Source organism: Amphiura filiformis, chromosome 4 (genome assembly GCF_039555335.1).
Source record: "Amphiura filiformis chromosome 4, Afil_fr2py, whole genome shotgun sequence".
Lineage (NCBI taxonomy): Eukaryota > Metazoa > Echinodermata > Ophiuroidea > Amphilepidida > Amphiuridae > Amphiura > Amphiura filiformis.
Window position 1 is genome coordinate 52,008,852 of NC_092631.1, and position 111,612 is coordinate 52,120,463.

A 111,612-nucleotide genomic window follows, 5' to 3' on the forward strand; every position below is an offset into this window, starting at 1 on the left:
CTCTCTGTCTTGCCCTGCTTTGAACCCCAACAGCCTCTGGTCTCTGACCTTGTTAGCTTACGGTATTGAATGCTGCCACCTAAAACCTTCCCCCTCCCCCTCCATGAATTATGGTGCTCAAGGATGGGCATCATGGTTCTTGGACTTGGAAGTGAGCCACCAATGTCAGGTACATCAGTAGTGGATACATTTTTTTTGTGAGGGACAAATAAAAAGCGTCTAGGAAGTAAGACTATCCAAGTAGTTTTGCTTCACACCGGAAGTAGGAAGCATCACATCCTGGTAACAATAGTATCACCAATATTGTAATACTTGGAAGCAATTAACTGATGTCATTGACTGATTGTGAAGTGTTGTAGACAAGCTGTGTTCAAATTAATGTTGACTTGAATCTGGAACTGGACTAGTAGAAGGGATATTATCTTATAAACATGCCAAAAGTAAAGAGACATCCAAGTAAACAGGCTCCTACTGGATGGGAGGATATTGAACCGACATTGGACGAATATGAAGACAAAATCAATGAAGGTAGTGTCGGAGGTAATGGATCAAATTTAAGTGAGTTGTTATAGTAACTACCATGATGTAAGTTAGTCACAAAATTTCTGGTTAGGCTTTGGAGTTAGAGGTTTGGGTTAGGGTTTATGGAAATTTTGTGATGCTTACTTGAAGGTAAGAGTAAGTTTGTTGTTTTACATTTCCTGATATTCCACTATATTTTGTTTCTGTTGCACTGCCATGGTTTTATTCTTTTAGTATTGTACTATGGGTGTGAGTTTCTGTTACTTTTAGTTTCAGTTTACTTTACTTATTTGTTTCAAACAGTACTTGGTTAAGATGCATATAACAGAATTTATATTCGTCTCAGGTACTTGGTGTCTGTTGTTTTTTGCTCGTTTGCCCGTTTCAAATTTACCACATGGGGTGTTCCATTCTAGTTCTTCTTCTTCCTTATTAGTGCCTCCCTCATATGTATGAGTATTATCGCACTGCGTACAGACAAGCTGTACTTATTTTTTACTCTGGAACCTAGAGTAGATGAGTGTATTTTTGAAGTACAGTCAACAGTACCGGATGATCCCCTGCTCTTTTCGAATAGCCGATGATCGTTCATCAACGTACACTGCATTAATGTCAGAAATACACACGTACACGGGACCGACGGCTTAAAGTGCCCTCCGAAGCACTAAGCAAGTAGAGTGAAGTGCCTTGCTCAAGGACACAAAGAGCCAGCCAAGCTCAGACGGACCTCGGATTCGAACCCTCGACCCTTGGATTCACAGTCCAACGCCTTAACCGCTTGGCCACGCTCCCCTCATCCATTGCTATAATTTTGGTAGAGGCAATATGGTGATCTGATCTCGTAATGGTCTGTCCTGTGGTATCTTAGATTTAATTTAGCATTGCAAAAAACACAAAGAAATGAATTTATTCTGTAGATCTGAGGTTGGTGATTACAAATCTATGTAGTGCGTACAATCAGGAAATATTGTTATAGCTGAAAACAATGTTAAAATTGAAAATACAAACCCGGTAAATGGACACTTGGGAGACTTGTGTACGTTTCAAAGTACTTGGGTAAATTAATGTACTCCAATTCTTGTCATACCTCAGGGCTTCCCAAACCTTTTTTCCTGTGACCCAAATTTCATTAAAAATATGACGCAACCCACAGCATAGCACAAATGCTGTTACTTTCCGGAACTTATCAGCGGCATACCAGGCAAACTTTGCAAAGGGGGCACAAAGTTGTCCCGCTGACCGGCTGCCAGAATGACTTTACCGGGACAACTTTCAGTTCTTTCGAAAGGAGACCCTGGAAAAGTTTACAATATAACCTGTTTTCATTTACATGTATGTGGTCACTCATACCCCTGTTGTATGTATTGTTTTCTCATTTCAGCTGAGACAGAGCCCCATGAAGGCAAGAGAAAGGTAGAAGCATTATGGCCTGTGTTCAAAATCCATCACCAGAAATCACGCTACATATTTGATCTCTTCTATAAAAGAAAGGCAATCACAAGAGGTATGGCTAAACATGAATTGATAGTGTAAAAATAAATACATTTTGCAAGTTCTGGATGTGCTCTGTTCATCAAGGTACTTTTTGTCACTATCGATCCATGTTGCACTACATGTAGATAGCAAATCAGTAAAAATCAGTACTGAAATGGAAGAAATGCATTGTGGGAAGTGTGAGCACATCCCTACTCAATCCAAATCAAGAACCTCTGCTACATGTAATTTCAGTATGATGTGACATTACCGTAAAAACTCAATAGTTAGCATATGTGCTTACTATTGAGCGCTTTTAAAACATGCAAACATGAAGAGCCCCATCCACAAAAGTGTAAAAGGTTTTGAGCAAATCATCGATACACATAGTTATATACGAACAAGTAAACCTGCAAATGTGTGTCTCAACCCTATTAGCTCAGTTGGTAAACTGCCAGACTTTGGTACAATGTCATGTTTTCAAAAGTGCTCGATAGTAAGCATATATGCTAACTATCGAGTTTTTACGGTATAGTAAAATTGCAAGTAAATTGGGCCAGATTTCCTCTCCTGCCATTGTCGGTGTCAGCTCGTAATGGTGTGTGATTTCAGTAGGTGGCGCTCTCTGGTTGAGTTCAATCAGTCTGGGTTAGGAGATGGAGCTGGTAATAAAAACTAACAAACAAAAATGTCCTTTAAAAAGGAAGTTGTGTGTGACAAGTAGTCACTGTATAATTATGATGAGTTAAACACTCAAAAGTTGATATTATGTTGAAGTTAATGTAAAAGAAGAAAACATTTAAAATGATAACTTTCTTAAACGTTTTCTTCTTTTACGTTAACTTCAACATAATACATTGTATCAACTTTGAGTTTTGAAAGGGTGTTTTTCAAAGAGGAAAATATAATACAAGTCACAAATAGGATGTTAAAAGGCAATAGAAGGCATAGGCAGGATTGATGATTGACAAAATAAAATATGAATGTGTGAATTTCAATATTTGAAATTATCATTTTTGGTCAAGCTTATGATTATAATAACTCAAATTTCTATTTTTTTGTCATTGGACTGGATTTATCAGCTCAACTTATATTTTGAAATATGTGATGCAATCAAGCAAAATCAGACAGAACTCGGAAATATTGATTTTGAGATATAGCCATTGTTAGCCAAACAAAGAAAGTATTTCCAACCCAACTATCAATTTCTTGTGTGAACTGTGGAATGTCTATTTATTGAAATGTTATAAATATTTATATTGGTTCTTTTTTTGCATGTTCTTCTTCTCCTCTTTCTTTTATTTGTTAAGTTTGTGAAGTATGTTGTAACTTAGGGCAGTGTAAGGGGGTGCTCGCTTCAGGCCTTTGGGTCTTTTGAGCATCTCCTCTTTCAAATTTTGTGTCTTTTATATATTTTGTATGTTGATTTGAATGAAATAAAATGATGATGTATGTATTTCCTTTTGTTTCCTTTTGTTTTGGAAAATCTTTAGTTGCTCATATCTTTGGAACTGGTTGTTCAATTTCAATTAGGTTTTCTGAAAATGTAGCTTTTTAAATGTTTTTTACTATCCTATAAGAAACTGAAAATTTAATATTGCCGAGTTCCGACTGATTTTGCTTGATCGCAATCTCATATATGGATTTTAATATGATGTGTTAACCCTAACACCCAACCCTGGTTTTTGCTATCGGACGTTAAAGAAGAACCAAAAGATGTTCTTTGTTTGACGCACACATGTACTAGCTAGTAATATGTCCTTTGTGAATGCCCTTTTGTGCATGTTGTTCCCCATTCACAAAGGACATAATACTGGCATACAGAATTCCCCATTCACAATACATACTTCTGACATGTACAGGTGCTGAGGTGCACGTCAAAGAACATCAACTCAGCAACCAGGATGTATCGAAACTATGAACTTGCGACTTTACGCTCATTTTGTGGTAGCATGTCACATATAACATTTGATCATAACTTTATTTCTGCCATCTTTTTTCTAGAATTATATGACTTCTGTATCAAAGAAGGCTACGCAGACAAGAACTTAATAGCGAAATGGAAGAAGCAGGGTTACGAGAATCTGTGCTGTCTGCGGTGTATACAACCCAGGGATACCAACTTTGGCACCAACTGCATATGTAGAGTACCTAAAAGTAAATTAGAAGAGGTAAGACTGGCAACACTGTGATTGGGCTATTCCATTTGAAATCCACACTACCTCCTGTTGAAGATTTAGCTGAAGTCTTCCACAGAGGGAGTATACATTTCAACTAGAATAGACAGTTGGGTAACTTCCATTTGAAATTCTCACTCCAGTTGTAGACGATAAAGGTAAAGCCATAATACGGGGGGAGTATAGATTTCAAGATGGTTAACTCTGTGACCAATTATTTACATTTGAATACCTGAGTGGAAGAAGGGCCCGACTCCATTTTTTTTACAAAAATGAGTTAGACCCAGCATTTTATTACCAGTAGACTGTTCTTGCTTGTGTGTGAAAGATGAGCCAAAATCTACTCTCTAAATAGTCTTCCATGTTCACTTTATCATGGTTTTCATGGAAGAAAGGCCCAACTCCATGGAGTTGGGCCCTTCTTCCACAAATATTGGGTTAAAGAGGAAGGGCCCAACTCCAGATTGTATTAAGACCTGTACCGTTGCCATGGAAACATCTATAATTTCGAATGTATGTAATACTGTATGGTCATGTATTAAAGGTCCCCTGAAGATCCAAATGTTAAGTTTTTCCTTAATATCTCAAAAACTGTTTTGATGGAGTTGGGCCCTTCTTCCACTCAGGTATTCATTTGAAAAACATACTCCCCCTGTGGAAGATATTTCCAAAATCTTCCACAGGGGTACTGTGGATTTTAACTGGAGTAGCCCGTTGTGGCATCTATATATATAGGTTGATCCATTATGTAAGAATACACACAATTAGCCTATTCAAGACTTTAGTGAGGACACTGAGGAGTGATTAGTACCAGGGCTGCCATGCAACTATCACACATTTAGTGGAAGTCCCATGCGTTGGGGCACTGCTCTCACGCCAAGATTGTCAGAGGAGGTTTATAGGTATAGATTAAGGGTGTGAGTGAGTCCCGGGAATTCGAGTCCCGCCCGATAATCCTATTACCCGGGCAGGAAATTCCATTGAATTTGAATGCATTTTGATTTCATTAATAGAGTATGACATGAAAACTATATATCAATTTTCAGATTAAAAACACAAAACAATGTGCAAAATTCAATTTTTTTTTTTTTTAGGTCAACCATGATCCTAGCATTTAGGTCTAGGTCCAGAGACACTACAAAACCGAAAAAAAACTTTGAAAAAAAAAAAATTAAAATTATTATTATTTTTTTTTTTTTTTGCACTTTCGGTTACCCGCCCGAAAAATGCGCCGGGTACCCGGGCACAAAATTACCCGAAAATCACACCCCTAGTATAGATGCAATGGACCAAATAAACATGTAATAAATACAGCATTGATTTGCTAAGAATTGAACAGGACACCTGATGACTCATCAGTTCACTCTAGTGTCATCAAAGTTGGAACAGAAAATAGATTATACAAGGTTTTCTGAAATAAGCATGAGCTAGTACTATGATCCTATTGACCTGTTTATACCAGCTGAAAAGTAGTGGGCTGCCATGTGGTCGCACACCTACATACCACAAACAAAGTCCGCTCTCGTTTAGTCATAGTTTTAAACATTCAAAACAACAAACTGATAAAAATTTGTGTCATATTTTGTTATTTGGCATCTCACTTGTGAACAGATGATTTGGATTTTTAAAACGAAAAAATTGGTGCAAGTGTAAAAGTTGAAATTGGGTCTATTCAGTTTATACTTGCCAAGTGTGAGATATTTCAGTTTCACTCACCTGCAGGGAGTGGTTGCAGTTTGTAAGATCCATAAGAGCTAGCGCAGAACTGGGTCCTTTTGGGGAATTTTTTTTTGTAGAGGTTTTTGTGTATGGTATGTTATTCACAGTGTATGTATATATTCATTACATTCACAACTGTTTGATCTGTAGTCCTAGTAGTCTGGCTGACAATACTGAATCTGTGGTATGCTTGAAATTGTCAGTTTTATCCCAAAATATTATTTAAGTGCACATTTGCAAAAACAGTTTTTGACAAAAAAAATACAGCCTTATCAATACTTGAAATGCCTAGGCATTGATTTGCAGGTCAATTGTGTCATTAGCCTACCCTTTTTAGCAAAGTCGTCTGAAATTGGGACAACGCCGTTCATGATGTTGGGTGAAATCCCTACCTTTTCCTGCACATTTCTGGATGATAACACATTGGCATTGAGTGGCCCTAGGGAAAAAACTCTACACCAGCCAATCACGGTATCACAACTAACAGGTTATACCAAGCTGATCACACAGGATGATGTTCCCTTGACTTGGCGGCCTATTATTTCCTGTATGCCACCAATAACAGGATACATGCATGAGTACTTATCTTGTTTACATATCTCATTCATGGGTTATTTTGTTGAGCTTGATCATAAAGGGCAAGAAGAACTGCATTTACACTGGACAAACGTTAACATAATCCTGCAGAGCGTATATTCACATACACAGGAGGTTTGTCTGTACGGCTTGTGGTGCATCCATGTTAAAGCGCTGCCTGAACTTGAGGTAAAGGGATTCAAGCGAAGTGCAGTAGCACCTCTGTATTCACATAGCCCAAACCCTATCACAGATTGATATGCCACCACAAGGATATTACAGGGATTCTGACTGTTTTCCCCGTAAAATTTATTTTTGTTAACTTTCATTCATAATGCTACTTCTAGAAACTAGCTCTATACTGGCCACTCTCTATTGTTAGGCATTTTGCACTTCTGACTGCCAGAATGTCAAACTTCGAATGCAACCAGCAGAAATAATTGATATTTCCATTGTGGCATCCAGAATTGTCGATTCATAGGCATATTTTATATGTGTTAATTGTGAAAAATTGGCAGTTGGAAGTGAAAAATGGTGAAATCAAAACGGAAATTCTGACAAAACTATGATATACGTGTATAGCCCTGTATGGTGTGCCTTAGAGAGTTGGCAAAAAGTCTCTCATTAGTGAACTGTACTTTGAAAAGCTAAAAAGTTGGCCCAAAAAATGGTCACAGGCAAAGTTAAGGCCTGTCAAAATTGAAAATATTGCATTAAAAGACACAGGTTTACATCTAATTTCATCACTGGATTGGATATGTAGTGTGCAAGCATTATGGTTTTCTCTGACATAACTGAAAAAATACAAATGACTGCTTTTCATTTGGCCAAGAAAAAAGGTGTAGCTCACAATTGGGCTCAATTCAAATTTGATCTGTTCCAGTGCCTAATCAAATGACTGAGTGAGCCCTGTATATTGTGTATAACAATAGTCAGCAAACCTACAGTAAATGATTTAATTGTTGTTGATACTTATGTTTTGTGTTAATTGTGTATGCGCCACGTTTTCAATTCAAGATTAAGGTAATTCTCAAAATTCAGTTGACCATGCATGATGCAGCCCATTTAAATGTGTAAAGCAGTATGCAGACTCCGAGTATTAGACGTACAATATTGTATGTAACATTATCTACGTTATTTAATCTATTGCCATTCTATTTCCAGTAATGTTTAAGCTCTAACAAATATTTGATGATGTAAAATCGATAATATGTTACGAATAATATCTGGTAGAAATATATTAGCGATTTTACGTCATCAAACATTCGTTAGAACTTAAACATTACTGGAAATAGAATGGCAATAGATTAAATAACGTAGATAATGTTACATACAATATTGTTTGTCTAATAAAAAATCTGCATACTGCTTAAGTGTCGCTTTAGATCACTGGAATACTCTGTGGGCTTTGAGTTACAAAGGTTGTGACAATACTTGCATCCTGATTGTAACATTATTAAACATGGAATATGTCACGTTTTACTTTTATAACATTAGTAACTGTTGATAAATGACCTACTTACATAGGTGCTACATGTATTATGGAGGCCCTGCATGTGTAATAGTTAGCCGCAACCATGGCCAAATGTTCAACTCTGGTTGAAAGAAGCATATTATCTCTAACGTACACACATGGGGCACGATGGCACAGTGGTCAATACTCATAATCACAAGGTGGAGGTGATTGGTTTGAATCCCCACGGTGTCGATGTGATGTGCACTTAGGCAAGTCCCAAAGACTGCATTACGGCCGGGAATGCTATTTTGAAAAGTCAGTTGATAAAAGCATGCAGGGCCTATGTATGATATGAATGATTATTTTCAATTTATTAAACATTGTATTTAAGTACGGTACCGCAATGCTAATCAAATTGGTAGTACTTATGAATGACTAACCGTATCGGACATACTGCCATTCCAATTTCCACAAAATGGGATAATGTTGTGAACGTTTTGTAATAGAAAATTTACAGTTTAGAGCACACTTGCACTCAGCTTCAAATAAATGGGCAGAATATTTGTCTCAGTCATGTTTAAATTATTAGACCCTAACAATGTCTTTCAGTTTGAGAGGAAGGATATGCAGTTTCATTGTGATCGTATCTATACTGCTTGATAAGCATCAGTGTGTGTATTTCTTCAGTAAGCAGAAGTCTGTATATTTCTGCAGGAACATTACATGGTAAAATATTTTCATTGTGTTGTATCGCTCAAAGATGGGGAAATTGATTCAAAGTTGAATAGTTCACTGCACTTATAATATGAAAATGGCAAAAGAGGAATGGGTTATTCCAGGTGAAATCCATACATTCACTACAGTCAGTCTACTCTGAAGTACAAAGTACAGACGCGGACGCACACATTGTGCCAACTTTGAAGGCACTCATACCTGCAGCACTCGACGCAGCACTACGCACTGTTAACGCGTTGTATACGCGCGCGTTGTCACTTTGTACTTCAGAGTGGACAGACTGTATGAAAGACATGACCTTTAAAATCCCACACAAGGGTGTAGATTTCTAATGGGGCTTCTATAGGGCAGGGCCTTCGCTAGAAATTGCGGTTTGAATGTCATTGAAATCAAATTGCTTGTCCTAATTTGACCTTTAAAACATTTACCAGACTTCTATAATAGTCCATTGAGGGGTTCAAAGAGTTCAAATATGTGATGCTATGGCCTTGTATTGCTAATCTGGTGTACTGAAAAGGTCAATAGCCTTTCTCAACACATACAATTATAATGTAGCATCTGTCAACTCAAAGGCGTTAATTTGTTTTTCCCACTGCCCGTCTAAAATGACGGGCAGACGGGTGGCTAGATAAGACACCTGGAATAATCCTATGTCCCATATGTGGAACCCATTGATTTTGTAAAGAAATCACATCTCTATTTAAATGTAACAAACCATTTTGTTGCGCACAGTTTCAAGTTTCTTCTGAATGCAGATGGAATAAATTATTGAAAGATTCCTCACCATTAACCCCAAGAGTGCCCATGGTGAAAGAATGAAAGAAGGAACAAAAAGGAGAGAAGATGAGCAAAGAAGTCACTTGGTACCCCAAAGCATCACCGACCAGTAGCCACAGGGGTTTCGCTGGCCCAGCCAATGAATCGTGTGCATATGTATGACTTTGGGTGATAGCATCATGGCATCACGTGGAATGCATAAATATGCGCAGTGGTTTTTGTAAGATTTTGTGAGATTTTTCATGGTTAGGATTAATGCTAATTTCTTTTGTTATCTTTTGTTTCATTTTACAGGGGAGAATAGTTGAGTGTGTGCATTGTGGCTGTAGAGGATGCTCAGGCTAGTCATCATCAAGTCACTACTGAACTCACTGGAATCAATTTGTACAATATGAACTCACAGGACTTATTGTGTACAGAATGGACTGTAATCTGTCTGGTTTTAAATATGAAGTAAATCTATCAAGGAGATTAGATTGGGAGAGCTCACATTCTGCCATGTTTTTGGCTGTCATTCATGGAGTGGCAAATAGTGCGCCTTTCGCAATTTGCAATGCCCCTGGAAAACTTATTTTAAGTGTGTACATGCTTGCAATCTGTGTGTGTATCACTGCAGATTACTTGCATTGAGTACTGCATACAAACACCCTTGTAAATGTCATACTGTAAGATCCCAAGTGGCTAACCCATTTGAAATCCATATACCCACATGGACGCCTTGACGACCGTTATCTGTCACATAGGAGTTACATGAATGGGTAACTCATTTGAAGTCTACACCTGCTGTGTGAGAGATTAAGGTCATGCCTTCCATAGAGGGTATGTGAATTTCAAGTGGAATAACCAGTTATCATTTTGCACCACATCTGTGCTGAAGAATGTCATTTGTCCAAATAACTTAGGCTCCACAAGTTATAAGATCCTCCAAAGACTTTAAGTTTGTATGAAATAAAATATTATTGGTAGGTTATTTTGGTTTACACACTTGGTCCAATTTACAATGTAATGTAACACTGACTGTTGGGGAAGAAAAGATACAATTTTGAAAGTTGCATGTTGGTTCATTCAACTCTTATAAAGCATACAGAAAGTAATCTACAGTAGCTCAGGCCTGCTGCATTGTTTGAGAGTTAAATGGACCAAAGTGCAAATTTTAAAACTGCATCTTTTCTTACACAATGAGCTTTAATTTTTTTTGACCAAAAGTGATGTGTGGCATTGTAAATTGAACCAGTTTTGTCAAACAAAGTGTGCTATAATTTTTGAATTTGGTAAAAAACTTTTGAGGTATTCTAAAAAGTTTTAGGGGGGAACTTGGAACTTGTGGACCCTATTCCTGACAAACCAATATGTGACATGATCAAGGGGAATGAGTCGCATGTTGGCCCTGGTCGAAAATCAGTTTCACACATGATTCTAAAGAGGACATTTAGAGCTTTCAGAAACTGAAAACCCCATGTTGATACAACTTTTCTTTGTGAAGTTACATCAATTTATCAATTGTTAAAAACAATATAAAACAAAAGAATTTTAACACTTTCTTTGCCAATATCTCAAAATCAATATTAGCGACATCCGACTTATTTCCCTTGATCGTGTCACATATGGTGGCTTTCCCATGATGCGTTTGAGACATGGGACTATTATGAAATCCAAACACTCCCATTATAATCTCTTTGTCGATTCTGTAAAGGAGGTCACATGGAACTGGTTCCTAGGACTGAGTGTCAGTGGTTTAAAGCCCCCTGGATCCACCACTGACTTAGATACACAGCAAAACTTCAGTACATCATTTTTGCCACACACAGTTGGCAATGGTTTACTATATTGCAGATACTGTAATGTTCCTTTGATAAACAGATTTCTACTTGTGAGTTTGAGAATAGAGGTTATCCATGTTACTCATGTGTGACTTATAACAAAAGGCGCTGGTTCCCGTAGTATTCCTCATTCAAACAAATTCAATGCACAACCTCTGAGTTACTTGCATGACTTTGCGGACTATTTTGAAATAGTCATGGTTGCACCTGCAGGTACTTCTTTTGAAAATCCTAAACAAGGTATAGCAGTCGCTGATAGGATATGCAGCTTATAGAACACGGATAACCTCTATACTTCATATGTCAGGCTAGACAGATATGGAAGGAGAATCGTATTAAAGTCACTATTTACAATTGCTTTATGCATGTAGATGTAGATGTGCTACTGGCATTGAATACTGGCACCAATGTTTGATCTCCTATATTCAAAGGAAAGTTATACACTTGTTATCAAGTAAATTAAGTAGCTGCCATCATGTTTTCTATTTTAAATTTATAAAGAGTAATATTGATCAATTGATGGTCTATTTAGTTTGTAAATTTAATTGACAGGATTCGTATAGTTGCATTGCTGTATGAAAAAGGATATACATCAAGGCCCAATTACTAGTAATTACCACCCCAATGATAAACCACAGTAGACAACCCAAAAGATAGAAAATTGTTATGTAATAATGTTATTATGAAATCTGTTGGCATACTTTTCACAGCATGTTGATAGCTCTATAATAGGATATCAGCAGGGGATAATTGGAGGGATTAGTGGTTTGGATTTTTATACCCTTTTTTTTTTTTTTTTTTAACTATAAATGTCCTGGTTTCCTTTTACTTTACTTGGGACTATGAGTTGACCTCAATGTTTATCAACAAAGGCAAGGGTCTGGTATACTGATATGCTTGAGTGAACCCCATGCAACCACTACACTATTCAATAGCTTATTGTGATGTGGGTGAAGTTTTAAATACACGAGCCCTGAACAAAATATGATGCACGCGCATACTGCCAGGCAAAAAAAACAATGGTAATTGTGATGATATGTGCGCATATTGCTAGGCATTGACGTCAGAAGTCAACTCATCTATACTTTATTGTTTGAAAATTCCCTCAGTGGTCTTTTGTCATTGGCATGTCTATTTTAGCATGGAAATAGTAGTATTTCCATGATTTTAGTAAGTGTTATCCTTAAATAGCCCCAAGATTAAATAAACTATGTGGCCTCGTGTTTAAAGTAGACCCATCATTCTATGTTACTCTGCATTTGTTACAAAGCATTGCTGCCCAACCAACAATCTGATTCATTACAACAACCCAAGTTTTTCGGAACTAGAGATAGATGCCGTTGGTGGCGTCTGGCCAGATGAAGGGGGCTATACCCGGTTACCTGTACATGTATAGACCTGTGATGTCACAGGTCTATTAGATCTGTCGATTAAATGCACTTTTTTGGCCCAGATCTATGCTGTTTCGTATATTTATCAGCGTTTCCAACCCTTTTGAAACCATTCTAAGGCATTCCATGCGCTACAATGTCAAAATTGTGGCTACATCATAGATATCTCGGGCATCTCAGAGCATTACCTGGTTTTTCCATATGAAAGTAATTAAGGTGTTCCATCAAAGCTTTAAATGGTGGTGCTGCCACCTAGCGGTGGTTCCGGGAATGTTGCATCCAGCACATTCCTACTGAATTTGGTGTGTACTGGAAATACTGACATAACACACTTATGTGTAAAACCCTTTCTGGAACCAGTCAGGAGCCTTCACAGTTTGCTGAATTTTTAGTACAGCCGCCTACCATCATTCCTGTGTGTTTCTACTGGGGAAAATACCAGGTGTCCTGTCCGCATCACACTGAAAGTATGTTGATAACACTCCAAACACAGAATGTCAAACAAGTAACCCTGTATAAATTGGAAACATTTTTACCCCTATTAAAGAAGTCATAATCTTAGGGTATAATAAACCCTAAAACCCACCAGACTTACATGTATACCTGACTGCTGCTGATAATAAACATTTTAAACATAATTAAGGTGTTCCATCAAAGCTTTCGTCGTGTGCTGCCACCTAGTGGTGGTTCCGGGAATGTTGCATCCAGCACATTCCTACTGAATCTGGTGTGTACTGGAAATACTGACATAACACACTTATGTGTAAAACCCTTTCTGGAACCAGTCAGGTGCCTTCCCAGTTTGCTGAATTCTTAGTACAGCCGCCTACCATCATTCCTGTGTGTTTCTACTGGGGAAAATACCAGGTGTCCTGTCCGCATCACACTGAAAGTATGTTGATAACACTCCAAACACAGAATGTCAAGCAAGTAACCCTGTATAAATTGGAAACATTTTTTCCCCCTATTAAAGAAGTCATAATCTTAGGGTATAATAAACCCTAAAACCCACCAGACTTACATGTATACCTGACTGCTGCTGATAATAAACATTTTTTTTTTTTTTTTTGCATTCTACTAATATGTGTAAAGATATGAAGTAGTTAGTGCAGGGATTCACATCTCTTTCTAAAATTGGGATGGTAATGTAGTATTTTCAGTACCTTTATTTGTAATTTGTAAGTAAGTAAATTTCAAGTTCTCAAGTCAAATTGCTGCTTTCCTAATGTAGATGGACAAAATATCATTTGTCATAATATCATTTGTCACAAAAAATCCTTCCTATCTGGAAGGCTCTCTTAATCTGAAAATTAGAATTTAAAATGTGTATTTAATGATTACAAGCCTTGGTTAAAAAGATACTATGGGCCTTATCAAGTATTTGTTTTGCAAAACAATGCCTAAGGGTTCTCTTTTTTGTTCTCTGAAGTGCCATATTTAATTAACAAAATTTGATTAATGGCCTGAGCTTTCAACCGTAGCAGGATCCTAATAGGATCTTTATCAAAGGCGAATAAATAATGCTGTGTTATGGTTTAGTTGTAGAGGCGATCGAGTGCAGATCCGTCGAACACACTTTTCAATACGGAATAAATGCTAACCTCATTGTGACATCCAAGCAGCAAAGTTCATTTCCCATTGAAAAAGCGTTATCCGAAGGATCTGCAGTCGACCATTCTGTTTATGTGTGGCCATGGGTCTACTTTTGGCGTATATGTTCCACCAATTACAAGGTGATCAAACTATAGTGGTATTTTTTTTTTTTTTATGTAATACTATTGATTTACTATACTAAAGAGGTTGCTAAGAAGCTGTACAGATATGTGGTTGTTACAAAATAAAGATGTGTAATCAGTAAGTTTGCTTGTCTGTACTATTTTTGAGTTGGCCCACTTTCGCCATATTCATAGATATTCAAGCTTATTGTACCATGCGAAACTGATACCATCATACCGATTGGTTTCGCTATTGTGCATTGTGCTTCAAGGAGAACAAACAAAAACAAGGGAGCTTTTACATGTAGTTCCCTTTAAATATCGAAAATAAACAACTTATGTTGTGATTTAGTTGTCTGTGTGACCATTCCACCCAAGTATAGAACCCAAGTAGAATGTAATGACTTGACAAAGATATATTTCATATTTGATTTTTACTGCAAATGGAACACCACAGTGGAACACATAACAGGGCTTCAAGCAGCCCTATCTTGCCACTATTTTTGAGCCCTTCATATATTTTCCTATATTTAGTTCCTAGTATATTTTTTCCAAATTAAGGAAATTAACATGTTTCCTTTTCACTTGCACTAGTGAATTTTGTGTAAAAATTAAAAATTTCCACACAATCAGTGCGCATATATGTCATTTATTTTTAGCAGATTTAGGTGGATTTCACTGGCCTCTATTTTTTGCCCAGTATTATTTATAGACATACCAATCCAAAACGATGTGCACATCATGCATATATGTGACGTGTCATGTCAAAAAGAGACACTTATGGGCAGGTTATCAATTTTGAGGTTTTTCGGACATTCCTAAGCGAAGATATCGAGTTTGTATAAATTATGGTATTATAAAATTGGAAATTGAGATATTGTGATATCGACCTTTAAAAATATTATTGACAATGTTGAGAGTAGGAATTACCCTGAAAAATGTCTCAAAATATACAAGATGCCAGTTATATTCCGGTCTGAAACGATCAGACAATATTTTTAACATTAATAACATCACAAATTCGCAACAAACCCGAGTTGTGAGAAAATCACACCCTGGCAGATTTTTGGCTATTTCTCCATTTCTGATCCTGCCCAAAAGTGTCTCCTTTTGACATGACACATCACATATCTTTGGCCATTTTCCCACATCTTTTTGCAAGGGCTGGCTTGAAGCCCAGACTTGAACGATCGGGGGGGGTGTAAAACAAACTGTGATCATATATCAGGCTGTAACTTTGGTGACCAGGATGTAATGCTTTTAAAGCCATAATGTACAATCTTATATGTGACACGATCTGGTCCAATGAGGCCATTTAGTGTTTTTGAAAATTGAGTTACTATAATTATTACGCCTTATACAAACATTAGGCTATCATATTCGCTGTCATAGTTCATGTTAGAATATGACTGTTGCCAGGTCAACTGGATCACGCTTTCTGTATTACGAACCACTGATCGAAATGATCACAACACAAAGCCTTAATTTCGCTAGTACTTAATTTCGCTAATTCCCAATGACCACCATTTTCATGGGTATTTAATTTTGCTAATCCAGGAATTCATGTTCACAATTCAATGTAAATTTGCCAAATTTGCGGGTATTTCATTTCACGAATTAAGGCCTCTAGCGAAATTAGCGAAATTAAATCCCTAGCGAAATTAAGTGGTTTTACAGTATCAAAATTCAGAACAGGTGTATGAGCCCAGGCTTGGAGCAGTAACCAATGGTTACTAACATGCACTGTGAAAGCGAATACTGAAAACGCCAAAAGTTAGTCTAAAGTTCTGACGTTTTGTGATGTCTATTTTTTATGTATTTTATTGTTCTTTTCCTCCATATTTTTTCCGTTATCTCAATTTCAAATTTGCCACCTTTGGCCTCCATGGATCAGATCTTGTCCCAACTTACACCTACATGGAATTGGCAAAATTCTTTGTTTAGTCTACAGAGCAATTTTGACATCTAGGAGATATTCAGACATGAAGTCCCACATAGAACTCCGTGTTAAATGCCCAAAATAGGAAGTGGGGGTTCTTTCACTTCTTTTACCTTGATATTTCAGCCTAAAATAAACAGACACCTTCCTGACTTCCTGACAATTTTTTCTAATATCATTTCAGTATGTTGGGTCAAGAATAACTAAATCAAAATTGGATGGAAATCGTACATTATATCAAGTTGGAGAAATGTGGTAAGGGGTAAAAAAATCAACCCAATATTGCAACAATTGTATGGGATTACAAAGTATGCTATGTCTTTGCAATCGATACTTTCAAATCCTGAACATTGCAACATTTGATTTGATTGTTTGTGTATCCAGGGATTGTGAATTTGTGCATTGCATAACCTTCGCATTCAAACAAGTCAACATCTCTCCAACTGGCTTATTTCAAATTCAAGCAAACCAACATTGCAACATTTCTTATTGAAACAATGGTTTGATGTTTTTGCAATCAAGCCAATATATTGCATTAGTCTCAAAATGTTTGTGATCCCAGGGTTGGTGATATTTTTGCAATACATAACTTTGCAACCAAACAAGCCAGCATTGCAACATGTTTTACAATTATTTGTGATGCTTTTGTTCTGCTTCTGGCAATAATGGCATATAATGTAAACATTGCAACACTGGTATGCAGTTGTAACTCCATCAATGTCTAGATTAGGGGATGAATGAGAAGATACACTTTGGATGATTTGATGCAGGTCCGCATTGCATTCTCTAAATTCAGTAAATTTTCATCGTCAACCGTGTAATTGAATGGGATTATTTTGAAATTTTAAAACGCTTGAAATATCACAAACAAATAGGCCTATGTTGATAAATAATATAAATACAAGCTAAAACCGTTGGGGTTCGATAATGAACCCCACAAAACTAACCGACTATATTGGAAAATGCCATACGGCCGGGCGGTTTCACAAGTTGCCGGCTCGATCATGTCATCCGCTGCCTGATTTGATGCAAAACACCCACTTTCAAAAATTGCTTAATGTATTGCAGTTCTTATGAAGACATTTCTGCATTCTATTGTACACATCTAAATTGAATTGAATTGACATTTTGTTTCGACACTCTACATAACTCAAGAACCATAAGACCTAAAAATTGTAACTGTGATATTGGAATTTTCTGTCAAGCCCGCTTCAAAATAACCACAACAATTTTCGTCAAAGGTCATTACTATTCACAGGATACCACATTTCACAACAGCTATACATGTAACTTAAGGGGAAAGAAATATTAATTTCAGAGGGTGGGATGGTCTATTCAAAATCATGTCACAGGAGAGTGATTTTGAATAGTTGGATGGGCGGAAGTATCAAGGGATAAGAAATCGCAACTGCACAGTTAGTTGCCTTCTGACTTCCTCCATTTCCTGCGTTGGTTCTTGTAATGTGCGTATATTGTAGTTAGGATATTTGAAGTGGAAAATGAAGTGCTTTTCATTTTCTGTTTGGAACAGTTTGTGGTTTGTTTCTTTTAATATTCAGTTTCAAAGATCGAGCTACACATCGAGGGTTTAGGACCAGAAGGTCCTATCTGCAATAGCTGCCTCATAGACATTTGAATAATTTCTGCATTCTAAGAATATGACACCTGGCAGCTATTGCAGTTATGGCCTTCTGATCCTATACCGTAGACATGTATTCGCTGTCAAAGTGATGTAATAATCGGATTAATTACCATAGCAATAGGCTAAAACAATTTTTGAATGTATCGCGCTGCACTACAAGCAGTGTTTACTCTCTCTGGAAATTGAGTGCGCCAAATGAAGCATTTCTCCCCAAAATTGACTCAATTTTGTCTCAGTAATTCCTCAAATTGACTAATTGTAATACAGCATTGCAAATTGTTGTGGGCCAAATATAATTTTCACTGGGCCAAATTTGAGACATACAGCCTCTGAGTAAACACTGACTACAAGCAGGCTATACTCCTCACCTTTGTCTGCAATCATATATTGAATACAATACCGCTCCTTTCAAATATACTAATCTTGCAGGTGCGAGTGATCAGCATATGGTTCAATGCAGAGGTACCGCGTGAACTTACTAGTGAAGAGGATATATTCAAAAATTGTATTACCCTATTGCTAAAGCCATGATTTTTCTGTGTTACAAAATTGGACGATTCCGTGATTTTCCGTTTTACATTATAAAGCACTGAAAAGTGCATACATTCCAATACAAGCATGTTTTTAAAAGTGTAATCTTATATGATTATATGTACCTTTTTACTGTAGTCTCCCCTCAACATCCCCATTAAAATTAAGCATCATCAATTGTCTTGTGTGTTCTTCCGATAGCTGTATCGGACAGAATCTTGCATCGTAGGCCTAGAATAAATGCTAGAATGGATTGTTTAATTGTTGATTACTGCTAAATTATTACTTTTCTTTGGTTTTTTTGCAAATCAACACAAAAGTTAGACGTTTTACACAGATGTTCACTACTTTGTGGCATTTTCAAATTTCCGTGAGCAAACCTTGAATTCCGTGAATTTTTCTGGTTTTCCGTATCACAGAGAAATCATGGCTTCACCTATTGCTATGTTGCTAGTTAATCTGATTATTATATCATTTTGACAGCGAATAGTGCCTATCGGTGAAATTATTTTGCAGGTTTTTTTTTTAAATTAAATTAAGTTCTAAAATTAGAATTAAATCTTGCAAAAACTTCTCACTTTACTGTGATTTAGAAATAAAAACCAATTTGTGTTGATCATGTTATAGTTCTGTCCCATATTTTGGGAAAAAGCCCTCCCAACTAATTTTTCTCAAACCTTGTTTTCAAAAATTAACACTACAATCGTGTAAACACAATACACACATCACTCTTAAAAGCTAAAATTGCCTAACAATCTAAACACAACTCACACTGTATATAAACTAATTGATAACAACTTGTTAATTTCTGTACAATTTTTATTTCGTTCATAATATTTTGTCATATCTACTACTTTCACAATGGTTACAGTCACTACAGTAATTCTCTCTATTCTCATAAAGTTTGCTGAGCAACGGCCAGAAATCACATGGTTGTTACTGAATAATGCATACTATATTGCATATGTGGACAAGATTCCCCAAGTAATTCATCCACTGGATCAAAATTGAAAAAACAACAACTAAAAACCAAAATTGTTTATTGTAACCAATAAAATTTGTTCACTTTCACCAAATTGAAACCATCCCCAACTGCCATGAAGTCGTAAATCATGATAGCTTTGATTACCACCGAGTCATGAATTCCAATTTGTTGTTTTTGTTCCAAGATTGAATTCAAGGGGAAACTCATCTTGTATGCATCAACTGACAGAGAATTGTCTCTGCCTACCCACACTGGTCTTTGTTGACAGACAAACAAATAATCCTCAAATATAGCTTCACACATTTAAACTTGTATATCAATATTCCCAGGAAAAAAATGCCCCAATCATCATATACAAACAGCAACAATTTATAAAGGGGGAAAAAATCAGATAGTCACAGATATTTATTCCATTTTTGTATACAAAATAATAATCATTGAGCACAAACACATACACACAGATTTACTTTTTAAAAAAGTTATGGAGATTTATAAACACTCAATTATCCACACCACTTTCAAGACATTGGGTTATTCCAGTTGAAATCCATACACCCCCTATGGAAGATGCAACCTCATTTTTCCATACACTGAATTTCAAATGGGGCTACCTGAATGGGTGACAACATTTGAAATCTACACCCCCATATAGGATATAGGAAATTAAGGTCAAGCTTCCATAACAGGTGTATGGATTTCAAACAGAATAGCCTATTGATTCTGTGAAGAGCTGCAACACAAACATAATTAACACAAACCTTATGCAATTGCATCCAAATTTGCATCTTGTTAGCCATTTTAAATAAAATACGTATACAGTATTTCTACTCTTGGCCAGTCGGTGACATCAGTTTGCATTTCATTGAGCACAGCTTGAAATCGTGAACACCCATGCCACACTTCAAAGACGCTGTATAGATGCACACACGAAACAGCTGCCTCAACACTTTGACGTAACCGACTATAATGAATTGACCCAATATCTATTAAATAAACCCCTTTTACTTCAGACAGTTGCATATTTTCTTTGGACACTGACGGAGTCAAACAATTCTAAATTGTTTCCCTTTCCTCAGCTGTTCATAGACAAGCCACTTATAATGCCCAGGAGTTCAACCTCTTACATCGTTTTTGATTGGTTACTCAATTCTCTTCAGCCCCATCATTCTTACCATATTGCTGATTGGCTCAATAAATCATAACAGTCTTCTTGTAACCAATCAGCAGGAAGTACTTATGGGGTTTAGCCTCATCAGCCCTAACATCATTCTTACCATGTTGCTGATTGGCTCAATAAATCACAATAGTATTCTTGTAACCAATCAGCAGGCAGTACTCATGGGGTTAGCATACATGTCTTGTCAAATGTTCATGTTATATTGACACCTTATTTCCATTGTGTAAACAATCCTGTAACAATGAATTATAACCTCACCATTGCACCAAAGGCAAAAGGTTTATGGCCCATCATGTAAAACCTCACAAACCCTTACTGATTTAAAGCAATAGCATGCTATATGCTAAACCCGCTGGGCCTCCACACTTCACAGTGTTAGAGCTGAAGATATGAATACACCAAAGAAATTAGTCAAAAAATACAACTCGTAAAAGCATCAATGCTATAAGATATTGTGCCGTATTGGATTGTCACTTGCAGGACCAATAAAGTGTACTTATGGCAATAACTATAGCAATTACTGAAAATGGTCGCAAGCAATGCATGAACCCAATTAAGTTTGTGCAAGCAGCCTTTATATGTGTAATTGGCACAACACATACAGCGAACAAGCAGGCACATACAAATAAAAGTTTATCTGGTGTATGGCAATACCATTTCCTCCTCTTATGAGTGAGACACACAAACATATAGAAGAGTCTGCGTCTAATTCAATGCAACATACACATACTGACAAGGTCACTTTCTTTATGTCCTGTCTCAGCTCTCCACAAATATGCCTATGCTATCATCCACAATTCTCTGGACTCATCACACATAATGTGTACACTGAATTTCCATACTCAAATATCACATGCCCATTGAATTATGGACCACAGTTCAGTAAGTGGTATACAATCAGGTGGCCAAAAACCACCACAATTATTTCTCATTTGTGATGCAATCAAGCAAAATGAGTCTCTTGTCAAATCCAATTGCATTTGTTCATTTCATTGCATTGGCCATCTGCAGACCTGTTCATTTCATTGCAATGACCATCAGCAGACTTTTATTTTGCTGAAAACTATTACAATTGGACTTACGGATCTATAGATATGGTTATTTTAATGTTGCTTTAGAACAACTATTATTGATCACCTCCAAATCAATATTAGCGACAAGTGATTCATGTAGCTTGATCACATCACCGTTTACTAAAATCATCCCCTTTTCGTGTCTTGGACACTTTATAGAGAGACATTTGGCACATAGTTTTACTTTGAAAACTATTATTCCCTAAGGGGGTTAAAACATGGCAACATGCTATATATATTACGCAAACAAACAATAAATAATCCTACAGGCATAACTTAATCTTTAAAAAAAATATCCAAAACAAAATATATGAAAAAGATCGAAACAAACACTTTTTGCAGCAAACTATAGAGACACAACACACATTTCACAGCTATTTAGTAACTTGTTTAAAAAGAGGTTCACGATCACATCCTCCATATTTCACTCCACAACATTGTTTGTTCAGAAAACTTGGAATCAGATTTAATACACCTGGGAGCCAACTCTTCCCACACTTGTGTTGCATACATCAGTATGTATCAACCTTGAATATGTCTTTCTGTTAAATGGGAGTCTTTATTTTTTGTAAACAAAGTGACCAGTCCGACCCAGCTCTTGTTGTGCCATGAGTAGGCCCATGACTAGGGCAATTATTTTTGCAATATATGCACAGCTGGATTGGAATAATAACCAGATTGAACTTGCTTTGTAGAGGTATCTGTGGCTGGGTAGACAGACACTGGGTTGTTTCAAAATAAGCGACTCATTAAAATGCATATCTTACTCAAGGTTAATACATAATTTAACATGTCATTTATGCATGAGCTATACGTGTTAGTTTGACACATGCTAACACAATGATAACACAATATGTAACATTTATAATATCTGATCCACCAGAGCCTAAGTCACAATTTTGACAATAGAGCAATAACTGCAATATCTCTGCCCATTTAATAAGCATTGTATTGCTGAAAACTTTGTATTCCTAACAATAATTGGACCAGTTGGCTCCCAGTTGTCCTTTTAATCACTGCTTGAATATAAAGGGAGTTTAACATACAATGACTATTCAAACAATGATCAAATGCATTACTCCATGCTAAGTGAGCACACAATGTAATTGGTTTAAATTCTTGAAAGGGATATATCTTACTGCATGACTCTTACTCCTCCCTTTTCTGCATTTCTCATAGCACATTGAAAGTTCGAGCACCCACCCACCCGCCCACACACACATGGGATGAACAAAACGTGTCCCAGACAGTGCTGTAGTATTTATGACCAGTTTGTGATATATAGTATAACAATTGTCAGACAAACCTTCAGTACTAAAATGTCGTATGTATAATAATAGTTTGTTAAAAAATTGAGTAGTATATAAATTCATTGAAGATTGAAAGTCACTTGCTACATGTTCAAAGCAGTTGAGCCTGGTTCTTAACATTGCTAGCCAGCCAAAACTGCTTATCTTCAAGAAACCCCAAGCTAGAAATATGGTTTATTTTCAAAATGCCCACATAACAGGTTTATGTTACACCACTCTCTCCCACTTTCATTACCACATGTAAATGACAATTGAAATATTAAAGCAGTGCATTCAGAACAGTACCCCAGAAGATGTAGGCTACACAGAGTATGTAAATTAAAAGGCAACATAAACCATTGTGTATAATTTGGTATAATTTACTGTTGTATTTTTTCAGCAATTTGTATTCAGAAGGAAAATACCAACAAGCAACATCAAGTTATCCAACCTGGCCCAACGTGACATGTAGGATTTCTGCACACTTGTCAAAATTTGGCAAAGAGCTTATACCAGACTCCGACTCAAAATTGCTCTGTCCGTTAAAGTTTAGGTTGCAAAAGTTGCAAAATAACTTCAAACTATCCTCCACAGCTAAGCCTAATCTTAAAGCATCCATGTAAAGGGTATTTTGAAGTTACACATATTTGTAGTTGGTGTACAAATGTATGAGCCTATCAGCTGATAGCATATTGTATCACAAACAGGTTAATTATATAATACCAATAAAAGTTTCAGCTATAAAGGTGTTATGAGTTGAGGAGTAGTTGTACAACTGCTCTATGTGCATGACAAATACACAGCGTATTTACTCCACACACCGTTATAGCTGACAGTTTTTTATGACTGCGCCACACAGATTAGCATAGCTATTATTATGACAATAATTTCTGAAGTGAATGTCCCCCAATGAAGCCGATGTACAAGCGCCTAGTGAGCTTTATCAGTTTGGACTTGAGCAGCTTGTCTTCAAAGCAATGTATTTATAAGCAAGCAGTGTCAGCTTAAAATCCAGATTTTACGGTAATCCACCTTTGAGTACTTGCACCAGGGACTGTTCCAGTAAACTCTATTGCATGTCTGTGCCCTAGTCACTGTGAGGAGCTGCGCATTCCATCCACCCTAGCAGCTATCTTGACTGCTTGGTGCAAAATGGTTATCTGTTAAGGCTGCTTTGAGTACAAAAAGATTTAACTGATAAGGTTTAAAAAAAGGCAGTTAAACCTTTCCATGCAGCCTTATACTATGATCAGCTCATAATAGGCGAGCATTATTCGGTTTTTGTTACTGTGCAAATCAATAAAGTCTCAACTTATGCCCGCGTAAATTCACAAAAGCGCACGTCCGTCACGCAATACGCAGTTGTGTGTACGCCATTCTATATCAATCCACGAGTCCCGCCTGTTAAGAGCTGATCAGAGTATAGCAGGTAACCATTTTGTGTGCTCCAAGTAGCCATGATGTGATCCGATCCCAAACAGGCCAAATTACAGAGAAAGAACTTTCATAATTGCCTACTATGGCCTGATAGGATCATATCATGTCACACCTATTCATTCTTATCAATATATACTACAATAAGTTACATACCACACAATGCTCACAATATCCAGATCACAGGCACCTTTCAAATCATGTACATCATACAGTTTCCCATCATGGTTACACATACTATACTTTGATTGTTTCGTTGCAAAAAAGTTAATTTACTGAGTTCAATTTTCAAATCAATGTTTGACAGTACATCACTAATAAGTTATCAGGTGGACTACTATTAATGCACCAACAATAGAAATAAATATATAAGAAAAAAATTGCATTTAATGTAAGCGTATCAAAATTATAACAACCCCCATATAGAAGTGGATTACTGCCATTGCTGCTTACACCCGGACCCGACTTCATGAATACCTGCAACAAATTTTATTACAAGTCTAAAAAAATCCAGTCTAAAGCTACCAGTTTTGTGATTGTGCAATAACAAATTGCATATTTGGGCACTTTTGTTGCAAGTTTTCTGAAATCTGGCTCCAGAGTGTTAACAATGACATACCAAGTGAGCAATGCAGAGACCAAATTTCAAGTATTTCAATATTTCTGCTCAACATAAAACTACATGCAATAACCCTTATAGTTCCCTATAAGACATGAATGAAGGTTGACACTTATGAATAGACTGTTGGATCAACAAAGAAGCAAGTTAGACCACAAAAATAGTAAAAAGGGACTCCCCGCCAGCTTGGTTTAGGCATGGATGACACTTTTGGGGTACTTGTGTTTTGCCAGGAATGCATTCTGAAATAACTGCTGCTTGCACACAGCACAGACTACCGACACAATTTGAAACGCCACTACATGACACTGGCGTGTATGTATAAGATGTGCATGATACAGAAATGTTTTCGTTTGTCTACCCCAAAATGTTCCTCATGGTCAAAGCTCCAAAATACAAAGGCGGTATTAATAGTCCCGATTCTCATTTGTTTCTGTGACTTGAAAAGCTCTGGACAGTGGACATGGCTATACCAAATTAGCATGTTATACTTGTGTTACACAGTCTACCAATATGTGTTATCCAAATTGACATCAGCTTTACTGAACGACTGAAGTTTCTAGAAAGGGTGCAAATGGTCGATAATTAAACTTGTTAAGCATGTGACGGAAGTCCAATTTTGTGAGTGAGAAACTTTGGTAATTAAGCCTTACTGTGAAAAGTTTTTAGAGTTACTAGTGGATTTTTATCCCACAGCATAACATGTCAACCCCAAATGATTCAATATCATCATTCAGGATAACTAAGGCAATGAATGTCATTGTCAGATTGAAACAACATCATAAGTACTTTTGCATTTCACTGTATTTTTGAAGTTATTCCATTCCCCAAGGGATGAAATCAAAACTCGACCGGCGGTTCCATCCGGTTGCTATTGTTGCAATGGCAATCGGACGGAACCGCCGGTCGAGTTTTGATTCCATCCCTAAAACTGTAGGTAAACAGTTGGACTTGTACTAGTTCATAAATATAAAGATGCACATGTAATTTGCGCACACTATTACCTAGATAATTTGGTCAGAGACTACTAGCACATACAGACTTTTCCCAGGGTTCCTTAAATTTAACTCTGTGGGCATTACTGCATTTCTTAGAGAGCCTTTGATTGGCTAATTACATGGTTTAATCATCTGAGTAACCAATCAAAGTAGAGCTTTTAGATTTCTATGCATTTTAAGCTTAACTCCCTTCAGCCATACTGGCCTGGCTATTACCATATCTCTGATTGGCTCAATACATGGCATAGCCCTCTTTGTAACCAATCAAAATAGTTCTTAGAGTCTTATAATTGGCTGGTTATGGCCACTGGGTTAAAAAAAAAAAGAAGCTTGTTTGTGCCACATCTTGACTTACAGCATTATCAACACTTTGTGCACTGACTGTTATTTTGTTAAAATCAAAATAGTTTTTACCAGAGCATACTTCCATGGTTTCAACATTTGCCAACTGGGTGACTTAATGCTGTTTCCGACTATTGACAGACCATGTGACCATACTTTCAGCTTTTGTACACAATTTATAGCACTCTTATCTGGTAAAAGCAATTCTGATAACTTAATGCCCCGGTAAGTAGCCAAGTAATGCTGTAATATTGGTGACTGTAAACACTACTAGCATTGCATTTTTAACCCATTGCAGTTACAATTTGTGCTAATAATTACTCATAACACTTTTTAAGAACATTATAACTGCATAATAATTCATGCTCTGTCATTCCCTTCAAGTTTCATGAATTGTTACACCATGGAATGCGTAGAAGTTTAGCAGCACTGAAAAGCAAATTAGAAAACGGGAGGGTCGGCTTTTCAGCCTCACTTGTTCCATCAGAGAGGAGGCTGCCATCTCAAAAATGCCACTCGAGTCAGTCTACAGTTTACCTTAGTAAACAAAACTAACAGCTTGACTTCGCAATGTCAACCCTTAGGTGAGGAAAATTAGTGGTATTAAAGATTGCCAAGAAACATCCATGTATGCGGGTTAGAAATTTGGCATATATTGTGTGAATCGAAGTTGATTCCAACAAGGAATGGCTTCAAATCCCAACCATCTGTCTCTTCTTGGGAATACAACATGGCGGTTCTTCCAGAGCACCAGTGGTTACAGATAATTTAATTGGATTTAAACTTCTCATCACACTAAATGAATGAAAGCCAGTGAAACAAACTCCACTGACCTTCCAGGATTCGAACCCGGGACCTTTGATTCTCTGAATGTCTCTTGGCAAGAATCAAGTAACCACAAGTTTCTCTCACTGTGTGACCAAATTCTTATCCTGCTTCACGCTTTTTTTATTGAACTAATATTAGATAGTAATAACTACTGCTTATTTCCATACAGTCAGCAATCTAAAATGTTCTTCAATTCAAGAAAATAAAGGTTCTCTCTCTCTCCCTTATCATTCAGCAAACATATGAAGCTACAACCATGCATCCAAGTTAACATTTTTCTCAGGTACTTTCAAAGAGATTAAACTCAAAGAGAACCAGCTAAAAAAAAAAACCCATGCGTAATGCTATAGTTAATCCGCCAACTTGGATTGTCATGCATCAAGACCAAAAGAGTGTACAAAACCTGGACATCGAACAATAATTTGCATCTTTACGCTTGATCATTACAAGTGTGCGACTGTAGCACTTAGCGCATGTTATTGGCACAACATACTTAAATCTAAGTGTGCCTGGTGCATGGCAAAAATTCCAATATTTATGTACACTATTGTGCCCTCCATGAGTGATGTGCAAACACGGCGGAGTTGGTACTCTTTGTGTCTAATCTCCTTGATTATTTTTCAGAGTTGACCAGATTTGTAAAACATCAAAATCTCACATATGAGTGTTACATGCAAGCACAGAATTGGTATTTGGCATTTTTATTAAATCAGCATATTTCTAAAATGGAATAAACTCCTGAATAGGATCTTTGTAAGCGCTCACAGTGTGCGTTACACTGGTCCTGTTAAATATGCATTGGTTGGACTCATCTCACTGATTTTTATACCACATGAACTCACATTATGTTTTATGTACTTAAAAAAAAATAAAAAAATAATAATGTATGTCCACTATAAATTGTCACATTTAAACATTAATGGATTGAATTTTTAAAATATTTTACTCAAGTTTTGTATAAAAATTTGGATACAAATAGGATTACTGATAACTTTTTTTGACTATTCGCACATATAACAAACCTAAGTGCACCCACACAGTTATAAAGTGTTCATCAAATACAACATACAGAAAAATAGTGTCTTGCTTTGTATACATGTGTTTTGTGTGTCAATATTTTTGCGCAAGAGCATGCATGCTATATTATGTTATAACCATAGTACCATGTGCATAACCGACTTAACACTTCTTGTCATCAAATGCAATGTAAATGGATTTGGGAAAATTTTGGTCACAACATTGTGAATAATACAAGGACAAATGCCCAAACCAAGCTTGCCTACCAAATTAACATACTAAAAGCGGGATACTTCAAAATGTTTTTGGTTATGACAAACTTGACGTCGGTTTTCATCGACTGCAAAACTGCTTCAAAGCAAATGTCTGTACTTTTACTAAAGCTACAAATCCTTCCATTGCTTTTGGAAACAAGACTGTAAAAGTGGACATTTTTGCGCGATTAATTTACTTGCACTTTGCCAATTTTGCATTGTTTCAGTTATTTTAAAATTTGCGAATATAAGCTTCCTTACGATGACCTATACACAAAATGAATCAATTCGTGCATTGGTTTTTTTAGCAGTTGCTGGAAACGCAAAATTGCAGCACAAAAATGTCTACTTTTACAGTAGTGTGTTAACAGCAAATCACACGGTACCCAGTTGTGGGCCATCAATAATAAGTTTACTATTATCATTATAAAAAGGGAGTGTTTTCATTGCCACAAATTATACCTTCATTAACACCGATACAATGCATAGAACTGTAAAACTGTACTTGACTTTCATACGAGACACTGAAATTTACAATCAAGCGTGAACGTCAAATCACAATTTTACACTTAGGCAAAAAAAAAATGGTTTGTCTCAAAGCTCACGAGTGTTTTTTTGTTGTTTTTTTTCATTCCCGACTTTTTTCATGGTATTTGGAGAAAAATATCTGAATTTCGCCGAATTTTTCTGGAACTAAAAAACTAAAAAAAAAAAAATTTTTTGTAATAAAAAAGAATTCCGCATTTCTTTTTTTCCAAATCTCACGATTTTACAAATGCGCGCGCACGCAAGCTTTGAGACAAACCTTTTTTTTTGCCTTATCACACTGTAACAAGTGGGAAATTGGAACTTGTGTTTTTGAGCAGAAAGCTCATAAATCCACAAGCCGCATATTACCACCGATAACAATAGGCTTAAACAGCATTTTCAAAATCTTAAATAAGTTACTGTTTGCCTATCATCATCGCTTCACATTTTGTTGTGGTGTTGTTAATTTCTTTTAGTTTAAAATCAAGACGAGCATGTTTGGGAGTCATCATCTTATAACTACCAATGTTTGAGACATACCACATCTTGATTGCCAGTGAAACTTGTGGAAGATAAACATAATCAATAATACAGGCCTTGCCTTTGGTAATTAAGCAAAATTGATCATTCAGAGTGCATTGTGGGTAATATTGGGAAAGTCAAGTGGGAGAAATAACACAATCTCCTCCACTGAGGGGTTGTGTGATGGATTGAGACTCGGGTGATTTTACTGGCCAATTACATCATTGGCAGTGTAACCAGACTCACCCAATACTTTGCTTGTTACATATGAGTACAAATCATTTTTTTACAAAGTGGCAAGTTCACTGCCCTTGAAACACTGTGTGCTACAATCTTTTGTCCCATCTCGGTATTACCCACAATGCACTGTTCTGAATTGTCAATATCGCTTATTGCTTGCATGCTACAAATCCCACTCCTCAAGACATTTCTAAGAATACTGTAGTTGTGTGGTTTGAATCACACTCCTGGGGTGATTTGAATCGCACACCTGGGGTGAATTTGAATCATACTGTAGTGTGATTTGAATCACACTCCTGGGGTGATTTGAATCACACTCCTGAAGTGATTTGAATCACACTCCTGGGGTGATTTCAATCACACTCCTGGGGTGATATGAAATGCACACCTGGGGTGAATTTGAATCATACTCAGGGAGGAGTGTGATTTGAATCACACTCCTGAGGTGATTTGAATCGCACTCCTGGGGTGATTTGAATCACACTCCTGGGGTGATTTCAATCACACTCCTGGGGTGATTTCAATCACACTCCTGGGGTGATTTCAATCAAACTCTTGGGATGTTTCATTGAGGTGTGCTGTAATCACACTACTCGTTATCATTTTAGGTGTGTAATGTGTACAATTAGATGTGCATGTCTTAAACAATAAGACCTGCTATCATCCATTTTATTCCTCTTAAAATCTCATCAGTGATATTCTACAAATCACTGTATTTGCCTGTTGGTAGCTTTATCCCCTGGTCGCTGTTTCGTTGCTTTGTTCTTCATGCCATTCACAAGTCGGTAGACACAACCCTGGCGCTTTCCAGGAAATTCCTGCTTGGTTGGTCAGTATACTGGCCCTACATGATTGGTCACTTAGCATGTGAAGCTATTCCTGTGATTAGTTGGTTGGTCAGTAGGTTGCACCACCGCATGTATTTTGAACGATTCCACTTTTGGTCAGCATGGCGTATACTCGGATGGCATTGGACCCAACACTTGTGGCCCCAACATAAACATATTTACTGTGTGGTTCACAGTTTTTGTTTTGGGAGCTGTTACACAATCAACAATATGTATATATATCGTCGTCTGAAAAAAAAACTGAGGTCTTGAGATATATATATAAGTTTCTGTCATTTTTTTTTTTACAAGTCTCAAGTTTTCAGACAAGCAGCACATTGAGGACAACATATCCTCAATAATAAACAGCAAGGTATTACATTTATGACACGATAAAAATTGATCTGCTACAGCACCCTGACACTGATGGCGCTCTGCTTCCTCCAGTACGTTGGTAGTGAGTCTAGCGCACTCCTCCTCGTGGAGTGGCTAGCATTAGGAATGATAAAGCGTTGCACAATTTACAGTCCGTGCACATAATCCAGCCGGTGCTTTGCAGTATCCCCTTTTGTGTGCATATAGAAAATATCAGGCAGTTGCACACTAATCCACGCTTAAAGCTGAATTTGCTTCTGCATCTCATAACACTAGCACATGACAAATATCTCCTGGCTGATAACAAATATCTCCTGGCTGTATCTCATTCGCTCTCTCACTCCCTCCTGCCTTCTGTTTTTTTTATATTCCACACTATTGCAACAACATTTCAGAGGTGGCCTCTGTTTATAATATTTTTAAACACAATTCATTTTAAACCATGGTAACAACCAACTTTGATATAGTTTCATTTGTTTGTTTTTGCTCAAATTGGTTGCTATCACTTCCTGAGATATCTTGATGAAGCAGTCCGCGTAGGGCCATCGTCCCTACCCATGTCACCTTTCATGCCTCCGCTCATACCACCATTCATGGCAGTGTACGGAGTTGTTAAGCGACCCATGTCTCGCCGTGAGGGATCGGCACTGGCTACAGCTGGTGCTACGCCTCGGTGTAGACGTCGACTTACGGACCTCTGTGCTTCAGCACGGGATATTGGACGGGGAGAGGTGGCTGTGGGTGAAACAAACATACAATTAGTCACTAACTTAAAATTGAGCTATAGTTGTTGAAAGATTGCACTGGGCTTATATTTCAAATGCACAATACAGGTTAATTAAGTAATTCTTGGCCAAGATCGAACACTATTCGCTCCTTGCATGGTCATCAAGTTTTGGGTAGAGCCTCGAACTGGCAACATACATGAATGGGAATTGAATCTGTTAATACAACAGTTAATGTAACTTACAGTAAAGTTGCATAATTCTTTCTCTCATGTCCGCTCTGTTGCCAGTTTGAGGCTCTACCCAACATGACGGAACCATGCAAGGGGTGAATGAACGCTAGTGGCTCCGCGATAAACACACGCACATAGCGTGGTACAGAAGAAAGCATACACGCGCCTTACATTGCGTACACGCTTAGTACGCTACATGGATGCAACACGCATGTAAAAGTTTGGCCAAGAAATATTTAATCTACCTGTAATAGAATGTTTAATCATAAAGGAATATGATTCAAACAGGTGTGTTACATAAATGAAAACAATCAGTGTTTATTAGTAAACAAATAATGGGCTTTTCCATTTGAAACCCATACATCCCATATGACTGGACCTTAATCTCCCACACAGGGGGTGTGTATTTCAAATGGAGTTACCCATCCAGGTAACCCCATTTTAAAGCCACACTCCCTATGCAAATGCTTAAGGTCATGTCTTCCATTGGGTGTATGGAGATCAACTGGAATAGCCCAATGATACAGCTAATATTATTGTCAATGTTAGAACATGTATCAATCTCCATTATACATTGTATATTGTTTTGTGAGAGCAGGGAAGGAAAAAAAAAGCAAGCTGAAGAAAACAGAGCTTATGAAAATGTGCAGGTTGTTAATAACTGCTTGAAAGCCTCATATTTATACCCAAAAAAGACATTGACAAGAGAAAGCAAGCAAACAGTAAGCCAAACAAAAGATAGAAACACCGCAACAAGTATACAACAAAGTCGACAAATCAAGTACAAGTAGCATGCAAAGAATGCCATTCCAATACCGGTTCCCTACTAAGTACTGTATATCCAGATATTTTAAAGGGCACAAATTTTTGTGATTTTTTTTATTCCGAGTAGGTTTGCAGGCACACGGAAAGGCCACTGAATGCCTTTTATCAACTTAACAATTAACCAAGCCTACAGCCTGGAGGTTAAACCACAGGGCAGCAATGATAACTTGCCTTGGTTATAGCTGGCATCGCATAGCAAAATGTAATGCCAGCACTTACATTACACATTGTCAACAAAATACTATAAAATTTAACCATAACGCTTATAGACCATACAAAACAAGACGACACAACCACCCATATGATCAAATTGCGTAAACCTGCCAAACTACATACACATGAAAATGTTGGCGGGGCGACGGTCACACGTGTAGCTTGCTATGTCCAGTCTGCTGGTTGGCACCGGAGGGGTTGGTGGTTCAAAAAGCGGGTGGAGAGACAAATTTTCTCTTCGCCTTCTTTATTTCTTCCTTCCACATAGGCAGATAGCAGAAAAGGAGTTGGGCTTATAAGGCAAAAAAAAAAAAAGGTTCATCTCAAAGCTTGCGCGCACGTTTGTAAAATCCCACGATTTGACAAAAAACAGAAAAAAATCGGCGAAAATCAGACTTTTTACTCAAAATACAATGAAAAAAAGTTGGGAATAAAAAAATTAAAAAAAAAAAAAAAAATCGCATTTCGCATTTGTTTTTAAATTTCTCGTGAGCTTTGAGACAAACCTTTTTTTTTGGCCTAAGAGGTCATGTTAAATATACCCTCCATCACAAACCCTGACAAATGGTACGCAATATTTTCAACTAAAAAAGGTTGCAGGGCACCAGTGGAAATTTGTCTTGGTCTGTTTCCCTACTTGAATGGCTGACATAAATGTATCACCTATCAGAGTAAACATGCATGTATCACCTATAGTCACAAGTTATGCACCTGTCAGACAAAACAGATTGACAATGTAATCCTAACAACGTATTTCAAACTTCTTGACCTCCAAACAGATTAAGCAGAGAACTGGCATTAGGAATGGCATTTCATAAGCATGCAATTATCATTCATTTGTAACCATCAGGACTCACCCATTCTACATATCTCCTAGATACAGATGTCCTATTCCATGATTAATTTTATTTGCTGTGCCATTTTGTGCAAGGTTTGTGGCATAAATCCAATGAACGCTAGGCCCACTAATGTTTGTCTTGGTCACAACATATCCAGCCATACTTGTTTTTATTTATTCACAATTTATTTATTTCTCTTCTTTTATATACAAACATATTACATCTAATTAATCAATGTATAACATCATTTGGATCATAAAAATTCATTAAAACTGAAATAAAAAGCCCTCAGCGAATAAAACTGAAATTAAAATCCTTCGGTGCACAAATACTGCAGATTCAACTTGGGTAATTCCCCCAGTTATGCAATATTTTGCAATAAAAAGGACACCTATTACAGTTGACAAAGTAAAAGGCTTTCTTCTAAACACTTGCTCATCAAGGCATTCAAAGGTAACTTGAATAACCAAAAATATATCATGCAGCATGAAAATTTTATCAAAATGCTTTTTTTTTGTACAATATAGATACTATTGTGTGTATCAATACAACTTCTGCATCATAAAGCATCATTTGTACAACTCCTGAAAAAACAATCTACTGAAAGCTTGTACTGTGTATTTCAAGAAATCAACTAGCTTTTGTGCATTGTCCAGCAATTTAAAAAAAAAATTAAGTGTCAAGAGAAAAAGTACAAACCCATGCCAGTTTAAAAAAAAAAATTCTTTCCATACATTGATCTGAACCTAACCATCTCCCATCATCCCTTTTTGATTCAATATAACAAAAATATATACTGAACAAAGCATTCATTTCTCTTTGATATGGTATTCTCACAATTGCACCTCCTCCCTTTTTTTACATCCTATCAAATCTTGGTCCCATGCAGGCAGGCCCTCCCTCCCATACATGCATGCACTATCTTGGTTTTGGTTTAGGCTTTGGTTTTGGTCGTCTCTGGTAATGACCAGACATAGTCCTACTCCCCATCGTCCTACTGGGAGCTACTTGATCCCCAGCTGTGGCTGTGCTTTGTGACGCTGATACTCCCGCTACCCTGGCTGATGGGACTGATGCAGACACGTGGAGACTAGAGCCGGGTGGACGACGGTGTGAGGAAACTGCAGTGGGGTGAAGTTAGCAACACAGAAAGAGGGAGAGAAAGAAAGATACAAGAAGCAAGAGGGTGTAAGCACAAAGGAAGGAATGGCAGGAATCATATTCCACATGCGTCACATGTTGCATACTCTACTAACGTGCACATTTTGCTATGTTTCACAAAAGCAAGCAAGAGAAATCCTTCTTAGAAACCTGTTATCTCACTAAAATGTCAGGTTGCTTATGACGTATTTGATCATTAAATTTTGTTTCTTTGTATGGCTTCTTATAAACTTGATAACCAAATATGGTAATCAACATGATTGATGCTCTTATTTGATTTGATGCTTTTCATTGTCTTTCCTCATATCCATCTTGGTGGGGGAGAAGCCATCTTGGTGGGGGAGAAGAAGCCATAGCAAATGATTCCAAGTATTTTTGCACAAACCCACTTAAAACCTTTGCATGTCTAGAGCTTCCATTCAATTCTAAAGCATACACGTATGAAGATTAAAACATGGTCTACAGATGATGTAACATTCTGCGTCATGAGAGATCCAGATGTGGCATCAAACTGTGTGTGAGTTATTGCAAGATGCAGCTTTGGGGAGTGTGTGTTTATCGGAAGCAGGGTCCTGATTAGCTCAGGTGCATGTACAGGCACGTGTATCAGCAAGTGTAAATATTTAAGATGGTGTTTTCAAGCAATTAATAATGGTCTCAACATGCATTGTGTTTTCTAAATCAGACAGAATTAGTCGTAAAAGGTAATGAATGCAGCAGAAGACAAAATGGAACATCATCTACAAATACTGCTGGTCTAATTTCTTTAGAATTCCAAAATTATTTTTTTAGTAAAACACATGGCTCTCAAACATAACTGAGCATGACAAAAGAAATATAAACTTTGAAATAAAAAGGTTCATATCTGTATACCGAGGTTCTAAATTACAACAAAAAAAACCCTGAACACTGCGAAATTATTACATGTCTATATATTTTCATCAGATACACCATTCATTTGCCCACTCTCTCTCTCTCTCTATTTGGATGTAAATTTGATGTTAGTTGCTGCAATGTATAAAACATGACGACTCAAATGTGTAGCTTAATTATGCCAAACACCTTCAGTGCTAACTACTGTTATTGGTAAACAGGAGAACAAGGCTTCATAATGCAAAATCATGCAAAATACTATGTGGGTGGATTGTCATATGTGATGCGATCAAGCAAAATCAGTCGGAACTTGGAAATATTGTTTTTGAGATATAGCCAAACAAAGGAAATATTTCCTTTAGTTTCCTGTTGTTTTGGAAATTCTTTAATCGCTCATACCTTTGGAACTGGTTGTTCAATTTTAATGGTGTTTTCTGAAAACGCAGCTTTGTAAATGCTTTTTACTATCCTATAAGAATTTGAAAATTCAATATTTCCGAGTTCCGACTAATTTTGCTTGATCGCATCACATATGGAGACCAGAATTACATAGGAAAGTTCAGGGGTGCATGAGGCCACAGACCAAAAACGAGGCAAATGACTTTATAAAAAAGCCGAAAAATAGTGTAAAATCGGGGTAAATATGCCAAATATGGGCTGAAAAAGAAAATAGGTAAACTTTGGCAGCAAAAAAGAGGAAATCAGCTGAAAAAAGGAACTCTCACACCCCTGAAAGTTGATATGTTCTTATACCAGTGTATTAACTGTTATGGTGCATCTACAAGATGTATGTATATCCACTGCTTAGAGCGCAAAGTGGTTAAATGCTATGGCTGCTTGGAGCAAAAGACGTTAACTGCTAAGATTAAACAAAGGCAGTTAACATTTCTGTGCTCCAAGTAGCCTTAGCAGGTAGCCTTTGTGCTCCAAACACTCAATAATGGGTATTATATGGTAGCATTATAACAAACATGCAGCATGCCACATTAAATCACTATACTGAAGCACTGGACTTGCAGCAAATCCCGAATTACATTAACTCTTTACTACACCTGTAATATTTTCCATAATGCCATTTTAAAAGTGACATTTATTGGTACAAATATGTTTACAAGGTGGGTTTACCAATAAGTTTCTCCTTCAAACCGTTGCTTGACGGACATTTCAATCAAATCATAGTTTTTAAAATGAAAAAGAAATCTGTACATGGAAAAAAATCCTTAGTAAAATTCAGTTAAGAGTTACGCAATTTACAGTGCTTCAGTTTCGCCCGTATTAATAATGTTACAAGACAAAGACATCTAAAATTATTGAAACTAACCCTTACCACCAACAACATTAGGGTTATTGACCGCTTGACCAAGATCTTGACCTTTGACACGACAGGTGGCTGTACCAGCGATGGCTCTCGTTGTTGAGCTACGTGGATGGTGTAGCGCGTGCCTCTCCCTCTCTTCCCGTTCCCGTCTTTCTCTATCTACGTCATCTTGCGACCTTGTGCTACCCTGAAAGCCAAGTTGTTTTGAAAAAAAATCTCTCAACAGTTTTCAAGACGACATATTGATGAAGTGACTAGGTAAATATGCACATACTTTATGTAAATATCAAATAAGATTCTTATCTCTTAAATTCTTTATCACTAAATATCAAAAACATATTCCATTAGATTAATAAGAGTACTTGCAAACACATGCTTTGACTGACATTAAAGATATCTTGATCAATAAATATCAAAAACACAAGTCCATTAAATAAAGATTGCTTGCCAAGAAATGCTTGAAGATGACTTTATCACTAAATATCAAAACATTTTTCCATTAAAAAAGTACTTGCAAAGAAATGTGTGAATTCACATTTCTGTATATAAGAAGTATATTATATCTCTGTGATCATCTTGGCTTTTGGCCCACAGAAATGACAATGTCTTATGTCGCTTGATAATCGAGTGGTCAAATTTTTGCTTCATGAAGGCTAAGCCACACAGTTTCAAAACATGCCAAATGTTGGCTTGTTAGCACTTTTTTGGAACCAAGAGACATTTCCTGCACATAATCAACTTACGAGTTTGAGTAGGTTCCAATCAAATACATAGTCATATGTGAAACCTTGTCTGTGGAAGAGATTACGAAACAATTGCCTTAGGAACGAGTAGTCGGGCTTCTCATCAAAGCGCAACGCCCTCGTGTAGCTGAGGTATGTGGCGAACTCGGCTGAGGGAGAAAGAGGGAAAAAAAGACATAACATCAATTTTATTAAGTCATTGTAAATTTGTGAAAAAGTCATTATTGTGATGAAAGAAAAATTTAAAGAAATCATTGCTATGTATTGCAAAGTTGAAGAAAAGCGATTATGTACAGAACTCCTTTATTATTCATGTACACAGTCACTGGAACTTAGTTATCGACAGAAAAAAATGAACTCCCAAGAAAGTGTAACCGGGTCGCATACATGTATGTCATTGTTGATTTTGGAGGCAACTCATGGACTCATTAATAGGTTGGCATCTGAAATGCATACGTGAATGTATACATGTCTGCTAGTACATGCAATTAGATACCTTTAGATAATTTTGAACCCATTCCATTTTCTAGAAGGAGAGATCAATTTATCTCTGTTAATGTATTGAAACTAGGGTCTTAACTAGGATTGGACAAGAGCATGCATGTCATTTTCACAAAACTCCTTGTCAAAAAATTTACAATGAAAACATAAAATTGAACCTCTGCACCTCTTGGGGTTCAGTCAGTTCCGAATAGCTATATTCAAGCATTAGTTTTAGAATTTAGCATCTACCAGAGGCATTAATCTTGCCTGTCCCAGGAGCAAACTGCCTGTCCAAAATGATGGGTGGATTGGTGACTGGCTAACACTGTGATTGAAGCCCACCACTGGGGCTGTTTAATATAGCCGAGATTGATAAAGGTTTGAACAGGCCACCTGTTGCACCAAACAATACTTAGTATCTCTTTCATAGAAGTAATGTACTAATAATAACATTTGATTAAAATACTTACATGGGAAGGCCTTGCACAGGACTTCAATAGGTGTGGACATTTTCTTCTCGCTAATCTTTTCATACTTTTGCCTCTTTGTGGCGGCCTTTAACCCTTGCCATGGTAGGCTACCAAGGTTGTAATACATTAACATATAACCTAGTGACTCTAAATCGTCTCGCCGACTTTGCTCTGAAAAATACAAAAAAGTAAAAAAAATCATGTTAGTTATTGCAGGACTTTGACTACCCTTGCAGTCTTGGAAAAAAATCATTTTTCTTGAACATACAGCTAATTATATTTCTTAACTACATGGCAAACTACAAGCAAACTTTTCCTGCAAATCCTATGAATTTCACAGGAGGGACCTTCTTGTGTACCCTGTTTTGTTTGAATTTTCAGGCCTGGTTGACTTTTGCACACCTTTCCCCACAAAGCAAATAAATGTTACAAACTTTCTCCTTCCCCTGTCACTGGGGAAATAGTTAGCTCAAAATGGACTATTCTATTTGAAATCCACACCACTACTGTGGAAATTTTGAAATTCCAACCAAATTCAAAAGTTTGAATAATTCCAAATCCAACCATTTTCATCCCTAAAGTGGAAAAGGTGTGGAAAATGTTTAGAATTCCAAATAAATTTTTATCATGAGGCCAAATTGTGTAAAATTCTACAGTAATTTTCAACTGGAATTAAACATGAAACTAGCAAAAATGTTCAGCTGGATTGAACATAATGAGCACCTGGAATTGGAGATAGCAGAGAAATCTTCCATAGGGTGTGTCAGTTTTAAATGGAACAGCTATGTGTAGAAGTGAACAAATGCCCATAGGCCAACACAGTTGGTCTTTAAAGGTGGTGGTGGGAGGGGAGTTAGCGGACAGCCTAAAATTGGCTTAAAGGATGATTTTGCAGACTTGAGGAGGGCAACACACCCTCTGCCCTCCCATGTGTTTGACACTTGATACCTGCCATACTGATATATTGAATTTGTCCAGGTGATTCAGCCGCATGCCACATATTAGCTCATATTCAAAAAGTAATATCTTATAAGATGTCCATCGTAAGATCTCATTTCAATTCAATGTGTCAATAACATCTGCAACATCCCAAATCAACAATGTTCTATAAAGTCTAACTTGTGATATGATCTATGCAATAAACATACAATGGCCTCATCATTACAACTACAAGTCTAACTGTTCACACACTCCCTTCACAGCCAGCATGTCTGGCAAGGCTTGACTAATCTTAAGGGGGAAGTCCCAGACACTGACACACACGCATACAGCCTCAATTCATATGTCACAGTTCCTTGCCTCTTTCACTCACCATTACAATTCACACACTGCCCCAGTTTCTAGGGTATTAATAGCGATCCCCAAAACATTACACTGTTTCTCATTAGAAATGGGGATATATGGTGAAGTAATGAACTGTGTACTTGGATGAGACAAATGCCAATGACAGGTCACTGACTCACAAGTTAAACCACAAAAGAAACTTTTTGAACAAAATAGCAAAGTATCTGTATGTCATTTGAAAGTTGAGAAAGTGCAATTAGTTGTTAAAGATTAATTCACATACATAATTTATAAAACAATGCTCTAATCCAAAAGTAAAATTTATTTATTTATTTTTAGAATGACAATGCAAATGACACTGATAAAGGTTCAACTTGTGTTACATAATATCCCCGGGCATAATATTATTATATGCAACTTAATGCACATATTGAGGTTTACAAGGAAATGTGAGGTTTACAAGGAACTGTGCTAGTTTGATGTTATGCTCTTTTTCAAAAATGTTTATAGGTGAGCTACTAAAAACACTAACTACAATGTATATGGGAACAATGCCATGTATGTACCCCTGTGGCATTTTTCATAATAGTCTAAACATTCCAAATAGACCCAAGACCATGTTCTAATAAATGTATAACACACTACAGGGGATTCAATGCATGTTCTACCTTTGGCTCAATGTACCAAATTGGTTCCCCCTTCCATTTATATGTACCTGATCCTGTACAAAATGTCAATGGCCCTACTAGAACAAACCACAGAATTGGGAGGAAGATAGGACACATTGTTAATATTGCAAAAGCAATCCCCATCAGTATCAGCATGCATTGTGTTATATTGACACCGGGATTGACGCAGTCGACTTGTCCTCATTTCTAAGCTTAAGTAACACCCTTAGTGCAAGCGCTCTAATAATATGGCACAGTCAGCAGTCATTGACTTTACATGAACCCGCCGAATACATTTTGTTATGTTGTACATTTTGCAATCCTGGGTTTCGGGTACGCTAGAATTGTATTGCGCTACTAATTTAATGCTCTATTTCAATACAGTCATTGTGACCCACCAGGTGAATAAAGCATGGGGATGACACCACGATATCAATAGCTTTGTGCTGACCATTAATCATTGCATTACCTGTTTATAATCTGTAAATATTATAATGTTTTGGGTTGTTTTTTTCAGTCTTTAAATTCTAAATGGCCTCATAGAAATGTGCACTTTATGTTATAATGATGCATGTTGTTGGAAAAAATAATAAGTAACAACCATGGTGACAATATTAATTTCATAATTTTGAAAAACAGCTCCCAACAGAACAAATAGTAAATACTGCCTTTGAGGCTTTCAACTTTAAATTGCGTGAAGTTCTCGGTAAATAAATTAAATCTACAAAATGAACATGATTTATACCTACATGTAAAGGGCTAAGTCATGATCAGAAATATTCTGAAAATCAGGGAAATATTTCTTTACAAATCGTTCTTCTGCAAACCCTAATTTGCATGAGAGCAATTGTTTTTGCATAAACAAACAACATCAGCCTTGCCAGTGCTCATCATCATGTCAACATGCATTGCCAGTCTACTTATCTCGATAGAAGGCATTTATCATCCTCATCATAGGCATCTTGCAGAGCACACTGCATCCATGCGCGATAATTTGCTACACATCTATGTCAATTATAGGTCAGGCTCTGTGTACCTTGTTTGGTTCATTACCAGTGAGTGCTAGCTGAGTATGAAGGGTAGTAGTATTATAGAGCTGACCTTAATGGGCTGTTCCAGTTGAAAATCATACATCCCCTATGGAAGATATGACCTTAATCTTCCACACAGGGAGTGTAGATTTCAAATGGAGTCACCCATTCAGGTAACCTCATTTGTAATTCACACTCCCTGTGTGGGAGACTTAATAAGGTCATGCTTTCCACAGGGGGTGTATGGATTTCAACTGGAATAGCCCATAGGAGTCACCCATTCAGGTAACCCCATTTGAAATACACACACCCCGTGTGGGTGATTAAGGTCATGTCTTCCATAGGGGGTGTATGGATTTCAACTGGAACAATCCATTGTACAGGTGTGATAGCTCTATCTCACTAATTTAATGAGGATGATCTAGTCCTACTTTCTATATTGGTCAACAATTGTGGGGTGATTTCTTGATATCAGATTGAGCAACCACACAACTTAACCACTGAAAAGTGTGAAGGGCAGTGCGAAATTAAATTTACACTATCGTGTCCAAAAACTACTTGTTAGTGACAGTTTGAGTCAGTGTACATTTCTGTCAAGAGAATAGCCAAAATTATACCTATTTTTTTAATATGAATAAGTGAGAATTGGAATATTAAAAGAAATTTGTACATATTTTCCCTGCTTAAAACTGAGAGGGAATTAATGAGAAAACATATTACTTTTCCTGAAACTGGAAATCAATTTACGTAAAAAGTTTTTTTTTTTAGGTTTGGTCAGGTTTATACCTCGACATGTCTGATGCGGGATGCAACTTTTTCTTTCAATTTGTCCACATCTGTGTGCCCAAAATTTTTGACTTTTCTTCCATTGTTATAATGTAAAGGTACCAAATAGCCGAGGTATGAGTTCAGTATGTTACGAGAATATTTCTGCCGATGACCCCATGTTGACATAAGCTGTACTTTCGCCCATAAAGGGTACAAATGAGAGACATTTGGGACATATTTTGAGGTTGAAATCGATCAAGGTAATGCATTATGAGCAAATGGAGAATCTACATTGTTATCAACATGACCAAGATTTCAAAATGAGGTCAGCAATATTTGTATCATCTCATTGACAGATTTGTTGTGCCAAATACATGGCAACTTTCAAAGTTAACTTGGCACCTTCTGCAACTTTACAGGAAGTTGTTGGAGGCCATGCTTCATGCAGTAATAATATGCTGAATTTACAAGGTGCTGAGAAGGACAGTTATGCTGGTGTCATACTTTCCTGCCGCTTGCTGCTCTGACGATTATTTTGCTCCACTGCGCCAATCGCACCAAAAACGCTAGTGGTTACCAGCGGCAAGCCTATATATCGATCACTCCACCGCTTTGCCCAAGCGGCAGCATCGCTAGGAGTTGAATTCAAGTTAACTAGGACCGGTGCCGCTCTGATGTATGAGAACAAAATACGATTTTGGAGCGGTGCAGAGCAGCAACATTGGCTTTCAGAGTCATGCCGCTTGCAGAAAAGTGTAAGCGGCATGATGAAGCGTCACGCTGCTCAGCAGCAAGCGGCTGAAAGTATGAAACCAGCATTAAGCAACAGTCAGGATGAAAAATTTAGCTATAAAATGACATTTCATTCTGTAGCTGATACTGTACTTTAATTTTAATATATTGCCATTAATGTCTGAAGATGAGCTTTCCGAAATTCCAATAATAAATTTACTTTTCAGTAATGTTTGAGTTTCATCTGGACAAGGCTGATATTGCGACCTTATATAGATATAGAGTGGGAGTAAAGAGGGGGAATGACCAGCTACAATGCTGAATAATTCAAAGTTGCCATGCTTGAATTTGAAGTGATTTTCCACTGCTAAAACTACGATTTGACTGCATATATGTATAAACTTTATTGGGCAGGGATTGCTTTGTGCCAGCAGTGATTTATCTCATGGTAGACTTTTAGTAGACTGGTGATACTTAAAAAGTATCAAATTAGCTCAGGCTGTCAAGATGCGAGAGCTGAAATCTTGATCTTACATTGTTGAAGGTTTTCCCTAGATTTCCTTTTCCATCTTTGGAATGAAGATGCATGCATTCTGATCTAAGCTGAATCAGGACATTTTGTGTAAGCTTTCCCAATTAGTATCCAGTTTGTCTTGGAAAACGACTGGGATTCAGGGTTGGGAAACCTTTCACTGCCATGCAGCTATATTTTGGTCATGCACCTGCAAGTTATCATATAAATGAGGAAACAAAAGGAAAATTGACAAAATATTCCACATCGTTTTGTCCAAGATTGGAAAATAACCAGAATGATGACTTGGGTCTACATACAATGCCTATGACTTAGTGCAATTCAACTAAAATAAACATGACATCCTTGGCTGCTCCAGTCAGTATTGCTCATACTAGTTATTCAATCCATGACTGTATCAACTGAAATTTTTATACTTCCAATATTTCAAGCACCAGCCACAAAAATAACCATACATGATATGTATTTTTCGTGTAGGCCGATAATATTTCAATGCAGGGATACTTAAAATTTCCAAACCTTTGCGCGAACAAATTCATTGCATGAAAATGTCCACTTTGTCCACATCCTTGGCTGCTCCAGTCAGTATTGCTCATACCAGTTATTCAATCAAGGACTATAAATTGAAATTTTTGTACTTCCCACATTTCAAGCACCAGCCACAAAAATAACCATACATGAATATGTATTTTTCATGTACATGTAGGCCTATAATATTTCAATGCAGGGAAATTTAAAATTTCTAAACCATTCCAAATTGGCAAAGCATGAACAAATTCATTGCGTAAAAATGTCCACTTTGTATAACATCATCTGTAGGTGTACATCTTCCAATATGATATATGGCACCGATGATAGTGTTCCTGCTGGCCTGGCTAATAGATCACTTACAAATTACTTGTATCATCAAAATATGATTGGCATGATGCAAAAGGTCACTGGCACTTATAGCTAATATGACTACTACACACACAAGTACTACTAGTACTACTACATAACACCAAGTACCAAATTTAGCTCCATGTAAACCACATAAATTTTGTGTGTCAATCAATATCACCGAAAAAAGCTTGTTATTTATGAATCAATTCATAAAATTTATTAGGGGTACATGCCACTAAATAGCTTTCCATAGACTTTATGTGCAAAATAGGGGTCACGTTTTTAGGCTATAAGTCGAAATTACGTCTTACTTTGAAATATATATTTGATATCATCTTAATCAGAACAAAATTCTGCATAACATACCTGAAAATGACACCATATTTTAGGTCTACTTTTTGAGAAAAATAGCGCTATATAAAAAGGCCCGATTTTCCCGTGTTTACGTCCGACTGCTAACCGCGTTTTGACCTCGTGTGTTCATGCGCTCATCATTGTAAACATCACTCAAATTTTTGTGTTTTTTGTTCAAATTAGTAGAGATCACATTCACAAGTTCTAGCAAAACACGATTTGCAACACTAAAATTGTTAATATTGTACGATTTTGCACAATTTTTATGCAAAGTTGGGACTATAGTCGTGATAAACTTTTACCGGAAACCGCTTCACATGCGGATTTAGTGGTATGAACCCTTGAAGAGGCTAAAACATCGTTTTTAGGCCTTGAAAATAATTTTGTTATCTTTTTCACTACATTTTAAATTAATTGTAAGAAATTTTGGGGTATTTTCTTTCATACTTTAGACAGGATGTCGATTTCAAGCACAAGCATGATAGCCGACAATTGTCATTTTTCGTCATTTTGATGCACATGAATGCACAATGGTTGCTGATTTGCTATTTTCATGAAGATATTAATTGATGTTAAGAGTAAAGGTTCTTTTAACATCTTTTACAAGTGCATAACTTCAAAATTAAAACATTCTCAGTACCTGCAGACTACAGGGGTAGCACTAGGTTTTAAATCCAGGGGTTCTCAGAACCCCTGAACCCCCTGAAAGTGTTAAAAATATGCGCTCAAATCCTAAAATGAGGGGTTCTCTAAGTATTGAATGCCCGTTTCAATATATCAGTATCAGATTTTGTGATTTTGGTTATGTGTAAATAGTTTATGGCCTGGCAAAAGCGATCTCCCTTTCACGCCATGATTCTCGCTATTAAGGCAATGTCATGTAAGGGACCGATCGTTATTTACGGCAGGGGTAATGGGCGCTTTGGAAAAATATCGACAAAAAATTTGCGTTCCCCCCTCCTGGTTCAACGAAAAATTTTGTGTTCCCCCTCAGGCTCAAGACCCAAAAAAAATTCGGATTCCCCCCTCAAAACGCCCATTGCCCCCCTGTCGTAAATAACGATCACTCCCTAACCAACTATCTGGCTTTTAAAGAAAGTTCCCACGCAGTGTACTTGCTATAAAAGTGTTGCTTTATGCCATAAAAGTTCGCCGAATTCCATAAAATGCAGTTCAACTTTGGCAAAGTGCAGAATTCAACAGCATTGCAAGTCACATGTGACGAGTGAAAAAACCATGATTTACTCAATAAAAATGACATTTCATTGCTAATGAGTTCAAGTTTAGGCCAAATATCATGATATTTATTGAATTACTGGAGTATTTTGACTATAAAACATAATTCAAGGGCAAATTTTTGTCACCTTTTCCTTCTACGGCCTCGTATTTCACCGCTGGCATATCTCTACACACACCACCCTTGAAGCATTCCTTACCGATCCCTAGAATTAGAAATTACCAACTCACGTGCGTGTCGTCATTCAGTACTGCAATAAAACTCATCAGTGATTCTATACAATATCACAATCTGTGTTAAATTACGCTGGAGGTGTGTATTTTATTTTTATTTTTAAATTATGTTACAATGCTACGGCGACTTCACTTCAACATTTATGTTATTGCATTTTATGTTACATAATTTCTGGACAGGTCGTAAATATTGGAGATCGAAGCTTTTATTTTTTTCACATGTTTTCATTTTTCTGCGCGCATGAAAACCCCGAACTGGTATGCAAAATGAATAGATGCGCTCAAACTTAAAAAAATGCGCGTGACGCGCAAGAACGCAACTTAGCGCGACCCCTGGCAGACTATTTAAAAAGACAAGAAATGTCGATCAAGTAGGCCTACCCCCCCCCCTCCAGCGTCACTTTTAACCCGTTTTGTCCAAAAAGCAAATGTAATGAATGGCTATTTGAAATTAAATATTAATATAAATTAAACTTTGAATGTTATAACTATTTAAAATACTGGACAGTGGTATAAATAAAGCAAACTAGAAACTTAAATATCTTAAATCTAATATTTTATGTAATTTTATTAAAATTGAAGGCCAAAACTTGAGTTTAAATGACAAAAAAATTGGTTAAAAAATAACAATGAAATTGAAAAACTTCTTTGTAATTTAAACACCAATAAACAATGTTTTCAATATTTTGAAACTCTTCTTAATTCATATCAAAAGGTTTCAAACTTCTACCAAAATCGGAACTTTTATTAAATTGGAAATAAAAGCAGGCCTATTCGCGGCAAACGCACATACAGCGAAAAACCGGCAAGGCGTCCATGAACGCGCTTGTTAAATACCCTCCTCTTTTCTTCGCGTGCATTTTAAAAAGATAAAGACGCGCAGAAAACGCATGGAATTGCTCCTTAAAGGGTACATGCCACTAAATAGCTTTCCATAGACTTTACGTGCAAAATAGGGGTCACGTTTTAGGCTATAAGTCGAGTTACGTCTTACTTTGAAAATATATATTTGATATCATCTTTTAAATCAGAACAAAATTCTGCATAACATACCTGAAAATGACACCATATTTTAGGTCTACTTTTTGAGAAAAATAGCGCTATATAAAAAGGCCCGATTTTCCCGTGTTTACGTCCGACTGCTAACCGCGTTTTGACCTCGTGTGTTCATGCGCTCATCATTGTAAACATCACTCAAATTTTTTTGTTCAAATTAGTAGAGATCACATTCACAAGTTCTAGCAAAACACGATTTGCAACACTAAAATTGTTAATATTGTACCGATTTTGCACAATTTTTATGCAAAGTTGGGACTATAGTCGTGATAAACTTTTACCGGAAACCGCTTCACATGCGGATTTAGTGGTATGAACCCTTAGCTATTAAGCAGGGCATTTCAAGCTAAAATATTAAATGATTGGATAATTTCCAAGCATTTGATGGTCTCAGACATGGGCAATGAGTTATTTGCCTCCATAGCAAGCCTTAAAATAAGCAGATCTGGACCACGAGCCACACATTTGGAAAAAGCAGCTACTGGTCTAGTGAACCAGGAGCCATTTTTTAAGAGCTAAGAGTCATTTATATTTCAATTGTACACATTAAATACAAAACCTGCTTTAACTACCAGGCTCTATTAAAAAAATGTAGAGCCTGGTTCAAATGATTTTGATGTGGACCAGGAGCCAAAATGTTATGACCATTGGGAACATGGCTCCTGGGTGCCTGGTTGGTTATTTTGAAGCTTGCTCCATAGTATGTACAATACTAAGCAGTCAAAATAAACATAGGGGCCTATTTTAATGGTACATTTTGTATATATGCCACTTTTACACTCCTTGCATACTGTTTAGAATGGTACGAGAGTTAGAATGGCTCCTCATATATAAGCAGTTTACCTCCCTAATCTACATTTTGGACCTTCTAAAAGGAACATGTTGACCTCAAAGACCACTCTGCCAATACTCAGACCTTTCTCCTTGTCTACAAGAACCACAGAACACAGGAACATTGAGGAAATGGTGCTGCACGTTCTTTTCCATTCAATGTCTGTACAGGTGAAGAAAAGTTTTGACACTAATGAATTTTCCTCCTCTTGCACAAATAATTTCCCGCCTATCTCATGAATTCAATACACTCAAACTATGCCCATTGTTTCATCTTTTCAGGAGTGTGTACAGATAATTTTACCTTCTGTCTAACCGACCAGAGAGACAATTTACAAATCATCCTAATTGAATAGAGTATGAGGCCATTTTATTCAGGTTCAAGGGTTGGATACATAATCACTTTTTAAGTTTCAAAATAAAACTAGTCTTACCCTTATTACCAGACAACCTTCTCCGAGTGTAACTTATCATTCAGATAACATCAGAAGAGCCAATAATATGAGGGGCTTGACTTTAGTGAGGGAGAGCGTGGCGCAATGGTTAGGGTACTTGCCTTTAGTGCATGAGGTCCCGGGTTCGATTCCCGGCGGTGGCGATTTGCTGGGATATTGACTTGGAAAAAGAAAGTCTGAAATTAATTGGCAACTTCTGTAGATTAAATTCAGACTTCCGCTCTCCCCATGGTTCATTTAGAATTGGGTAAATGAATCATGAAAGTACTCCGTCCTTCGGAGGGGACGTTAACCCGTCGGTCCCGTGTACAGAGAGCCATACCTGTACATGTATCTCGCAGCCAGTTTCGAAAAGAGTAGGGTGTTAACCCCTGACTGTTCCCAACCCGCCCGGTGTTCAAATGGACCCCAATGGAAATAAGCTTCAATAGAGGCTTTCTTGGGTTATCCAGGGTTGTCAAAACCGAACAAATCAAATCAAAAAAATTAGTACATGTACACTGTGCTCGACTTGACTTTTACAAATACACATGGTGCTTGTGAACATCAATTGGATGACACTACTGTGTGACCAATCTCTCAATACAGTCCCATTGGCAACATCCATTACAAGTACCACTTCAACATTATGAAGAAATCTTTCCATTTTCCCCAAGCCAAATTGCTTCCATCAAACTTTATCGCAATGTCCTCAAAAACATGTTGCAAATATATGCTTATAATAAATCAAATGTCGATTAACTTTTGGATTGAATTAAACTTTCAAGCCTGAAAATCATTTCTCTATCTTGTGTCCAAAAATTGCACTGCAAATTGTTACATGTACAAGCACACCTGCCTCAACCATGTTCCATTGACATACTAAGTCGCTACACACAATTTGTGCATAGCATAAGCAGTGTAAGTGATACACAGAGTACAGATACACATAATATTAATAGTACTGTTTTATTCAGACACTGTACTCCTATTAAATATATATTAAAGGTGCAGTATTTTGAAAATGAATTGGGCTATTCCAGCTGAAATCCATACACCCCCTATCGAAGACATGGCTGTAATCTCCTACACAGGGAGTGTGAATTTTAAATGGGGTTACCTGAATGAGTAACTCCATTTCAAATCACCACCTCCCGGTGTAGGAGGTTAAGGTCATCTTCTACAGGGGTGATGGATTTCAACTGGAATAGCCCAATATGCAACTGATAGTTTTTCAAGACTATGCATCACAAATTTACACTCCCCTTGGAAAGATGTTATCATCATGCGCGTATTTTTTTTTTTTTGGGGGGGGCTTTGGGGCCAGCCCCCCAGGTAAAAGCAGGGGTGGCCAAAATGAAGGGGCGGCGGAAGAAGGCGGCGGAAGAAGGGCGGCAAAACGATGGGGCGGCAAAAGCGAAGGGGCAAAAAGAATTAATAAATAAAAAAAGCGGAAAAATTTGAAAAAGCATAAAAAATTATGAGAAAATGGTACTATACAGCAAAATGTGCTGCGTTTCGGGCGCTAGCGCCTGAAACCTTTTTTTTTTTTTTTTTTTTGCTCTTCACTTTTCAAACGACCGAGAAAAAAATTGGGTCAACCTTTTCGGGTTGTTGAGGAAGGGGCGGCAAAATTGAAATAGCTGGAAATTTGTACAACAGTTTATTCATAATTATAGTAAATCTAGTTGTTGTGTTTGTTTACAACATATGTATACTTTCCAGACAGAGTATGACCACATTTGGAAAATTTCATATTTGCCTATGACTCTTACAGTGTGATTTCCTGACAACCTTGGTAGCTCTCCAACTCAATATGATGAGTCTGCCCCAGGCCAAGATTTGTCAACTAACTTGTCAACAATTTTAAATACATAATTGTAATCTTTAGAATGAATAAATTCATGATAGAACTGCAATGTGAACGCTCATTCCTACAAATGTCCTTCAAATGTTTCATGTGGAATCATAGACCTTTTAAGACAAAGGACGGTCAACTGCTGCATATTCTTTGAAGTTATGATAGTCTCCCTGATTCAAACCTGTCATCAAATTGATCCTACAAAATGTCAATAACTCACTCAATTGCATTTGCAAATGTGAATCCAATGGCATTCACAGCTTGGAAGTGCCTGCACAAGCAGGGTTTAGACTATAGAAAATGCCTTATTTAATTCATTAAATGTTAGTATTAGAAAATATTGAGACAAAATGCAACGGTGCATTTTTTGTATTTATTTTAATAACTTCTAATATAATAATTATGAGCCGTATCAACGAACATTGCATTTCTTATGAAATTAGTGATTTCACATTACCCCTGTAGCTGTGTTGTAGACTAAAGAAAAATTATTTAATTCGTGTACATCGTGGAACTTTCAACTACGCTTGTTATTTCGTGACTAATCATGCTAATACACGAGCGTACAACGCTACTCTATGCGTCCAGAGGTGCGAGGTTATCTGCGTACAACAGCTTACTACGCGCAGCCACGCAAAGAGTATGTTCCACGATTTACAATAATTTTTCTATAGTACAGCGCTTACCTGCATTGCCACCTTTTCAAAAAGGTGCAAACAACATGTTTGATTGAGACATACAAAGCTTCAGCATTAAGAGACATTTTCATAGAATTACAATAGAGTTGATTGTTTTTGTACTCTTAAGGACCTAAGGTGACATGGTCCCTACACTTGCTGACTCCGACATTCACCACACCCTCACCAAATACATTTGAACTTTGGGTGGGATGGGTACAAGATAGCCCCTTTAGTGACAAAGCACTGATTTACCACATTGCAAAAGGTACACACATTTTACACACCTATTTTTAGTCTTAAAATTGATCTACATGTGGGGCATTTTCACTTGCTGACTCTGACATTCACCACTTGCTCACCAAATACATTTGAACTTGGGGTGGGATGGGTACAAGATAGCCCCTTTATTGACAAAGCACTGATTTACCAAGTTGCAAAAGGTACACATTTTTCACACCTATTTTTAATCTTAAAATTGATAGACATGTGGGGCATCTTGTCATCACAAAATGAAATCTTGTAATAATTTCTGCAAATTTGGGTAAACAATGTTTCCGAATAGAATCAAATCACTGCTTTGCTAACTATTTCACAATCTCTCACTCTTAATCCCCACCTGAGTTTGCAGATGTAAGTAACAGCCCTTCAATAATTGTTCTCATTGACACTCAATATGATTCTGGCTGAGCCATTCATTCACTTGTTGGTCACGCTGGCCGCTTGCCACGCTTGCGAATGTGTCGTATTACATCATTAGTTCAATTTACGAAATTTGAACCGTGATGATTTTTTTTCCTTTTGCTTCTAACGTAGCTGTAATAGTATTGGCAAACGACACGCAGGTGGTGTGGTAAATGAAACCAAATCAGAATGTTACAACTTCTGCCAGTCAGACACCGTAACAACTGATCTTGTTCAACTTAAACATGTTGTCAGTAACCTCTGCCTAACAGGAGGGGAGTTAATAATCTCATCTTGCTCAATTCAAGACTTTTCATCAGATACTGCTCAACTGTCAAGGCATAGTACAGCAGCATGGGGATTGATATTGGATACTGATATTCGGCCATTTTGATATTTTGCTTAAAAAGTTACCTTTTCAGAGTCTGTGTTCAGCAGTTACTTGAGCAATGTTGAAAATGTAACTTTTTAAGCAAATAACATGTTAAAGTCTATTCATAATCAAACATTATGCATCACTTCTTTGCTGCAAGTGAAATGAAATAGCACTCTAGCAAGAGATACATTCATTGGGTCATTCCAGTTGAAATCCACACCCCCCTATGAAAGACATGCCCTTAATCTCCCACACAGGGAGTGTGAATTTCAAATGGGGTACCTGAATGGGTGATTCCATTTGAAATCTACACCCCCTGTGCAGGAGATTATGGTCATGTCTTCCACAGGGGGTGTATGGATTTCAACTGGAATAGTCCATTATTACTCACCTGTCACAACACTAAAATCACAGTCAGCTTTACTTTACTTCTTGGCTAACACAGTGTCTAAAATAGGAACTCGTCCAAATATGAACACATCTGACATTCTTTCGCAACAAAAACGCAGTTACGGTGCGCAAGATATTTCCACACCCAATGTTTCTTACCTATTCCTAAATGTGTATTGATACTGGCGTAGCGTGCTGTGCCCGTCAGGTTTTTGTTTTCTCTGTATGGGATGTGTTGCTGTGTCCGTGCATCACGGTACTTCTTGGCAAGGCCAAAGTCAATGATGTACACTAAGTTGCCCTTCTTTCCCAGACCCATGAGGAAATTGTCAGGCTTGATGTCTCGGTGGATGAAGTTCTTTGTATGAACATATTCCACCCTGCTGATCTGGAGTTTAAAAAACAAAACAGAAGGAAGATATTGGGCCATTCTTCAGAAAATGAAACTAATTTGAAAAAAATCAAATTGTAGGTATCATTTATTTTTAAACTTTTTTGTGACAAGTACAGTTCAAAGTTTTAAGAACTGTAATTTTCATGAAAATTTATTCGCCGAACACCCTAATTTGCATAAATTAACATAATTGTTAGTTTTGGGTCTGAAAGTAAGGTTTTTGGGCCATTTTAACACTTACTGCAGTTTTAACTTGTTGTAATTGTGTTTTTTTAATTTACTGAAAAATATGCTGTTATGACGCCACTAAAACAAATCAGAACTGTTGAAAAATTTTTCAAACCACAACAATCTCGTAATTAACGAAACAAATTAATTGGTTTTGTATGTCACACACGTGACCAAAAACATGCAATTGTTTTTACCATCAGAAAAGATTTTATTAACTGAACTTCATATTTTATGTCAAAAGGTAGACTGATTATACCCTCCATTCCAGCTTCCTAAATGGAAATTATTATTCTTAGTTTTTACGTAATTCATGATAATTAACAAGTCACACACGTGACCGGGGTCACGTGTGTGACAAGTTTGGTAACGTGTGTGACGTACAAACTCCGCCATGGAATTCCATTAAGAGCACCCTATGATGTTGAATTTGGTATCAATGTATAGCTATGGGTCTCCTCTATCCACTGACACCAAAATAAGTACCAACATTCTTGATACCTTGCTGCTATGCATCATTTTGTGGTTGTGTCCTCACAAATGTGATAAAACCTTGATTGTACACACAAATAGGCTAAAAATAGACTTTATGGAAGAAAAAAATCCAAACATGTAATTTTTACCTGATTTGTAGTTGCCATATAAAAGTAAATCACAAAATGAACCTAAACACAAGGTTTTAGCTCAACATCACCTGAAATATTCTTAAAAAGAGCAAAAACTGACCCATGTTTTATCCCTACCCCTAAGAATGTGGATTTCTGTGTCACCATCCGGTTATTTCAGTTTTAATGGAAGGTTTGTATGAAGCGATTGTTGACATGACACCACTGTTTTTCCCTACATAATACATTTAGTTGGTTATAGGGCATATAATAAATAAATTTGGAAACAAATTTGCTTTTATAAAATACTTTAATTGTTCACCCAAAAGTTTGATAACGTGTGTGACATTCAGACGAACAAAACCAAATGTCACACACGTTACCAAACGTTTAGTATCAAACCCCCAATTAACACAGCTAGGCATGAATGTTTCTTGTCAATGTTGGTGTTATTGTAATTGTAAGATATCAATGCTTTACTACATTTGGTATGAATATGTAGGTCCTTGTACATTCACAGAAATTTAGAAATGAATTTTAAAATCCAAAAACTTGCATCCGTCTGATGTCACACACGTGACCGACTCTTTGTTGACCCCTGACACGAAAATAACACAACGTAAAAAAAAAATTAAAATATTTTTGAAGAGTATAGACATTAGTGTAACTATCATGCAAAAGATATGGTGTTATCTGTTTTATTTATAAAGCAGGCACAGGAGCATTAGTGTGAAATACCCCCAGTTATGTCACACACGTGACCGAAGAATGGCCCTATTACGGTTACGTCTATATATGTTCTTATCACTGGGCAATTGCTAGTTACTTTTGTGAGACAAATTACATTCTTATTCAATGAGTGCGTCTTGTAAAGAATTCACGTAATTTGATTGGTTTTCTGGTGTATAATATCTCACAATAGTTGATAGTGATATTAGTCAGGCCGCCACGCATAAAAGCGGCACGCTTGTTGCTCCTCAATAATCGCGCGATAATGCGTTCGCGTAATACACGTGCGAGAACTAAGAACGCGATTCGGCGGCTTAGATGTTCGTGATGGTTTCGTTCATTTAAAACAACAGGGATGTTCTCACAAAAGGAACTTTATTTTTTTCTGAAAAAAGGCAGGTTTTCTCGCAAAAATTACATTAAAACTGAATAAGAATGAGAATAAATGATAGGATTTTGTCTTTGGCCTATCGAATATCGTGTCATAATGGATGGGGTGGCCAATAATTTTATCGTAGTGGGTACCGGCTCCGCCGGCATCCACAACTCAAAATATTGGCCAGCCCATCCATTATGACACGATATTGATAGGCAAAAAGACAAAATCTATCATTTATTCTCTAAATGTACTTCAACAGTGGAAAAATTTGTAGAGGTAGACATAAGCAGCTGGCCCAAGGGCCAGCTAGGAAGGTTTCCAGCTGACCCATGGGCAAATTCACTTTTGATTTGTTGTTAATATTCTAACATGCCATAAATTCATAATGCCAAAATCCCAACTGGCCATCCAGACAGAAAATCTCCCGGCCTGAAGAACTGGCCAGGGCCAGTGGCTAAATCGTTTTGGAATTAAGCCCTATCATATCACATTTTCTGCCTCAAAATGTGTGCGATACAGCTTTTTCAACTATTCTGTTGCCACTTCCAAGTCCCTATTAATGATAATTGCACCTCACTGGGAAGGAATTGAACCTGAACTTGAACTTGAGGTGCAATTTTGCACCTCAAGAAACATATCGCAATTCCAGGGCTGGTATCCATCAGATTTCTTTGATTACAGACAAAATGAACACTGGATCCTGATCTGAAGCCTTGGCAGCCTAGAAATTCTACAAAGATTCTCATAGATTCTTTGAGCTTATACACTAAATGGAAAACCTAATGATTTTAATAAACTGTTGTTGCTAGAACCCAAATGGATTCTTGCAAGGCGAATTTTACCCATGCTCGGGTTCAATTAAAATCCTACTGAGATTAAATGGACAGGACTTTGCATTTGGAAGAAGTTTTAAAGAAATCCTGCAAACTAATGGATCCCAAATATAGGCTGCAGGGACTGTCTTTTGGAATTTGCAGGAGAGCATGAAAAAGCTCTTCTGGAGCCTTCAAGGAGAGCTGTTTAGAGCATTTACAATAGAATGTAAGGAGAAAATGGTCAACCAAGGAGAGCTAAAAATCACTCTCCTATATCAGATTTAAGGAGAGCAGTAGAGAGTGATTGCTCTCACTTTCCTCAAAAGGAAGTCCCTGGGTTGCATACAAGTTTTTGTCATACCATCAACACAAGAGGTTCAAATCCAGAACTATGCTTCAAGTAATCAGTAAATATTCACTGAACATGTGAATTCTTTGCACATTGTCTTGCAGTTGAACTTTCCCATTACACATGTATTAGTTTTAAACAAGACGTCACCATTTAACAACAAACTAATCACACTACATGACAAATCACAATTTGTGTTCACCATATTTTCCCTTTCTTGGCTCAATGGCAAGATTGTGTATTTGCACATCTACAGCAGTTATTTCTTAGAAATGTGAGGGAGGAAAAGCGCCTGGCACATATCCTCTGAGACTACATCAATTATCGGAGGACAGTTTTGACATTTAAACGACTGTTTGCACATGAAAAATGACACTACTCTGCAGATTTTACTCTATGCATTCGCTTTCACCGATTTGTCGCAACACGATGCACTATTTTTATTTACAAGACTGCGTCATACGCTCATGTTTGACAAAAGAGCGTTTACTACATCCAATTTGATTTTCATGGGCTAGTAATGGTGTATAATTCAAAGTTTTTCGCTTCTGAAAAACAAATTTCAGTCTAGATGCAGGTATATGCAGTGTGCATTATCATTTATTATTTTTAACCAACAAGGGTCAGGCACAATCAGGACAGCAGCGTCAAGACTTGTTTAACCCCTTAACATTTATTTTGAAGTGTGTACAATACATACAGTGGGCTAATTCATGCCTTATCCTCATCATGTTGTCGAGTTAGGCCTTTTTTTAGATGCTATGCAGTCGCATGACGAGGTCAGTGGCATGAGGCAAGCCTAGGAGAGTTAACTTCTGCATGATTCATTATAAGCTCCTCATGTTTCAAGTCATACACAGAATTACAACAACTAATAACAGAGTAATAACATCTGTCACTTAATGTAGTTGCAGGGGGGGTTTATCCTTTTACATATAGTGTGCATGTTGGTGGGGGTGTGCATGTTTGTGCAGTAGCTGTGTATGTGGGGTGGGGGTGGGGGTGGGGGTGTGCATGCATACATATTATCTATGCAGTGTGTGTCTGTGACACGTACATGTATGGTGTGTTGTCTGTGTCTGACTTGTTTGGAAATAATGAATACTAATTTTGCAATGCTTCCAGACAAATTTCAATACAAATAACGAATCAAAATAAATATTAAAAAAACCTGTCTCGACATTTCAGAAATATTGTAATCTATCTTCTACTTCACAGTCTGAACCAATGTAATTGAGTAGCATATTTTTAGTACCAATACATCTCTCAAAAATAACATCTTGCAAATTTGTAAACAACAAATGCTTGTCATTTACACAATCACTGTATTTGGTTGTGCTTTAAAAATCCCTCTTATATAACTTACTGTTAATAAATTTCACACTTGCATTTGACATGCATCATGCATGAATACAAAGGATTTTTTGTACACAAAGAAAAATCCTACTAGCAAATATTCCTGTTATTGCAGTAATTAAATTACATCTTTAGATGTAATGGCAGTGGTGATGTGTTGTCACTGCAGAAGCTCAATCCAGAGCGTGTGTATGTTCGTTATTTCTATTCTTAAGGGATCTGGAATGAGCGTTTCGACAGTATTTTTTGTGGGACATGAGAGCACATCAGACATATCGAATGCATTCTGAATACGAAGAATGTCTTTCTGATATCAAATAATTTTCGTATTTTGAAATTCACGATATAAAACAAATTTTATGACAAATTATTAAAATTTGACATTTTTCACATTTTTGATATTAACAGTCCTTGAAGTAAATTTTATAAATCTAATAATATATTTTTAAAGTGTATGTAGCTGGGAGGAAAAGCCGACAATCAATTAAAAATTTGGACCTTTCATATTTTTTCCCAATTTTTTTTTGGTGTTTTGGGAAAAAAATCCATATCTTCAATACGAAAGGTCAAAATTTTCAACTGACATCGGCTTTTCATCCCACCTACATACATACACTTTAAGTATAAATCATCAAATTTATAAAGTTTACTTCAAGTACTGTTAAATATCAAAAATATCAATTTTTATCATTTGCCATAAAATGTGTATTACATTGCGAATTTCAAAAGATTAAAATGATTTGATATCAGAAGGACATTCTTCGTATTCAGAATCCAATTCGATGTCTGATGTGCACTAATGTCCCACAATAAATACTGTCCAACGTTCATACCCCATCCCTTAAGCAATGTACATAAATGTCTATAAATGTGTGTAAACTGCAAGAGAATCTTTCAAAACCTGACTTACAATCAAGCAGACAACAGGATTTGCACAGTATGCGATATTGTTTTAAATGTTATACCTACTTTGAATAATGATATTAGAAGCTAAGTGCAATTGAGTCAACTGTAAATCATTACATAAAGCATTGAAACACAAGCTAAGAAAGAGATTGACAATCACAGACCTGAATAAATACATTTTGAGATGTCGATGGTGATAATGACATGATGATGATGATGATGCCAAGGATGATGATGAGGAAGAAGAGGAGGAGAAGGAGGAGGAGGAAGAGGAAAAGGAAGAGGAGGAGGAAGTGGGTGAGGTGTGGGATTTCTACAGGATCAACAAAGATGAACTGATCTCTGTGTAGAGAGTGGATTTATATCAAATTTGTTCATATCATGGCTAACAAGGGAACACTATTTTGCTGTTTCGTCTGTGATGACTACCATTCAAACTGCCCTATTTCACATATATACCTGGCTTGAATCTTTCTATTTTACAAAGTTGTGGTTTTCTGCCAAACAATGCTATAGCAAATTATTCCTTTAACAGTGTTCGACTGCTCTTCCTGATTATCGCGTAAACAGAATTAGGTCACACGTTTCTACACAGCTTGATTGGCGAATGATGTGCCGATGTGATGATGACATGATTCAATAAGCCAATCAGAATCGCACTTCCGCGTTTACGCTATAAACAGCGTCCAATTGGCAGACCGCTAAAGAACCTTGCTGAAAACTATAGTCAATCAGATACAATATGTGTGTCACATGTTTTCAATTCCATTAAATCATGTAATCTACACCATAACACAAGTAATTTAATAACTGCAAAGAGCTTGTTTTTCTGTCCCTATTCGTGAATGTAAACATGATGAGAAATGGTCATCTGTTGAAGCCTGCAGCATGTTTATGCAAAGACCACAAGAAATCATTTCTGGTGAAAACACACAACAGGAACAGAATAGAGTGCAATCATTTTGAAGACTACTGGTCTTACGTCTTGCTAGCCTTGCCAACAATGTAGTTACAATTACCCAAATAGAGCAACAAAGCATTTTTAAAACTGGGATGTACTTCTGCCATTCTTGAGGCCAGTGCATGTTTTTACATGCATTTTGGTTTCTCTGCTGCAATTTTGATTTTCCACTTCCATTTTCTGTTCAAATGATGCTTTGTTAGCGCGGCTTTGTTCTTTTTCTCCATGTTTTCCGCTTGTGATGATGTTGCCGCAAATTGTAACCACAATGGAAAATGCTGCACAGCAAACTTGCCATTTGATGCAACAATAAAATGTATATACAAACGTCATACTATATAGAGGTTGTGCATATGACGCATCATACCGTAAATATGGCGGACTACTCAAAAGCATTCAACAAAAGCATGCTTGCAATCTACCGTGACAATTCGTCTCACACACATAACAAATGCACTACGATCAAATAGGTTGATGACAACATTTGACTGAATGCACTGCACTGCCCCATGATTACGTTGAAGGACACCGGTTCAAACCCTTTGTTTGTAGCCAATCGATAAAAGCATGCAGGACCTCTATAACCTTATAAATGTAGCAGGGGCACAGCCCGATAATGCCAAATCTGGCCTGCCATTCGCGGTTGGCTCTTGTACAGCTCAGAAATGTTCAGCAAAACAAGGTGGATTTTGGCCCTGAAACACAAATGATTTTGGCCCTTTGTGCATGGCCTACAAGCAATTTCACTGAGAACTCCTGTTTCATGTTTGTCAAATTAAAAACCTACAAAAATGTGCTGGAATATTTTCATTTGTTTGGCTGTTGTCTGTTTGTTAATGTATTGTAATCCATTTGTTCCTTCCATACATGTACCTTCCATTTGATACAGGCATTTTAAGGCTTGATCAATGTTTACAAAAACAGCCAAGTGTTACATAAGGAGCAATTCACATCTTATTATAAATTGAATATAAAACACCAAGAGTAGATCTGTTGATTCAAATGAAAAGATCTCCGAATATACCCAATATAGCAATGTTTATTATCACTGAAGGAACTTGATCGTATGAATAATCTCCGCTTGCATAAAACCCAAACAAAAGGCAACTTGGCATTACTAAGTCACTTCATATATTGGTTTGTTTCTTTTAGTCTCATGTATGTGATGATAAAACAGGATTCCTAATGTCAAGTGCAATGCTGAGTCCAGCCACAAAATGCCAAGTACTCAATGGCATGTTTTCTTATGTGTATTGCACAGGCCTAGCATACAGTACACAGAATTCATGTAAGGACAGTTTCAGTAATACATACCGTACCCAGGGTAGTGCACCAAATTTGTGCAAGTTGCATCATGCAGGCCTACAGTAGATCTGCATAAATAGCTGGCACAGAAGTAATGTAATGGCACTCTTTTGCCCATGGTACACATACAATGCATAAACATAAAGTGGGGTCCTGATTGGCTAATTTAATAGACCTACACTCATAACAACAAACTGGTAATCCGACTTGCCGATTACGCTTCAAAGCTTTGTTCGGCATTCGTGATGGGTTTCAAAGGGAACACAAAGCAACGATGCATTCACGTAGTCTGCATGGTTTACTTCGCGAGGGCAGCGACGTAAACCACACAGACGATGCGGGTGTGAGTTGTTAAACGTTGAACAACAGTGAAACATGATTGAATCCCTTTCAACAACGAAAACAAGCTATAAAAGATCAATTCACTTGATTATTTCATGAGCTTTACATGCTTTAGTCATTGCAACTCAACATTACACGAGGATCAATGATTTTTCTGTTGATATCAGCAATAAAACGGCAATGTTGCAGGCAGGGTAGACAAACCACACTTCATGCAAATCTTACCAATTGATCAGCTAATAGTAAAACTGTTTTGAGACTAAATTTGCGCGAACAAAAATTAAATAAGTCCTCTAGGCTGGGCCCCAGTAGTTCCATGACCATGACATTGTAGTCGCCTTCTGCACCGCACCATTTGATTGTAGGGATGCCCACTGAAAGATATAAACAAAAACAAACAAATCTGTTAATAGATGGAATAATGTGGATGTTTATCACATCCAAGTACATGTGTAGAGAATTAAGAACTATAGTTCAGTTTGCAGGATGCGACGGCCCTCGCAAAGCGGTCAGCAAGCGTCAGAGAAAATACGGCTCGGCTATCTCAGCTATTACAATCAAGTTATACTGAAAATTAGTTGAAAATTCTATTTTGAATTCTGTGCTATTTGATTGCAACTTAAAAAGTGGCTATCGAATGTTGCTTATTAGTTTCATCATAGTTAGACCAGTCACTCTTGAATCTTAATTTTGCTTGCCAAGTACAAACAGTCTGTCAAATGGTTTTCATGTGTGCTAGATAAATAAACATTTAAAAGTCTCTGTGAGATGACTTGCAATTTCTGATAATAATACCCAGTGAATCTGCTGAAATTTAGTTTGAGAACTGAATTGCAACATTTTAAATAATGAAAACAGGTTCTACAGGTCACTCAGTAAAACAGACTATAGCTGTGTCTCATCTGAAGATGAGAGCAACATCATGTTGGATTTTGCAGTGGCAGATTGGAATTGTGCGTGCTAACCCAATTCTTGGGGTCACCTACACACATGTAAATGCACCAATTCAAATCTGCCAATGCAAAATCGAACATGGGGTTACTCATAACTTGACACGAAACACACTATAGAAGTAGCGGTAAGAAACCCTTTATGTTTTTGCAGTAGTGCTGTGAGCTCACAATTTAGGGGACGATATGATCAGAGGGACCTGGTGTACTCCCATACATACATAATTTTACTGCACTGCCCTTATATGGTTTGATTTTTAGAACAAAAAGTAATAACCCTTTTTAGCCAACATAAGCTCTCCAGACATGCAAGCACTCACCAACCAACTATAACAAGGTACCCAGGGACCTGGCCCTGTGCATCATTCTTGATTGTAAACAAACATCATAATCAAATTAAATCTGTGAATACTCAGGGGCCAGTCCAATCAGAGTTTAGTAGATGTATTGTTAAATTCAAATACACATGTGACACATAATGCATAATATATGTATGTAGTTTTTAAATACCTATGCATTATTGAATGATGATTCAATATATCTGTGCCAATAAAAACAAAGGCTCCTACAAATAATACCGATCAATTTTCTGACTATAATGAATTCAGCCAAATTGTTTCTTTCAATCCAACAAAGAAATGGTAATCAAGACTATAGATGCACTCCCATTCCTCAATATTAACTGCGTTTGATGAGAAAGATACAAGGATTCAAAGAGGGCAATAAACCAAAAGAAAACAAACGCTTTCCCAGCTAAGCATAAATCAATCTCCTTTTCTTGGAATTGCCTCTTCAATGGTACATGTTACTTTGCAAATTGTCCTCTCGGGCTTGCAAATTCTGCGCACTGGAAAACATTCCATTTTGTATGATAATCACTAACTAGTGCTGTGTATTAATAAAATTATCTGATAGTACCTACATTGAATTTTGAAAAAAAATAATCAATTTCCTGAAACCGGGATTTTCTTTTCGCAGAATAGAGCCTGTCGAGGGGAAATAAAATGGGGTATTGTACAGATTTAATGTACAGCTATGAATTGTATTTTCTTACATCTTCAGTAGATGTATGCAGAGTGTACTGCATGTACCTCAGCTCTGCTATGGGTATACATGCATACGCAGGCATACATACATGTACGTTGCAGCAGGCATGCTTGTCAGTACAGAATCCTTTCCTAGTAAACACGACAGGTCTCTTGTTTATTATCCAGTTCTTGAAATACCTAGCAAGGCTTCGGTTCCCAGGAAATATTACACACTCATTGGCATTCATATGGTGACAGAGATGGGCTTAGCAATAGGAATGGGTTTACTTACTTGCCTTCTACTATAAATGATTATACCCCGACATGTAATTTGGGTATTTATGATGAGTGAAATAAATTTGATGTGAAACTGGATACAATTCGTCATTTTCTTTCTATTGAAATTTTAAAATTAAAATAAAATGAGGCATTTACAGATGGATCGTTTTTCACTGAAGATGTTAAATTTTACCAAATATCCTGAGCAGGACTATTCTAATGAGACTATAAATTATAGACCCTTTAAATACCGTAACTCTAAAAATCATGTCTGCTTACAATATTCAAATATCGTCAATATGCTTCACATGGTTAGACATGTTTGTGCTACACATATGTCCAACCAGATTTTGACAATACTGAAAATGTTCAAAATTACCATGGCTCTAAAAATAATTATCCATTGAACCATTTCATGGAGTAGAGTTCAAAATTAGCATGACTCTAAATATAAATAAACTACCCATTGAACCATTCATGGAATAGAGTGCACCAAAGAGTCATTGTACATAACATTCATGCAAAATATAAAAAACTAAATAATGAGCTTAAGTGATAGAGTGTACCGTACTGTACACTGTACAATGATCATCAAAAATTGGTTGTTGTTTTTTAGATCTATGCAATTGTTGTCAAGAGAGGCATGTGAATATTGACACGACATGAACGGCTGTTTACTGCGTGTATTCATTGTTATTGTAGCGCTCAAATTTTATTTTTATCACAGTAAGATAGCATTATTGAGATGCATTGAAACTGAGTATACTAGCAATACATCTACCAATACAATGGGAAATCGGGAAGCTCTGTCTGGAAAATGTTGAGAGAATTTTGGGTCTTCAAATTATAAGTTAAGGGCCTTATGGCAAACCTTTTTGCATTCCGAGTTACCTTCCTTGGAAAGTAAAATTTCTTTAACATTTCACTATTAAACCGTGGACCCCTCTGCTTTGGGAGACCATCCTCGGTTCAAGGATGTCTGCAAATGTCTGCAATCTTGCTTCAGATACATCCCCAATTTAACGTCCCAGGTATGTCAACTGATTTCATATTTGGATGTCTGTGTTTGCAATGCATCTAGTCCTAAATGGCATCCACATTTGGAAGCAATCACATTTGTACATTTATGATGTGTGTTGTGTGCACTTGTAAAGACTGCAAACCAGCAACTGAGGATGTCCACAGTTCCATCTACATTACCTACAGGCGTGTTGCAAACAGTGTAAAAATGCACACATGTTAGAACACCCTCTAGTTTGCCAGTGTATGGTCATGTCTCAGTTGGATAGTAAAAAGTTAAATAGATCCACAGTTTGGAGCTCAGTTTCGGGTCTGATAGGAAGTAAGTCCTCATTTGCCAGTCATTATAAATAGGGGGGTGTAGATGTGTGTGGGTGGGACCCTGGTTGGGGGTGGGTGCGTACGTGTTTGCCGACACACACAAGATTTTTCACCCTAAACTGTGGACCTACTTCCAACCGAGGACTGTCCTCGGTCTCAAACTGCTGCAAATGACCTCAAATGCATGCTAGATGCTTTAAACGCTATTTGCCTGAAACCGAGGACCACACGTGTAAAAACTACCGTCCGCAGGGTGATGGCTAAAATTCCGTTTCGTATTATACACACAAAAAATCCGCCATTCTAGTCCACGGTTAGGCGATGAAAACATCATACACACGTCCTCGGTTAGATAGCAAAACACAATGTCCACGTTTGGAGGCAAACACAGACAGGGGTGTGTGTGTAAAGAATATATTAAAATTTGTTTGGTGGATACTAAACCATTGTGTAACAAGAAGCTTTTGTCACACATCAACATGCCAACACCAAACTATGTTACAACAATTCAGTTTCCATGGCAACTCCAACCTGTTTCAACTACTCCCCACTAGGAATTGTGCAGACAAAAAAACACAATTTTACCGAAGTTAATTTTATACCACACGCCCACAAATTATCTGCTCAATGATTCATACATATAACCTGAACTGCTCACAATATTGGTTGCCACCTAGTTATTCATAATGCAACAATTATTGATGATGACCTTGGATCATTGGTTAAGATCCATTCTATGTAATCATTTATCAATGAGCACTCTGCACACAACCTGTTCTAAAGCAAGAAAATATGAATTCATAATCGTGAACTATTATCAGATTCCCACAAACTGTTACCACAATCTCATAGTTCCATCCACAGTTCAATAAACCTCAATCAATGCCATGCCAAATTTGAAAACAGACATTCAAGAGGGAATAAGGCATTGGAAAGGTGCCTGAATTAGATATTAGGGGTGTGAGAGCCCACAGACCAAAAAACGAGGAATATCACTAAAAAGTAAAAACGCTGAAAAACAGAGTAAAAACAGGTTAAAAACACCAAAAGTAGGCTGAAAATAAAAGAAAACACATACATTTTGGCAACAAAATAAGAGGAAATCAGCTGAAAATAGGAACTCTCACACCCCTGAGATATAGAGAGCCCTACTGTATTTCCTTTAATAAATGCCCTGGGCATGACATTTTTGAAGAAAGGGAGCCTACATTTATTACAGGTAAATTTTCGATGAAAAAAGCTAATTTTTTGGGCCGGAAATCGCAAGTATCATTAACTTCTGGTTCGTTTCCAGACTCAAATCCAAGATGGCGGCGTGCATGGAATATGTGGAATATGAAATTATTGCCATAAATACCATACTATGAAATTACATCTGTAAAGTATTTTAAGCAAGAACATGATTTACCTAGTGAAATTCTACCATAATTTGGCAAGTAACTGCTTGGAAGTTAAGAATAGTTTTGCGACTGTTACGCTCAACATTGATGCGAGTAATGTGACTGATGCAAGTTTTAAGCTTTAAAATCACACAATGGAAATGTATGCATTTTGAATACTTTCCTCTCGTTAGAAAAAAATGGAGGGTGCTTATTAGAGGAGAGGCATTTATTAAAGGAAATGCAGTATTGAGTTCATGTACCAGAAGAGTTCTACAATGTACATTGTACTTTGGTGACAAAATCTAGTTTCCATTATCCAGTGGAGAGGGTAGGTTACATGCCCATAATGGCAAATTGAACATATCATACTTGTTATTGTCTTATTTTATTCATGTCTACAGGTACATTGTACAGACAAGACCCCAATTTAAGTGACTTGTAAATTTAACCAGTGAGCGCATTGCTAATTAACAAGAACATCAGCTACTTGCAAATGCAATCAAGACATTATTTTACTTTTTCAAGCACTACATTTTCAATTTGCAAATCAATGAATAAGATACTGGAGAAATACTTGGAATTTGTTAATAATTACCGAGAATCGGAAAAGCAGAGAGTACAATTCCCATTCAGGAACCTCAGATATTTCTGGAAATTCTTTAGCCCAATGATTTTGCCATTATTTAGAAAACTAAATTCAACCATTCAAGATCAATACAACTGTGCAACCCTTATCCAAGATGTGAGCGTGACTATTGCAGATTTAACTGTGGAGTTCTACAAAAATGTAATTTAAAGCATGTTACCTACATGTACTAGATATGCAACTTTGGACTTCCCTTACATTTTTTAATGTTATAAATTACATTCTTTACAGAGCACTGTAAAAATATCAAATGAGAAAAAATTGACTAAAAGGTGTTTTTCATGTGATGAAATCATAATAATAATAATAGTAATGTATCACTTTATTACACATTCATTGTCATCAAGAGTCAGATATAAGATTTCCATGTACATGTACAATGTAGAAATTATGAATTAGTGAAAAGCCAGGGTACATCTTGAGTTCTCATAAAACTGAAATCAATTCCAGCTGCTCACCGTCACGTTTCGTAGAAATGCAAGCACGCTTGTTACTTTTTCGCTACATCTCTCTCTCTGGCCTAGCTACATGTAGACTAGTGTTTTATTCAAATGACTCTAGCGCAGTCATGTCAGTAATGACAGAATTGGGCATGCTTGACCTTACCAATTCACACTCTGATTCCACCTACATGTACTATGAGTATGATGCTCTCTCACTATGGACCACAATGGCCTCATCCCAATGGCATCTTTCAATAACCTCAATTAAACAATCAATAGTGCAAATTTGACCTCAAGTTGCAGAGTATGAGTTTTTGTACTCAAATTTACAAAGGTCATTCAATGAATGTGCAAATGTATTGGGGTTTAAAACTGCTCCTGATAGATGAGCATGTTGTGGATCCTAGTGTCTGTCAGAGCAGAGTTCTTTTTACCGTAATTCAACTCATACACTATCCAAATTACCTTTGAATGTAATGGCTTCAAACATCATACCCCACAATCTAAGGTCAAATTTTGAGCTATGTTTATTAAAATTTATGATATTGAACTTTGCCATTGAAACTGAGAGCATTCTTGCTCATAACAAGAGCTACATTAAAATACTGCATACAATGTGAATGCGACTTTGCTGTGATCAATAGACACCCTGTCATTGTTTTCTCGGACCCAATGACCCATTACAATCACTAACAAAAACTCACAATACAGGTGACACTCACTTATGCAAAATAAATTGGGAGTGTATAATATCTGGCTAAAATAAAGAGCATCAACCTTTCAATAATTAAATTGATCAACATTTTTTCACAAGAAATTTTGAGTTTGAGAAATAATTGCGGTGTTAACACTATTAACATTAGTCATATTGATGCAAACTAAATAGCCATTTCTGAATTGATTTTCTTTATTTATCACACCTCCATGCAATTTTCCAATACATTGTTTGATTAGAGCACCAAAACATTTATATTTTACACTTACATGTATATTAGATTTATTATAGTATATCATACATTTGGTACATATCCCCAGCCCTCGTCTTCAAGAAATGATTGCAATGCTGGATGGATAGGTAGTTCACATTGAAATTTATAATGCAAGCTATATGAATTGATTTTGGACCGAGTGGTATTACTCATTATCCATCGACATAATTTTCCAGTAAACAGGTTGGTTCAATTTCAATGTAGTATTAGTAACAAAATATTATTTGCCATTAGAATCTCATCACAAATTTGGACTTCCAAGAAATATTAATAGAGTATTTGATGTCTGTATACTATGTAATTAGCTTTAAGCCAATTAATTTATCAAGTTATCATTATACTTTCACATCTCTGGCAGTAACATTTTAATTCCATTTTGGTGGAACATTAACTGTCATGTACCAAATTTTAATTATAACAACAATTTGCATTTAAATATAATGTCAACCATTTTAAGGCTCCCTCCCTGTACAGTAAGTACATTTTCATAACATAATTGTCAATGTTAGGCTAAAATTTATATTGATTATATCACATACAAGCTAATTAGGTTTAAGTAGATTGATTTTCATTAAAATCCATTAATTATTTAACTTGATCATATTACATGTACATACATGTCTTGGAAATATATAAAATTCTGATTTTCCAATCGACAATAAAATACAAATATATGTTTTACTATACAAATGAAATAACCAGTAGGTCATATCTCACATATTATTGCTCATGTGACCCTTACTTGACACATTAAGCAATAATTCAATCCTTGTGAAAAATTGTTCATCTAATTAGCATGATTAGTATCCTGTACAAACTGGCATTGTGTTCCCTAACGATCCTTGAACTGTGTCGATTATTAGCGACACTACCTTTTTGTTTTGTTCACTGGGTTTCCCTTCTGTTCCCAATCTTAGCAGGTCTGGACTCAATTGGGCATGAAGACAATGTAACTACTGAACCAGTTTATAAAGTAAATTCCACCCTTTCTGATTGGCGTACCTTCATTCTGACCTGTATCTGAGCAACAGACAAAAATAAGTCGTCGTCGGTGGCTACTGTGGTGGAATGCACTCCCACTAATCTTTACAGTTTCATTGTATGCGTTTGTTTTCATTGCGTTTTTGTAAATTTCCTCTTCCACAAGTATGCAAAACCTTTGATGGAAATTTGTGATCGTTTGAGCGAAATACCTTTCAGTGTATTTCTCAAAAAGTGAGATTTGTTAATTTGTAGATCAAGGGACAATGACGATTTTTTACAATACCTTGCTTTAAAAATTTGAAAATATGCTGAATTTAGTCAAGATTTTTTCTTGTGTTTTTCTTTATATTTTTCAAGGTCAGTTAGTGTATTTCTCAAAACTTGCCATGCCCAACTTAAGGTACATTTTGCTGGATCGAGTCAAATTTGTTAAAAACAATAATATTGAAAATAATAATATTGAAACTATGAGAAGTGTATGAACCACAAATAGCTATAGGCCTATATGGCTATATAGCGCATTTGTTAAATATCAGAATCGGTGTATAAAACTGGTACACATTTTCATCTGGTTACATTTATTTATTTTTATTTGAAATATCTCATATGAAATGATTTAACATTGTGTTTTTTTAAAGACTATGTGCACAATATTTTCATTTTACATTTACACCCTACCCAGGGAGATCCAGCTATATATGGGCATGTGCCACTGCAGGGTCAGAATTTTGTTTCACAGGAATCACAGTGCAAGAATTAATCCCGATTCTTGCGGGAATCATTTGATTCTTGCAAGTCAACTTCGGTGTAAACTATAAAAGTTTGTGAGAATCAACTTTGATTCACGCAAATCTATTTACGAGAATCTTTGCGAGAATCGATTCTCGTCGAAATTCTGACCCTGCACTGGACTGTGACAGCCCCCCCCTAATTGGTGTTCATTTAAATTTTCATTCAGATCGCTCTAAATTGTTCAATATATTTTCCAATCCCCCTACTTTTGTCCAATTGATAAACTCTTATGATTGTGCCTTTGTCCAGCTGGTTAGTTGATTTTTTTCAGTTTTAAAAGTTTAAAAACCTATGGCACACCCCACATCACACAAAAAATGTGAGTTTTTACATAGCATTTTCAAATATATTCATCTGTTATTGTTACTCAAATGGTTCTGTACAGTTGCTAATTCTTTTGTTTTTACTTCATTGTTTATCATGTATTTTTATTTCATTAGAAAACAATTTTTCTGCAAACAAAGGGGAGATGTCCTAATATTGCATTTACAAAATAACGCAAAATTTGCTCAAAAATATGTGCTTACAGGTCAAAAGTTCATGGCATTTGAAGCTCTACTTTTTCAAAGATCACAATTTTGCTACAAACACATAAAAAACAGGCAGGCGTATCTCAAAACCACAATAAAGAATACCCTTTCAAGTTTCAACAATGAATTTATTATCCCACCAGTTTATTTAAACTACTCTCATCACAATAATATCTCTGGAAAATATCATCATCATCATAAATCATAATTCTATTAAAAGTCTTCATCATTTATTGTTGTCATTTTTTCCCTACCCATCTGACACCATCCGTATTAGCAATCACTGAAAATCAAGTTCAAGAAGCCAAGTTACACTGAATACAGCATTACAAGCCACATACATGTAGCCAGCCATACTCAATGTATGTACAGCAGAATCACATTGCTGAGAGTTTAGCACGAGAATCCTCCTCCTGAGACTGTTTACACAAAATCCATACTGCGATTCGCACACTTTTTTTGCCTAGTGCTTGGCAGATGGAGAGAATCTTCAGGTCGGTGGACGGCCTTTCGCTCTTGTGACTCATAATGCGATGCATACAGTGAGTGAGTGATGAATACAACGTTAGTGCAGCACACACAGCAACTCATACACAAGATGGCATCTATCTGACAATTTATAGCGTATTGTTGTGTAATAGTTGACTTCAAAGTATTTTGTTCCCTTGTATATTTATTCCCTGGTTTTCATGTAAGACGATAATGAACCGTGTAGTTAAATACTGACAATTAAGAAAACTATTTGGGGTAAAAAATATGAAGAAATTGAAAACAAACTCATTTTATGTCATCATGTAAAAGGTGTGTTACATATTAATGTATTAACAGCGCCATTATCCAAAGAGACGTAAACACTTATTTACACATAAAGGTTCACAAAAATTAGTATGTAAATGACTAACAATCCCAAACTGGAATTCCCTCTTTCATAATGTGATTCACACTTGCCTCATTCTTAGGATGATGCACATTGTCAACAGGAAAGAAAATGATGTGCATGAAATATATGAACCTGTTAAATTATGTGTATGACATGGGACAGCTTGTGTTACGTGAATGTTCAGAGTTTTGCTAAAAAATCAAATTATTCCCAAATTGGCGAGCCATTTCAAACTTCCCCTTTTGAATACACTGTTGACATGATGCTTGGATCTAGTGTCTAATTTTAAAATAATATAATAGTGTGATTATTTTCAGCAAACTAAACAGTAGAGTACCATAATTATTATACTATGCATGAAGTACAATGCAATTTTACATTTTTAACAGTCTTTCTCAGTCTTTTACTGTCTTTTTGTGTGAAGTAACTGAAGTTACATGTTCCTAATTTTCTGGTTAAATTCGGCAAAGAGCATATATATCAAAAATGTCAAGTTAATAAGATACATTTGCCTGTTATTTGTGTTTGTGTGACTGTTGGCATAAATTTGTAATTTCTGCACTATGTGGCATGTTTGAATGTACTTTAATTGTGTAAAAAAAGTTGAGAATTTCTAGAACTCAAACTCAACCTATGTCCACGCCCATTTTTTTTCAAAGTTTTCGGCAACTTTGGAGAATCACGGGACCTATTCTGATGCGCTAGGATCATTCAGTTAATTTGAAAAAAAAGGGAAAAAATTACAAAAAAATTACAATTTGTTAGATCCTTAATATGCAAACCACTAATTAATGTTTACCTCTTCATCTTTAACATATTATAAATGCATGGAAAACCAATGCATTTATAATATGTGATAGATGAAGAGGTAAACATTAGTTAGTGGTTTGCATAATTAAGAATAACAAACTATAATTTTTTTTTATTTTTTTTTCTTCAAATTAACTGTGAATGATCCTAGCACTTGAGAATAGGTCAAGAGGTTCTCCAAAGTCGCCAAAAACATCCCCCTCCGACACCCCCCTGACGCCGCCGCAACCAATTATAGCGGGAATATGGTTCACTATAAATTATTGGGTACCGGGAAATTTACAATTTTTCCAGCCCTGCCCATGTCATGGTGATGATGTACCACTTTCATATTGTGTTTTAAAATATTTCAGTGTGGTTGAATATATGATATATCAATGGTACTTTTTTGTAATTACAAATTATTTTTTTATGGTTCTATCAGTGATTGTAGCGAAAGTGGAAAGTCATGGATACTTGTTTTCAAGTTACATGGACAGAGGCTTTAAACATAGCAAAAACAATTTTTGACAATTTTATTTCAATTCTGATTTAGCGAATCATTGATAGTACCTTTAATGTGAGCATTAACATTAATGTGGAATTCACAATGAATCAACACAAACAAACAAACAATCTCAGGATAATAAGATACCGAGTGACTTAACAACCGCATCAATAGCCACAGCTGTTTTGATAACATAGACTCATCACATGATATGGTACTACTAGCTCACAGGACAATAATTTAATGAATCACTTCATTTGTCTAATTAATTACAATCACTATGAGCTGTAACAGCATCATTTCAAAGGGCACAATTCATTACCTTCCAGTAAGTATTATATAGCTCAAACGTTGACCTCAAGTCGTGGAGTATGAGTTTTTGTCTCCAACACATTCAAAGGTCATTTTGTGAATATAGAAACATATTGGGGTTAAAGAACTGTGCTCTGGTGGGTGATGTTTGAGTACCTTTACCCGTCACTTAAGTGTCAGTTCGGTGGAAATGTTTTCAAAACAGGAAGACAAAATCAGTTGTCTTTGCACCCACAACAGGTAGTTTGATGATCACATAATTTTTGCTGACATAACACTTATAAATATTGGCTAATTATTCTGAAACCTCAATTTATTATCTATTTAATAGGGCCAGGGTTGTAGCTACGCTGGGCGGTGGCGGGCGGACCCGCCCGGCACTCTTTATGGTTTGAAACAAGGGGGGGGGGGATCTTAATTAATGCAGCCGTCAAAGGGAGTCTTGAACCTACCCTCCTCAAGGGTCGTCAAGACTTCGACGTCAACTCGGCGTCGAATCTTGGGGTCTAGAAAATCTTGGCGTGATGAATCTTTGACGTATTTTATTTGGAACATAGTGAATCTTCACCTTAATTTTTATTTGCGACTGGTGAAACTTCGTCTAATACTTTATTGCAGGTGGTGAATCTTGAACGAATATTTTTCTGATACAAGTGAAACATCGTCGAGTGCAACAAATAGTTATGTCGAACGACCGTCGAATATCTTTGACTCCGGAGTTCAAGATTCATACTTCAGTTGCTGCAGTGTAGTCTGTTTGCTGTACTATCGAATGAAAAATCATCCAACAGAATAAACTTATTCAGAAATATTAAATTCTGGGATATGAATGATACAATAATAATTCTGTGTTGAAAATCTGTCATATATAGGCCTAAATTGTAAATATTTTCTGCGTCGCAAAAATCCAAGGCTACTCACAACTCTCGTACGTGTCCGTGCAGCTAGCTGGTTATTATTAACCAACCCACCCATTCACGAGGTCGAGGATCGTGACGTGATCCTGTCATCCGGCGCTCGTACAACTATATTTTCGAGATTTTCAAAACATGATCATTGTGTATTTTGTCACAAAAAGATTGGGATTGCATTATGTAGGCCTACGAAAGTTAGTGGGTGACATTTTATAGTAGCATGTTATGTATTCATGCACATGTTTACAATTTGTTATAATATTAATAGTCGAAAGCTATTCTGCTTTAATAAATTGTGCCATTTTCCTCACAAATATCGCCAAAAATATGACACTCCTGTGCGAAGGAAGTCTTATAAATTGCGATTGATCACAGATTGAAACATTATATTGAGCATAAAAATAGAAAAACAAATTAAAACATTTTTAAGTTTGAGAAGAAAATCCCGACTTCCTGCCTTTTCAGCCATGATGGATGTGGTTAATAAATATTAATGAAGTAGTATAATGAAGTCACATGGCCGGAGAATGTCCAATCACATTATAGTAAACAAGTGCCCATTCACAAAAAAAGTTTAGCAAAGGAGAGCCTGTTTCTGATTGGCTTGAAAACCTTACTCTCCATTTGGACCATTTGGCACAGTAGGGAGAGAGTGGATTGTCTAAATGTTGATTCTGTAAACTTTTATTTATCACCAAAATCTCATTCATCTTTTCAATTTCTAACTAATCCAGATTTCAATAACAGTATAAAAACGTGAAAATTCAAATTTTTATCATTTTTTCCTCAAGTATTATCAAAAGACAAAATCCCCATCTCTGGATCACCCCCGTAAGTTAAATGGAATATTCCAACATCTTTTCATTCATTTGTTGATAAACAAAACAGTAGTAAACAGTAAACAAATTAAGTAAACATGTGAGGACCTATACTAGTAAAAAAAAATATTTATAGACCCAGATTTGAAGTATGCTAAAAATATGATTTGGATCGCAACCAGTGATTTTCAGAACATTTTTATGATCAAAAAAATCAAAATGGCCGCTGCCAATGCTAGCCCTGCGGTGTTGATGTGCCGATTTCGGCGTGTGTATTTTCTGCAAATATTTGTAAAAATAATTCTTATGCAGGTGAGATTATCTGTGACTACTGCCTCTGGGTATATTACCCTTAGATTCGGTGGATTTTTGTCATGCAGAGTCATTGTTTTTAGGGGAATTTGGCCCAAACTTTAGTAAGCTTAAGGTTGATTGAATTTAGAAAATGAAAATCAGTTTGTGTCGTGCATGCATTACTTGCAACTAGCAATCGCTAGAAACTTTGTCATGATGATGAAAATTGCACTTGGATTTCGTCCTAACTTGTTTACTTTTTTCCAAGAATAGGATTTATAAATGATGCTGTCAGACTTTACAATCAATGAATTTTCTCCTCGATCTCGTCTTCTGAATACACCATGCAAATCGACGTCCGACTTCAGTTCTTTGCCGATAGACCTACCAATGTTCCAAATGACATTCACAGAATAGGATTTATAAATGATGCTGTCAGACTTTACAATTCCTTTTAAAAATTGTTGATTTGCACCTGATTGTCAAGTATCCCGAAGCAGGATCGAAAGTTGGGGCCTCGATCAATGAATTTTCTCCTCGATCTCGTCTTCTGAATACACCATGCAAATCGACGTCCGACTTCAGTTCTTTGCCGATAGGCCTACCAATGTTCCAAATAACATGCTGCATGACGTACGTAGGCCCTACATCAATTCATTTTTTTAAATCAAAAATTCAGATCAGTTTAAAAAAAATAATAAATAGGATTTTTCAATTTGTTTTCTCAATTTCTCCCCAACCGTTAAGGGATGCACCATTAGACTTCAAGGGGGGAGGAAGTTTTGAAAAAAAAAACTTCCCCCACTACATGAGCAAAAAAAAAAAAACTTTCCCCACCAACACTAAAAAAAACTGTACAAAACTGTGAAAATTAAAAAAAAAAAACTTGCCGCCTATGGCGATGAAAAAAAAAAAAAACATAAATCGCCTGTGCCGCTAAAAAAAAAAAAACTTGCCCCGACCCCAACTTCCTCCACCCCCCTTGAAGGCTAATGGTGCGTCCCTAACCGCATAACATCTGCAAGAGTCAACCGGAGTGGCTCAATACAATGCCTGAGTGGGCAATTCCATTTATGAAATAAACATCAAACAAATTGTCACTCGGATGCAAAATATTGTTGATGTAATTTGTAAAATCTTGAATAAATTTGATTTTTTGAAATTTGCAAAAGGGGGGCCTGAAAATTTTAATCCCTCTGAAGGGGGGGGCCTTAAAAAATCACCTTAATTTTTCTTGTAGAACATGAGTTTACACTATTTTCTGTGGGGTTGACATACATTTTTCATGGCCAAAAGGAGGGGGGAGGGGGCTGAAAATAATTTTAGGTCCGAAAGAGGGGCCCTGAAAAAAATGTTAATTTTTCATAGTTTTTCATCAGGCCCCCCTTCACAAGTGTTTGTGAATAGTCCCTAAGCGACCATGTGTGCACCTTCATAAGCTTAGGGCCTACTACACAAGGTAGCATGGAAATATCAGCATTTTTGAAACATCTTGGTTGAAAATAATGGTGCGGGCGTTTAATTGAAGGACTATTCGAGGATATACGGTACAATTTTTTTCCCAAGAAGACTCAAAATGTGTAGGAGTTTTGGGGAAAAATGTATATCTTCATTTGAAAGGTCATACTTTTCATATGATGGGTTTTCCTCCAAGCTACATACACTTTAAGTGTATGTCATTAGATTTATAAAGTTTACTTTTAGGCCTAAATATCAAAAAATGTAAATTTTAATAATTTTTTTTTATTAGGGGCCTATATCACAAAATTTCAAATCAAAATTATTTTATTCTCAGGCCCCACAAAAATAGGCCTACTCTGCAAAAGTGGGTGACCGACCCCTTAAAAGTAACACACAACTTTTAATGAAACATTCAACATATTTGTTGTCTCATCTAGTACTTCAATTGGAAACATTTTGAATTTGATGACACAGACACATTCAGTTATGGGAGTGATCAATGAATATGATGAAAAGCGATGCCTTTTTATAATTTGTTATTTTTAACTCGGGGCTCACAATTACCAAATCTGGCCTTATTACATTACGGGATTTTTTTTTTAGTAATTTGTTTTGAGATGAAAAAAGTGAAACATTTATAATTTTTTTGACAAGTGGAAAAAACCGCATGTTTATAAAACCATGTGTTTTCCACCTGTGACAAAAGTCTGCAAACCCTGCTCCCAAGTCCCCAACCAGTGTCTTTTTTATACATTGAAAGTAACGTGCATTTGATGTATAGTGGTGAAGGGATGGTGAATCTTGAACTAAGAACGCCAAAAGGGTTGGTGAATCTTTGCCTAATATTTTAGGGACGATGGTGAATCTTTGCCCAACCATTTTGGAGACCTTGGTGAATCTTGGACTAACAAATGATAGGGAAAGGTGAATCTTGACCTAAAATTTTCAGAAGAAAGGTGAATAGGAGGTGAATCTTGGCATTGCTAGTTCAAGACAAATTGGTGAATAAGAGTGAAGGCTTGAGGAGGGTAGGTTCAAGACTCCCTTTGACGGCTGCATAACTGTATGAAGCCGTTAATATTTCTATAAAAATAGATTGTATTTCTTTTTCACAAAATATTAGTTTTCACTTTCAGCTAAAAATTTACAATGTCCCCATTTAATTTTGACTTGAACAGATGAGCATATATGTCGCCAATGCGTGTCACTCTGTCGAATGCGACCGAGGGCGGTCCTTTGATTAGCACTACTTTCGGACTCTTGTTGTTTAAATAATCCAGTTTTTTTAAAACTATCTTGAGAGGTTGTGTCCGCAGGCCCTCGAAATCCGCGGTAACGCGGCCGCGCCGTTCCCAGAAAAAAAAAAAATTGGAGGTCACAGAAAAAAAAAATTGGAAAAAAAAAAAAAAAAGTTTTTTGAAATGTTTTCCTACACACCCACAAACCTTACTGCATGTATTCAAACCAACCAAGCCCAACTAACCTTTAACATAACCCAAACCCTTGCCCTAGATTTCACCTGAAAATGACAGAAAATCTGACCTGTTTTTAAATGCATTGCATGAATGTGTTTATAACGTTTTAATTACTTTAAATTGGCCTCGTTTTAATTTTCATGGAAATTGTTATTTTATTGCTAACAAAATAAAGACAAACCTTTCACATAATTTTGGAAATTTGAAAAAATTTCTAAAATTCTGGAAATACAAAAAAAAGACATTTAAGTGCAAAAGCTTTTTTCTTCTGGGTAAGAATTTTGTTCTTACAATGCAACAGCTTTTTTATTGCAGGGTAGAAATTTGATAAATAGGTCATCATATACAAAATGCATGCATGAACCTATTTATCAAATTTCTAACCTGCAAGAAAAAGTCTGTTGCATGCAAGAAAAAAATTCTTACCCAGAAGAAAAAAGCTTATGCACTTACATGTATTTTTTTTTGTATTTTCAGAATTTTAGATTTTTTTTTTAATTTCCAAAATTATGTGAAAGCTTTCTCCTTCCTATAATAAGCCAGAAAAATAGCTATTTTGATGAGATGAGGCTAAAGAAAGTAATTGAAACTTTATATATTCATGCATTTAATAATACTAAACATGCTATACATGTAGGTCCGATTTTGGGTGAAATCAACCCCTAATTCTCTTTTGGGGGTTGAGCAAGGGTGTTAGGCTTGGTTGGGGTTGTATATTTATAGTAAGGTTTGTGAGATGGGTTAGAGTTTGTGTAAGGCCAGGAAAAACATGTTATTAAAATTTATGCTATAATTAGTTGACCATGTCGGAAATGAATCCCACAAGATAATTCTGAAGATCGAGGAAGTCCAACACTCAACTCTTGTTCATTGTTGTATTGTAGAGCATAAAAATAAAATGTAGCGTATTTTACACATTACTCTTTACAATGCATTCTTCATGCACATTAGTACCCCCCCCCACATGGGCCCCCTCCCACATACCTGAAGAGGGGGTGTCAAAAATTTTGTGAATCATCATTTTTATATTGTGCATTAAATATATCAATTTCAGCCATGTAGGCCATGTAATTAGGCAAAGAAAAAACTTTGAAGAATGCCTCTCATGTACAAAAGTATAGGAAACTGAACATTTAAAACCACTTTTTTAGGATGAAGGAAGCATTTTTTTCAAAAACGTCTGAAACATGTCAAGAATTACTTTTAACATAGATATATGCATTTTTTATGTCACGAATGGCCTCTTTTGGGGTGCTAAATCTGCTAAAATCGCCTGAGCTCGACCCCTGCGAGCAGTGTCCGAAATAAGGAAAATATGGAGGTTGTCCCGAGGACAACTAAAGCATGAATTCTGCTTGTCCTCTAAACATTTTGGTTGTCCCCAAAATATATATCAGTGCAAAGAATCCAAATAGTGGTTGTCCAGGGGATAAGTACATAGCTCAATATGGTTGTCCCCAGTGATTTTTGGACAAGAGGACAAGAGGATAAGTGCTTATTTCGAACACTGCCTGCGAGGAGGGGCGCTTCTTACTTTAAAAAGTCTAAAATCCATGAGTTTCTAAGGCTTTTTGAGCCCCTGGACCCCAAGGACCGTTAAGGGCGAGCGGCAAGGCGCTCGCGAATTTCAAAGAAAATTTAAAGCAACATAGTTTAAGTTCCCAGACAGGAAATATTTTTCCTATGCCCTGTGTGTCCGTCTTGGTTGCTCGCGCTTCGCGATCGCCAAATCTGTGAAGGCCACAGACTGTGACTATCCTTTGAAGTGATTTGATCTTCCCGCACGCCATGTGGGCAATTCCATGTTAAAATGACATTTTTTCAAAAATATGAACTTTGCAATTGGCAATGATTGATGATATATTTTGATTATACACCCTTTAAAGTTAACAAAAAAGAAATTTTCAAATGAATATCAGCTGTAGTATTTTTTTTTCATTGATTTGAAGGATTTAAAGTATTTTCCTACATTTTGTTAATAGCAGATAGTCAAAAGTAATTAATTTTTTTTCTCATTAATATATGGAACAAAAACAATTCTTTTTTGTGATAGTGTTGATTGATACATAATTTGTCAAAATAAAAAATAAAAAATTAGGAAGCCGTGTTGGTAATGGTCAGGATGGCATGACAAGTTGTGTAATGTTAAGCTTGTAACGCGAGTCACAAAAAGAACAACTTTTTAATGCAGTAAAAAATCTAAAGGGTTATAAATGTTCCCTTTCATTTTCCTCCTGGTTTGGGTCATAACTCATAATTATTTCATAAGGTTTTTGGTTTGCTACAATTGTACCACCAGAGACAGACTATTCAAAATGGTAACGCGAGTCACAATGTAACGCGAGTCACGATATTGTAACGCGAGTCACACATATTATACAGCTCTCTATACAGTAGGGCTAGAAAATAATCCATAAATAATCACTAAAACTTCTCCCTCCCAATTTGACCCTCCCCAGGACTCATAATTATTGTGCATCACTTAACAAATTGCAGGACTGGAAACCGTTTTTGTCCCCATCTGTGAATTCAAATTCACAATTTGACTTTCCATTATAAACACCCATTATAAACACCCACTACCACCATTCCACCCCAGTTTCTCCACCTAACCGCAGAACAGAATGTCATGTTTAAAGTTGAATTCCACAATATAAATTAAATAGAGCATGTTTAGAGCTTTCAAATTGGGCTGTGTTATCAAAAAGTGAGTGTAACAGTCACGTAACGTAACGCGAGTCACGCACTAAGTTGGCCATTTTAAAATACCAAACTCAAATGTACTTAATGTTTGCTTCTGTAGTATAGCTGCAGTAAAAGGTAATTACTTAGTGGTATCAACTTTTGTGTGCAGCTTCTTGTTTGAGGAGAAATATTGAAAAAGTAAAAGCTAAATTTGGAAGGGGTAATTTTAGTAACAAAAGTCACAACCACATTTTTGCCAATAAATGTTACATCATTACATAGAGTTATTCACAAATTACAAGTTTACCTGATTTGATATATATGTAAAGAGAAGATGAATAAATCAAGTCTGGGGAATGTGTTCCACATTGATCAGCGGCAGCCTTTTATATTTTGCTACTACAATGTAGGGGCTCTGCAATAAGCAGACCTCCCCTCTCAGCCTGCCATAAATTGCTTGATCCTCTTCTCGGCCTGCCAAAAAATCCTTACCCCTCTTTTTTTAGGAACCCATTTTGCAAACCTTAAATGGTCTATATCAGTTTTGCATATATACACCAGGCACAAAAAGAAACTTGTCAGTTATAGTCACCCTTGCTGCTCAACAACTTGATAATTTTGCATTATTCTGAAATATACATTTTGTTAGTTGGTTTTTGCTTTCTCGTTTGACATCCTGTTCATGTAAATCGAGCAAGAATTGACCAAGATATGTGCCTCCAAACCCCCAAACCCCAAAATCAAAAGTTGCAATTTTAACGATTCAATTGTGCCTGTTACACTGTGTGCTTTATTGATCGGCCTGTGGTGCTTGTGTACAACACAACGATGCATCCCATTGAAAATCGTTGAAATTGGTTGCAACTTTTAATTTTGGGGTTTGAGAGTTTGGAGGCGCATGTCGTGGTCAATTCGTGTTCAATTTCAAAGTGAGAAAGCGAAGCCCAATTAACAAAATGTATATTTCAGAATAATCCAAAATGATCAGGTTGTTGAACAGCAAGGATGACTGTAACTGACATGTTTCTTTTTGTGCCTGGTGTATATGAATGTTTCCATACAGTTTTTCAATGCATTTTATGTAATAAATGTATATGAAAATTGTATTCTTATTCAAATTGCTAGTTTTTTTCAATTTCCATCATTGGTCCCCATTACCACCACGCCGCCCCACCACACCACCACCCCACTCCAGAGGAGAGGGTCCTTTTTAATGCTGAATTACAGTATTTTTATAGTGCTAAAGTAAAACTGACCACAATGGAAATGAAATTGAGCATGTTTAAAGCTTTCAAAGTGGGACCATGTAATCAAAATAGTGAGCGTAACGCGAGTCACGTAACGCGAGTCACGCACCAATTTAGCTAAAGTTGGCCATTTTAAAAATACCAATCTCAAATATACTTCGTGTTTGTTTCTGTAATACAGCTGAGATATCAGGTAATTACTTAGTGGTATAAACTTTTGTCTGCAGCTGTTTGTTTGAGGAGAAATATTGAACAAGTAAAAGCCTAATTTTGCAGGTGTAATTTTTTTAAACGCTGAGTCACAATCACATTTTGCTAATAAATGTGTCATCTAATTATTTACAAAATTAAAGTTTATGTGATTTGATACATTGGGTCAGTAAGTACATGTGGAGAGAAGATGAATAAACCAACTCCTTGTTCAATTGTATTTATATGACATTGAATGTGCTGATTTTATCAAAAATGTAACGCGAGTAACATGGAATTGCCCATGTACGTATGTGTTATGAATATTTAGAGTATGTGTTAGAATAATATTTCAAACGCTATTTCAAGCACCATGTCAGCTACTTTACTAAAGTATGCTACAATCGTGTAAAAACATAATGTTAAGAACATTGAGGGCATCCTCCTAAGCAAATATTACAATCTCTTTAATATTGCGCAGCATTTAGAAGGCAGAAGAGTTTTTAATGCTTGCTAAATTTAATACAATCAAACATTTTATTATGATATTAATGAGTTTGATCAAACAAACTTTTTTTGCTTTGTCAATGTAAAATTTGCCCAAGGTTGCTCTGTACAAATTTCCTGTTTCAAATCAATATTTTTGTTTGTTGGTTTATAAGATCGTTTCTATTGAATATACCCAGCTCTTGCCATGTTCAAGATCAATTCAACTGTTCAAGGAAACAGATTTTTTGAAAGGCTGGAACCAGGAAGGTGTCTACAGGTACCCAGACAAGGTCATGGCTCTATGGCCTGAGGCACTGCAGTTGGGTTCTATTGGCATACACTTTCAATATGAAAAATTGTAAATTTCACTTGCCATATAAATAATTAGCTGTGAATACCGTTATGACTCAACATGGTATAGGCCTACACAACTCGCTGTCTAATGTTATTGTAGACACACTATAGGCCTAACTGGCCAGCATAAATTAACATGATTAAAATGTCCTCTTTTAGACTAGCGCCATTTAATAGGGGTGCATTTTTTCTTACAAGTACTGTAGGTCTTTAAATTTTATTGCTCAAGCCTGTTATAGCCCTCCCACGGAATGAGCCTGGTAACGCGGAGGGAAACTTAGACCTGAAACTAACATTTGGTGAAAAAAGCTGAAAATGCTCAAAAACAGTGTAAAATTAGGGAAAATGGCTCAAATTGTGCTGAAAATAACTTGAAGAAAACATGGAAATAAAAGTAAATTTAATCAACATAAAAGTGAAATCTGCTATTAAAGAGGAAAAGTTTCAGGTCTGGCACCTCCAAGCAAACCTCCCCTAGGGAGTTTACACCTGTATGACAAAGTTCATATGCCACTAGTAGGCCTACATTTGTACATATGTATTACTATAATGTAGTCTTAAAATGCCATTGCATACATGTATGGTCATTTTCACGGTAAAGGGTGTAACTTTGGATTTTTAACATTTTGATCCGTAGTGTTCTAATAAAGCCACATAATTCCATGATTTTTGGCCACATAAGTCATCTAGTTAGCAGCTACCTTGGGTAGCATAATCATCTTCGGGAGTTACTGCGTTCAGTTTTAGCAGGCTTAAATGTACCTAATATTGCCATTTTGAAAAACTATAAAAAACAGTAACATTTTTGTAAAACCCTGTGTTTTCTTCAGTTAGTTCATGGATAATTTTTCTTATCCTGAAAGTATGGTCATATGTTCAGTAAACACTGCCACATGTGAACAGCCCTGTATTTTTGAGAACCGGACTTGAGATTTGTCGCTTCGAGGCTTCATTTTCCGTTAACAATTGTTAACAAACTTTGTGGGTATAGCTTTGGTTCATAATTCTTGGTTATTTCTTCACTTCTTCTTGATTTATAACAGTTGATATCTTAACTTGAAATGGGTAACAAAAATTAGTCGATTTGCAAGCTTTTAAAATTTTTATAAAATCTTGACTTCAAAGAGCCATTTTTCCGTTAACTTTTTTGAAGCCTCCGAAACAAACTGTTCAGCAAGCTTGGGCAAATATGAATAAAAGAGCTCATCCAATCTATTTATCAAAATGTAGCAAAGTAGATCCTCAAGTCACTTGTTTTTAAATCATGGAGATATATATCACCGTTTGAAAATGGGACCCAATACAAACTTTCCGTTAACAATTGAAGCCTCCGAAACAAATGAAGCCTCCGAAACAACAATTAGGTTAATTATCATCTATGCATATCTAAATTGGTGTGTTCCATATTGATATCTGCATTGTAATTGTTACATGATATGTGCAGAATGTCATAAATTTAAAAAAAATTTGATATTATGGTTAATGTTTGAAAAATATACTGATACCCAAGAAAGTCCGTTTCGCAGGCTTCACATGCAAATAACACCATACTTAACAAATGGGTGAAAAAATTACCATGTTATAAATCTACAATATCTGCCACATAGAATCATTGATTCAATACACACAAGAAAATAACAGCTTAGATGATCCCAACAGTGTTGTTTTCAAAAAAACTACTTCTGCAATGTTTACCCATTGTTAACATGAAGCCTCCGAAACAAAAAAAATGACTTGCTGTGATAATTTAAGTTTTGTCACAACTGAAATTCAATACTTAGAAGCAATGCATGAAAATTGGTAATTGTGATATTTTTTACCTATTTTTTCATGTCAACTTGTAGTAGTTAGCCAAATATTTTACTTTTATGATCACCGGTGTTGTTAACTGAAGCCTCCGAAACACAGATCGCTTGAATTGCCAATTCTAGAAAATAACTCCAATTTCTGTGAAACTTGGCTGGGAGGTTCCTTTCATCAAGTAGTATTTGTACATGAAGTTAGACATTCAAATTATTTTAGGAACCCAATTAAAACTTAAAAAATATGTTTAAGGTTGGGAAATTTCCATTGCAAATGACCGTTGATGTTAAAATTTTTCAAAATTGCAATTACAAACATAGCAAAACATGGTATAAAATTTAACTTATATCTGTTGACTTACTTTGGAATGGGATTTCACATGTATTCCAGCTTTCATGTCATAATTTTCTGAGCTTATGTAAAATACATTTTTTCTTAGATTTTAACCAAAATGTTATGGAAATGTCAATTTTTTATCAGAAATCAAAAGGTTTAAGCCTTGAAACATTATTTTACTTGAAAATAAGTTGCTTCTATGCATGATTACAGTAAACAGAAACATATTTAAGTGGTTTGAAATTTTGACCCTAAAAATCAAAAGTTACACCCTTTACTGTGAAAATGACCATATACATGTAATAATCATAATTAATTAATCATGAATAAATTATTCTGTCATTCTTCATCTCTTCCTGTTGTTTTTTTTTTTTTTTTTTTGGGGGGTTACCTCCTAGCTAAATTCAATAATTTCAAACCTTGTGATTGCACACTTCAGTACCCATCACCAACTAGCTCCATTTGGCTATTTTCTGATTGTACCATGGCATTGGTTTTTATCATGTTGTTATTAACCTTTGATGAGCTAGTTAAAAGCTAGGAAAACAAAATACCTGTTGGGCATTTGCATGTCATGTAACTTCAGTACCGGTACATGTAACTAGCTGATTACTTCTGTTCGTATTCACAGTATCTGGGTGAAATTTCCCTAACAGCGCATGAGCGCAGTTCAATATACAGATATTCATAGACCCACTCTCGGGGATCCACTCTAGTCAGAAATTGAGTGGACACATATTGCTGGACATTCAGAAGGTATGGCATTTTTAAATTAATATTTTTACTAGATTTGTGGAAATTGTGTGTCATTCATGTAATCATGATCTGTAAAAGTTGCAGAATCCACTATATTGTACATGTAGAACTTGAGTGGATCCATTCTAAGGCCTGGGGATAAGGATCTATGGTGATGATGTAAAGATCTCACAAAAAGTAAATCAGAATCAGTAGACAGTACATGTAGTTGCCAGTTCAGAACTGATCAACTAAAAAATGTCCTTAAAAACAACCCAAATACTCACAACATGTAGTATAAAGATGGGTTCAATGACTAGATGTTATTTCTCACAGCATTCATACCTTGGCTACTCACTAATCATGAACCCTTTGGTATTTAGCTACATGGGAACAGTCAGGTTGTTTCTAAGAAATGTACCCGAGAGAACATAATGCACAGGGCCATGAAGTATTCTCAAATATAATAATTCAATGTTTTGTTTTGTTTTGTTTTGTTTCTATTATTTTGCTGTAGAGGTGGTGGTTTTTGCGCAATTTATTTCAGAAAATTTTACACATTTTTGGCAACCCTACTGGCCAATTTCATGGCCATACAAGTATGTATAATCCTGCTAGTTTTGGATTGATCAAACTATAAAATTGTCCTTAAAAACAACCCACATGAAATTGAGCATGTAGTAAGATGAGTTCAATGACCTGCCTTATTTCTCACAGCCTTCATACCTTGGCTACCCAGTAATTATTGACCCCTTGGCATTTAGCTACATGGGAACAGTCAGGTTGTTTCTAAGAAGTACAACAAATGTACCTGAGAGAATGGCCATGGAGTGTTCCGAACTTAAAAAGAATTCAAATGTTTTTTTAATTTGATTGTAAAATGGTTATTTCTGTGCTGCAGCAATTTTTTTAACTTTGCTACTTCACAAAATTTACACAATAAACATTTTCACTTTATTTAGAGAAGCCCAATTCTGCAAAGGGTGAACATTTATGTAGCATGAAAATATGATATTCCTCTAAGTACCTCGTCTGGTAAAAGTTGCTTTCTATGCGGAGCTGTGGATATTTGGTTTTGACAAAATTTTCTATTTTGTTTGCTCCTACTTCTCCATGTAAAATTTACAACAAAATGTTTTTGCTTGCCTACACATTTATGTAATTTTAATATTTCATGTTTCTCCAGACAGTTTCACATTATCTTAATTTCACTCAAGCTTAGAAGAGCGCACAAAGAACAAACATTTACGTCACATGAAAAATTTCCTTCATGCTATCTTACCTCCACCCTGCATCATCCGGTAGAACTTGCTCTCTATGTGGAGTTGTGGGTGTTTGGTTTTCCATTTGTTGAAATTATTTTGCTTGTTTCCACAATCTACATACATGTACATCTAGTATAATTTCGCCAAATTTTAACAGTTTCACACAATCTTAATTTCACGCAAGCTTAGAAGAGCACGTACTACAAACATAATTTTATGTCACATGAAAATTTCCTCCATGTTATCTTACCTCCTTCCTGCATCATCCGGTAGAACTTGCTCTCTATATGCGTGTGAGCTGTGGGTGTTTGTGACACATTCTAATTTGATTGCTACTTCTCAACATTTGCTGAAATGTTTTTGCTTCTATGTACATCTACCTACGGTACTGTAATACAAATATCGCTAATATTTCAAGTTTTAACAGTTTCACACAATCTTAGAAGAGCGCACAAAGCATGAATTTACGTCACATGAAAATTTCCCCTTTAAGTTATCTTACCTCCACCCTGCATCATCCGGTAAAATTTGCTCTCTATGTGGAGCTGTGGGTGTTTGGTTTTGACACATTCTAATTTGATTGCTACTTCTTCACCATTTGTAATATTTGTCCCTGTAAAGGAAGGAAAAAGATAAAAGACCAATATCATAATTAGATCATTTATTACATGTACATGTAGGTGGGTGGGTCGCATGTTTGGGTAGAGTAAAAACAGTTAAAAAACTTTGTATAACAAGGAGGAGGGTCATTTAATAATATGTATGATGATGCAGATTTATATTGACAGCCCACAAATGCATTTCTAAAACAAAATTTATTTATTTTCAATGCATGGTAACTGTACAGGAACTGACCTTAAAATGTAGAGCTACTACTATGTACAGTACATTGTACTTGGTGCTATACAACTGCAATTACTGTGCAAACAGGCCTCGAAATAAGCCAGAATTTCTGAGGGCCATTTGGTCTTAAATGTTTGAGGGCCCTCACAAATTTTTGTGGGCCTGAATTAGTAACCTATGAACCCCACAAAAAAGTGAGCAAATTGCCACAAATTTTGCGGGCCATATGGGCCCGCCAGATGTGTCTTTTGTGGGCCCTCGCTGATTTTATCATGATTCAATTCGCGCTCTTTTGCTGTCTTCATGTTTGGAAGTTCATAGATCTGAAAAATTCAGGTTTTAAAAAAAATCACACCTGCTCATCCCCACCCAATCAAAAATCAAGAACACCCTTCAACACTTGAATCTGACATTTTTCTGAAATATATAAAACGACAAACATTTGACTGGCAAAATGTGATGCTCGATGAATTAAATTTACAAATTCAGTAAACACCAGTAAGCCTTTCAATAGGTAAACTCACAGTAAGAGTTAGCTACAGTAGTCAAACTACACCTGATCTAAGTGTCATTATGAGCAGCAAGCAGTCGAACAGATTACATCTCGCTCTAGTGCTGCGTGATATGCTTTTCATATTTGCTACCTGCTGGTTTGTCTGTGATTAATTTCTACTATTGCAAGTAATACACACTTGCAGTCACTGTTACATTCGTGTATCATACTGTTAGAAATATATAAAAAGATCATGTCTTTTTATATGTATTATGCGAGTTGCAGTTAGCAAAATCAATTTTACATTTAAAATTTTGTTATAATATCTCATTCAATTTTAAATTGCAACAAAACGGTAGGCTAGGCTGTTTATTAAAAAGATCAAATTATTTAGGTTGACCATTTCACAAAATTAATCACAATTTTTATCTCCTAGTCCCTCATAACAACCAACGTACTATTTTCTGCTTACATAAAAATATCTGTGGAAGTTTATTTCATATCATATAATACAATGTATTATTACACATCCACATGGACATGCTGGCCAATCTTTATAGTCTACATCATCTGTATACATGTGATGGCAAGTCTGCAATCACAATTATAATTTTAAAGCACAGAACTGTTTTCACATTGAACTTGTTCTGACCTCAAAAAATGGACTTGATGCAAATTAAATTCGCATTGCAAATCCTACTACAGTAGACTTCTTTCTTGATTGATATATCTAACTCTTGGTTGCTGTGTTTATCCCTGGGAATAGCAAGGGAGGCCTTCAGGAACAGGAGGGCTGCTCTGGCAGGGTTTATTACAGGGGAAGTGATGGGAGACCAAGAATGGAAAGGCCATGTCAGTATATGAATGAACCTCAATTTTATGTTCTGTGGGACATGTGTTTTTTCTTGCAACTTTAAATGCATGCATTATGCATGTGATGACTTGAACCCATTTTGATTCACTGAAAATTATGCAGACTGCACCTCAATGAGAGACAACAATCTCCCCTTGATGCATCTCAGAGGTAGGCTGCAACCTCCTCCTACCCCCACTCCTGCATCTAGGTAAATTATGCAGACTGCGCCTCAGTGGTAGCCAATAATCTCCTACCCCCATCCCTGCATCTTAAGTACCGTAAATTAAATGCAGACTGCACATGTAACCTCATCCTAGTACCCCACCCCAAGGCATTAGCCAGAGGGGTATCCAGGTGTCATTTGGATGCCGTTTTCAATTTGGACACCCTAGTAAAATTCTGATTTTTATAATGGAGTGTCAAATAGGAAGTGGACACCCTGATTTTGTAGAATATGGTATTTTTGACCATCTTGAACACCCTAAAGATGCCCCTCTGGCTAATTAATGCCTTGCCCCACCCCTGCATGAGCAAATTATGCAGACTGCACATACAAGAGAGACAACCTCCCTCTACCCCACCCCTGTATGAGCAAATTATACAGACTGCACCTCAGAGGTAGATAACCTCCTAGTCCTACCCCTACTCCTGCATGAGTAAATTATATTATAAATTATATACTACATGTATGAGTAAATTGTATAGACTGCAACCCAGAAGTTGACAATAACTTCCTCTAAACTAAACTCCCACCCCTGCATGAGTAAATGCATACTGCAGCCTCATCCTACCCCACCCTGTATGAGCAAATTACACAGACTGTACCTCAGAGGCAGTCCCTCTACTTATACCCTGCATAAATAAATTATACAGACTGCACCTCAATGAGAGACAACAATCTCCAACTGATTGCATCTCAGAGGTAGACTACAACCTCTACTACCCCACTCCTGTATAGGTAAATTATGCAGAGGTAGCCAATATTCAATAATCTCTTACTACCCCACCCCTGTATATGTGAGTAAATTATGCAGACTGCACCTCAGAGGTAGCCAATAATCTATCTCCTCCTACCCCCACTCATGCCTGAGTAAATTATACAGAGTGGAATCCAGCAGTAGCCAATAACCTCCTCCTACTCCCACCCCTGCATGAGTAAATTATGTAGACTGCACCTCAGATCTAGGCAGACAACAACCTCATCCTACCCCACTCCTGCCTGAACAAATTATACAGACTGCAACCCCTTACCCAGAGGTAGCCAATAACCTCCTCCTACATGTACTCAGCGTTGGAAATAGCTGGTACCTGGTATCATAGCAAAATGCAACACAATTTTATCAACTTGCTACACAATTTTGGAGTTGAGTAGCATTTTTATGCCATAGACTTACACACTGTTGTATGTGGATAGTATACCAAGAGAAAAGTATTGAAAGCAAATTTTGCTACGCATAAAAAAATGCTTAATTCCAACACTGCTCCTACTACCATCCCACCCAGGAGTAAATTGTGCAGACTGCACCTCAGAGGTAACCAACAACCTCCCTCTACCCGCAGCAACACACTGCACCTCAGAGCAGGCCTGGAAATAAGTCTGAACCAGGAGCCAAACATTTGGAAAAGCGGCTCCTGGTCCTGTTATTTTCTATTGAACCAGGAGCCATTTTTAAAGAGCCAGGAGTTATTTTTCTCAAGTATCAAAATGCTTATTTTTGTTATTTTTACAGCTTTCTATGCTCATGCAAGACATTTATTCATTTATTAGACTGTAGAATTTATTTAATTTATTAGACTATTTATTTGATATATTTAGATCCATGTTAATTTATTATTAATTATTGCCACAACAAGTTAACAATAAGTTATAACAACGTTATTATGAACAGACCAGACCAGTTAAAAAAACGTTTATTTAGTTCCATTAATATGTGAATGTGAATCCATAAATGACTAAAATCAGGACTCAATTTGGCCTTACATGTACATGTACCAGGTCTTTTTTTCATGATTTTAGGAAAATTAAAAAAAAGTCTAGAAACACCATCAGCAAAATCCAAGATGGCAGTCTTTTATAGCGATCACATAGCGATTTAGTGATCCTCTACACCAGAAAACAAGGCAAAATACTGCCAAAATTATGAGCCCTGAAGGCAAATATCAAGGAAAACTGGCGAAATATTAGGTAAAAGATAAGATACCGTATGAAAACACATTGGAAATTGGCAATATTTTGAGTGAAAATAAGCTTGCCTAACGAAGTTTTACTGGCCCATTTCCTGAGCACTGAACTAGTCAAAATGGAGCAATACTGGTCATCAACGGGCGGAAAATACAGATTTTCTCTGGCGCCTGGGGCGTGTAATTCTGGTTGGATCCAGGCGTTAAAACTCGGTAACCGTAGGGTCAAATTCGCTCGGCACCTGTTTGTTTCAGGCTTGCCTCAGAGGAAGACAACAACCTCCCTCTACCCCACCCCTGTATGAGCAACAAACTGCACCTCTGAGGTAGACAACAACCTCCCTCTACTCCACCCTGTATGAGTGACAGACTGCACAAGTCAGAGGTAGACAACAACCTCCCTCTACTCCATCCCTGTATGAGCAACATACTGCACCTCCGAGGTAGACAACATTCAACAACCTCCCTCTACTCCACCATGGATGAGCGACAGACTGCACCTCAGAGGTAGACAACAACCTCCCTCTACTCCACCCTGTATGAGTGACAGACTGCACCTCAGAGGTAGACAACAACCTCCCTCTACTCCATCCCTGTATGAGCTACAGACTGCACCTCTGAGGTAGACAACCTCCCTCTACTCCACCCCTGTATGAGCTACAGACTGCACCTCAGAGGTAGAAAACAACCTCCCTCTACTCCACCCCTGTATGAGCGACAGACTGCACCTCAGAGGTAGACAACAACCTCCCTCTACCTCATCCCTGTATGAGCAACAGACTGCACCTCAGAGGTAGACAACAACCTCCCTCTACCCCACCCCTGTATGAGCAACAGACTGCACCTCAGAGGTAGACAACAACCTCCTACTTCCCACCCCTGCATGAGCAAATTAAATACAAACTGCATCTCAGAGGTAGACAAGACAACAACCTCATTCTGTTCACTCCTAAATGAGTAAATTACAGTATGCAGACTGCACATACAGGAGTGACAACAACCTCCCTCTTCCGTCTCTTCCCCACCCCTGTATGAGCAAATTATACAAACTGCAAATTATACAAACTGCACCTCAGAGGTAGACAACAATCTCCTACTCCTACCCCTGCATAAGCAAATTATGCAGACTGCACCTCAGACATTTTAAGATTATCTTCTTTGGAGATGACTAAATGCAGTACATACTTGTACCAGTTTTTGTTTTTTTTTCCCACATGGGCTATACTTTGTTACAAATCTTGAATTAATTTACACACCCAGGTTTTTGAATTTACACATATCCAAACCTTCAAATCCTACAATGTACCTAAGACCTTGCTGTACAGGCCTCTTATTTTTAGTAAGCACCAGGCCTTGTCTTTTGAGGCGAGTGAGAGTGATCACTCGCCTAAAATTAACCTGAGGAGAGCTTTTTATCACTCGCCTACATTTGGTGTAATAATTAATACAAGTGATTAAAATCACTCCCTGACAAGTTTTGAGGAGAGTGGTTTGTCACTCGCCAGTAATTTTCAAAAGACAAGGCCTGAAGCACACAACATATAAATTTGGCACACTTGTAAGTGGGCCCTACCTACATTGTACCCCCACAGATGTGTTGGGGTCTTGCCCATTTTGGCCCCAGAGGTCAAAGGTCATGGGCCCAAATAAAAAAAAAATACAGAATTTGCCATTACTCTCGGGTCCACACTTCTCATCATCATTAATGTAGTGATGCATCTCCCTTCCGCTGCATATAGCATACCACAAAGAGAGACGCATCCACAATAGAAATGGTACATTAATTACCGTACAATTAGTTTTCAATTTAAAACATCAACATGTAGTTAGAACTTACGGTACTGGTACAGGGGATACGAGGATAATTTGGATTTCAAATAAATGAAAAAATTAATCAGGAATGTGTGCCCTGTGGAAATAGAGCATCAAACAAAGTCACATGATCCATTATTGTTGATAATCATTCCAAGACTTCAGGCCAGCTTACGTTAAGGCAAAAAAAATACTAAAATAGGTTTGTCTCAGGTTCCCCGCGCGCATTAGACTTCTGATGGTGAAAACGTTCAAAAATAAAAATTTTTATTTTATTTTTAAAAAAATGAAGACAAATTGCCAAATGTTGGCAAAACATTTATGGGCCAAAACCCGGTGAGTGTTCAAGGGCCCTGAACACTTGATATATTGATAAAATAAAAAATTGTACCATATGTACACAGCATTAAATCGCTCGGGAGACACAAGACAAACCTTTTTTTTTTTTTGCCTAACTAATCTAGTAGGGGCCGGGGTCTGATTTGTAAATAAAATCAAGATGAGCGTGTCGGCCAATCATTGCCATTGCGAAAAGACCTTCATCCTCGTTGACGTTTTTTGAACAGATGTTATCCTCTTTTTTGTCGAGATTTGGATATTGGATTGTTGTAATGTTGAGTGGACTGTAAATTTGATTTAAACCTAAACTAAAGGTTGCTAATACAGTCAAAAATTAAGTTGAACTGCAATTTTAACAAAATTTTCTGAACTTTTTCTGAACTTCCATTGCTTTTTACACAGCCTGACAGGTGTCATGGTTCAGGGATTTCAAATGCAATGGTCTCTTGCTTCGAATGTGAAGCTGTCGATGGTCAAATTTGTGGCTTGACTTCTCGAGCAAGGGAGTACAACTAAAGCATAAATTCTGCTTGTCCTCAAAACATTTTGGTTGTCCCCAAAATGTGTCATATTTTTGAGTGCAAAAATCAAAATTTGTTTGATGTCTTTTGCTCTGGAAAATCCATAGCCACAAATTGGTAAACCTGTGCAAGCTTCAAAATTCGTTATTCTGATCATGCAGATCTCAACTCAAGCACTGGCACCATTGCGTATCTCAGTGAAATGGTTCAGAACTGGACATGCTGAACAAGTGGACATCAAAGCATAATACATGTAATACTACATTTTGTATATATTAAATGGATGTGAATAATTCATACATTGCTCACCTGTGCTATGTTTTCATATCATATTTTGTGGTGAAAAATGATAACAAATGTGTAATTTGCAATCATTTTATGGAGCAACGTTAACACATATTCATAACCTCATTAATATACGTGAAGCCTGTAATCCAATCAAAAGAAATTGATTGCCTGACCGGGCTCTAATTGCGAGGTCATTAAATAACTCACAATGACTCCGGACGCGCAACAATGACTTCTGCGCGCGCGTGCGTGTATAAGCTACGCGTTAATGGCAACGCACACGCCTATGCGATGCCGTCGCGCTTCTGTGATTGGTAGCTCTTGTTGTCGGCGCATGTTATATTCACCTGGTTGATTTTTTTGTAGGGTCTTACAACAATGATTAAAACTGGTATAATTTAACAGCGTTTTATGGCATAAAAATTAAAATAACATAAAATGCCATTTTGATTTGTTCAAAATATTAGATACGACAGTAATGAATGACAATAAAAGCTTTGCACCATCTATTTTGAGGTCATTGTGTGAAATCGTCGGGTTTTGTTTTGGGCCTTATTTTACCGCTCCCTCGGAAAAATACCTCAGCCCAAAACAAAACCTCCGATTTGACACAATGACCTCAAAATAGAAGGTGCGAGTTATTATTGTCTAAAACATATGACACAGCACTTGTTGGAACTCCCGGTGGGAGCCAGGATTTCAATTATAAATTCATGTATTGGAACTGCCTGGCCATGGCAGCAAGCCACCACTACACAGATCAAAGCCAAAGGGTCAAATTTTCGGACAGACACATGCTCGGCCTAGACAGGTTAAGATGTCAGTCCATCTCATGAATGATCTTGACTGACTTGACCCTCCGGGCCCCTCTTTTTAAAAACTGTCATTTCACAAGAATTGCAGTGATTTTTGCATTGGTTGGGCCATGTCCACACATGATATAAATATTATTGAAAAAATGATTTACATTTGATAATCTGCTAAAATCTGAGTACAAATCAATCTACTACATGCAGTAATTTATTCATGTACACCGGCCATACGTGCACAATTTTCAATAGTGGACACTGATTGTACATGTACGGACTTGATCAGCTGTTTGTTGTTGTGGAAAAAAGCCAAAAGGCGACGTGAAAATCGCCAAATAAACACGAACTTACCGAGGTATATATCGCCAAACGAGCCGCTTCCAATCTTCCGACCGAGCCGATACTTGTTACCCACTCTCAGCTCCATTCCTAATGAAATATACGACAAAAATAAAAATATTAAATTTCATTGTAAGGGAGGAAACCGATGATCATGAATGAGGTCATCGTCAAAAAGAATTTTCTGACAGATCGAATCGGAATTGCTGAAACAATGTTGACGTTTTTACCTTCTCTAAAGGATGAAATCACACCAAACTCCCTGAATTCCAACTAGATATCATTTAGCTTTTGTATGAATGATAAATCAGACTTATTAAATACTGCGATGAGACAAGATGATGCGGATTTTGGGGCGTTGTTTTCACCTAATACAACCAGAAGTAGCCATTTTTATTTACTTCAGAGATTTTTCTTGTTGTTGATCACCAATGCGCAAGCGCATTTCAGGTGTTAACAAGGGAAAGCACCCGGATTTCAGGTGAACCATTAGGGCCGCCATGATCGACGACGACGACATCCATAAAAAGTAAAATGATATTCAAACTGTGTAGACTCTCATTCATCTGGGTATGTTGAAATTAAGATTTAATTTAAATCTGGTCAACCAGACATTTTTAATTCATTGCAGAACTTTAAAAACTTTATAGCAGCTCTTGGCCTCTGTTGAACTAGTGATTCAATAAATAAATAAATAAATGAGCAATCAATTAACCATGAACATCATCAACCCTAGAGAAATTAATTGTTCAATCCGATCAATTAATCAATCAAACAATCAATCAATCAATCAATCAATCAACCAACCAACCAACCAATCAATCAATCAGTCAATCAATCAATCAATCAATCAATCGAGCAAGCAAGCAAAAAAAAAACAAGCCGAGCAAGCAATTCATTTTTTTTTTCAACCAATAAATGAATCCTGGCAGTGAAATCCATCCTTCAATAATCATTCAGTTTTATATCAGTAGATCAATCAAGCAATTCAGAAATTTTTCTCATAACCCCCATCCAGTGGTTTTCCTCCAAGAGCTTCCAAGCAGACAACAAGCAGTGAATGTCTCCACCACAGTCTTTGATTACACTACACGGTTCAGTGCATAGCAATGTGAGAGCTGTGGAGCTTCTAGCTGAAAAATGGGCCTCTTTAATTGGTTTTTGTCGAAACCTCAAGTGTTCCCTTCATCTAACACTTTCCCCTAAAAACACTTTTAGTAAATCTGTTAAAAACTACCTATCCAAGTACATTTTTTGACCAAGTGTAGGTTTTAAAAGACAAAACCTCTAGTGTTCCTTACAATATTTGTCAAATTTTATGTCATTAAACACACTTATATTGTCCATAGAGTCATGAGCAATTACCAATTCTCTTTAAATTTCAAATCTTGTGCAAAAAGTTACTATTTTCGCCTGTTTTGTCATACGGTTGTAAATTCAATGAACTATGACTTTGCTAAAAGAGCGCTTACAAATTGTTATGGCAGTGTGCAGGGCCATCACCGGAGGGGGTGAGAAGTGACACCTCACACCCCACCCCATATATTTTATTGGCAAATTCTCATCATGTGCTTGTCCTAAATTGCAATCGTAAAAATTGTAGAAAGGTTAAAGGCGTATTAGATCAACGATTTGCTCATTTTTCAGAAACATTGTAGAAGAAGGAAAAAATCCAAAATGTGGCTTTTGTATCTGATTTTGTTTTCTTCTTTTTTACACTGTTTTTGGATATTATTAGCCTTATTTTTATGTGACCAAATAAGGAATAAGGCCAAAATATGACTTTTTACCTTAGAAGGGCATTAGGACAATTTGAATGACTTATCCTTCACTTTTAGGCAAAATTCATAAACAATTTTAATTTTATACTTACGCTGGGATCACTGAATGGGCCTTTAAATGTTACAAAAAAGTTTTGACTGAAACTAAAACACGTTTAGACCTTTATAACACTTTAAAACATGTTTGTTTTTGCTTGGCAGCTACTAATATAATTTAAATACATTTGTAGCACACTTTTATTATAGGTAGGCTTCCCGGGATATGCTTATGTCTTGTCTTGTCTTGTCTTGTCTTGTCTTGTCTTGTCTTGTCTTGTCTTGTCTTGTCGTGTCTTGTCTTGTCGTGTCTTGTCTTGTAGTTTACTACTGGCGCTTACCGTAAAATGGGGTAACTTTGCCGGCACTTTTCAGAGTTTTTCAATCACTGCTTCCAAACAAAACCAATTATATTTCTAATTAACTCTTTTTTATGACATTAGGGTTCCGTTCTACACCTTGAAGTTGAAAAAGATGTTTTAATAATTTCGTAAGGGTGCCCTAGGGGTTCAAAATAGCATGATCAAAGTTACCCCGCATTTGGGGCAACTCAAGTTGGTCAGAGTATTACATTCCATGAAGAAAAAAAATCAAAAAAATCTTCGCTGTATATGGGCAAGTTGTTGTTTTTTGTGACATTTGACCCCTTGCAAAATTAATCAAGCACACATCCTTGCTCAAGTTGCTCACAATATCGATTTTTATTTTTTCTGAAAAATTTTTAAAAAATGCTAATTTTTGGTCAAAAATCCTGATTTTTTTTTTTTTTTTGAGGAAATTGGACATGAGCGACTATTATTTCTTCCAAATATATTTCTTAACAAATTGACACCAAATATGCTGTACGAGAATATGACCATTTAACAAAATTTGACCGCCCAAAGTACCCCGCTGACCGAAGTTACCCCCCATTTTTACGACATCATAATTAAACTAATGCTTAAGAAGCATCTTTTTAATTCTTAGTGTATCTTTTTATCATGTTAATACTGATTATGTACATTGGCAAATTTGTTTTTAAATATCATTGCTGCAATATTTTGGATGTTTTTAGCCCGGGGGGGGAGCACTTCCATGACAGATATGCATCATGTGCCTCGGGATAGACCCCCTTTTTCAAACCGGCTTGTACCCAATGACCCCCAATTTGTGTTATGGTCCTACCTCTTATCCAATGACCCCTTTAAAAAAATTCATGTACTCAATGAGTGACCCCCTTTTTCTATTTCTTGCTATACCCAACGGCCCCCCTTTTAATTCCCAAATTTAGGTGGTATTTGTGTTCTCCTCCAGAAATAATGAGATTTTTCACATTTCCAAGGTGGCCAAGTTGTTTTTACGCAGTTTGGCACTTATTTATGTGTATACTTTATTACTCTTTTGGCAATACTCAATGACTCCCATCATTTTTGTTACCCCAATGACCATCCTTTTTTCAAAGTTTCATACCGAATGACCCCATTTTTATTCAGGTTGTGTACTGAATGACCCCATATTTTTGTAATTGTACATTTGACCTGAATGCCCTCTACTTTTAACATGGCCGAGGCACATCCTATCCCTGCCATTTCAGATAGGGAGTGCCTCCCCCGGGGTTTTAGCTACTTTAGTGTAGTTTATGATATCGTCACCCACATGGCCGGGGTGCCTGGGTCATTGTTGCATGTTTCTCGTTTGCAGTTCAGTTTGGTTTTCTGAGACCCGTAATTGGTGGAATTTCCGGCCGCGTTCTTCAGGCGTGTGGAATTCATCAAAAGAGATGAATTCCGCAGGTTGGTGGGGAGTGCGGCTGGGGATTTGGTTGGTCAGGTTTGTTGTTGCTCGGAAGATCTGGATTGCGGGTGGGAGGCATGTGGTAGTAATTTTAATCTGTTGTATGGGTAAATTTTATATTGTATATTTTATGTATGTGCATTTTCCTTTTATAGTTGTAAAGCGCAATGGGGCATCTGCGATGCAAATTGCGCTGAAATATTGGTTTATTATTATTATTAATTACTCGCAAAATTTGTCCCTCAACATATTCCGTAGTATTTCTATTTATAATAGCGCATGCGTATAAAATCCAACATGGCGCTGTACAGGACACTACGGAATCTGAAGATGCTCCATTTATGTCGGTGTCATGCAGAGTTCTGTTTACCTGGGTAAGTTCAAATTGGTGAGAAAATGTAATTGATAGTACATATATTCAAAACGACCTAAACATGTCACATAATTCCCTCAAATATCCATGAAGTAGGACAATGTTGCAATGTTTCGTGTTGTCCATGCATGTAAACAATTTACCTGATGGCTGACATCCTGAAGTGCAAAAGTGAGGAATAGGCAGGATTCTGTTTATGTAGTATGTCAGCCTTGCGTTTTATTGGGAAATGGTATACAAATTGAAATTGTGGAGAGGAAAATAAGCTTTTACATAAATTTCAAGATTTTTTAATTTTGTTAAAAAAACAATTTAAAGGAGTATTTTGTGATCCTAGCATCCTCTTTTTATGACATTTTCCAGTAGATATCCACGAAAGCTTAGTTATTCCCACAATTTCAGTTGATTCCGATTTTGCGTTTGCAAGTAATGCATGATTAGGCTAATGAAATGAAATGATTAGTTTCCCGTCACATTTTTTTCAGTGAAATATGAGGTCATGATTTCATTATTATGGAAAATTTCATTATAGGCCAAGTAAAATAAAAAACATGTTTCATGTCCGGGTTTTTGAAAAAAAGGAGGAAGAGGGGACTTTTATTTTTTATTTTTTATCGCAAAATCGGTGTAAATACCCATAATTAGAGCTGTTTTAGCGTATACAATAATGCCGGGAAAAAGGAGGAGGCCTCTTTTTATTTGCTGTGCTGAAAGATAGGCCCCCTCGAACTATCACAAAACCTTATAAAAATATTAATTACCAAGGCTATAGAAAGCATCTCTACCTCCTAGACATATTTGTGACACGATCAAGGGAAATGAGTCGGATGTCGCTAATATTGATGTTGAGATGCAAAATGTATTGGCAAAGAAAGTGTTAAAATTCTTTTTTATATTGTTTTTCAGCGATTGATAAATTGACATAACTTCACAAAGAAAAGTCGTATCAACATGGGGTTTTCAGTTTCAGAAAGCTCTAAATGTCCTCTTTAGAAACATGTGTAAAACTCATTTTCGACCAGGGCCACATTTTTTGAAAAGTTATAACTGAATTTCAAAAAATAAAAATAAAATTGAAGAAACCTCAAAAAAGGAAGCGGGAGGGGACGTGAAACATGTTTATTTTTTTATTTTGCCTTATAAAAATTGTCAAAACTATCATTTACATGGCTATTACCTAGGCCTATATTGTTGATGAAAGACCACTCAAAACAGGTACTAATGCTTAGATCATCATTAATGTACAGACATTTTGCAACAGATTAAGAAAAGATTTGAATTTGTTTTTATTAAAATGAAAAGAAATTTGCAATTTTTGTAATCACTAGAAACATGATGAGGTAATCCTTAAATTTCCATTATTTACCACATCCGCTACCCCTACAACTAAGAAAAACTGCTGATTATGATCAGGGGATGTCAGACATTTTGAGAGTTTCAATTTGGATATTTCCATCTCAATTTTCAGATAATTGTCTTTTTATGAAAATAATGACAGTTTTGGTCAAATTGAATTAAGGTGATGCGGGCGGGAGACGGGAAACTAATAATTTCATTACATAGGCCTTATGTGTAAATATTACACTGCTCCATAGACAATGTGTTGTAATTTTGTTCTGGTATGTATATATACCAGAACGAAATTCAAATTTCACGATATCTTTGCTAAACGAATTAATCTGCAAGAAATTTTTTGTACATAATATAAATAAACATTATGATAGCCAGATAGAGGGTTTCCAGTGATATAAAAATCTCAACTTTTTTTGAGAAAAGTGGGGGGATGATGCTGTGGATCACGAAATGCCCTTTTAATAATTGAAAAAGTAAGGCAGCACTTAAAACTTTCAATAAATCATGAGTACGTATACATACAGTGGCTTCAGAAACCGGGGTGTGGGTAGGGGTGGCTCCCCCAATGTGGTTTAATATGGAGAAGTAACATTGGGCTGGCACCCAATAATTTGAGCCAGGTGCCATTGGGCCCCCAATATTTAAAATCTTCAGGAGCATCTGGTATACTTTTAAAAAATAAGGGAAAAGAAACAGAATGTTGCCTTCCCATGCAGTTGGTATGTTTAATGTAAAATTATACGGTATGTATACTCATGGTAGGCCTATATGTAGATCTATGTAATCTACTCTACTAATGAATAAGTAAACAGGTACCCCGTAAGCAAATCACTAATAACAGTAAGGCCCAAAAAAAATATTGTTGTGTTGCCCTCAAGTGGAAAAATGGGAAAGTTGGGTCGAGGCGGTCGGATTTCTTTTTTTTTTTTTTTTTTCTTTTTTCTTTTTTTAACCTTCAGATTTTAAAAATCCCTCAAATATTAAATAATGCTTCTTCAATTAGGGACATTTGTCAATTTTGACTTCTGGATACCTGTTAGACATCAATTAAAGACTAGTCTTTCAATATAATATTAATTTTAAGTGAAAAACATTTATTTTTTGAACAAATCTGTAAAAATCATCATTCAAAAAAAAAAAAAAAAAAAAATTGCAACCCTGATTTTTCAGGATTTAGGACCGGACGGTTGAGGGCAACACAACAATTTTTTTTTTTTTTTTTGCCTAATATGCAGGTACAGTGTTACAATTTACGATATGTAACATCACTTACATGCGTAGTATCATTTTCTTTCTGTATCGACAATTTTAAAGGTTTGACCCCATAATTTTGTAAAATCACAAATTATGGGGTCATGTTGACCCCATAGTTTTGCTTTTAAGCGCTAACCCTGGGCGTAGGGTGTTCTCTACGGCGGAATATCACATTCACAAGTCACAACCCAAAACACAATTTTTTGTGTTTTGGGTTTGAAAAACACCATCTAGGCCTAGCTTAGCTTTGCATCAAGAATTTTCAATGTCAATCAACATGATCAATGACGGTCAATGTCCCGGGACAATGTCTGTCATTGTCATTTTTGACATATATGCAATACAAAACAATGAAAACATGCCACGTTTACTTAGTTTATTTAGTAAATATACTAGGTCATGTCATCACTTTATGGGCCTAAAACAACATGGTATAATCATTCACAAATACAACACATCCAAACAAAAAGACCCAGAAAAAGTTGGTAAAAAATCATATTAGTGATTGTTATTGATAATTTAAGGGGTACTACACCCTCGATAAATTTATGTCTATTTTTGCATTTTCTCAAAACTAATAACACAGTGGTAACAAAAGTTATGTATATTATAGGGGCAAGGAATCCAATTACTACACTGGAATTTCAGTGACCCAAGGCAAGCGGTTTGTTATTTATAGTTAGAAATAAGGTACCGCTAGGATGTACCTCATTTCCTATTATATTAAACTGAACCGTTTGTCTTGAGTCACTGAAATTTCAGTGTAATAATTGGATTCCTTGCCCCAATAATATACATAACTTTTGTTACCAGTGTGTTATTATTTTTGAGAAAAATGCAAAAATAGTCACAAATTTACCACAGGTGTAGTACCCCTTAATTCATCGCTATCCGTCTTGTTTGTACATCACATCACCTGCGTGTGTAGCTCTGCCAATGAATATCATGATAATAAATACGATCGGCGAGATTATACACACAATGTAAGCGCTGACCCTGTCTGTCTTGACGTATAAATATGTGTCGCTATTTGTCAGTACGTTCTGTTTGTTCGTCCTAGCTGTGTAAATCTATGCCAATATTCATGACAATAATACGTTCAGCAAGCAATTCTAAAAGACAGTCCCCTGGTTTGTACTGGAACAAGAGTAAATAGGTTATTCCTTCCCCACAAACAAAACTAATGTCCTGTTTCTTCCCAAAATATGGAAATTGAATCTTTAATGACACCAACTTACCCTTGCAAAGAGATGAGCCCTGCATCCACCTGCTATACCGCAAACTCAGTGCACTTTTGATAGATATCATGGTACAAATGTATGGTGAGATTTGTCAAAGCAACAGTAATTGTGTGGGCACACCTCCCCTGAGTGTAGATTATAGGTAAGTCTACGTAAACAATCAAATTAAAGTAATGATTGGCAAAGAAGCCAAGGAATACATAAAATCTGCTTTTGAGTGAGGAAGCCATCAACCAGTTCTACAAATCGGTGCATGTGGTCATACAAAATTAAATGTATGTCATAAGTTGGTATGGAAAAAAGTTACACGTGGCACCCATATCATGTGGAATACGGATAACACCTACCAATAAATATTTTTATGTGGGGAACCACGATTGTTTGTGGTTCCCCACACAGATGCAATGATATAGATGGTTTTCACCCCTGTCCAATACCTCTATATTTCTTTTATGAACCTTTACACACCGCATAAGTTTGCCTTTGGTTAATATTTAAATATTGTGTGTTACATTTATATCTTGCGCTCCATAGCATTTTTCCGGTCTTTTGGTGAAAAACAAGTCATCATCAAAGTATGACTGCTTGTGTAAGGCCTATCTTTATGAGTAGGGGTACTGATGTGGGGTGAGTGTTAAATGGGGTGGGAAGCTTGTCAATAAATGTATTCCATTCTGATGTCTCCTCTTTTTTTCAGTTTAACTCAAGTAAGACATGCATGGTACAAACCAACCTATGTTGACCCAATAGTGGACAAAGAGGAATATAAAGATGGCAAACTACCAGTTGATATCAGCGTTCCTGTCAAAGCAGCTCCAAGTTTTATGTCGTCAACATTTATGTATGATCCATTAGTAAGGTAAATAATAATAAGGGTTTATTTTGTTATTATTACTACTTTGTTTTAAAAAAATGAAGTAGCGCAGACCCTGTAGAGGGAGTGCAATCATGGAAATTAAACTGGTGATTATGACCAGCAGCTTGGGTAATGCGGGTCACAGCTCTGCCTGTAGTGAGTGATACTTAACTGGTTGTGTTTTGCTGTGTCTAAAAACAATCAAAAAATTAAACTTGTTTAACTTCCAAATTTCCTCAAAAGTACATAATAAAATGGAACAACCAGTAGCTTGCCTCTCTGTCTATAGTCCATATGAATAAAACCATATCATAATATATTTCACCTGTTTGTGTTTCAGTAAATTTGTGAATGTCATGATGAAAGGAGGCAAAAAGGAAGTATCACAACAAATTATGGCAGAGGTATGTTTTGTTAAGGGCTGGGGTATGAACGTTTGGACAGTATTTATTTTGGGACATTAGAGCACATCAGACATATCGAATTGCATTCTGAATCGAAGAATATCATTCTGATATCAAATAATTTTGGTTTTTGAAATTCGCAATTTAATACACATTTTATGGCAAATCATTAAAATTGATATTTTTGATATTTAACAGTACTGGTAAACTTTATAAATCTGATGATTTATACTTAAAGTGTATGTAGGTGGGATGAAAAGCCGACGATCAATTGAAAATTTTGACCTTTCGTATTGAAGATATGGATTTTTTTTCCCAAAACACCAAAAAAAATTAGGTCTTTTTGGGAAAAAAATCTATATCTTCAATATGAAAGGTCAAAATTTTCAATTGACCGTCGGCTTTTCCTCCCTGCTACATACACTTTAAGAATATATCATTAGATTTATATAATTTACTTCGAGGACTGTTATATATCAAAATTTGAAAAATATCAAATTTTTATAATTTGTCATAAAATTTGTATTATATTGTGATTTTCAAAAAATGAAAATTATTTGATATCAGAAAGACATGCTTCGTATTCAGAATGCAATTCGATAGGTCTGAGGTGCTCTCATGTCCCACAAAAAATACTGTCGAAACGCAATAAACGCTCATTTTAGATCCCTTAAATTGATAAAATATTTATGCTTTATTATGATCATTATATAAAAGTACTCCCATCGATTAAATTGACAGCATCATTTTACAATTTTATTTTATGTTCACGATTTTGAACTGGTGTGTGTTGTTTGTCATGGTCCTGCTCCAGGATTTGATGTTTTCTTTTTAAGGCTTAAACCTAATATAGACTTCTCTTAAAGGCTTTTAAAAGGGTGCGCACAGGATCACGTTGGGTAGGAAATTTTGTTGGACCCTTTTCAAAATTTTAAAGATACAGTTGAATTTTTTTTTTTTCATAATTTTCCTTCCAAAAATAGTTTTCGTATTATATACTTGTCTTTTTTACTTTAAAATTAAAGTCATTAAGAAAATAAAGTTTAAAAAAAAAATCCTGCAAAACGTGATCTTGTGTGCCTATTTATATCGAAAAACAAATTGCACTTGGTAAATTTTGTGTTGATAAGTACCATATAAGACACACACTATTTTCAAAAAATCTACCTTGAGCTATGCATGTGTTATATATATTTGCGTGTTTGTGTGTTGACTTTGATTATAACTTTGAAAGATGTTATATTGTTTACAGACCTTTACACTCATCAAAATGAAACAGTTGGAGAGATATCACAAAGCTCCTGAGTCTGAGAGGGAGAACATCGAGACTAATGCTATCAAAATCTTCCACCAAGCTTTAGAAAATGCCAAACCAATTTTAGGATTATCTACCATCAAAAGAGGAGGAAGGGCATACCAGGTATGTGCTTTTCTTTTATCTACCATTGGAAAATGAGATGCTTTTTTTACCTGTTTGCTATGGATGCACCCAAAATTTTGTACAAAATTACAACTCGTAATCGACGGGCCTTATAACATCGCGGATTGATGTCAATATATTTTATTTGGAGAATTGTCTTGTGACATCTCGCCAGAAGTATTATAAATTATTAATTGAAGTCCTATACTTTGTCTACTTTCTTTAACACACAAAATATAGTCCAGGTAGATTAACTATATTACAAATTATTAATTGAAGTCCTATACTTTGTCTACTTTCTTTTAACACACAAAATATAGTCCAGTTAGATTAACTATATCACTCTTAATGTAGGTCTACTTTTCGGCGTAGTGGTAAAAGCCTTATAATTCCCGCCGATTACGAGCTGATCAAAGTATAGATAAGATATCTGACAGGTCCAATGCAAAATGTAGGCCTACATTATAGTAATATAATTAATGGATTTAGTGGACAAAGTACCAAAGTGTAAAAATGAACTTTGTAAGAAAATATAGGTCATAATGTTTAAGTAAAAGCTGTGTATCAGACACATCACTCTTGTTGTTTGGGAATTGGGGTGCGATGGTCCTTGCACCATTGCATTTATGTCTACAAGTGTTAAATATGATGGCATTGCGAAAAATTCTGTAATGTACTATGATCAGCTCGTAATAGGCGAGAATTATTCAATTGTTGTTACTGCTCGAGTCAACAAAGTCCCATTTTACGCCCTCGTAAATTCACATAAGCGAGCATCAGTCACACAATACGCAAAGCACAGTTTGCATAGGTGCTGTGCCCTCAATCCACCATGTTATGAGTCCCGCCTATTACAACCTGATCAGAATATACAGTAAAATGATAAATGATGTTCAATATAATATTTGTTATTGTGTAGGCACCAACTCCGCTGACCCCACAAAGGCAACGCTTCCTGGCCATGTCATGGATACTAGCTGAGTGCAATAGGAGACCAGTCAAAACAAAGATGCCAATACGACTCTCTAGAGAACTCCTGGACGCATACGATAATAGGGTAGGTGGTAGTCAAAGCGAATATAATTGGGATCACCTCAAGTTTGCTAGTGACGTATGTGTGTATTTCGCTGGCAACAGTTTTGAATCATGCGCGTAATGTTAATTGCGCAGAGCATACTCGTACGAGTACAAGGTTGGCATGCTTGCGGCACAAAAGCATTGACATCACTGCCAAACTTGAAGCGAATCAATGTATAGAGTAAGAGTAGCTGCTTTTAATTTGCAAGGAGTCATTTCAAAATCGGTCACTCACCTTTGCACAGTGTTTTTGTGGCACACTTGTTGTCACATTCTCTGCCAAGTCATTTATGTAAATTACAAGTAACATCGGACCTAATACCCTGCGGCACCCAGGTAATCTTGATCTGCTGTCCCCTATGACTAGTATACATGATATATTGGCTACCTTTCTTCGGTTTAGAGACTTTAGACCATTCTCACAACCAGATGCTTTTTGCCATCAAGGCTTATGCCAGCCCAGGCCATGAGGTGACATCCACTTCTGGAATGCCATCATCTCCTTTATATTGTCTTCACAGCACCATTTGACACCAATCAGTCCAATTGAGAGTCAAACACCTGTTTACATGAATTGAATAATAAGTGCCAATGCACTAGTGTCTGTGCCTGAACATGTTAGATGACACAACAATGGGATTTATAAAGCACCTTTTTACAAATTCACAGAAGGAATGAGAGAAAACAGCAGAGAAAGAGAGAAAAATTTTATATTTATATGCTTCATTTGTAACTGTATTTTTGTTGTCTGTTGTTCATTGCAGGGCAAGGCAGTGGAAAGGAAACAGAATCTACATAAAATGTGTGAAGCTAACAAAGCATTTGCTCATCTTCCTATGAACTAAAACTATTATCAGGACAATGGACTCAATATTATTGAGAATTCTACTTATCATGCAGGAAGCAGGAACCGTGTTGGTGACATGCCCAATTCAATTAAGAATTAACATGCTCAGTTCTGCATGGGCAAGAAGTCGGTCACTATTTTGTCATTTCTAGTCACATTTGCTTGTCATCATGTGTGCTTGATAAAGGCTAAAGACCAGTGAGAGTATTCAATGCAATTAAATCTCACATATGTGTTGTCAGCTGACACTGGGATAACCTTACTTTCTTTGTAAGTTGTGCAATGTAAGTGCTGACTTTCAACAAAGTGAAGATTAAGCACACTGCAGATCTTGAACTGGGACTATATTCTACCTATAAATGCTGATAGTCTACAAGAAGAACCATGATAGATATAACTTTGTCAATTTATTATAATTCAAATGACATTTGTATCAAGAACTTGAAAATGTAGGAGGAACTTATATTTGAGGATCAGGAACAATTACCACACTTCAAATATAAAATGCTTAAAGCTTACTATATGTATAATATTTTGCAGTAAACCTTTGACAAGGGCATATTTTAAGGGTATATCGCGTATTTAATTACTGCGTTGAAATGCACTTGTCTGCTGAGGCTATCTGCTGTTGCTGAGTGGAAATTTATGAATGAACTTTGCGCTGTACGCGTTGTTCGCTCTGACTTTGCAACATCACAGTAGTACGCGCTCATCAAAGGTTTACTGCAAAATATTATAATTGGTTTGTAAGATAAACTCTGCACTGACATGTTACTGTGTAGCGGATATTTGTGTGAATGTTGCAGTTCGTGTAGTGGTGCATTAAGGCCTTAAACCTTACAAATGCAGTTTTGTACAGGTTATTTTGTCTGTTTCATAACCCTACACATTAAACCCTGTATGTCAAATAAACTTTCAGGGGCTTTTATATTTGCCATTCTGAAATTTCAGGTAAAAGGGCGAAAATAAAACCTCACTGAATTTTCCTTTTATACAGTAATTAAGCCATCACAAGAAGATATGGGCCACTAAACATGCCACAAATAGAAAACAAAAGAACTTTTGAACACCAAATGAGTAATCAACACTGTCATGTCCTAAATCATTTTAAAGCCAATGATCTGAAGAAAGTGTATCAAATTCTGCCTATCACTGCATTGATTTACATTACAGAATTGTACAATAACTACTCTTTGCTTATTGCAGTCAGCAACATCAGCAAGTTGAAGCATCTGTTTCTCCCGCCACATTTAATTGTGCATGTTTGGTAGACAGCACTTCCAGTAAACACTTAATATTTGAAGAGTTGCAAAATGGAATTCATTCTCATGTCACTAACTGCCCTTGATGAACCTTATAGTGGATGGTGAAACACATTCTTTTCTTCAAATACTGTGTGATATAACAAAATAAAATTTGGTATGTACAAACAAAAAATGAGACTCCCATGTTTTCTTTATGGATGTGATAGTACACATGGTCTATATTCAAGATGAACTCATAATAAGAGACAAATTCTTGATCTGATATCATTGTCAGTCTTTATCAGGGGTGTGAGTGACCTCTGAAAAAAGAGCTTGAGGAGATTTCACACCCCTGCTTTATTCTGACCCAAGTCTTGTTTCCTAAAACAAGCATAATTCTAGTACTTGGTATTAGTTATCCAGTGACTTTGAGACCCTTATGCAAAACTCTAAACAGCATGGGTTACTGGCATAATATATTTACTGAAAGAAAAATTCACTATTTGTTGAAATAATTTTTCTCTACCGCCTGTGGTTATCCTACAATATCAGTACATTTTGGTAAATAAAAGTCTACCATTCATTGGATTTGAGAACACGGAAAAAGCAATATATCCACATTTTTTTTCAATTTGAGATATCTTTAAAAAAATATGTGCTATTGATTATAGTTTCAAAAATATACATGGACTTTTTCAAGTAGGGTGTCAATTTAAAGCTTGTGTTATAAGGGAGAAGTTGGTTAACCTAATAAGTTTGAAAATGGTGTTTTTTGCATTTTGCATATGAACTTTTCATGATTTTGGAGTGGCAATATGTGACCCGGCAGCACAACTGAGCCCTGAAGTCGCCAATCATCATTTTTGAGATATTCAACCAAAATATTCTGCTTGAAATTAGCTTTAAAATGATGTATATCATGTCTATAGTACTTGACATTTAAGTAGTGAAAAATCAATAAAACAGTCAATAAATCCTTTGTTTCCTTTTGTTTATTGTTACGTTCAATGGAGCATATTTCAATAGTGGCACTGGCGACATCCGGGCTCAGTTGTGGAGGATGGTCACATATATCATTACATTGTTAAAATAGTACTGTCATAGCCTTTTCGATATATGGCATAAACAATAGGAGGGTAGTCTTCAAATTAAATGCAGAGTCCAGAATCTAAACTGGCCTCAAAAAGAAACTTATATTATTTCACAAGGTCATATCTTAAAATCCTCTCCATAAAAATGAATAAAAATTGCACACAGGATTACTTCAATACTCTACTCTAAACACAAGTCAGTAACCAAGCAGTTGTCCAACTGACACAACAGCAAAATGCAATGACAAGGAACACCTTCCTGGACCAAAAATCACATCCCAACAGATTTCTTTTGTTGTGTTCCAATTATTCGCCTGTACATGAACAAAAATTACAGACAGGATGATTTCAATACTCTAACACATGTCAGTAACCAAGCAGTTGTCCAACTGACACAACAGTAAAATGCACTGACACGGAACAGCTTCCAGGACCACATTCACATGCGAATCATTGGAACCAAAAAAAGGAAATCTGTTGGGATGTGAATTTTGGTCCAGAAAGGTGTTCCATGTCAGTGCATTTTGCTGTTGTGTCAGTTGACAACTGCTTGGTTACTGACATGTGTTTAGAGTAGAGTATTGAAGTAATCCTGTGTGCAATTTGTGTTCATTTTTATGGAGAGGATTTTAAGATATGACCTTGTGAAAAATATAAGTTTCTTTTTGAGGTCAGTTTACTATGTTATTTGCTTGTTAATACTGCATCTTAATTCTACCATCCCAAGAATCAATCACTAACAAAAACTCAATACCACATTTATTTAGTTAATCATGATTGTCACATTTTAATATACAATAATAAAACATATATTATAATCAATTTATATAAATATACATTTTTGTCTTCTGGCTTTTGAGCTACTATATCTATATGGGAGACTCTCATAATACATCTCACATTCATTGGAGTAACCTGTATTTTGATACAGGTTTCCTGTTCGTTCAATTGAGGGGCTTATTAAAGCCATATTATAACATTTGCTGAGGAGGACGCCCTCACTGATTTTTTTTTAAATTCATTTTTTACACAATTATAGTGTACTTTATTGAACCAATATACCCTGCAAAAATCAAGACTCTAGGTGCTGTAGTTTTGTCAAAATCTGAGATTTTGAATAAAACGATGGAAGCGGCGTTTTATTATTACGATGGAATTATCAGTCGAACGCATACACGATGTTCATAACTTTTTTTTTTA

The 111,612-nt window shown here is 36.4% G+C and overlaps 3 protein-coding genes across 10 annotated transcripts in view; 2 read left to right on the forward strand and 1 right to left on the reverse strand.

Moving 5' to 3' along the window:
- The window catches only part of LOC140151049 (protein BUD31 homolog), a 25,681-nt gene extending 13,910 nt beyond the window's left edge, over positions 1 to 11,771 (forward strand). Inside the window, exons 1-4 of one of the 3 annotated variants that reach the window (XM_072173244.1) lie at positions 322 to 540; positions 1,904 to 2,026; positions 4,000 to 4,166; positions 9,730 to 11,771. In XM_072173244.1, coding sequence (XP_072029345.1) covers positions 432 to 540; positions 1,904 to 2,026; positions 4,000 to 4,166; positions 9,730 to 9,780 — 450 coding nt within the window. In that variant the 5' untranslated portion in view covers positions 322 to 431 and the 3' untranslated portion in view covers positions 9,781 to 11,771. Of the gene's footprint in view, positions 1 to 321; positions 559 to 1,903; positions 2,027 to 3,999; positions 4,167 to 9,729 lie in introns of those variants that run through there. The other 2 variants (XM_072173243.1, XM_072173242.1) reach the window with 2 other exon arrangements.
- A 17,436-nt stretch (positions 11,772 to 29,207) lies between these two features.
- LOC140151050 (casein kinase I-like) lies at positions 29,208 to 96,079 on the reverse strand. Of its 6 annotated transcripts, XR_011858887.1 has the most exons (10): positions 95,893 to 96,079; positions 95,675 to 95,752; positions 87,684 to 87,794; positions 61,489 to 61,637; positions 53,054 to 53,282; positions 38,865 to 39,035; positions 37,912 to 38,060; positions 37,172 to 37,355; positions 30,168 to 31,716; positions 29,209 to 30,029 (listed from the first exon to the last, which is right to left on the reverse strand). XR_011858887.1 is itself a non-coding variant. In XM_072173245.1 (9 exons), the coding sequence occupies exons 2-9, from the start codon at positions 95,748 to 95,750 to the stop codon at positions 31,484 to 31,486; spliced, it is 1,302 nt and encodes a 433-aa protein (XP_072029346.1). In that variant the 5' UTR covers positions 95,751 to 95,752; positions 95,893 to 96,079; the 3' UTR covers positions 29,209 to 31,483. The 6 variants fall into 6 exon arrangements, 5 of the variants coding, with proteins under 5 accessions (XP_072029351.1, XP_072029346.1, XP_072029348.1 ...); XM_072173245.1 differs by having other exon boundaries at positions 29,209 to 31,716; XM_072173247.1 differs by having other exon boundaries at positions 29,209 to 31,716; positions 37,178 to 37,355; positions 95,893 to 96,078.
- Positions 96,080 to 99,494: 3,415 nt separating this feature from the next.
- LOC140151051 (small ribosomal subunit protein uS7m-like) lies at positions 99,495 to 109,540 on the forward strand. Its single transcript, XM_072173251.1, has 6 exons — positions 99,495 to 99,626; positions 104,171 to 104,332; positions 104,670 to 104,733; positions 105,986 to 106,153; positions 107,073 to 107,210; positions 107,995 to 109,540. The coding sequence occupies exons 1-6, from the start codon at positions 99,532 to 99,534 to the stop codon at positions 108,073 to 108,075; spliced, it is 708 nt and encodes a 235-aa protein (XP_072029352.1). The 5' UTR covers positions 99,495 to 99,531; the 3' UTR covers positions 108,076 to 109,540.
- Positions 109,541 to 111,612: the final 2,072 nt, after the last annotated feature.

Bases quoted from the DNA above. Each gene is read 5' to 3' on its own strand.
- LOC140151050 (XM_072173245.1), bottom strand. From the start codon at position 95,750: ATGGAGCTGAGAGTGGGTAACAAGTATCGGCTCGGTCGGAAGATTGGA. The intron at 87,795-95,674 runs GTAAGTTCGTGT...CTTCCTTTACAG, and splicing joins GTTTGGCGATATATACCTCG to GGACAAATATTACAAATGGT. The intron at 53,283-61,488 runs GTAAGATTTGCA...TTTAAACTCCAG, and splicing joins TACTATTAGCTGATCAATTG to ATCAGCAGGGTGGAATATGT.
- LOC140151051 (XM_072173251.1), top strand. From the start codon at position 99,532: ATGCGTATAAAATCCAACATGGCGCTGTACAGGACACTACGGAATCTG. The intron at 99,627-104,170 runs GTAAGTTCAAAT...TCTTTTTTTCAG, and splicing joins GCAGAGTTCTGTTTACCTGG to TTTAACTCAAGTAAGACATG. The intron at 107,211-107,994 runs GTAGGTGGTAGT...TGTTCATTGCAG, and splicing joins TGGACGCATACGATAATAGG to GGCAAGGCAGTGGAAAGGAA.